Genomic DNA, 136,248 nt, shown 5'->3' with positions numbered 1-136,248 from the left:
GCTGATGCGGGCGAGGAGCTCCAAGACAAACTTCAAGGCTGGCATCTAGAGCTAGGCTAGGTGCTTAGCAAGCCAGGGAGAGTGAGAGGACAATCTGGTGGGGAAGGAGGAGGGGCAGCTGGCTAAGGAAACAAAATAGTCTCAAAACAAGGCTCTAATAAGTGGTACAACCTAAGGAGTCCCCTTTATACAGTGGGTCCTTTGAGCCCCTATGGACTGAGCAGGAAGACAGTTACTAAGTCTTAGGAAGAGTGGTCCCACTCCTAGGCCTAAGGATCCTAGGGCAGGCTGGTAAACACACAGGAGCTAAAGCCTGGCAGCTGGGAGACCCAAGGGAAGACACTGACCCAGGAGTCCCCTGTATGTTTACAGCCTCAGAGGCCCTGGATGGAAGCTGTGATGTCAGCCAGAGAAAAAGTAGGAGACGGAAGAGGGGGGACCCAGGGCTCAAAGCTGTCCCCACTCCCCCCCAGAACAAGACCAAGAAGTTACTATCCCACAAGCAACACTGAAAGTGACTAGAGGAAGGAAGCTGGAATGGAGTGGGGAAGGTGGTGTGGAGTTTCAACTAGTTCCTCTCATGACCCCTGGAGAGGGCCTGACCTGGCCTACCTACAGTATAGTAGACAAGGCCTTAGTTTGGAGATTGGCAGAAACTCACTGGGCACTCTCTGTTTTTTCCTTTCTGCTAGGCCGTGGTGCAGAACATGGATTCTGTGTTTAAGGAGCTCTTGGGAAAGGCTGCTGTCCGCCAGGGCCATGGGCTAGTATCTACAGCCTCCTCAAGCCTAGGAACTCAAAACCTGAAGCCCCTGGCCTGCAGCAGCTTCAGCAAAAACAAAGTCTTCTCCTGGGGACCTGGGACTCCAATTTCCCCCTCAGCCTCCCATCCCCAGGGTCCAGATTCAACTCACAAGCCAGTCTGAGGCAGCTTACCTCCAGTAGCCACCAGCAAGCTCACCATTCCACCTACGCCTATTGCCTCATCTCAGCCCTGTTCTAGGTCTCTTGGGAGGTAGCAAAGGAAGGAAGCTGGAGACAAGCCTCTCTTGTGCCTTTGCGTGGAAGCCTTGGGCTGTGGATGTGGCAGTAATTCATAAAGACCCATTTGCTGGTTGCTGTTGTAATAGCCTGTGCTGTTTGGGGGTGCTGAACAGGTAGGGTGCAGGGCAACTCCCAGAGCCTGGGCTGCTAGAGGCCAGATGCCAAGACAGAAGGTTAACATGGAGCTGTTTATTTTCACCTGGGAACCTGGTCCCAAAAATGCAATCTTTGTTGCTTATAAGATAGGTTCCTAACCATGGGTATATCTATGGGTGTGGGGATCTTTGTATTTAAGCTTCTGTGCCCACCATATACTTGGTTCAAGGAAACTTTTTCCATGTGGAAAATGAACTGCAACTTTTATTAGGGAGACAGACATAAGGGAGGAATGACAGGAAGATCTATTAGTCCTATCCTAGTCCTTCTTCCAGCTCCCTGGGAATCTTCCTCACTTGCAGGGTACTTGCCAGGGTAGGAAGCACACGCACCTCTGTTGCCTATTCTCCCAGACCTTGAGGCATCTGTTCCAGTTGCTTCCCATGTCTGGCAACAAAGGAGCCAACTTTAGGGTTTCTTTACAGCCCTGGAACATTCCTTCTTATATACCTGGGGACAATGACACCTAGGGAGGACCAAGGATAACCAAGGTACCCTTTCTTGGTACTCCCAGGGCCAACCCTAGACAGTCAGCTGAGCTACAGGTTTGTTTTTTTTTTTTTTTTAAATAGAAACAGCCCAGCAGGCCGGGCAGTGGTGGCGAATGCCTTTAATCCCAGCACTTGGGAGGCAGAGGCAGGCGGATTTCTGAGTTTGAGGCCAGCCTGGTCTACAGAGTGAGTTCCAGGACAGCCAGGGCTACTGTCTCGAAAAACCAAATGAAAGAAAGAAAGAAAGAAAGAAAGAAAGAAAGAAAGAAAGAAAGAGAAAGAAAGAAAGAACCCAGTAGCTACTCAGGAGGGTGTATCCTTCGTCAGAGAGGAGCTGGCTGTGGCACAGGACTCATCTTGAGGACCCAGGCTGTGTGTGGTGTGCCTCTGAGCACAGCAAAGCAGGCTACGCAACTCCGAGGAGACACTGCTACTGAAGGAAGCATAGATCCAGGGGTTGGTACAGCTGTTAAGGCTAGCCAGCAGCATGAGCAACACAAAGGGGGGTCCTATAAAGAAAAGAGTCCAGGCTGGAGCCAGGGTGTCCCTTGCTCACACTAGCAAGCCACGGGGACACCACATGCATAAAGGTAGCAAGTAGAGTACTTCAATGTGTTGGGCAAGCCCCTTACCTCCCCCATCCCCAGTCTTAGTCACACCCACACCCACACCCACTTTCCAGAGGAGCTTCTGGATCCCACGCTGCCCACAACTGCACAAGGAAGAAGGGTGCCCAGCACAGCACGTAGACAATCACAATCACCAGTGTCATCCTCACGGTCTTTGTCATGGCTGCGGATACATGGGCTCCCTCGCTGGGACTTCCTGTCCGGTGCCCTCTGCGGCGCCTCCCTGCCCTCTCAGATGGCCCTGGCACCAGACTGGCATGTATCTCCCGGAAGATAAGAACCTGGCAGGCAGCAATGCCTAGGGCAGGTGCCACAAACACCATCAAAGCGATCCAGGTGACATAGGCACGAAGGCCCCATGGCTCTGCAAATCGGGCCCAGCAATCAAACACCCCACTGCCATTTCCAACATCACGTTGAGCAAAGATGAAGAGCTGAGGCAGGCTGAGAAGGAGTGAGAAGGCCCAGGCCACCAGCACTGGCCTATTCCAGCGAGCCCCACCTCCATGGCGGTATGCCAGCATAGGGCGGCAGATGGCACGGTGGCGATCTAGTGTCATGGCCAGAATCATGTAGGAGGAGGCATACATGCCCACCATTTGCAGGTACTTGACGGCCCGACAAAGGGCATCAGGGCCATGGAAGCGGTCAGTGGCGTCCCAAGCCAGCTGGGGGAGCACTTGAAATAGAGCCACAGCCAGGTCAGCTAGGCACAAATGACTGATGAAGACATGCATGGGTGCCCAGCGTCCACGCCGGCCCCGTCGTATTAGGGCCCCCAGTACTAGGCCATTGCTCAAGGCCACAGCCACAAAAATTGTAGATAGCAAGGCCAGTTCAGCCCGGACTAACAGCGGGTCTCGGTCATCCAGTAGCTCCTCCTGGCTGCTGTTGATGGCAGAGCTAGGGGGCGAAAGGGGCCCAGGCACAGCTGGGCAAGGGTAAGGGACAAGGGACAAGTTAGTGGGGTACTGTGTAGGCTCCCCAGAATGAGGACGTTCCAATGCTAGGGATGGTGTGGCCTGTGCAACTGCCCCCTTGAGCCCCTTGTCAGTCTTACAGCCTATTTCCTGGTTCCCAACAGAGGGGCCTCCTAAGGAAGTATTTAGTTTGGGAGGCAGGTAGTACTTGCCCTTCAACCAATCCCTCCTGACAGCCCACCAGTTCACAAGAAAGGGAAATAGGTCTTTAGAAAAAGGGCCTTCTCAGCTTCATCAAATCCACCTAGCCCACCTGGCTCATCCAACTGAGGGGTGTCAAGAGCACAGTGGCTGGAACCTTACTTACCAGACATGGTAGAAACCAGGACCATGATGGGGTGTCTGATGACCTGCACACCTGTCACGGGGCCAACTCAGTCTCCCATCAAGGGGCCAGCCCCACTTCCCAGGGTCACAGCAGCAGATAGAAGTGCCAGGAGGCAGGTGCCTTTCCGTAGGTGTGTTCACAGGATGGATGGAGGTCCAGCCTGCATTTAGGCCTGGACAGGGAATATAAAGAACCGTCAGAACAAACACACAAAGCCCAATTTCCATCCAGGCAGCTCACAAGAGCCAGGCTGGTGATTAGGGATTAGGGGTAAACTAATTAAGGTCCCTCTGTCCAGATAGTATCTTGGATAGACCACCATTGGAGGGATAAAGACTGGGCAAGACAGACCAAGTGTGTATCTCAGAGCTCTTTTGTAGCCCCTTACCTGCTTCGGCTCCTGGACTTCTGGGCACCTGGGCAGCAGCGTGAAGGTGGCCCAGCACTCAGATCTGCTCTCCATTGTCGGCCCCGCCCCAACCCAGCCTCAGGGAATAACCTGCACAGGAGACTTCCCCCCTCCTTTCCCTCACGCGCCACCCCTAGACTCACACACACCTCCCTGGCCTCCTTCCTCCATCCACTAGGAAGTAAGTTCCTAGTCTCCAAATTCCTTTCCTGCCTTAAGCTTCCTTGGTCTCATGAAGTAAATTAAGCTGGCCTCAAACTTGTATGGCCGCTGTTTCCCAAGTGCTGGAATTACAAACGTATAGCAGCATGCTTTACTTTTTTGACTTGTTTTGTTTGTTTTTGAGACAGGGTCTCTTTACAAAGCCCTGATTGTCCTAAAACTCACTATGTAGCCCAGGCTGGTCTTTACCTCACAGAGATCCATCTGATTCTACCTCCCAAGTGTTATAGGCACTACTTATATCCATCTGTTTCTACCTGCCAGGCATTACAGGCATAAACCACCACTCCTTGATTTTTGTTTGTTTGTTTGTTTGTTTGTTTGTTGAGACAGAGAGATTCAAATTCTGAAATCACAGAGATCCATCTGCTTCTGCCTTCTGAATGCTGGGATTAAAAACATGCACCACCATGCCTGGCTTTATTGTTGATTTAAAAATTTGTTTATTTTATTACATTTATTTATGTGAGGGTGGGGGTGTACAGTACAACGTGTGTGTGTGTGTGTGTGTGTGTGTACAGTGTGTGTCAGAGGACAACTTGTGGGAGCCATTTTTCTCCTTCCAGCATGTGGGTCCTGGGAATGAAACTCAGGTTACCAGGTTTGGTGATAGGCACCTTTACCCACTAAGCCATCCCGCCAGACCATTGTTACTGCTCTTTAATTCACCTTCACAGTAGAGTAATATCCAAAGTCCTTTGTCCTTTATTGATGTTCATTGATACTCCTGAATTTTATATCTGCACTAAAGAAGAATATTTGAGGATGTAGTGCTCTCTAAATATCAATTACATTAATTTACTTGATAATAGTGTTCAAATCTATACTCTGGCTGATTTTTTCTTCCTTATTTGATCAACTTCTGAAAAACATATAGTGTCAATGTTGGGAGATTTGTTTATTTCTAGTGCCCTTTAGAAGGAACAATTTTTGCTTCATGTATTTGAGGGATTTGGTCTTGTTATTTGTTGCCTTTCAGTGTCTCTTACTTCTGGTAACACTCTTTATGCTGAATTCTACTCTATTTTGTATTTGTATAGCCACACCAGCTTTCCTTGATATATCTTTTTCCATACTTTGACTTTCAACATGTGTTTATGTTTAAAAATGCTTCTTGGAAATACTATATAGATACTTTGTTTAAAACTGATACTCTGTCTTTTAACCTAGTGTGGCAGATTGCAGCCTACTAAGACAGCCCCAACAATATCTGCATCCCACGTGTTTTCCAGGAGCCTTGCCACCTTCCATCAAGAAGTAGAATTTAACCCTCCCTCACAACCAGAGTAGGTTTGTGCATTGCTTGTGATTAACATAATCTGCTAAAAGTGCTGCTTGCTTTCCAAGACTGGGTCAGAAAAGTCAATGCATGCAGCTTCTGCCTTATTAGTTGGTGTATTCACCCATCACAACCATGCCCACTGCCTAACTTCCCTACCACCCCATGAGAAGACATGGTAATACTAGTCAGAAACTGATGACCTAGAATTTCCAATGCCCCTGCCTCTACCTGGGAGTATAGGAGTGCACCATCAAAGTGCAGTACTGAGAATGGCTTTGTAGGTGATAGGCAAGTCCTTCACCAATGACCTCCATCCCCAGCCAGCGTTTTGTTTTGTTTGTTTTGTTTTGTTTTATGGTTCAGCACCATTTTTTTTTAAATCCACTTGTCTGCTGATAGTGGTTTAGTTGCATTTGCTTTCAAGTGAGCTCTATCACAGCACTTGATGCTGGCCTTGTGTAGCAAGTTCATTTGAATTAAATCATTCCTTCTGAAGGAGAGATGCTCATAAAACAAACTAAAATTAAAAGGAAACTCCTGAAATGTGGGAGGTTTAGGAGGCTCAGTGACAAGATTCATAAGCAAGATGAGCAAGCTATGAGCTGAACAAGCCAGCAAGTAGCATTTTCTATGGTCTCTGCATCAGCTCCTACTTCCTTAGGTTTTCTCAGGTTGGAGTTCTTCCTGCCTCGGCTTCCCACAGTGAACTGTGGACTCCAGATATGTAAGTTGAAATAAACCCTTTCCTTTCCAAGTTGCTTTTGGTCATGGTGTTTCATTACAGCAATAATAACCCAAACTAATACAGAAATCAGAGTTTGTTTTCCTTTTAGTTTGTTTGCTTTTGAGAAAGGATCTTGCTGTGTAACTGTAGTTAGCCTGGTAGTCAATATATAATTTCACTTCAAATTTATAATTTTGTGCACTGGTCTGAGCCTCCTTGGGGTTAGGATTAGAAATGTGAGCTATCATGCTTGGCCCAGAAAAAGTATGTATTTTTACAATTGTATTTTCTCTTTCATGCTGTCAGGATAGAGGCTTCCCTCAGAAGTCAGGTGATCTCTGGCTATCTTGTCATGTTGGCCTTGGTAGCCCCGGCTTATAATCCTAGGTCCTCAAGAACCTAACACAAGATCATACATTCAAGACCAGCCTGGCAACTTAGTGAGAGAGCCCCTGTCTCAAATAAAAAGCAGTAAGAGGAGGCTGGGTGTAGTGGTGCATGCCTTTAATCCCAGCACTTAGGAGGCAGACGTAGGTGAATCTCTGTTAGTTTGAAGCAAGCCTGGTCTACAGAGTGAGTTCATGTGCTCCTGTTCTGGGGTATTACACAGAGAAACCCTGTCTTGAAAAAACAAAAACAAAGAATGAACTCTGTGGAGGCAGGTGGATATCTGTGAGTTCAAAGCCAATCTGGTCTACAGAGTAAGTACCAGGACAGCCAGGGCTATTACATAGAGAAACCCTGTCTCCAAACACCAACACAGCCTAGCAAGGCAGGATAGTGGTAGTACAAAACCACTGACCTTACAATTGGTTGTAAAACAAAGGAAGGGTCTGGGACTTCTCTCCCTTTTAAAAATGTATTTTTTAATTTAAATTTTATTTATTGTTTTTTCATTTATTTATTTATATTCATGTGTATGGGTGTTTTGCCTGTATGCATATTTGTGTGCCATGTGTATACAATGCCCATGAAGGCTTCAGGTTCCTGAGACTGGAGTTACAAATGATTGTGAGCAACCATGTGGGCATTTGGAATCAAATCTGTCTCCTCTGGAAGAACAGCTTATGATTTTAATTACTGAGCCATCTCTCCAACCCTTCTCTTTCTTTTTAAAAAGATTTATTTATTTTTATTTATATGAGTACACTGTCACTGTCTTCAGACACACCAGAAGAGGACATCGGTTCCCATTACAGGTGGTTGTGAGCCACCATGTGGTTGCTGGGAATTGAACTCAGGACCTTTGGAAAAGCAGTCAGTGCTCTTAACTGCTGAGCCATCGCTCTAGCCCTCCCTCTCTTCCTTTTGAGGATGTGCTTTCAATGTATGGAACACTTTCCACTAGGACCCACCACTTCCCAACATGCCATGTTGGAAACAAAGTTTTTAATACAAGGACCTTTGAGAGACTGGTCAATAGTAAGCTTCATCGGTCCTGTGACTTCAGGTCCTGTGTCCTGGCATTAGTCCCAAGGAAGATCTTTAGGCTGATGCCTGAAGCTGGCTGCCAGCACGCAAGAAAGTAAATGGGCCAACACTAAATAGAGAATCATCCATTTAGACCTTGACTGTGCTTGAGGAACTTGTCCAGACTCAGGAGTAGAAGAATGCTGTAGAGAATGGAAAGGAAAAGTATGAGGCTAAGAACAGAGGGTAAGCATTTGTGATGAACAGGTTAGAGCAATTGAAACAGAGGAGGAGGATAGCTGAGGATAGCTGAGGATAGGTGAGGAGTTGAGGAGTTGGGAATGCTGGGCATGGCATCTGTAATTCCTGTATTTGGGAGGCTGAAGCAGAAGGATGAAGAGTTCAAGGCCAACCTGGGCTACATAAAACTCTGCTTCCAACAAAACAACAAGCGATATATATATCCCAAAGACTGTGCCAGACAGACAGATACACACATAGGAGGGAGGGGGATGTAGACAGGAGGCAGAAGTAGGCAGATCTCTGTGAGATTGAGGTAAGCCTAATGTACAGTACAAGTTCCAAAGTAGCCATTACTATGTAGTGAGACCCTGTCTCAAGAAAAACAAAACAAAAGCCAGAGAAAGAGGCTAGAGAGACAGCTCAGAGGTTAAGAGCATTGACAGCTCTTACAGACAACAACGACCCAGGTTCAATTTCCACCACCCACAACCATCTTTAACACTAGTTCTAGGGACTCTGATATCCTTTTCTGACTTCTGCAGGTTCTTCACACACATGGTACAGAGATATACATGCAGGCAAACACTTGCATGTGTAGAATAAAATAAATAAACCTAAATTGTCATTTATTTTATTTGGGGGATGTTTTGATTTGTTTTTGAGACAGGGTTTCTCTGTGTAGTCCTGGCTGCCCTGAAACTCACTCTGTAGAGTTTCAGACTCAGAGATCCAACTGCTTCTGCCTCCAGATTGCTGGGATTAAAGGTGTGTGCCACCATGCCGGACCTTAAAATGTTTTTTTTGTTTGTTTGTTTGGGGGGTTTTTTTGGTTTTTCAAGACAGGGTTTCTCTGTGTAGCCCTGGCTGTCCTGGAACTCACTCTGTAGACCAGGCTGGCCTTGAACTCAGAAATCCGCCTGCCTCTGCCTCCCAAGTGCTGGGATTAAAGGCATGCGCCACTACTGCCCAGCTTCTAAAATGTTTTTTTAAAAAAGAAAGAAAGAGAATAGTGTTAGAAGAACAAAAATTCTAAAGAAACCAAAAGGTTGGGATGTTGTTTGGGACATGAATCACTGACACTGGACTGGTGATATGTAGCAATGAAAGCCAAACTGAGGAAGATGAAGAAGGTACTAATTTCCTTCCTCACCCCTCCTGACCCAGAATAGAACATCCCAGGCCCCGGAGAAGTGTTCAGGATAGTGGTTTCAGGCTTCTCTTGACATTCCAAGGAGAGGCTGAATTTCTCTAGTGTGAGCTAGGGACTAGAGAATTGCTTTATGCAGAATTTTGCCATGAACACAAGAGTAGTAGTTGTGTGAAGGCAGGACAGAGGCTCTGTGGAAGGCAATGACCATGAAAAGCTGAGGAGAGATGGGGACTTTTCACCTCTGAGGTGCAAAGGGAGATTCCAGAATAACAAAGGGGTTGACCAGCACTTCAGAATCCTCCTAGCTTTCTGACCATGTAACAAATTAGAAACTTAGAAACACTTCCTCACACATCTATAGAAAACAAGTCTCTAAAAATATATAATATACATATACAGGGGCACACACTTCCCTTTCCTTTCTTGGTTTGTCTTTTGAAACAGTGTCTCCTGTATCCAATAGTTGGCCTTGAACTTAATATGTAGCCAAGGATGACCTAGAACTTCTGATCCTCTTGCCTTCATAGCCTGAGTGCTAGGATTATAAGCATGCCATACCATATTAGGTTCAAAAAGTACTGGGGATTAAACCTAATGCCTTCTGCAGAATAGACAAGAAGTCTAATAACTTAAGCCACATCACCACTGAAGGGATATTAACTTCCTCTAGCATGGCTGGCTTGGCTCTGGCAGACCTTGCCCTTCTCTCCCATTTTCTCTGACTTGCTAAAAACCATTAGGTTACATTCCTAAAGCTAGTCACCAAGGTCTATTTCCTTATTTGGCCACTTCCTCCTCCTGAAGCTGACTACCAAGGTCCAGCCTTCAAAGTATTGAAGTCCAGCAATTAAAAGCCCCCTTTGGCTCACCTAATTAACATGCCCAATTAAAATAAAAAAAAAAACTCATCCTAACACAGGGTTTCCCAATTTACTTTTATAAACTGCCATTTACCTATGTGCCACATGTGTCTCCTCAATGTCCAGCGGCAGGCTTTTGTCAACCTGCCCCTTCCAGGACAAATACCCCTTAACCCTCCCCCATGTTCCCTTCCCCTTCTACATTTCCTCTATCTCTTGTCTTTGTCTCTTATTCCCTGCCCTCTGTGACTCTGGGGAAAATAAAGATCCTTTGTGCTGAGAACTTAGTCTTGGGGTATCTTGAGCTGACAACCAGGTTCCCTACAACCACTTCTCTTTGTTTTTACAGAGTCTCCTTATGAAGCCTAGGTTGGTTTCAGATGTTGTAATTTTCCTGTCCCAGTCTCTAGACTGTTGGGATTATAGGCATATACTGCCATAAAAGGTGCCACCTTTTGAGAGAGGAATATCAGGGAATTTGTAGACCTACATTATAGCCACCAGAGTTGAGATACTGATTAACTTCACACTTTGTTAAGAATGCATGTTATGGGGCAGTGGTGGTGCATACCTTTAATCTCAGCACTCTAGAGGCAGAGGCAGAGAGATCTTTGTGCGTTCAAGGCCAGCCTAGTCTACAGAGTGAGTTCCGGGACAGCCAGGCTGTTACATAGAGAAACCCTGTCTCAACAACAACAACAACAAAAAAAAAACCCACAAATAAATAAGAATTCAGGGTAGTAAAATAGCTACAGTAACTACTACAAAAGAAGGAGAAAGCATATTTAATCCAAGATGACTAAGAGAGTGTACTTGGGTTTGTGCTCAACCTCTTTATTAATTTATTTAATTGAAGATTATTTACATTTTAATTATGTGTGTGTGAGAGAGAGGATAGGGTCAGTGCAGCTATTTGCAAAAGCCAGAAGAAATCTGATCTCCTGGAGCTGATGTTACAGACAGTTGTGAACTCTGTGATGTGGCTATTGGAAACTGAATTTAAATCCTGTATAAGAGCAATAAGTGCTCTTAACTGCTGAGCCATCTCTTCAGCTTTGTTTTTAGACAGGGTCTCAAGTAGGCCAGGCTGATCTCAATTATTTTATATACATGGGGCTGCCCTTGAATTCTTGATCCTCCCGTCTCTCCCTCCTGAGTACCATAATCAAGATGTGTACCACCAGTTTTTCCTCCATTCCTACCTTTGGTTTGTTTGGTTTGGTTTTTCAAGACAAGGTTTCTCTATGTACCATAAGCTATCCTGGAACTTGCTGTATAGACGGGCTGGTCTGGAGCTCAAAGATCTGACTCTGTCTCCTGAATGCTGGGATTAAAGGTGTGTGCCACTACACCCAGCTCATTCCCACCTCTTAGCCAGTAGATACTGGGCATTCCTAGACTTCTATGCACCGGGACTTTGGGAGACAAATATGACTGTGGGAGCCAAGTGTGCTCATGTGACAAAGATACTGATGACAGAGGAGGCTGCATTTCTGCTAGTGGAGATGTGTTTCTGCTGGATGCCAAAGATATTCCTATGTCTGTTCTCTACCACTTGGTGTGAGGGTCACTTGTGACAATGATAGTTTCTAATATGTTGAATATTGTATTTGTTATATGTATATCCATTGCTATGTCTTATTGAACTTGTTATGTTATTATTGTGCTCATAGGCTGTTCTGCAGCCTGGTAGTTCCCCACCTTGCCAGTGGTGGCAAATACAGCAGATACCCTAGGAAGCTAGAGCTCTAGCCTTGAGCCCCTTTTGGCAACCCATCAAATAGCTGGCTAAGTGTTCACGTCTCTGCACCAAATCCCTTTCTATAGATGGTTATAGCACAGATTTCTGCCCTTTTCTTCTTGCTCTTTACTGATATGAAGTGGGGGCAAGAAGGAGAACTTAGAAAACAGGGAAAACAGAAAGCATACAATCAGCTTGAACCAGTTAACTCAAATATTACAGCAAGCATCATGGATGGAATTCAAGTTGGTACAGGGTCTCACTCTGCACTAGACTGGCCTGGAACTCACTATATAGCCTGGAGGTTGGTTTTGAATTCCTAATATCCCTGTTTCAGGTTCCTAGGTAGTAAGATTCCAGGTATGCTTTACCATACCTAGCTACAAACTATGCAGTTATAAGACAAAAATGGGTGCATATATGTTGAGGTTTGGTCTGTTGCTGCGTATTATAATGCTAAATTCTGTAGCTACTGGAAGATCTAGTTGCCTACAAGTGAATTCTCATGGTTACCACTTTTGTTGTACAAACCTCTTTTCTTACTTTAAAACTATTGGTTAAGTAAAAATGGCTACAACCAATTACTGGAGGGATTAGAGGTAGGCGGGTTTTGAATTACCTGGTGGTGGTGGTGATGGTGGTGTTACAGAGCCAGGTGAGAGAAGAAAGGACACAGAAAGAGGAGAAAACTGCCATGAGAAGAGGTGAACCATGAGCACATAGTCAGGAGAAATGGCAAGTGTTTGGGATACATCAATGGGGAAGTAGCCAGGCAAACAGTTAGAAAAGTAAATTAGGCCAGGCAGTGGTGGCACACGCCTTTAATCCCAGCACTTGGGAGGAAGAGGCAGGTGGATTTCTGAGTTCAAGGCCAGCCTGGTCTACAGAGTGAGTTTCAGGACAGCCAGGCTTACACAGAGAAACCCTGTCTTGAAAAAAACAAAAAGAAAGAAAGAAAGAAAGAAAGAAAGAAAGAAAGAAAGAAAGAAAGAAAGAAAGAAAAGTAAATTAGGGACCATAACAGCAGTGTCTGCTCTTCCAGATGTCCTGAGTTCAATTCCCATCAACCATATGGTGGCTCACAACCATCTGTAATGGGATCCAATGCCTTCTTCTGGTGTCTCTGAAGACAGCAACTATGTACTTGTGTACAATAAGTAAATAATAAAAAATAAAAGTAAATTAAGGGTTACTCTCAATTAATTGTCAAAGCCAAATAAAATAACCATAGTCTGATTCTCATTTATTTGTAAGCTGGTCAGGGATAAGTTTAAATTGGATCAATTACACTATAAATGTACTATCAATACAGCAACTCAATACTAGGTAGCTATCCTATACAAATGAAAATTTATGACATCACAAAATTCTGTAAATAGTTATTTAGAACATCTTCAATCATGATTGCCAAAACTAGAAGCAACCAGTACTTCAGTGAGTAAACAGCTAAACACAATATGATACATTCAAACACTGGACTATTACTCATCAATGTAAAGGAACTGATGATCAAAACACACACACACACACTCTCTCACACACACACACACTGACACATGCACACAGATGGGGGAGGGGAATAGGTGGTTGGGATGGTTATTCTCAAAAGTTATGCTTTGTGAATTAAGCTACATAAAAAACAAATACTGTATGATGCCATTTAAAAAGAATTCTAGAAAAGATAGCACACAGATCAGTGGAAGTCAGGGGCTAGAGCATAAAGGGAATACATATCTGTAAAAGAACTTGGGAGAATTTGAGAAGGCAATGGAAATGTTCTGAAGCTTGATTTTGGTGGTGACTACAATATTAAGTATCAAAAACTCATCAAACTAAGGTGGGCATGACAGCACATGTCTTTAATCCCAGTACTGGGAAAGCTGAGGCAGAATAGTGAGTAGAATACCAAACAAACAAAAACACAGAGCCTAGCGAGAGATGGCTTAGCAGCTAAAAACATGTGCAACTCTTCCAGGTGATCAGGGTTCAACTCCCAGCATCTTTATCAAGCAACTCATAACTGCTTATAATTCCAGATCCCAGAGGATCCTCACCCCGTTGGGCACCAGTATGCACATGTCCACACACAAGCACATGACATAAAATATTTTTATGTCTTTTTTTTTCTTTTTGGCTATTTTTGAGACAGGGTTTCTGTGTAACTCTGGCTGTCCTAGAAATCACTCTGTAGACTAGAGTGGCCTTAAACTCACAGAGATCTAGCTGTCTCTGCCTCCTGAGTACTGCACCACTGCAGTTAGGTTTAATTTTTTTAATCAATCAGCAAAATAATTAAAAACCTTCAGACCAGCAGTGGCTCATACATTTAATCCCAGCACTGGAGAAGCAGAGGCAGGAAGATCTCTGTGAGTTGGAGGCCATCCTTATCTACAGAGTGAGACTCTAGCTCATAAAACAAAACAAAACAAAAACCAAGTAACCAAAAATATTTCTGAATCTATGTGTCTCAAAAGAACTTCATTATAAGTTAAATTTCATGGCTGAATTGTGTGTGTGTGTGTGTGTGTGTGTGTGTGTGTGTGTGTGAGTGTGTATGAGTGTGTGTGAGTGTGAGTGTGTGAGTGTGTGTGTGAGTGTATGAGTGTGAGTGTGTGTGTATGAGTGTGAGTGTGTGTGTGTGAGTGTGTGTGTGTGTTTTGAGGGCCTCCCACTGACGAATTAGCCCTACTCCTGAAGCTGATTTTTATTTTATTTTGTTTTTGTTTTGTTTTGTTTTTTAAGCAGGTTCTTGCAATATATCCCTCACTGTCCTGGCACTCACTAACCCATTTTGGTGTGAACTTAAGATCTTCCTGTTTTACCTCTCAGTGCCAGAATGTATGACATGGTATGGACCATCATGTCAAGCAAGTGGAATTTTACTTTTAATTGAGTTTTTTGTTTTTGTTTTTTGAGACAGGCTTTCTCAGGTTGTTACAGCCCTGACTGTCCTGGAACTCGCTTTGTTTACCAGGCAGGGCAAGAACTCAGAGATCTACCTGCCTCTGCTTCCCAAGTACTGTGATAAAGATGAGTGCCACCATGCCCAGCAAGTAATTTTTTTTTTTGAGTAATCTTTTTGAGACAGGGTCTCACTATATAGCATTGGCTCACCTGGAACTCACTTTGTAAACCAGACTGGCCTCAAATTACAAGATATTTGTTTGCCTTTGTCTCCCAACTGCTGACACTTAAAAGACAAAGATTTTTGAGAGATGAAATAAAACTTGTGTCTAGGCTTTGCAAACAGAGCTAGGCATAGTGAACACCTATAATCCCAGCACTCAGCAGGCTGAGACAGGGACATGTAGGTTTAAAATGAAACGCAGCTATATAGTGAGTTCCAGAACAGCATCAACCCTAGATTAGGTCCAGTTGGGGTGAAGTCTGGGAGTAAGGCAGAGGAGAGAGCAGCTGGAGAGGAAAGGCCAATTTTGTGGCCTATCGCTCTTACATCAGTGCAGTCAAGAAGCTGATCTCAGTTCAGTGCCTCATGGAAAAATACCATTCTCTGCCCAGCCAAAAAGGCCCCTGGCTTTATGACCTAGCTGCCTGGTTCAGTCTCCTCTGCTGTCTCCTGAAGACTTGAACCAGTAAAACTTCTTGAGTATTGTTGGCAGCTTCATTCTGAATCCATCTGAGCCAAGTGGCAGGTCTGTAGAAGTAGTAGTGTCTTCTGAGCTCTCTGCTTAGGCCCCCACCTTCATTCAGATGACTCTTCCTAAAGACTCCATCGAACCATCCAAAGCTTCACAGAGTGCTAGCAGGCACCCCCAAGTTTTTCTTTCATGAGAAAGGAAGCTGGTAGGGGGTGATCATATGAGGAGGGTAACCAGGCTAGAGTGCCAAAAGTGTTTTCATGAGATCAGGGCATTGCACCACCGGGGGAGTGTTGGCAGGCTGAATAGAGGGCCTACAGAATGCTTCACTGAGTAACAGGCATGCTCATAAAAATACCGTACCTACTAGGGCTGCGATCTGCCATCTGGGCCCTAGGCCTTCCTTGCCCTGCAGCTTCAGCTAGCTGGACTCACTTCTGAATTCCAGCCCCCTCCGCTTCGCCTCGCTTGGGAGGTCACAGCCATGACCCTGGGAGGGGGCGCCACTGGGAAGAGCTCTTTTCCAGAAGCTTTCCCCAAAGGGCTGTAGGCGAGAGTAGGGCGGGCAGGAAAGGTCAGGAAGAGGCCAATCCCGAGGACAAAGAAATAAGGCACTGAGCAGAAGGGAAGTGGGAGGAAGATCGGGAGTAGGGGGTTTCAGGTCTAAGGGCGTCCTCTCTGTGAACTTTCTCTTCTAGCCTAGTCTGGGACCTAGTGTTTAGTAGGGACTGTGTGGTGTGCAGAAGCCTATGTCTCACTACACCCCCTTCGCAGGCTGGGGACTCAGGTTCAGGCGCACATCCCTGAAGGACCCTGACCTAGCATCCTGTCTGGACAGGGGTTCGAAGAGGAGCTCGAGGTTACCAGAGTTCTGCTCCGAGAGTGCGGAGACATTCAAACACATGACCAGGGCGCGGCCCGGAACTAATGGTATATAAATGCCCATTACTGCCCTTGAAGGCCAAGTGGAGACGAGGTAATCTGGTTTGTAGTCTGGATCCTTTCCTCACTGTCCAGACCCGGAATCCCGAGAATACTTCTGCAAATGATTTCCAATACAAGCCTCAAGGGCGGTGGGGATTCCTGATAGTTGAGGTTGGGGTCACTCTCGTCTCAGGGATTCCAGGACTGCTGGCGCTCGTGGAGAGGACCCCCACGAGGTCCCTATCACACGCTGGGCCCTGTGGTCGGGTTCAGATGAAACAAGGAGAGAGGGTGTGGCGAGGCGGGGCCTGCTGCGGGGGAGGTGATCTCACTCCCTCCCCCTCTCTCTTCCTCCCCCACCTCCCAGCGCACGCTGCCCCGCCCGCTGCCGCCGCCGCCGCCGCCGCCGCCGCCGCCGCCGCAGCAGCAGCAGCAGCAGCAACATCCGCGCGTAGGCAGCAGCATCGCTGGGTGGCGGGTCCGAGGCCGACGTTCACAGAGGCTGGCAACCCGAGCAGCGCAGGTAAGGCGGGCTGGTTTGTCCCCTTGGCCGCAGTAGCGACCATCTGCGTTTCAGACCCAGCCCGCCTCGGGCGCAGAGGGAGCGGATTTCGTGCCTCCTAGGTAGAGCATAGGAAGGCTGGAGCCCCACCCATGCTAGGCACCGAGTTCTGTGCACTGCGGTCTGGAATTTGATTGGAGAAAGTGGCTAGGTGCCAGAGCCGGACAGGTGAGGGGTAACTGGGCGGCTCCCCGAATGCATGCTTAGGGAGGGGCACAGGAGTGGTCAGGCAGGTTCTGTGTGGGCAAGTGGGGCTGAAGTTGGCATATTCCTGTGCGTGTATGTGTGTGTGAGAAAGGAAATGTGAACCCAGCAGAACCTCCATCTAACCCAGTCGACTGCTGTGGGGTGTGGCTCTAGGCGTGACTGTTCCTCATCCCCATTCTAAAGTCCTGATTCCGGGTGGGGTGGGGGAGAACCCACTGTTTAGAATGGTATGGGGGAGATTGAGTGAAGCTCCTCCGGTAGTGGGTGGAGGAGAAGAAACAGGGATGGGCACTCCCTGCCCCTCCACCTTGAAGTGGGGAGGGGGCTTTGTTCTTCACCTCCTTTCTAAATTCCCACCGGGGATCCCCTCAAATGCACTGCAAAACCAGTCTCCTCTCCGGTGCAGAACCTCCCTTAGGTTCTTTGGCCAATAAAGGCTACACTAAGAGAGATGGATTTGGGCACCCACTGACGTGCCTGTGGATGCACATGGGTGTAGACCATGGGTCTATCAGGTAAAAATAAGGGAAGAAGGGCCTCACTGGCTTAGGACCAGGGACTTCTGGAAGCAAGGTGCCTGGAACTCTTTCTGTAGAGACTGGAGCAATTTTAGACATTGTTTTAACTCCCTGTTTAATTATGGGTGGAGAGACCTTTCCGTACCCTGTTCCCTTCTATCTGGTTCAGAGTTTTAGGGTGTCGATTGACAGGGATTGAAAAGAACAACAGATTTAACCCACTGTTCCTGACCTAGTATCTAGAACCCCTATCCATCTGTCTCAGGGAGGCAGGACCATCATCTGTCTGGGGGGCTTGGCACCCCTTTCAGGTAGATAGATGTCTTGATCCTGATTAATGCAACTCCAGTGGTAGCTGTTACTAGCAGCCCAGTGTTTGCTGACTCACATGGCCCTTATGATGAATAGATCCAGCAGCCTTTCTCCCCACCTTTATGGTCCTTTAGTATGGTGGCTAGGGTGGGGCTTGCCCAGGGCCTCAGCTCTGATGGGCTCCTTGATGCAGATGGTGGGACTTGACAACCCTAGCTTCTCATCTAGCCCAACATTTATGCAGCAATGTATATACTTAATTACCATTCAGGCACTAAGCCTTCAGTCACCCTCAAGGGTCTGTGGCCACATGGCAAGTTGGTGACAGGGCTAGGACTGGGAACTCCCCCACTTGTCTGCCTCCTTGCTGTATTCCAATGTCTGTCATTCTCTATTATTTTTTTGTATGTACAATCCCCAAAGCAATATATCTTGTTACAGTACATTTGAAAAACACAGGAGCAACTTACTGAAATACATTTGAAATAGAGAAGAACAAAAGAAATTAGGAATTGCCTGTGATCTGATTACCAAGGAGAGTGAAATACATTCGACATTCATCACAGCACAGCCCTCCTGGATTGCTATTACCTACTCCCAAGAGACTCCTGCCCCAGTGCCCAGCCTCTAGGCTTCTGCAGAGCACCATAGCCAGGCATGGGGGCTGTTCACAGGATAACTGCCCAGGGACCATGGGTGGGTAGCCATTTGCTAGATAGATTTTCACTGTTGAGTGCCTGTTTAGGCCAGACTGCACATGTAAATAACCAGTCACCAATACCATCCTTGCCCCTTTGAAATAAAGATTTCCCTTTTATATCCTTCATGATAATTTGAAGGGGAAAAGGAAGTGAAGGAAGGCTAGAAGACAGGGGAGCCCTGCTATGCTTCCCAGTTGGCATCTTCCAAGACTGTACTCTTCTGTCACTCAGGGATAGATACTTTCCATGACAAGCACTTTCCATGATTGGCTAGGCAGGATGAAGGAGACATATGAGTGTATATATTGGCTGTTGCCCAGTTCAATGACTTAAGACAGTCAGGCCCTCACTTATTTTGAGCTTCAGCCCCCACTCCTTCCTTCCTTCCTTTCTTTCTTTCTTTCTTTCTTTCTTTCTTTCTTTCTCTCTGATTTTTTTTTTTGAGACAGTTTCTCTGTATAGCCCTGGCTGTCCCAGAATGCTCTCTTTAGACCAGGATGGCCTCAAACTCAGAAATCACCTGCCTCTGCCTCATAATGTCTTTCCAATTTGTGAGACAGGGTTTCACTCTGTAACTCTGGCTGATCTAGTACTCACTATGTAGCTGAAGCTGATCTCAAGCTCAAAGTAATCCTCATGCCTCAACCTTTCCAAATGTTGGGATGATGGGCCTGTGCCACCACACCAGACTTGAGCTTCAGCTTTGCTGGCTATCATATGAGGAATGGTGGTTCATTGATGTAGGCAAGATCTTTTTTCATGGCAAATGATATCAACCAAAATGAAAACAACTTGGTGCTCCTCTGGACTGTGAGGGTGACATGACCTTGCAAGAATGATCCGCCCCAATGTTCCTATCACCACATGTGTCCAGGGTGTGGAGTAGAATTGAGGTCCCATAAAGAGATCTGCCAGGCCTCCCTTTATGGACAAGGTGTGAGGGGTGCCATACAGTTCTGGCTCTGGGGGTGGGTCTGAATTCCAGGATTAGTGTCCTAAGCTGGCAGTGTTTTTGCCCCGTCACCTGTTCCCATGATGGGGAAGGCTTAGGTCTCTCCCTGTATGGGGCCAACTAGAATGGGCCCTCATTAGCCCCATCCCTCGGGTCCTATAACTATTCCATCTGTCACTTGCTCTAATCTGGTCATCTTTTTCTGCTTTCCCAGGCTCCTTGCATCCCCCTAACATTGTTATCCTCTTATTGGGCCATCCCCTTTCTTCATCATTTGCCCACAGAAGGTGGAGATGCAGCCTTCCCCTCCTGTCCTCTGCTCTGTCTTCCCTCCTCCCTACCCCTGTCTGCCCACTTCCCCTTCCAGTTGGTGCCCTTTACTCTGGTTGCCCTTTTGTTTATCTTGTATTTCTTTGCTCCACCCTGTACTTCCCCTAAGGTGTTCCCCTCTCTCAGTAACTCCTGATGGCTATGAGCTTGGCACAGAGCTGCTAGTCCTCATAATAGAGGTGAGCCTTAGTGTACCTCAATTGTCTCCATGTCCGTGAATTGGGCTTAGACATTTCCATGTGGCCTTGCCCGACTTGGAGGGTAAAGAGGAGCATCTGATGACCACCCTGCCTGCTTCCCAAATATCAACAGGGTCTTTGTAGCTTCCTAAAGCCTGTGGTTGGAGACAGAGGGAGGAGTCAGAGGAGGGTGGGAGTTCTTTTGCCAAGGGGAGGATCTGCTCTGCTGGCCTTTCTTTGTCCACAGCCCCCCAACCCAAGGCCCCAGGAGATTGCCACAGCTTTTCCAGGTTAAAAAGCTACAAGGCCATTCCATCTCCACTCAGCAACTTGTGCTAGTCTCTAGCACCTAAACCCAGTAGCAGCAGCTTCATAAACCAGCAGATGGGTGGGGCAGGAAGGTAGTAGAATATGCACTTGTCCATGGGAGACTTTGGAGCCTGTCTGTCTCAATTTTGGTCTACAGATAGAATTTGAAAGATGAGGACTGTCTCTTTATGAGCCCTCTCCCTTCTCAGAACTCCAGCATCTAGTGCCAGGCAGAAATTGGGGAGGGTAGCCCTAGTTTGGAGGTCTGCATGGAAAAGGTGGGTTGCTGGGAAGCTTTGAGCCTGTATGTGTGTGTGTTCTAGTATTTTTATTTGCATGTGTGAGGCTCATGTATCTGGTCACATGTGTGTATTTGTGTAACTTCCATTAGTCTTGTTTGCTTGCATTGGGCTCCTATTTGGTTGTCTGTGCATATTTATATATCTGTACGTATGCTCTTGAGAGACAGCATGCGCACATGCACATCTTCCTGTGTCTATATGGGTCTCTTCAGTGGCCCTAACAGAGTCTATGCTGGGAAGGTGTGGGACTGGGGTGGTGGCTAGCTAATGCATCACTAGTTATTGTGGGGGGCAGAGACTCTGACCAGGCCAGGGTTTGGCTATTCCCTTGGGTCTCCTTCCCAGATGGCTTCGTTGATGCCTTAGGAATGCTTTGGCAGTAGGGGAAGACAGAAGCACCATTGTCTACTCCCAGGCTTCCTGTGCCTCTTCTGCCCTTTAACCCTTTGGGAATAGAAGCCCCAAGGGTCTGATCTACTGGGGGCCTGGCAGTGTCTGAGCCACTTCCAGGAGTCATTTTGGAATCGGAGACAAGTCAGCTGCTGCTCTGTTCATCACATTTACCTCCTCTAGTTCACATGGATTGCCTATTTGTTTGGTGGCTCCTTAAGCCCCTCAGTGTGAGGCTCATTCTAACTGACCCATGAAATCCAGGGCCAGGAGAGTCCTGATACCTGCTGCTTCTTTGTGGCTCTGCCTTCAATGCTCTGGAAAGCTGAATCCTGGTCTGTGCTCTGTTGGGGTGAATTCTGACTCCTGCTTGCTCTCTACCACCCCTCAGTACAGAAACAGAGCCATTGCTGTCCCTAAGCTCTGGCTGGGGGAGGGACCTTTGTGTGCCTTTGGTTAAGATCTGGGCTAGTAGTGAGGGGACAAAGAACTCCAGTCTGCCTCTGAATCCAACAAGAAAAACAGCCTTCTCTTAAAGTGAGTACTGGGATGAAGTGGTGTTATATGAATCTCACAGGGAGGGCTTCAGGCTGAGGGGGAACTCAAGTAAAGGGGCAGATAGGTTGTTTGGGTCAGGCCTGCTTCATGAAGATATGCTGTTGCTTACATGGGACTTTCTCATCCTGTCCTTCCAATACTCCATTCCCTACCTTCTACATTTGCTTAGCAAATAAGCTCTTCCCCCAGGGCACAGAATGGCTTGGAGAACATCCTTGACCAGGCCTCTGGTTCTATAGGATCCAAGCAGAAACAAATTAGGATGTTAGAGGAGCTTTTGGCAGCTTCCGGGAGCCTCTACACCATTTAAAACTCCACCCCTACTGAGTGCCTATGGCAGCTCTGCACACAGTTTAGCTCTGGGCCTCAATTTTGTCACTTGTCAAATGGAGCTTATAAGGATGAAATGATTCTGTGGAACAGTGCTTAGAAGAATCCCTGGTAGGTGGTAAGCACTATGAATTTACTTAAGAAAATGGAGCTGACAGAGATCATGTTTGAAGGAATGTCAGATAGAACCAGCCAAGGATGAGGATACTCCCTCCCTTCCTCACAAAGGGTTAACCTCCATCTGCTCCCTTTCCATCATTTAAGAATAGTCCTTAACAGGTGAGCCTTAGTTGCCTTGGAGACAGAAGCCTCAGGCAGGATGAGGGGGCTGGGATAAGGAAGGCTGAGACTGAATGGGGTGTACTGTCTTCAATCTCTCCCTAAGGAAGAGGTAGAGAGGAGTCTAAGACTTCTGGGCTTCCAGATACCTATCTGTAGGAGCTTTCTCAAGCAGTCTTCTTTATGTATTATCTAAATAACCCAAAAGGATACAACAAGGCTTCCCCCACTTTTGCTGCCAGGCTCCATCACCATAGAAACCCAACAGCCACAACCTATTTGGTTGGGAGAAAGCCTTAAAGGGACATAGTAAATAAGTTTTAGTTGACACTGATACCTTCATGTCACTATCAACAGAATACCAAATGTCTTCCACTTTCTCCCAGGCCTGAAGGATAGGTACTTGCCACCCATTCTGTCCCTGATATATACTCAGAGCACTGAACCCCCAGTACTTCCCCTATTCTGGCCTGATGCCATTTCCCTAGATACTGAGTAGGAAGCTTGGAAATATTTGATCCACCTTTGAAGGGCCCTCTGCCTGCTTTTCCTTTGGGAAATACCAGCAGTGGCAGTTCTGGAGCTGATTAGGCATGTGTTCTAAGTGCATTTGCAGGGCATCCTTGGAGTGTGTGTGTGTGTGTGTGTGTGCGCGCGCACGCACACACGCGCGCACATGTGTGCTTGCACTCAGAGGTCGAAACAACAACCCTAAGTCTCAGCCAGGTATCATGACCTCTCAGACCCTTCCCTGGTAACTGGCTTTGCCAACAATGCAGCACTGATGACAGTGACATGGTATGGTGTAGACAGGAGGACTCCCCATGGGACTCAGGCAGGACACAGAATGGCCAAGGTGAGGCTCCTTAAGAGCTGTTACTGAGCCCTGTCCTGTGGTCTTGACTCTCACCTCCTGGACTTTGCCCCTTCCAATGCTTGTTATACCGGTTTTTCTCCCTGACCTTATAAGATTTGCCACAATGTGGGTAGGATGACTAGAGGCTGGCTTCACTTGGGAGCATTCTCACCTTTGTCTTACACTCCATAACTGTGTGGTAGGTGTACACAGTAATAGGTGTACTTGATTGGCGCGCACGCGCGCGCACACACGCGCGCACACACACACACACACACACACACACACACACACACACACTGTTGTGCCTGTGATTGTCTGTGCACCTCCCCCAGTCAGGTTGCTGCCAATTCTGTGCTGGTGTACATTCAGCAGCAATCTTGGAAGGATCTGCCGAGCTCTCTAGGGGCTTCTCCCTCTCATAACCCTACTCTCTCCCTCTCATAACTCTCCTCTCTGTGGGAACCTCCACCTGTTCTCTGGAACATGTGTATTAGCCAACAATGAATCATTTATTTTATCTTACAACTGTCTTCCTGCTCCAGTGCCATCAGTGAGCAGGGGCTTACCATTGTCATTGTGGTGCTTTGTCTCTCTGGCCTCAGCATCTCTACTCTCCCTGCCCTGCTTCTGGACCCAGATTGACTTCCAAGCAGAGACACCCCCTACAACTGATGCAGACTCATTGTCTCTTTTCCCCCAACCCTTGCCTGGCACCTCTCCCTCTCCAACCCACACAAGAACTGAGACTACTGCAAAGGGAGGAAGCAGTGGCCTGCATGCAGGTGCACACATCTACCCCTCACCCTTTTCTCTCTGCACTGCTTTTTGCACCTGTCTCTCATCTTTTGTATTCCTTTTACTTTTCCCCTCCTGTCCTCACTGTCCAGATCTGTTTCTATATTTCTCCATCTTATTTATCTTTTGGCTATCTAGTCTACTAACAGCTGTCTTTGTCATCTCTTCTCAGCCCCCTAACCCTGCTTCTCAGATGCTCTTGCTTTCTCCTGCCTTTTTCTCACTCTGTCTGTCACCCTTGACAGGCTAGGCCTTGGCTCCATCTGTAGAACACTTACCCCCCCCCTTTTGCCCTCCATAGTGCTGATGGGGGGTCAGGGCCTGCTGAGCTAACAACCTTAGCTCTCTCTATAATTGCCTGAGGAATGGTGAGAGATCAGAGACCCAGCAGCAGTGGGAAGAGAGACAGAAGAGACACCCCCCATCTGTCAAAGTCTTTTCAATCTGGCTCCTTCATGCCTGTCTCTGAGTGTCCAGACCAGTGGCAAGACAGATAACAAATAATACTAGAAGACATAAAAATAAATTGAATGTGCAGTTATTAAGATAGATCCAGGTTGGGACACATGCAAGGATAACACAATATTTCCACCCCCTGCTCCTCACTTTGCATGTATACCAAACCTCATTCTGGGATCATAGGTTTGGGGGAAAATGAGGAAGTGGCTTGGTAGAAATCACCAGTTCAACACACAGAGAATCAAAGCATCCTACCAGACAGGACAGTTCTTTGAGCTTTCCTTGCTTTAGTCCCCACCCCACCCCCACCTCAGACCAGAGCTCAGAGCTCCCAAGGCTATTGTTTGATCCCTTGCTCTCTGATCTAAGTCTCCCACTGCTTTCTACAGGCCTTGAAGTCAAGACTAGGGCTGCCTGGGGCTTCCTGGCCCTGCTATCACTGGCTTTGTTGGGGGAGGTGTTGGTAAAACAAAACCACTGTTCTATTCTGGGCCCCAGCTCAGCTCTTGAAGGTTTGGACTGATCACCCATTTTCCACTTCCTACTGCTTAAATCATTCCCTTGGCCTCCAGGCCAGCTATGTTGACCCACTCTGGTGCTCTGCCACCCTCACCAGCTTTGGAGGGCAAAGCTACAAGTTGACTGCTACTCTCAGATCACTCCCTTTGGGTGAAATTGATTTGTGACTACTGGCTGCCTCCTGATGGAGTTCAGATCCTTTAACATGACATTCTAGGACTTTTGGCCTTCCTTTTGGGTGTTTTAATCTTTCTTTTATATTTATTAATTTTTCTGTTTATGCCAGGATGCTTACTTGGAGATCAGAGAACAATTTGTTCAAATCAGTTCTCTTCTTATATTATGTAGGCTCCAGGGAAAAAACTCATGCTATCTGGCTTGGTAGCAAGCATCTTTACCCATGGAATCATCTTATCAGCCCCACTTACTTGCTTTTGAAACTTAGGTATTCTAGATGAGGCACTCTACTTTGATAAGATCCTAGTTGGATGAATTTATTGAGGGCATCCAGACTGGGGTTCTGGGCATCTAACTCAATTACCCAACAACGCTAACTCTTCCTTTGTCTGAATGTTTGTTTGATCATCATCTTTTCCTTTTTCGTGTCTTTTATTGTGTCAAAGCATCCTGTTTTCTTCTCCTAATCCTTGTCTGGACCCCAAGTCTCTGGGCCCCACTACATCCAGGGAAACATACTTGGAATGACTTAGGCTTGAAGTGAATGCATCTAGCAGTTTAACTCTGAAGACTCAACAAAAGAACTAGGTGTTGAGACTACCAGATATGAAAAGTGTCTTGGGAAATGTCCCAGAACTTTCCATGACCCTGGCCTGGAACGTGTAGCAATAGGAAGACTCCCACTGTTGCCCTCTGGGGGCTGAAGAGTAGCAAGGAAATGCTTTTTCCTTTTTTTTTTCTCCCAGTTTTTAAGAGCAGGCTTTATTTTTCATTCTCTTTTTCTTTTCTTGAGCCTGTTCAATGAAATGCAACTATCTTTGGGCCCATTTTCTTCTTTCCTACTCTGTTCCCCAAGCCTCCAGGTTATAGGTGCAGATAGCTCCCAGAGATCAATCAGCTCTTGGAATGATAACAATGAAACTACAAGGAACACTCTTTACATTCATGTGTGTAAGCTAGAGTCACAGGGATTCATCCTTCACAGATATTTTCAGACACACAAAAAGCTAATAGCAACACACTGATTCCTCTATACACACATCAATGTATGCATGCATTCCCACATAAATACTCCCCACATACAGATCTGCATCCATGCACAGGCCCTTGGACACCTGCTTACAGGTATATCAACACACACATACCCTGATGGTACCCACAGGGGAGTTAACTGTGGTAATAAGTTGGTGCTGGAGAGGCAGCTGGCAGAAAGGCACAAACCAAAAGAAGGAAATGAAAGGGAATCTGGAGTCCCAACCAAGGTGGTCTCTTAAAGGTTTCTCCTTCCAAGGTGGAATTGCTTGTGTAAAGAGTAGGGAGGAAGAAAATGGCGGTGGGGGAAGGTAAGCTAGCCAGCTGTGGACAGGGACAAGATCTGGGCCTAGATGTTAGTCACTAATGGTTGCCCCATCCACTCTCTTCCTCTCTCCTCCCCCACCTTCCCTCCTCCCTTCTCTCAGTGCCCCCCCCCTACTGTCAGCAGCTACTGCTGGAAACCACCAGAGGGAGGGTGAGTGGAATCTGGCCAGTTGTGCTGCACTGAACTGCTGAGCTGACAGGAAGATGGTCGTGGTGCTGCGGTACTTGTGGCCTCTCCTCCTCTGCGGCCCCTGCCTTCTCATACAGATTCCTGATGAATGTGAGTAACTGAAGGGAGCTTCACCACCTCTTACTACTGCTGCGGTGCTGAGCTCTTCTTTATCTTTTACCTCTTCACTTTCTCCCCATTTTTAGCCCTCACTTCTGTAGCATGAGGTGGGCAAGAGTTACCCAGGACTCTCTTTACCTTTAGAAGGGTCAGGAAGAAAGCATGGGGAGTGTCAGCACCATGGACAGGAACAAAGGTGCCTCCAGAACCACGGACAGCAGACTGTGCAAAAGACATCCTTTCTGGACCCTTTCCTCTGCTCTCCTTTAGCATGAACACCCTTTCCAAACCCACTCTCTTCTCTGCTTCCATTCTCTCTGAACACACCCAATGGATATGGAAGCCAGGAGAATGGGCAGTCCTAATATCTCAGCTTTTTCTCATCTTAGACTCTGGGTAGTCTTGTCTCTTAACTGAGTCAGGAAAAGACACCTTGAAAACACCAGTTCTTGACTCAATAGCTTTCTGAATTCGTTTGGGGATGTAATTATTTGGAGGCATTGGGAAAGGGCTGGAACATGTGTCTGTGATTCTTGGATGGCTATCACAGGTAAGTGTGTGGCTATTGTGGAGTGTAGCTGCAGAGTGGAACTAGGCTTTTGACTTGGCTTGCTCATTTGTATGTGTGTATGATGTGTGTGTTTTAACTGAGTAGATGACTGTTGCTAGATATGATTTTAATTTCCTATTTCAGTAAGTTTGTGAGTCACTCTAACCTATTTAGAGGTCAGGTTTGTGAAGATGTGCAGGTATTTGCCTATAACATTTCTTTGTAGTAGGATGGGTATACAGGTGTATAGGGGAATAGAGCATGTTTACATATGAAGGGCATGTTTACTGTGATGAGATTTCTGCCCAAGTTTCAGCAAGAGTTGTAGGCACACTGCACTAAGTGGTTGTCATCCTGTAGAAAAGCATTTCAGAGTGTATCATATATGATGGTGTTTATGCATATTGAGTTACTAGGCTTTAATCTTTGTCCACTTTGCTATCTTTATCTCTGAACCTGGGCATAAAGAAAGGCAAGCTCCAGAGCAGGGGTGGGGAAGACTGCCAAGAATGGGATAGGAGCCAAGAGAGGTGAACTTGAGAGGCACTTGATATCAGGGTATAGCAAACTTTGGAGGAGGTGAAAGAAGATTGATGGCACAGAGGTTAAAGCACCTTAGACACTCACATAGAGATCCCTACACCCATTCCTTATCCTTCAGAGATGCTAAGGGACATACAAGTGTGCTGGGAATATGAAGCAGATACTTGTTCCAACTAGACATAGAGATATGAATGGAATGGCACACACCAACAGAAATACACACCAGTGATTTACACTTAAAGGAACAGTTATCTACACAGAAATCAAGGAGCAATTGTCTGTACAGACATGGGGACTGTATAGCACAGCAGTGTGCACTGAGATGCAAGCACACACAGACAAGCCTGCACATGTGTCCTATTAAGGCCCAGGTATACACATATACACCAACAGATACTGGATATGCACATTCCAGGACATCCACACATGTTCCAGACCCTAACTTTTGCACATTCATAGACATATAGTGGTCCTTCTTCCTTCTCTGTCTTTCACTTGCTTTTCAAGATCTGCTTACTAATCTAAAATGCCAAGGCCTTATGCTGAGTATCAGCCTGCCCTGCTGCCAGATGGGCTGGCCCATCTTACCTGGGTGTGTCTCTTGTGTGGTGGGGGCAGGGTGAATTTAGAAAAAGGATGTGGCAGTGAAGACAGATAAGTAGGTCAGAGACAAGAGCAGCTCCGAGGTTGTCCTGGGCAATGACCAGTCCTTGGTACTGACTCTGAAATGATGCAGCAGGCCGACATGCTCTCTATGTATTAAGACCTGCCCTCTAGTTTTCCTTCGCCAGCCTCTCCAGGCTCCTTTGTCTCTCTTCTTGTTTCTTCCACTGAATTGATTCCCCTTATTCTGTCACTGCTGTCACTCTCTTGCTCTCAGATTGGCTCCTCCCCAGATCATAGACCTCTGTGTTGTTCCTAAGGAGTCCCTTTTTCTCTTCTGGGAGCCTTATGCTGAAGCTGAAGTCTGCAGAGACAAAGCTTTCCGAGCCAACCCAGTGTTCTTGTTCCCTCCTCTCCCCTTTCTCCATCCCTTTATGGCTTAGTTGAGTCCTGAGGATGGGGCAGCTCCTCTGCCCCAGGGAGCTTGGTGGTTTCCTGGGAGGAAGGAAGGAGAGAAGGATGGCTGGTGCATGTCCTGAGGGCTATGGAGACTCAGATGCTGGCAGGGCCTTTGGGAGGGCTTGAGGAGGAGGGGCGCCAGGCTCTGAAGGCTGGGCCTTCCTAATTGAAAACACTGAGCTGCACTAATTGGATTAGGAGGGAAGTGGGCTGGAGCAGGGGAGGGTGCCAGTTGCCAGGCTGTCTGCCTCCAAATCTTCCAAGGCATCTTGGAGTTTAGTTCTGTGGGCCTTACTCAACCTTGCCAGGGGCTATAACAACACCCTTTACTAAAGACAAAAGTTCTGTATTTCTGGGCCTACAAATCCTGGGGCTGTACCTGGTGAAGCCTTTCTTGTTGGACATTGTGCCATCCAGGGATTCTGTCCAGTGCCCCTGAATTTCCATAACCTTTCCATGTCTCTTCTCCATGGGAGTTTGCTCCAGCATGCTTCTCCTGCCATCAGACTCTATTGGGACTGCTCTCAGCATTTCTCTCCCTTCTCTCCCTTGCTGTCTGGATTCTCAGATAAAGGACATCATGGTAAGCTGGAAGAGTGGGAGGGCATACTTAAAGGCCACGCACAGGGAGGGGGAGGGGCCTTGGGCTGAGCCAGCACAACTTTGTTCTGTATACTGGAGAACACCTACTTTTCCTGTAGTGCTGTAAGTGGGTATGGTTGGGGTTCTTTGTTTTGGAGGGGTTGGCTCAGGTCCCTTGTCTCTTGTCCCTTTAACTCAATCCAGAGGCTCCTCTTGGCTTATTCACTCACCTGAGTTTAGCATCTTTGCTCTGTCTCTGCTTCTGTTGGAATTTCTGTCATTCTCACACTGTTTCTGTCTATTGCTGTCACTCTGGTGCTATCTCTTCCCACTAGGAATTGCTCTTCCTTTTGGGGGGGGATATAAAAGACAGGGTTTCTCCATGTAGCCCTGGCTGTCCTGGAACTCTGTAGATCAGGTTGCCCTGGAACCCAGAGATCTGTCTGCTTCTGCCCCTTGAATGCTGGTGTTAAAGGTATGTGCCACCACAGCCTGGCTGCAGTTGCCCTTTTTGCTTTCTCTGTTTTTTGTTGTCTCTCTTGACTTTTTGTTCTTTATATCTCTTATCCAGTACTAACCAGGCCTACTTAGCTTCCCAGATCAGATTCATTTGGGGTAATATGTCTTTTTCTGTCTTTGTTTCTCTGTCCCTGTCTATCTCTTTCTCCTTTCTCTAACTTCTATTGGTATCTCTTCTCTGTTCCTCAAGTATTCATTTCTGACTCCCTGTGTCTCTTAGCTTCTCCTTTTCCACATATGCTCACTGGCCATGGGCTTCCTAAGTGCCCTGCTATCCTCATGTTGAGACAGAGGTTGAGGCCATGGTATCAACCAGACATAAATTTCCCCATTTTTCTTATTTTTATCTCTAGTGCTAGAGCCACCTGTCATCACAGAACAGTCTCCACGGCGCCTGGTTGTCTTTCCAACAGATGACATAAGCCTCAAATGTGAAGCCAGAGGCAGACCCCAAGTGGAGTAAGTGATCCCCACCCTCTGACCCACTGTTGATGTCAGCTGACCTCAGCCTCTAGTCCTCAGGCCTCCCTGGGTCACCTAACTTCTGAGTCTAGAAGCCTCAGATATGAGTTGTGACTCCAAGTCCCTGTCCACTCTGGGCCCACCAGCTGGGGTTCCCTGGCTTCAGGAACACTCACACTTATCATGTTGCAGCATGTTTTGAGTACTAGAATCTCTTATCTATGCTCTGCCCACAGGTTCCGCTGGACGAAAGATGGCATCCACTTCAAACCCAAGGAAGAATTGGGTGTAGTGGTGCACGAGTCACCCTATTCTGGCTCCTTCACCATCGAAGGCAACAACAGCTTTGCCCAGAGGTTTCAGGGCATCTATCGCTGCTATGCCAGCAATAAGCTAGGAACTGCCATGTCACATGAGATTCAGCTGGTGGCCGAGGGTATGAAGCACAGCAGGGCCAGGAGGGCTTGGGGTACCTGAAAGGAAGGTCCTTAGATCCTGGGAGCTGAGTGGGGGCCTGACAAGCAACCACTGTCACCTTAGCTGGTTGTGTTGTGATTGAGGTGCCTGAGTGCCCTGACAGCCCTCACCCCACCCTAGCTGTCCCCATTGTCCTTTCCTATTTTCTCTAGTAGTCTATCCACCCTCCTTTTCCACTGAACTTCTTGTTACCTCATTGCCCCTTTTTTCTATTAGTCTTTCTTGGTGCCTATCTTGTGATCGCTGCTGGTGGGCTGGGGGCATGGACTGGCTTGAATGGGTGGGTGACTGCCCCAGGGTCTACTTTGCCTTCCTCTCTGCCCACCTGTCTCTGTCTGAGTCACTCCCTGGCTTGGCCTTTGTAGCTGCTGTTTCTGCCTGGGGTTTCCTCTTCCATTCTTTGGCTCTTCTCTGTCATCTCTGCCATTTATCTTTTCTTGGTTTTCCCACTTTGGTCTCTGCTGCCTTCCACTCCTTTTGCATTTCTGACTTGGCTTTTCCATCTCTCTCTTTCCCGATTCTAGAGCTGTCTCTTTATATGTGTCGCCCTTTCCCTGGGGTTTTCCCTCCGCATTCCATCCTCACTGAGTTTTCTGCTTCCTGAAGCACTCTCTTCTTCAGTTACCTTGGGAACCGTTGCCATGGTTTCCTGTGTCAAGATGATGGAAGGGTCTGTGGCTCCTGCATCCCTCCGTAACTCCCTTCCCCCACAGCTGCACCTCAGCCTCCCTCTACCATACTTGTCCTTTCCTCAGGGTGGGTGGGAGAGCTGAGAATCGTGGTGAATTAACCCTTTTTGGTCAGTTGGTCTCCTGCTTACCATCTCTTTGCTGTGGGGCCCCCATCCTCACTATGAGCCTCAGAAATATCCAGAATTTTTGCCTCCGTTTATGTGAACTTCCACCCACTTCCTTCATGCCCTTGTGACTCACCATGACCTCCCCTGTCTCTCCTTCCTGTCTTCAACTGTTTTGCTCAAGATGAGAATGCCAGTCTCTGTCCTTTCTAGGTGCCCCCAAGTGGCCAAAGGAAACTGTAAAACCTGTGGAAGTGGAGGAAGGAGAATCAGTAGTTCTGCCTTGCAACCCTCCACCCAGTGCAGCCCCACTTAGGATCTACTGGATGAACAGCAGTGGGTGTCAGAAGGAGCTGCTGCCTGGAACATAGGGGCTGGGGGAGGGTCTTCTCCAACAGATTCCCACCTCCATCTCCTTGTCTCTTCTTCTGCAGAAATTTTACACATCAAACAAGATGAGCGAGTGTCCATGGGCCAGAATGGAGACCTATATTTTGCCAATGTGCTTACCTCAGACAATCATTCAGACTACATCTGCAATGCCCACTTCCCTGGCACCCGAACCATCATTCAAAAGGAACCTATTGACCTCCGGGTCAAGCCCAGTGAGTCCCAGAAGCTTTGATAACCCTATCCCACTCTTTTCTTGACTTCCAGCCTGGCCCCCAAGAAAAGGGGCACACAACCACAAATGTCCTCAAAGTCAACATGGCTCTCAACTGTATCCACTAAGACCCCTTCCGATGTGGTGAAGGCAGAGATGGGTGGATATGTTTTGTTTGTTGGTTTATTTGTTTGAGACAGAGTCTCACTCTGTAGCTCTGGCTGGCCTGGAACTTGTTATGCAGATCAGAATGGTCTCAAACTCACAGACATCTGCCTGCTTCTATTTCCCAGGTGCTGGGATTGGAGTCGTATGTGACCACATGTTGCTAGGACATACTTTAAAATAATAGTTTCACTCTGTAGATCAAGCTGGCCTTGAACTTATGATTCCTCTGCCTTATTCATGAATGGATGCTAATGTGGCCACCACACCGGTTGGGCATCTTTTTATTTTTCTGGAACCCAGAGCTTCTGAAATATTAGGCAAACTTTCTACAACTGAGCCATACTTTTTAACATAGGAGCAAGCAGAGGCCTAGGGCCTCTCTGGTATGTCAAATTTCTCCAAGTCTGATGATTCACTCCTTTTCTCCTGGTAGCCAACAGCATGATTGACCGGAAGCCACGTCTGCTTTTCCCCACAAACTCCAGCAGCCACCTGGTGGCCTTGCAGGGCCAGTCATTGATCCTGGAGTGCATTGCTGAGGGATTGTGAGTGTGAACTTCTAGGGTGGAGGGCTGATGCTCGGTGGCCCCCAATAGGTTTATGCCTCAGGACTGAGTGGTTTTGTTGTCTCTCTCTTTTCTTCTCCTTTGGATCTGTGACCCTGGGCAGCCCTACACCCACCATCAAGTGGCTGCACCCCAGTGATCCTATGCCAACAGACCGTGTTATCTACCAAAACCACAACAAGACCCTGCAACTACTCAATGTGGGAGAGGAGGATGATGGCGAGTATACCTGCCTTGCTGAGAACTCGCTGGGCAGTGCCCGGCATGCCTACTATGTCACTGTGGAAGGTATGGGCATGGTACATCTTTTCCCAGCTACTACAGGCTCCTCAGAATGGCTTTCAGAGTTGATGGCCTGCAGTGTTCACTGTCACGGGAGAAGGCAGGGCCTGCACTTAGGTCCAGAGCAGGCTTCGGCCTCAGACTGCTTTTTCCTCCTGCTCAGCTGCCCCATACTGGCTGCAGAAGCCCCAGAGCCATTTGTATGGGCCAGGAGAGACTGCCCGCCTAGACTGCCTAGTCCAGGGCAGGCCCCAACCAGAGGTCACATGGAGAATCAACGGCATGCCTATGGAGAGTAAGCAGGGCCTCAGCAGTGGTTGGGTGTGTAGGGAGTACAGGAAAACATCAAGGGGAGGACGAGAAGGGTAAGGAGGGCTTTCAGAAAAGCTCAATGTTCTGACCTGAGCCTTTGGGTCCTGCCTATTACATACAGAGGTGAACAAGGACCAGAAGTACCGGATTGAGCAGGGGTCTCTGATCCTGAGTAACATGCAACCAAGTGACACAATGGTGACCCAGTGTGAAGCCCGCAACCAGCATGGGGTCCTGCTAGCCAATGCCTACATCTATGTTGTCCGTGAGTGCAGTTACCTTATCTCCTGCCTGCCTTCCTTCCCTCTGACTTTTCTTTTCTCCCACCCACCTGCTTACCCTTGCCTCATAGCTCCCAGTCTGTCCTTCCAGGCCACTAAAACTACTCAGCCAGCAGCTGGTTGGGGGCATAGCTTCTTGGGGCTGCCTTGCTCCTTTCTAAGGTCTTTACCCCATCTTTCTTTCTTCCATTCTTACAATAGTTGAGAGTGGGAGTCTTAGAATGGACAGGGTCTTATCATCATGTCTGAGCAGAGGTGTACCCAGGACAAGATGCAACCCAGGATAGTCTGATGACTTCTGTCACAGATACTCAGGGAGATTTGGGGCTGGACAGGGAAGGCTTTGGGGAAGACACTAACTACTCTTTGAGCCTTCAATACTTGGTAGAATCCTGGTGGCTGAAGTGCATATAAAGCTAATGAGACCATTTAACCAATGCTGAAAGGGACAGCCTAGAATTAAGAAGCCAATAAACATGGTTCCTAAGGGTCTGTGTGTGCCATCTTGGGAGTTACTGGATTCTCTTATACTTGGGACGTCTAGACCTACCCTGTCTCCTGAGATTATTGTTTCCCTAGAGCTCCCAGCCAGGATCCTAACGAAAGATAATCAGACATACATGGCAGTTGAGGGCAGTACTGCTTACTTGCTGTGCAAAGCCTTTGGAGCTCCTGTTCCCAGTGTCCAGTGGTGAGTGCCCATTCTATGGAAGCTTTTAAGCTATCTTCTCATCTAAAGATCCCAGGAGGGCAGGGAGGCCAAGCTGATTAGTTCAAGCCAGGCCCTCTGCTTGGTCTAGGCTGGATGAAGAAGGAACCACGGTGCTTCAGGATGAACGATTTTTCCCCTATGCCAATGGAACGCTGGGCATCAGAGACCTCAAGGCCAATGACACTGGACGCTATTTCTGCCAGGCTGCCAATGACCAGAACAATGTGACCATTTTGGCTAACCTACAGGTTAAAGGTCAGATGATGAGCACACATGACTGTCAGACTTCCTGAGAGGTAGGGTCAAAGTCTGTGGAGAACATCAAAGTGACCTCCCCTCTCCTTTGTTCCCCTCAGAAGCAACCCAGATCACACAGGGGCCGCGGAGCGCAATTGAGAAGAAAGGTGCAAGGGTGACATTCACGTGCCAGGCCTCCTTTGACCCCTCTTTGCAGGCCAGCATCACTTGGCGTGGAGATGGGAGAGACCTCCAGGAACGTGGGGACAGTGACAAGTGAGGGTCCCCAGCCCTAAACTGGGCTAGGTAGAAGGGAGAAGAGTGAGGAAAACTGGGAGTCAGACCTCCTAGCCTTGTCCTGGCAGGAGGCTCCTCCTTAGAGGAGAAAGTCCACGGTGGGATAAGGGAAAGGGTCAAGAATGGCAGAAAGTGGTTCATCTGCCACTAGCTAAGGGGCATGTATGCCCCTACCTCTAGGTATTTCATAGAAGATGGGCAACTGGTCATCCAGAGTCTGGACTACAGTGACCAAGGCAACTACACTTGTGTGGCTAGCACTGAACTGGATGAAGTGGAGAGCAGGGCACAGCTCTTAGTGGTGGGTAAGTCCTAATATAGAGTTAGGTACAAAGGGTACCTATCTTCTGACCCACCATGCGTATGCTCTCTCCTATTGCTGGACATTCTGAGTTGGGGGGGGGCATGTGGATGGCTGTTGAGGCTAGACAATTCACCTCCCATGAGAATCCACCTTTTGTGACCCTCAGGGAGCCCTGGACCAGTGCCTCACCTGGAGCTGTCCAACCGCCACCTGCTGAAGCAGAGCCAAGTGCACTTGTCTTGGAGCCCTGCTGAAGACCACAACTCTCCCATTGAGAGTAAGAGAGCAGAGTGTGGCATCCCCTGCACTGCCCCCGCCAGCTATACCTCTTCCTCAGATCCTCCTCTCTGTCAGAACCATAGCCACAGGATGGCCTGCTTCATTAAAGCACATATTTGTTTTCCAGGGGCCTTGTATTCCTTCATAGTGCCTACCTCCCCATTGACCTCCCCACTAAACTACACTACGTGCTCATTACTCCACTGTGGATTTGCTTCTTGGCAGAGTATGACATTGAATTTGAAGACAAGGAAATGGCTCCTGAGAAATGGTTCAGTCTGGGCAAGGTGCCAGGAAATCAGACCTCTACTACCCTCAAGCTGTCCCCATATATCCACTATACCTTTCGGGTCACTGCTATTAACAAATATGGTCCTGGAGAACCCAGCCCTGTCTCTGAGACTGTGGTCACACCTGAGGCAGGTAAGCCCTCTCCCAGATCACCTGAAAGGGGTGGCAGTTGCTGGTCCCCAGGTTTTGTGGGTAGGGTGTAGAGAAGGCATGCTGTGCCCATGCCCCCTGATTCCAGAGTTCCAGGGGCAACAAGGAGGTCTTTGTTGCACTCTTCGAGCTGCTGGCTTGTTGCTTCAGGAACCAGAATGGGCCATTTGTTCCTTTTCCTTACTGCAGCACTGATAGGTTGACACATTATTTTCCAGCCCCAGAGAAGAACCCTGTGGATGTGAGAGGGGAAGGGAATGAGACCAACAATATGGTCATCACATGGAAGGTGAGGGTTCCTACTCTGATCTGCATTGTGTACACAAAGCCAGAACCCAGCTATTTGCTGTTCTTTGGCTAAACTAAAGAGAAAGCTAATGCCTGGGGTATATCTGGGCTGAGGGACAAGGCACAGAAGATGGGGGCTCTTGACTGATGGTCTTCTTATCTACTGTTCTCCTCCAGCCTCTTCAGTGGATGGATTGGAATGCCCCCCAGATTCAGTACCGTGTACAGTGGCGTCCACGGGGCAAGCAGGAGACCTGGAAGGAACAGACTGTGAGCGACCCCTTCCTGGTGGTGTCTAACACTTCCACATTTGTGCCTTATGAGATCAAAGTCCAGGCAGTGAACAACCAGGGCAAGGGCCCTGAGCCCCAGGTCACCATTGGCTATTCAGGGGAAGACTGTGAGTATTGGAGTGAGCCTGGCCCACATCCCAGGGTTTGAGGGCTAGGGACTGGAATCCTCATGCATGTTATCCTGTACACATGTGTATTTCACTCCATTTGCCATTGCCAGCCCCCACCCCTCAGTGATTCAGTGCACAAGGCTTACAAGCAAGGACATACTTTCCCATAGATACTGTGATGTTATGAAATTCTGCACAGCTCAAATGGCTGCACTTTTGCCATTAGCAGAAATAACAGTTGAGTGAACCAGCACTATGTTTGGCAGCATTTCCTGTCTCTGGTCCAGGGAGTGTGTGGTATAGGCTGACTATCCCTCATCAGAAAATCCCAACTCTGAGATGATCCAGGAACTAAAATATGGCACCCAAAGTGGGAAATTCCACACTTGACTTTTTGTGTTGGATCAGTGAAAACACAGCTTGCTAAAAATATATGATATATGGCTGGGGTGTAGCTCATTTGGTAGAGTGCTTGCCTGACATACACAAAGGCTAGATTGGATTCCCAGCACCATATAAAGCTAGCATGGTTGTTGTGTATACCTGTAATCTCAACACACAGGAAGTGGTGGCAGGTGAACTGGAAGTTCAAGGTCATCCTCAGATACATATAGAGTTAGAAGTCAGCCTGAGTTCCAGGAGACTATATTTAAATTATATATATTAGTATAAAGTCAAGTGTGGCATTCCAGAAGCTGAGGCAGAAATTAGAGGATACCCTAAGGTACATAGTGAGTTCTAGTATAGCCCAGCCACAGAGAGAAACCCTGTATATTTAGACTTGAACAAATATTTTAAAATACAAATATTTTAAAATGTAAAATTCAACTCACTTTGGTCCCAGCATGTCAGTTAAGAGCTAGTTACCAAAGCAAGTTTCCATGCCTTGTGGATTTCTTTGAGTCTAGAACATCATCAAATAGTAATTTTGAGCACCCAGTCAAGATTTTTTGTTGTTGTTTCTCTGTGTAAGTTACTACTTTCTTCTTGGAGAGCCCTGTGTGTCACTGAATAGCCCCCCATGTGGCATGCAGCCCACTTTCCTGTGGGAAGGAGTCTGACTTGCTGGCTCAGGTGAAGGCCTGTGTCTTCTCCAAATAACTGGATGTTTTCAGATCCCCAGGTGAGCCCTGAGCTTGAAGACATCACAATCTTCAACTCAAGCACTGTGCTGGTCAGGTGGAGGCCTGTGGACTTGGCCCAGGTTAAGGGCCACCTCAGGGGATACAATGTAAGGATTCAGGATATGAGGAGAACTAAAGAGGAATTGTGATAGTATTGAGGGTGGGGACTCTGTTGTCTGTGAGAAGCGCCTCTGAAAGTTCTTGGGTTGGGGGGGGGAAGGGTCTATGACAAGGGTGATGAGGAACATGTATTAGAGGTCCTGTTCAATCAATGACTTCTACCCTTATGAAGTTTATTGGCCCTCTGGACAGGTAACATACTGGTGGAAGGGCAGTCAGAGAAAGCGCAGCAAGAGGCATGTCCACAAAAGCCACATGGTGGTACCTGCGAACACCACCAGTGCCATCCTCAGTGGTTTACGTCCTTACAGCTCTTATCATGTGGAGGTACAGGCCTTTAATGGGCGGGGCTTGGGGCCTGCAAGTGAATGGACCTTCAGCACCCCAGAGGGAGGTGAGTCTGCCTGCTACCCTACCCTATACTTGCACCCCCTGCCCCTTCTCCTTGGACTCAGGTGAGGACCTTTTACCCTTCTGTACTTCCACAGTGCCTGGCCACCCTGAGGCATTACACCTGGAGTGCCAGTCGGACACTAGCCTGATACTGCACTGGCAGCCACCACTCAGCCACAATGGAGTGCTCACTGGCTACCTGCTCTCTTATCATCCCTGTGTGTGCACTGTACCTGGTATGGAGTCTGGGAGACCTAGAAAAGGCCCGAGCTGGTAACTGAAGCCAGCCTCTTACTTCTTTCCACAGTGGATGGGGAAAGCAAAGAGCAGTTGTTCTTCAACCTTTCGGACCCAGAGCTCCGGACTCATAATCTCACCAACCTCAACCCTGATCTACAGTACCGCTTCCAGCTTCAGGCTACTACCCAGCAGGGTCCTGGTGAGGCCATTGTGCGTGAAGGAGGCACCATGGCCCTGTTTGGTGAGCTGAAGCAAGGGTTTTGATGGTTTTAGTCTTGTTATCCTGTGCTTGACCAAGGGAGGAGGTTGACTGGGAGGCTAAGCTCATGAGAGTGGGTCTTTGAAGAGCCTTGTGGTCTCTCTTTGCTCCTACATTCTCCAGGCAAGCCAGATTTTGGCAACATCTCAGCCACAGCAGGTGAAAACTACAGCGTGGTCTCCTGGGTCCCTCGGGAGGGCCAGTGCAATTTCAAGTTTCATATCTTGTTCAAAGCCTTGCCAGGTGAGTGCAGAGATATCCTTGGGGTAGAGAGCTAAGGCTCTGTCCCTACCCCTAAGGTGTCCCCAGTCCTCCTGCTGAGTCCCTCTGCCACCATGCCTCATCTGTACAGAAGGGAAAGTGAGTCCTGATCACCAGCCTCAGCCTCAGTATGTGTGCTACAATCAGAGCTCCTACACACAGTGGAACCTACAGCCTGACACCAAATATGAGATCCGTCTGATGAAGGAGAAGGTCCTCCTGCACAATCTGGCTGTGAAGACTAATGGCACTGGTGAGGCACCGGAGCCACAATCCTCTGCCAGGAAGCCTTGGGCACCACGGCTGAGTTTGTTGCATGCAGCCCCTAGCAACCATGAACCACTCTTTTGCTTCCCAGAAATCCTGGTGTACCTTTTCCTACACCATCAACAGAGGGCTCTCTTCCCCCTCTCCTTCTCATCTGCTGCTGTGGCACCCCCTGGCCCCAAAAGTCTCCTATAGATTCAAATGGGTCCTGAGCACCATGCCTTAACTTAGAAGCTGCTGCTTAGGCTTAGGTATGTAGCATGCCTGTTGGCAGCATAGCTCATCCCAGGGCCTGGGCTTTGTCTTCTTCCTGCTCTGTGCTTTCAGGCCCTGTGCGAGTTTCTACTACAGGTAGCTTTGCCTCCGAGGGCTGGTTCATTGCCTTTGTCAGCGCTATCATTCTCTTGCTCCTCATCCTGCTCATCCTCTGCTTCATCAAACGCAGCAAGGGCGGCAAATACTCAGGTAACCTGGAAAATGTGCAGGCTTGGGTAAGACAGCTGAAAGTAGAGAAAAAACACCTTATCCCCAAAGCCCAAACTTGAGAGTTGCATGACAAGCATAGTCATAGAGGTGGGGTGCAGGTCAGAGCCCAAAGATGATTTCTTCCCAGGCTGGAGCCACAGAGGCCTACACCAGTGGCAGCTGGATCCACATGGGTTGGGTGGGTCACTCTGAAGGTTTTTCTAAGTGCTATCAAGACAGTGCTGGGGGCTCTCGGCACAAAGCAACCCAGATTCTGGGGGTGGGCAGGAGAATTTGACTCCTCTGGTATGTCTGTAGTGAAGGACAAGGAGGACACTCAGGTAGATTCCGAGGCCCGGCCCATGAAAGACGAGACCTTCGGCGAGTACAGGTAAGCAGGGGCAGAAGTAGGGGTTGGCCCAGCTCTGCTTGACTCAACTTGCTTCTTACTCAACTCCTCTCTCTTTTCTGTGCTTCGGGTGACTGCAGGTCCCTGGAGAGGTAAGATGTGACAGTAGGGATGTCCAGTTAGAGCTCAGGAACTGGGGAGGGAGGGACCCCCACTTTTCCTTTGGTGGTCCATCAGTTACCTTTTTAGGGAGAAGCCAACATTACCCAGCTATTCTTGTGTTAAGACCTAGTTGTTGGGCTGGCTACCTGTAACCCCAAGAGAAGCTCCAGCAGTAGGTACAGGCACTGTGGCATCATGCATACAGCCTTACCTCCTAGAAGTATGTTAAGATGAGTCCCAAAACTTCCTGTATATACAGGAAAATAAAAGAAGGCAAGAACCTACTAGAGTGACCTGCTACTAGGGTATCCTGCCAGGGCCCTGCAATACATCTACTCACACCCCATCTTCTCTCCATACAGTGACAATGAAGAGAAAGCTTTTGGCAGCAGCCAGCCATCTCTCAATGGAGACATCAAACCCCTAGGCAGTGATGACAGCCTGGCTGATTATGGGGGCAGTGTGGACGTCCAGTTCAATGAGGATGGCTCTTTCATCGGCCAGTACAGTGGCAAGAAAGAGAAGGAGGCAGCAGGAGGCAATGACAGCTCAGGGGCTACCTCTCCTATCAATCCTGCAGTAGCCTTAGAATAGCAAGATCCATCCAGATGAGGCAGGGCCAACCTGGGCCCAGGGCCAGAGGTGCAGGAGAACCAAGGGCCAAGACACCTGGCCAATGCACCATGCCACTGGCCTGCTGACTTTGGGATCGAGGTCCTTCCTTCTCTCCACAGCGCATGGAAGACTTGACTGGAGCAGAGGAGAGGAACTGTGGCTTCGGGTCTCTTTCTTACCACTCACTACCCTCTTTATTGCCAAAACCCAGCTGCACCCTTTCCTGGGCATACGCTGCTTTGCCCCAGCTCGGGGCAGTTCACTCCCATATCAGGGATCTTCAGGTGCTGCCTTGCTGACCCATTTAGACAGAGAGGCCACAGTTTGGGGGAGAAGACAAAAGAGAGTCCTCTGAGCTGTCTCTGAGTAGTTCTCACTTTCTGACTGGGAACAGGCATAGTGGGGTCTCCTCAGGACTAGGTTGGCACCTCTTCTTTCTCCCTGGCTAGCCTGACTGGAGACAAAACTCTGTCCCCACCATCTGCTCCCTTTTCTTTGCCATTTTTGATCCAATCAGGATGGGGACCTTAGCAAGCTGGCCACCTGTGTAGAAGAGGCCATCTGGAAAGCCCAGAGTTGTCTCCCACCCCCTTAGCACACTAGGTTCACACGCTCCTCCCATTGCTATTCCAACTTTCAGGACACCCGAGCGCCTTCAATACCCACCAGACAATATCGAAGTGGCTTCTCTCACTACTGGAGCTAGGCACACCTCTTCCTACTGACACTCGCTAGGCTTCTCCCTGCTGCCACCATACCCCAGGACCCCTTAGCAGCCCTGCCTGCCCCCAGTTCTTGTCCTCAGCCCCTTTCCCTGTTCTTCACGTTGGGAATGTAAATACACCGTGACTTTGAAAGTTTGTGCCGTTGCCCTTTTCCCATATGCCACTAGCGTGTAGGCAGATGTCTGAGTCTCTAGGTGGTTTCTCCATTTTATAGCAGTTAGCTTTGATGATCCCACTCCATGAAAAATAAAAGCAGACAAAAAAAGCAAAGATTGGCTCTCCCAGCACTGCTCTGCTCCTACCCAGTAGCTGTGGCTTCCTTTGTGTATGCCTTTGCTTGGTCTGTTGATGAGCCCTCTACAAAACAACAACAACAAATATATATATATATATGTACATAATATCAGAATTATAACAGGCAAATAAAAACCTGGAAATGAAGAGACCCTTTCACGATTGTACATGTCCTATTGTGTGGAAGCTTCATCCCTGGATAGCAGATGCCCTGAGGTGTGATCAGCCCTGTCCCACCGTCCCAGCCCCATTTTCCCTGCTTCTTCCCACAGTGTGGACAGCCCACCCCACTGTCAGGCCTTGTTATCTGCTCCCCTTGGATGTTATTATCACACTGTGGACCCTTTGCATTGATGGTCTTTCAATACCAAGCTTTAGCCTTCATTGTTGGGAACCCCCATTCCTAAAGGAGGATACCACCTAAAGGGGCCGAATATGGCTGAGAACCCTGAAGTTTTGGAGCCATCAGTCTGTAGCCTACTGGCCAATACCTGGGAGCTTCTTTTTTTTACCAATAGGACAAAGCAACTAAAGTCACTTATAAGTGTCTACTTGGCACTCAGGGTTCAGGTAAATCAGTATATTGTACCTGATGTCATTCCATCCTTGGAGTGTTCAGTACTGGGGATTAGAACCTTGCTAGGCAAACAATGCTCTACCTGAGTTACCTTCCCAGGCCTCTTTTAACCTTTTATTTGATATAAGGTCTCACTAAATTTCCCAGAATGGCCATGAGGTCACTCTGTAACACTAGCTGGCCTTGAACTTATGATTCTTCTACTTTGGCCTTCCAAGTAGCTAGGATTTGAAGCCTATATGCAGGCCCCAAGCTGGCCATTATGCGGTCCTCCCATCTCAGCCTTGAGAGTGCTGAAATTATAGATATCAACCAACTACTTCTTTATTAATGACAGAATCAGTGAAAAGCTTCAAAAGAAAAATATGGCTGGGTAGTGGTGGTACACACCTTTAACTTCAGCACTCAGGAAGCAGAGGCTGGTGGATCTCTGTGAGTTTGAGACCAACCTGATCTACACAGTGAGTTCCAGGACAGCCAGGGCTACACAGTGAAACCCTGTCTCTAAAACAACAAAATGTCTTCCCTCTTGTTCTCACCACCAGCCCAACCACAGGCTCTTCCACTGAGGCATCCACTCCCCTTCATACCCTGTGATTTATTGCAGTCTTACCTTTGCTTTTCTGTAGCTCTTGTTTTCCTATAACCGTCAAAAATCTCCAGTCCTAATGCTGTGTGCTTCCAAGCTGTTGGCCAGTTTTCTGTTCCTGTTCACTGTGAACCCCTTCAGAGTCAGCTGTTTTCCTTATTCCCACTATCTCCCAATCTGGTCCTGGAGTGCCAGGGAGTTGCAAGAGTTTTATTGGCTTTTAGCTATGTTGTGGTTGTTTGAATAGGAATGGCCTACATAGATTTATGTGTTTAAATGCTTGGCCTTTTGGGAGTGAGGTTATTAGGAAGTGTAGCCTTTTTGGATTAGATATGACCTTGGAGAAGTGCATCACTGTGAGGGAGAGCTTTAAGGTCTCCTATGCTCAAGTCTGGCCACTGTGGCGCACAGTCTTCCACTGCTGCCTGTGGATCAAGATGTAGAACTCTCAGCTCCTTTTCCAGCACCATGTCTGCCTGTACACTGCCGTGCTTCCCACCATGATGATAATGGACTGTACCTCTGAAACTATAAGCCAGCTCTAATTTAAATGTTTTTCTTTATAAAAGTTGCCATGGTCATGGTGTCTACAGCAATGAAATCATAACTAAATAGTTGGAATCTTAAAGAAGTTGGATTTAGTAACGGCCTCAGCAACAAGACAGATAACTTGCCAGAGAGCATTAGGGCAAGCAAGCAAAAAGAAACGTTTCCTTCTTCCACTTCTTCCATGTTGTTTTTGGTTATGGACCAGATTCAGGGTAGGTCTTCCTAATTCAAATAATCTTTTTTTTTTTTTTTAAATCTCTCACAGGAGTGCCCATCAGCTTAGGTTTAGTTGTTTCCAAATGCAGTCAACTTGACACTAATATTAAGCATCACACTGGAATTACAGGTTTGAGTTATGATAGCCAGCTAAGGGATTTGCTAATAAATATGGGGAACAATCTGAGGGAATAAATATATAGATGAATCTTAAGGATGTTATGCCAAAGAGGATGTAATATGACATTGTGTTGGGTACACTTTATTGAGATGAGTGTGTTTGCCCTACATTGTGTATTTAATGAATTTTTTTTTTTGGTTGTCAGTCTTGGAAAAATGACTTTATCCACTCAGCCATCTCATCAGTCACTCTAGTGCTTTCTGTTTGTTTTTGAGACAAAGTCTCACTATGTAGCTCATGCTTATTTACAACTTACTATATATAGCTCAATATGGCCTGAACTCACAGCAATATTCCTACCTTAGTTTCCCAAGTAGCAGGATTATAGACAGCATGATCTACTATTCTCAGTTGACATTCTTTGGGGAAATGCAGGGCCTAGCACCTTGAATTTGAAGCTTACAGTTGCCAAGTATTAGTATTGTGATAAAGGATAAGCACAAAACACTTTATTTTATTCAGTTTATTTTATTTTGAGACTGGATCTCATTACATACTCTTAGCTGGACTGAAATTCACTACATAGACCAGGCTAGCCTGAAACTCACAGAGATCCATCTGCATCTGCCTCTCCAAAAGCTAGGACTAAAGGTATGCTCCATTACACTCAAGAGCACAAAGCACTTGAGAAGCCTCAAATGAGGTGGATATAAACTCTATCAAAGGAGACATATCCCTTGAAAACTTAGCAGCCTTGAAGTTCAACACAGTTTCTGGAAGTTCTGTGCTCTGAATGGAAGCAAGAAAGCCTATCCAAGATAAAGACACTGAACCTTGTACTGCCTATTTCTGAAGACAATGGTTGGTGAACTTTTAGGAAACTGGAGAATACTCAAGGACAGTATGTTGGCTCATTTACTGTGTCACCCATAGCCTGCCAGTTTTTTTTTTTTTTTTTTTTTTTTTGGGTGAGAGGGGCATGGCAAGAGGCTACAGAAATCTGTCTTCCCAGTTGAACCTTACTGGGCCAGGAATATAGGTAAGAGGTAGACTATAGTATATGCTTAGCCCTGGATTTGAGCCTCAGTAAACAAAACAAAACTAAACCTATACATTTGGTTCTTATGAGGTCAGGTAGGTCTAATATTATGTAAAAGATGTATGGGGTGGAACTTGTGACAAGCATCCATAAAGGAATCACTGTTCAAAGTTCAAAGTAACAGCTCTGACTTGATACAGAGAATAAAGCAGGGTGCTGGTAGCACATGTCTCTAATCCCAGCACTCCAGAGGTAGAGGCAGGTGAATCTCTGTGAATTCCAGGCCAGCTTGATCTACAGAGGGAGTTCCAGAACAGCCAGAGCTACTCAGAGAAATCCTGTCTCAAAAAAAGAAAAGAAAAGAAAACAACAAAAAATATCAGAGAATGAATACTTAGGAACACAAAACTACATAACAAACCATGGAATATGAATCTCAGGACATGAGAGTTGAGGTAGTTTCATGAACCTCCAATGACATAAGCAAGTGGCTTTAGTTTCTGTAATACTAACCTTGTAGCAGGACATCCTCTCTCTCAATCCATTCCTGAAATGGTCTTCATGACCAGTTGGGAGGGAATCACCAGGATTAGAGATGTTGACTCTGTCTTTTGTTTTGTTGTTTTATGTTCTTTTGGTTTTGTTTTGAGACAGGAGTCTCACTATGTAGCCCTGGTTGGCATGAAACTCACTATGTAGACCATGTTAGCCTTGAACTCACAGAGATCCTTCTGCTTCTGACTCCATATACTGAGATAACAGGTGTGAACCACCATGCACAACTAGATGATAACTCCAAAGTACTCAAAGGGGTAGTTCAGAAGGCCAGGACCAGTATCTTTTGTGTTGTTTATTTTTTGTTGCCTTTTTTGAGGCCCATTTATAGGCCTCTTTTGCTAACTGATGCTGATCCTTCTGTCTCAGCCTCCCAAATGCTGGAATCATACTGTATACCACACTTAGCTTTTCTTCTTCTCTTCTCTTCTCCTCTCTTCTCTTCTCCTCTTTTCTGCTTTCTCTCTCCTTTTCTCTCTCTTTCTAATGAGTTTCACTAACCCAAACTGGTCTTATCTCCCTGTAACTTTAATTTTTTTAAAAACTTATTTTTAATGATGGTCCTTAAACATTATAACCTCCCTTGTATCCCACCACCCACCAGAGGTAGTGGAAAAGAAAGGATACAGGGGAAGTGGACCTGTGTAGAAAGTTTCTTTGGAGCAACTCCCATCTGTGTTGTCTGGAAATCGGCAGTTCAGTTCACAGGTCAGTAGGCAACAGCAGCTTGATCCACTCGCAAACACTTCAGGGATACACCAGCAGTCCAATTGGGTAGAGTTGGGATAGCAATAGCAGGGACATGACCTAGCAAAGGCAGCCAGGCCTCAGCCTTGGCTAGAGTCAGCAGAAGGGACCAACAGGAACATCAGGAGAATTTCTTGCCTGTGCCTCTCTCAGGGAAGCACAGCAAAGACTCAAGACCCACAAGCATTGCACAGCTAGCTCTGTAAGCAAGCCTAGCTCAGCCTCCATGACTGTCACTGTTTCTTGAGTCCTATTTATACCCTCCAAATATCACATGTCATCCATGGGTCTTGCCTCAGCACATGTCTTGTCTCAACACTGTCTTACCTGACATCACCCTGCCAATCATCCCGAGTCCACAGAAGTGGCAAGAAACTACAGTACACCACTAGAAGTTTTTTGGTGCATTTCTCTCTATAGAGTCCTGATAAATGGAGCTCAACTACACAATGTAAGGTGGACCAATACATGTGAGTTCTTAGCAAAGAATCCTTCATCACGTGTCCTTTCATGTGCTTGCTTTAGAAGTACATTCTCTCTCCTGTGTCTGCTTCAGTGAAATGTTCCTTCATGAGTCCGCCTTAGTCTTTCACCTGTGTCCACTTCAGAAAAACACTCCTTCATGTGTCTGCTTTAGCAAAACACCATCCAAGAGACTTTACAAAGAACCCTTAAGTTTCCACTTCAGCTCCCTATGTAGCCAAGGATGACCTTAAACTCATAATTCACTTCTCAAGTGCTGGGATTGCAATCAACGGGATTGCAATGGCATAAGCAAGTGGCTTTAGTTCCTGTAACAGCAACCTGGTTCTTGCTTTGCTTCTCTATAACATTCCTTAACTCTATTTGCAGAGAGAGAGAGAGAGAGAGAGAGAGAGAGAGAGAGAGAGAGAGAGAGAGAGAGATCAGATGTCTTTTCAGTCACAACCTTCATTTTTGAATCAGTGTCTCTCACAAAACCTGTCTCTGCCCCTTTAGCATTGGAGTTACAGAGACACACAACTGTGCCTGGCTTTTATGTGGGTACTGGACTCAGGTCATTATAGCTGCACAATAAGCGCTTTGTCAACTGAACCATTTCCCCAACCCTTGTGATCTTCCTTTTCTTACAAGACTGGCATATAGCCACATCTTTGGGCTCATAGATAATGACTGATGATTTAGCAATTTGACAAAATGATCCTGGCCTCAGAAGTAACAGGGCTGTAAGTTAGTAATAGAAAGCTTGGGGAAGACAGGTGGAGAGAACTCTGAGAAGAACACAAACTGTACAGAGGACTTTCTATATGTAGATGAGAGGAAAAATTATCATGTTCTGTGGTAGCCACCTAGTGCTCAATAGGCTTTGAAGCTTGTGACTATGGTGACAAGGATAGGACCATCAATGAACTCAGCAGCATGTGAGGTGCTTCCTGAGGATCACCAGTTCCCAGGGTCTATCATGCAGATACCAATATAACATTTTATTTGGGACAGTTTGCTTTTGATACTGGTGTACACCTGTAATCTTTGCATTTGGAAGGTGAACAATTAGTTCATAGCTTCAGCTCTATGATGAATTTGAGGACATTAGACTACATAAGACCATGTCTTAGAAAACAAACAAAACAAAGAAATATGCAAAAGTAATAGAAAGAATGTATAAAAATCAAGGGCTAAGGATGTAGAGCATTCATATCTAGCATGCACAGCCTCTGAATTCAATCCCCAATACCAATAAAAAAAAACAAAAATCAATTTTCAATTCTTATTATATATATAAGACCAGTAATGTATAATTACTTCCTCAATTTTATTAGTTAACATATGTATATAGACATTATATATTAGACATATTATTAACTAATTGTTTTTCTGAATCCCTTAGGTTTCTTATATTAAGCAGCAATTGTTTTGATGGTTAACCTTATGATTAAGTCTCCCGGCCATGACTTATTCAGAGGAAAAAGTAACATCATCTTCACTGTGAGTGTCATTTAAGACAGTTACCAAGACTATGGGGACCATATTCTCCCCTCTTGCGGCAAGTACAGGAACACATTAGTATAAAAGCTATTGGGATTTTGTTAGGCAAAACCACAAACTTATTGTTGCTGATGATGGAAATTCATGTGTACAAAGAAAGCTTTGAATTAATGTTGCAAAGCCAGGCAGGTGGAAGAAGGACCACACCACACTCTGTTCTATAAGAGGCTGATACATAGACACCACACTCACACTTATTCTTTGTCACCTGGCTATCTGTTAGGCATTGCCAATGGGGCATTTGAGGGCGACTAGAAGGCTGGAATAGGAGAGAAAGATCTTGAGCCATTCTACTGGTATTATGTTTATGTTTCCATGGTACCAGCCTTTGCCTGTGGCTTCGCAGCATCTCTTGGGTTCAGTCTCCAGCAACTTTGAAGATGGTAGAAAGCAGCCAGGAAAACACTCCTTCCTGTGTTGGCCCCAGCAAAACACCATCCAACACAACTGACTTTCCAAAGAAACCAAAGTTTCCACTTCACAGACTGGCAAGCTAACTTGGTGTGTAAGGCTTTCCCCCACAAATTTGACAATTTGTGTTTGATACTTGGAATCCTCATGATAGAAAGAAGAGAATCAACTCCTGCAGGTTGTAGGTTGTCCTATGATCTCCTTACATGTGTCATACCATTCAAAAGCACATGCATACACATACACACATATGAAATATTCATTTCAAGTATGGAAGTAGATGTTGAATATTTTAAGCGTCATCCAGGCGTGGTGGAACACTCTAACCCCATCCCTCAGGAATCAGAGGTGGGTAAATCTCTGTGAGTTCCAGGCCAGCCTATTTAATACAGTGGGTTCCAGGACAGGCAGAATTACATTGAGACCCTGTCTCAAAAACAAACAAAAGAAAAGAATAAAATGTGAAGAGCCATCTGGTAAGGTGACACATACCTGTAATACCAACATCTGGGAGGAACTGGTCCATCTAACTAGTTACCAGGACAGTTAGGGATGTATGTCATGACCCTGTCTCAAAAATAACTAAATAGATGATAAATTTAATTTATAACTCTCCATATTATATGTATATATACACACAAATTTATATAGCTCCAGCTAGTCTAGAATTTCTGATTCTCTTTCCTCTATCTGTCCATTACTGAGATTATAGGCCCATGATACTATTCCTGGACACTTTTTTCCCTTAATGACAAGGACTGAATGTAAGACTTTGTGCTTAGCTAGTAAGCATCTTACCAATGAGCTATATCCTTAACCCTTCAGGTCTTAAAAATAAACTTTCTTGGGGCTGGAGAGATGGGTCAGTAGTTAAGAGCACTTAATGTTCTTGCAGAGGACTTACAATTTCCTTTGACTCCAATACCTCCTGGGGAGTCTAATTCTTCTAGTCTCCTCAGGAGCCACCATTCATTTTCAAACACACAAACACAACACAGACACAGACATACACACATGTGTACAATTAAGAATAAAATAAATATGAGACTGGAGAGATGGCTCAGCAATGAAAAGAACTGACTGCTCTTCCGGGGACCTGAGTTCAATTCTCAGCACCCACATAGTAGCTCACAACTGTCTGTAATTTCAGCCCCAGGGGAACCAAGGACACCAGGTATCCATGTGCTACATAGATACATATGCAGACAAAATACCTATATATATAAATAAATAAAATTTAAAGAATAAAATATTGTTTAAAAACGCTCCCTTTGCCGGGCAGTGGTGGCGCACGCCTTTAATCCCAGCACTTGGGAGGCAGAGACAGGTGGATTTCTGAGTTCGAGGCTGGCCTGGTCTACAGAGTGAGTTCCAGGACAGCCAGGGCTATACAGAGAAACCCTGTCTCGAAAAGCAAAACACAAACAAAAAACAAAACAACAACAACAACAAAAAAAAACGCTTCCTTTTTCTAGTAGTTTTAGGATTGCAGCAAAAATAAGAGGAAAGGGCAGAGATCTTTCCACAGATCTCCTGAACCCAGTGTGTATCCAGTGTATTTGTTAGCATGAACTTTAACATTGGCTCTTCATTATCTCCAATAACCACCTTAGTGATCAGTCTTGGTGTAGTAAAGTTTATGCATTTAGACACATGGATAGTCACATGTCCCCACCATTCCAGTATCCTGAGAGTCCTCTGTACTGTATTCACTCATCTCTCCCTTCCAAATTCTTTACAAGTACTGATTTTTTATTGTCACATTGCTTTATTTCGTTCTAGAAGGTTCACATAGTCCACAGCCTTTTCAGATTGCTTTCTTTCATGTAGTATTATGCATTGGAGTCCCCTACATGTATTTTATGGATTGATAGCTCATTTATTTTTGGTACTGATCCAAACAGAAAATGGGGGTTCTTGAGAACAGGTGGGCAAAATATTGGTGGACTAGAGTCCTGGAAAATCAGTGCTTACCAAAGCCACCCCAGGCCAGTGGTTTCTATGTTGTATTGGGAACTGGAAGAATGAAGTTCATGAATCAGGAGAAGTTTAGCTTTAGAAATGAGTTCATCATACTATTATAGATGAAAATTTAAGAGAAAGTAAGGAAGCAGAGATCCTGTATAAATCATCCACATTGGACATCTCACAATCTCTACCTTCAAGGGGATCCAATGTCTCTGGCCTCCTTGGACATCTGAACCCACTGAGAGTCATTGTCTAGGGGCTAAAGTAAGACATTTTTAGGTTTAGGCATGAGGGAGTGTCCTGTTTAGTGGCAGGTTTCTGTGGTGGTTTGAATATGATGACCCCCGCCGGGCAGTGGTGGCACACGCCTTTAATCCCAGCACTTGGGAGGCAGAGGCAGGCGGATTTCTGAGGCCAGCCTGGTCTACAGAGTGAGTTCCAGGACAGCCAGGGCTACACAGAGAAACCCTGTCTCGAAAAACCAAAAAAAAAAAAAAAAAAAAAAAGAATATGATGACCCCCATAAGCATATATATTTATATATATTTGAATGCTTGGTCATCAGGGAATAGAACTACTTGACAAAGATTAGGAGGTATGGCCTTGTTGGAGTAGGTCACTGCGGGCAGGCTTTGAGATTTCAGATTCTCAAACTAGACCCAGTGTTAGTCTCTCGTCTTGTGGCCAATCTGGATGTAAAACTCTCAACTACCTTTCCTGCACCATGTCTGCTTGTATGCTGTTATGCTTCCCGCCATGATGATAATGGGCTAAACCTCTGAACTGTAAGACAGCCCCAATTAAATGTTGTCTTTTATAAAAGTTGCTGTACTCATGGTGTCTCTTCATAGCAACAGAAACCCTAAGATACTGTTTCTGTTTTGGTCAACTTGACACAAGCTATAGTTCTGTGTGAAGGAACTGCAATTGAAAAAATGCCTCCATAAGATTAAACTTTGCTGATAGCTGGGCCATCAAGTAGTATGACCCTGAAATACAGGCATATGCCTAGAAACTGCAAAGTCAGAAGCATCTGGAAATATTCCTAAAAAGTCAGCCAACCCAATTGGTTGCCTCTGGAATATCAGTTTTTCTGCCCAAGGAAGGCAGCCACTTAAGGAAGACTGGACTGAGTTTCCCACAGAAGGATGTTTCTAGGGCCCCTGGTACTTACACTATAGTTCACAGATGGAGTGAGACTCTCCTTCTGGTCAAGAAAATAACATCTCTCATCTAGGGAAAAAGAACATTCCAGCTGGGCTGGGTCAATCACCTAACTAAGGTACCACCACCTCTAGGAAAGTAGGCTCACCTTAAGCCATGCTATAAGATAAGGTGACATAGAGTCCTTTAATGAAATGCTGTTCTTTTCCTTTCCAAAATTTCTAGCCCTAGAACAATAGTTTGCTGGGCCTTGGTAAAGTAATTATTATATACCTTTATAGATGTTTTCTTCTAAGCATACCTTTTTAAACTTCCCCCCAAGTTTTTGGGCTTCTTTACAGGTTTATTTTTCTTTCTTTCTTTCTTTCTTTCTTTCTTTCTTTCTTTCTTTCTTTCTTTCTTTCTTTTTTCAAAACAGGGTTTTTGTAGGCCAGGCTGACTTTGAACTCAGAGATTTGCCTGTCTCTGCCTCCTGAGTGCTGGGATTCAAGAAATGCACCACCACTGCCTGGTTTTGTGTGTATACAAACTTTTCCATAGCTGTTCTGCCATTTTACATTTCCACTAACAATGGGAATGAGGTAAAACCCTTATTCTTTTAAACTGTTAATGCCTCCCTTCCCACTATGTGGCTGCTTTCCCACTATGTGTCTGACCTCCATGTCAGCTTAAATACCTTGGCTTTTGTCCCCTTCTCTCTTCCATTCTTCTCCTTGTGGTAGCAGAAATTTACATTTTGCCTTTGTTGTTGCAGGATATTTGGTCACACTATGAACACTGAAATTATATTATTTACTAAAAAAGCTATTTCTAGTTGTGGTGTGGCTCAACCCTTAGCACACACTTTTAATCCCTCTACTTGGAATACAGATGTGTCCTTAGTACACACCTTTAATCCCAAACAATGAAGGTAGTTTATAGAAAGAAACACTCATGTTTGAAAGTGATATCTAATTGAGTAGGAGGCAATGTGATGAATCAGAGAGCGATTTGACAGAATAGGCTATGCCCAACTCTCAGGAGAAAAGAGAGGAAAGGAAAGCTACATAAGAGAGCAGCACAGAACAAAAGAGGCAGGTTTTACTGGGAGAGGCAGATTGCAGGGAGAGAACAAGCTAGACAGAAGTGAAGACAGAATGAGCCAGAGGAGTCAGAAGGAGTCAGAAGATTAAAACATATTGTCAAAGTTAATATGAGGCCAAGCAGAGCGATTCAGGAGAGGCTGAAAGAGAGAGAGAAGTCAGATTGGCTCAGTCAGCTGGGAGAGGAGTTTGAGCCAGAGCAGCTGAGTTGATCCAACCAGCTACAGCTCAGTTAGAACAAGAAAGGATGGGCTTATTCAGCAGTAAGTCTCAGAGGCTGAAAACATCCTAGGCCTAGATAAGATTGTATGGAGGCTAGAAGCTTCCAGGACTAGGCCTAGGTTAGCAGACATAAGTAATAAGCCTCGAAGAGGAAAATTAAATCAGGTGAATAAAAGTTGCTTTTACAACACTAAAAACCTCAAGAGAATGACACAGATTTCCCCTGTATTAAAGGTATTCTAGGGCTATAGAGATGGTGGTTCACAATTATCTGTAACTTCAATTGCAGATGATTCAATACCTTCACACAGACATACATGCAGACAAAACACCAGAGTACATAAAATAAATAAATGAAAAAAAGGTATTCCAGAAAATGTATGGTTTCTAGAGGCATTTCATTTCACAATAGTTTTTGTTTGTACCCAGGACAAAATCCAGGACATTGCTCGTGCTAGGCAGGCAGGCTCTGTAAGCCACACTCCAGCCTAACATGCTATTTTTGTTAAAATTTGAAAGTAAAGTCAAGTATGGTGGAACATACCTGTAACCCTGGCACTTAGAAGATAAAAACAGAAGGAACAGGAGTTTAAGGCCATCCTCATCTATCTATGAACCTGAAGCACTGCATGATACCATGTATTCAACAAAATGATAAATAAATAAATAAATAAATAAATAAAATGGAAAATAATCAGTCTTTTCGAAATATTTTAATGTTGGGAAAAATAATTCCCCATTGTGCTGGTTGGTTTTTGTAAACTTGACATAAACTGGAGTCACCTAGGAACAGAGAACTTCATTCAGTTGAGGAATTGTCTTTGTGAGGCATTCTTTTTCTTTCTTTTTTTTTTAAAATATTTTATTTATTTATTTTATATATATGATGAATACACTGTAGCTGTCTTCAAACACACCAGAAGAGGGCGCCAGATCCCATTACAGATGGTTGTGAGCCACCATGTGGTTGCTGGGAATTGAACTCAGGACCTCTGGAAGAACAAGCAGTGCTCTTAGCCGCTGAGCTATCTCTCCAGCCCTCTTTTTCTTTCTTTTATCTTGGAGGGGGGTTGTTTTTTGAGACAGGGTTTCTCTGTATAGACTTAGCTGTCCTAGAACTTGTTCTGTAGACCAGGCTGGCCTCAAACTCAGAATTTAGAGATTTACCTACTTTTACCTCCCGAGTGCTGAGATTAAAGTCCTGAGCTACCACTGCCCGGCTTAATTTTAATTTGCCTTATAACTTTTGTTTGTTTTTCTTTTTCTTTCTTTCTTTTTTTTTTTTTTTTTTGTTTTGTTGTTGTTGTTGTTGTTGTTGTTTTTGAGACAGGGTTTCTCTGTGTAGCCCTGGCTGTCCTGGAACTCACTCTGTAGACCAGGCTGGCCTCGAACTCAGAAATCCGCCTGCCTCTGCCTCCCAAGTGCTGGGATTAAAGGTGTGCACCACCACCGCTGGGCCTTTTGTTTGTTTTTCAAGACAGCGTTTCTCTGAGTAGCCCTAGCTGTCCTAGAACTTGATTTGTAAATCACACTAGCCATGAACTCACAGAGATCCACCTGCTTCTACCTCCCTGGTGCTGGTATTAAAGGTATGCACCACCACTGCCTGGCTGTGAGACACTTTAATTGTTGCTTGATGAGGAGAAGTCTAGGCCACTGCCATCCCAGGCCAGCACTGTCCCCACGTTCGGGTGGCCAAAAAATGTTGGGGCCTAGGCTGGCCCACTTTGGGCGGCCTAAAATGTTGCGGCCCTCTCCACTCCACGCTTGGCGGCCACTGTATCCCGGCCCAAGCTGCCGCTCCAGTCCGAGGATCGGGGTTCAGCAAGACAGAGATTGAGGACGAACTCGAAGAATGGAGACCAGACAGAGTGTGATTCAATCCCGTTTATTCTTCAGTCTGTCTTCCTAGTCCGAGTCCCAAGTCTTGAGTTCCTAGTCCCTAGTTCCTAGTTGTACTCCTGTTGTTCTCTCCCGAGTGTCTAATGTCTACTCCTACTCCTAGTGTCTGAATCTCTGTTACTCCAAATTGTTCTCCAAGTTCTACTCTCCTGTCTGCCTCTCGCCTTTTATATGTCTCACTTCTAAGCCATGCCTCTAAGTCACACCTTTAAGTCATGCCCTTAGGTCTTGTCTCTAAATCTGATCTCTAAGTCACACTCTTAAGTCACACACCTTTAATCTCACACACCTTTAATCTCACACACCCAAGGAAAGTCCTGGGTATCTAAAGCAAGATGTTATCAGAGTGTCCTCAGCTGTTGTAGGCTATTATAATCCAAGTCTCTTGTCAGGGTATATGGCTCAAGATAGCTGCAAAGCTGATAGCTGCTTTCTGCTAAAAGTCTGCCCCCAACAGGTCCCCCTTTTTAAATTTTTTTCAAAAGGGAAGGCTGGGAAAACTTATGGAAACCGTGCCTGTCCTAGGTTGGAACAAAGGAAGGACCCCAGCCTCCCTTTCCCGTCATTGGATACTCAACAGCCATTGGTTGAGCTCCTGTCTTAGGATGGTGAGGCCTCCCTTCTTTTAGGTGCAAGGGTCTCGGTGTGCTCTCGTACCCATCTTTTGACTATCCGGCTTAGCGCGTAAGTTAGGGGTTAATCCTCGTCAGTCTTGATGACAGAGGTCTCAGAGTCCCCTACTTACAGCCTGTAATAATGGACCTGTATGGGTTTCATTTGAATAACATCTATCTGTTGCCATACAAAAGCTATCAGTTTGTTGAACAGCATAAACCCAAGAGACAAGAGACTTAATGCCTGAATAGTCAGCATAACAGCAATACTCTTTTTTAATGGCAACACATAACACCCTCTATCAGAGGAGTAAAAAGTGTAAGCCTCTTCTATTCTGTTTATAAATGTCTTATATCAGAATCTAAATCTATAGAAATACAAAACTGACCATAGCTTTGATCTAAAGAAAACAAGTAAGGAAATCCCTGTTCCTGCTCTAGTCAATCTCAAACCCCAAAAACAACTATAATAACTGTGGTATGTTGGGAGCCAACTTTAGTAGAAAGCGGCTAGATCAACTTTGCAGCCATCTGGAACCATATACCCTGATGAAAGACTTGGTTGTCAAAAGCCTACAACAGCTGAAGCACACTCTGATAAATATATTGTTTATCCCACATAGCTTGTTTTGCTGTTTAGTGACCTCAGCTGTATGGCACACGTGGTAAAGTGTTTTCACCTGTGTTCTCCTGCTTGTGTATATAAATACCTCAGCATTCCCTTCACTAGGGGAGACTTGAGAAAATAGAAGAGACTGAATCACACCCTGTCTTGTCTCCATTCTTTGCGTCTCTTGCCCCAAGAGCCCCACACTCTCTCTTGACCAGAGCACTAAGCCCCCAAAGCGTTGAGGCAAAAGTGTTGAGGCAGAATGTGGGCCTCAACATTAGTGGCACCCGAACAGGGACTCCAGTAAGCGGGATACAGTGGAAGACACCCTGCGCTGGAGAACCAGTGGACTGACAGAGTCTCAATGTTTGAACTCCAGTAAGCGGGATACAGTGGAAGACACCCTGTGCTGGAGAACCAGTCGACTGACGGAGCTGGCTGAATTCAGAAGTGAAACAAAGGTGATTGCATAGTAACAAAAACGGGGCAAGAAATAAGTAAGCAGAAACAGATGAAAAAGGTTTTAAAGATGCAAGGAGTAAATTGCAGGCTGCTCCGAGTCAAAAGAGCCAAACAGATAGATAAAGGTTATAGTAACAAAAACGGGGCAAGAAAAAAATAAGCAGAAACAGATGAAAAAAGTTTTAAAGATGCAAGGAGTAAATTGAAGGCTGCTCTGAGTCAAGAGAGCCAAACAGATAAATAAATAAAGGTTATAGTAACGAAAATGGGGCAAGAAATAAGTGAGTAAAAACAGATGAAAAAGGCTTTAAAGACGCGAGGAATAAATAGAAGGCTGCTCTAGACAGAGAGCTAAGCAGAATGATAATGTTAATTGATTTAACTTTCAAAATGGGTGTGATTCTGAGTTGTATAGTATTTTTCTGGATAAAAACTCAATGTAAAGGTTTTTCTGGTTACTGGCTTAAGGAAAGGCTAATTTGGAAAAAAAGGTTTTTCTGTGAGTTTTCTGATGAAGTCATTAAGGTAGTAGTTATGTCTTCCAGAATTATATGGATCAGACATGACAGAGGTAGGCCTCCAGAACACTAGATTTCAGAGAATCAAAATAATTATCTAGATACTAAAATTTGTTTTGAGATTTGTATATTGCAGAATACACAGCTTTGGAGAATGAATCTTATCACCTGCATGTTCACTGATGCCCTGGACTTCCAGCTGGATGCAGTTAAGACAGACTTCAGATGCTTATCAATTTACCCTTCCCCTCATTCCTCTTCCAAAAGTCAACACCCATGTTCAGCTTGAAGAAGTTAATGAAGAGTCGGCGCCCCAATTCCCTGGACTTGGGGACTGAGGTGGTTAATATTAGGCTGTCTTTATCTGTATAATTGTTACTAAGCTGATGCAAAATTCAAGGATTTCATTGGTATAAATTTGTGGGTACAAGGCTTAGACCTTTCACTTCTCCAACAGGGGAAGTTGTGTGTTGCCTTAAAGAGTGTTGCTTTTATATCAACGGTTTAGATATTAAGTCTCTTGTCTCTCAGGTTCATGCTGTTCAAACTGATGGCTTTGGTACGGCAACAGATAACAAATGAAACCCATACAGGTCCGCTATTACAGGCTGGAAGTAGGGGACTCTGAAACCTCTGTCATCAAGACTGATGAGGATTAACCCCTAACTTGCTTGCTAAGCCGGTTAGCCAATGACGGGTAAGAGAGCATATCGAGACCCTTGCCCCTAAAATAAGGGAGGCCTCACCATCTTAAGTGAGGCTGGGGTCCTTTGTTCCAACCTAGGACAGGCATGGTTTCCGTAAGTTTTCCCAGCCTTCCCTTTTGAAAAAAAAAAATTAAAAAGGGGGACCTGTTGGGATCCAACTTTAGTAGAAAGCGGCTAGATCAACTTTGCAGCCATCTGGAACCATATACCCTGATGAAAGACTTGGTTGTCAAAAGCCTACAACAGCTGAAGCACACTCTGATAAATATATTGTTTATCCCACATAGCTTGTTTTGCTGTTTAGTGACCTCAGCTGTATGGTGCACGTGGTAAAGTGTTTTCACCTGTGTTCTCCTGCTTGTGTATATAAATACCTCAGCATTCCCTTCACTAGGGGAGACTTGAGAAAATAGAAGAGACTGAATCACACCCTGTCTTGTCTCCATTCTTTGCGTCTCTTGCCCCAAGAGCCCCACACTCTCTCTTGACCAGAGCACTTAGCACCAAAGTGTTGAGGCAGAGTGTGGGCCTCAACAGTGGTAGTGGGTTTAAACAATCTACCCCACTAAATCATAAGTCAGGGAATCAAGAGTTCAATAGAGCAACCCTGGAGATTCAGGTGGTGATGTCTCCTTTCACACTGAGGACTTCCCAAGACAGGTTTGCTGGTTGATCTGTTCCAGTTTGAAGGCAATTGTGAAGCATCTTCATGTTTGCTGCAAAGAAAAAATATGCTTCTCAGGGGGTTTCTCCTCCCTGGATTTGTTATTGTTGTCTATTTGTTTAATCAGTCTCTCTGGCAGCCTGCGTGCTACAGCTGCAGTTTGGGAATATATGTAGACAGACCCTCTTCCCCAGATAAGCACTGGATCTGGCCCATTCCAGGTTCCAGTTAATGGGTCTTTCCAGAGGACTGTTGCAAAATTCTTTTTGGTATCAGGATGCCAGAATCTATCTGCAGCAGATTTCCCTTCAGAATCCAAATTTTAAAAATTTAAAATAAAGAGTGCATGATGAAGGATATTTCGGGAGGATCCCTTGGTAGGATACCATTCCTCTTTTTAATTATTTTCAAATTGACATTTAATGGTTTGATGTGCCCTTTCTACCATACCTTGATCCAAGTTAGACAATCCCTTCTTCACTTTTTCCTAATCCTTTCCCTGGGGGGAAATCCAGAGTTTATCATTTGAGCTGTGATTACTTCATTAGGGCTGCACATAATCAATCCCAACTGGGATAACAGATCTCTGCCCCAGAGATTAATGGGGAGGCCCGGGATGACATAGGGTTGTATATTTCCTGTATTTCCTTCTTTATCTTTCCATGTCAGCACCTTAGAGCTTTGTCGTGAGTTTCGACTTTGGCCAATACCTCTTAGATTGGTTAAGGTTGGGGTCAGAGGCCAGGTAGCAGGCCAATCACTTTGTTTTGGGATAGTCACATCAGCTCCTGTGTCAACCAAGCCTTGGAATGCCTTTCCATCTAGCCAAATTGTCATCATAGGTTTTTGTTTAACTATAGGCTGTGCCCAGTATGCATCGGAGGAACCAAAACCTTGATCCCCTCTTTTAGGATTCTTATATTTGTGATTAGTAGGGTACAATGGAAGTAACAATAGTTGAACTATCCTCTTTCCTGTAGAAATGGTGACTATATTCTGAATTGCCTGTGCCATTACCTTAATCTCACCCTGATAGTCATTATCTATAACTCCAGGAAAAATTTGTAGTCCCTGCATAGTAGTACTGCTTCTTCCTGTTGAGGCTCAAGCTTGAGTCCCTGTTCAGGCACCAAAATAATGTTGGGGTTCACACTAGCCCCACGTTGGGGCGGCCAAAATAAACGTTGCAGCCCAGGCAAAATGTTGAGGCCCCAGCCGACCCACGTTTGGGCGGCCACTGTATCCCGGCCCAAGCTGCTGCTCCGGTCTTCGGGTCGAGGTTCAGCAAGAGCGAGGGTGAGGGCAGACTCAAAGAATGGAGACCAGACAGGGTGTGATTCAATCCCGTTTATTCTTCAGTCTCTCTTCCTCTAAGTGTCTCCTGTCTGATTCTCCCTCTATAGTCTCCTAATGTCCGATTCTGTCTTCTATAGTCTGATTTCTGGTTCTGTCTTCTATAGTCTGATTTCTGATCTGTTCTGTCTCTGCCTTTTATATGTCTTACTTCTAAGCCACGCCTCTAAGTTACACCTTTAATCATGCCCTTAGGTCTTGTCTCTAACTCTGATCTCTATACTTCTAAATCATACTCTTAAGTCACACACCTTTAATCTCACACACCTTTAATCTCATGCACCTTTAATCTCAAGGTATATAAACCAAGATTATCGGAGTGTTCTCAGCTGTTGTAGGCTATTGTAATCCAAGTCTCATGTCAGGGTATATGGCTCAAGATGGCTGCAAAGCTGATAGCCGCTTTCTGCTAAAAGTTGGCCCCCAACACTTCCCACTATCAGGCCAAACACATTTGGATAGAGCGATCCAAACACTCCAGTGTGTAAGGCCTGAGGTCCCATTGCTGGGGTTAATACTATGTGGGTGGCAGAACTGAGGTCCAGTCCTGCGCTTCCTGGTGTTGCTCGACTGAGTTCTGAAAGGGATTGGTGTTTGCCGGTAGGACACTGACTGCTCCATAAGCCTGTTTTGGCTTGAGTTGGTTCGGGGCCTGGAGCTGGCCCCTGTTCCCGTTTCCCTGATTATGGGAAAGGGTGTTTCCTTGTGCGTCTCTTTTGGACCTACATTCACTAGCCGAATGCCTTCCACGTTTGCAAAGTAGGCAGAGCCCAGCCTGTTTTCTGGGCTGTCTCTGGATTAACTCATTTTCTACCTTGCAATCTTTTGCAAAGTGTCTAGGCTTTCCACATTTAAAACATGCCTTTCTGTCTTTACTTGCCAAAAAATCTCTTACTGATTGTCCTTGCATGGCAGCCGCCATAGCTAAGCCCTGTTGGTAAGAGGGACCTATGTCAGAACATAGTCTGATATACCCTGTAAGGTCTGTCTTTTTCCTATAAGGTCTAATGGCTGCTTGGCAGGCAGGATTAGCATTTTCATATGCAAGTTGTTTCACATAGTCTACACCTGCCTCTGCATTACCAAAAATCCTCCCTGCTGTTGTCATTAATCGATGAACAAAGTCAGAAAATCGTTCATCAGGCCCTTGCCTGACTGTTGTTAAAGATGCACCAGGGTCTCCCTTTACTGGAAGTTTACGCCAAGCCTTCATGGCTGCATTTTGAATTTGAGCATATAAACCTGGGTCATACTGCATCTGGTTATCACTAGAAGTAAATTGCCCTTCTCCTACTAAGGCATCAAAAGACCAACCATTGCCTGCCTGAATGTTTCTCCTAGCTGTCTCTTTACAATTCTCATGATACTCTGATTTCCAAATAAGATAGTCTTCACCGCTAAGAACTGCTCTCACTAACATATTCCAATCACTAGGAGTCAGCCACTCCTCTGCAGTAGACTCTAAAATTGCAAGAGTAAAGGGAGCAGTGGCACCGTATTGAGATACTGCATTTTTAATTCTTTAATAATTTGAAAATTAAACCCTGTGTGATGTCTCTAAGCAACCCCTTGAGCGTCTCTGGTCTCTGATACAGGGAAAGCCTCAGTGTTTCCCTCCTCTGGCTGATCTGTAGCTGAACTAAAGCTAGAGGATAGGGACTGCATTTGGACACCGGGTTGAGGAACGTGAAAATCCGGGGGATTTTCGCAGTTGGTCTCTTGAGACCTCTTCCCTGTCCTTAATTTCTGTAACTGATTACTTAAGTCCTGATACTCTTTTCTAACTCTATCAGTTGTTTAAGGGTAGAAATTTTGTCCTGTAACTCCTTTTTGGGATCTACAACCATTGTATCCATTGGGGGAGCACTTGGAGGTGGAGGCGCATAGGGAGAGGGCATTTCAGCGGCATAAAATTTGACTTCCTCTTTCTCTTGGTCAGCACAATCTGGCTCTGACAAATTGTCATCAACCTTTGGTTGTATTTTGGATTCTAAGTTACACTACTTTTTATTTTGAACAAAAAAGACAGAATTCAAGAACAAAAGCAGAAAATTAACACATGTGAGCAGCAAACAACAAAACCAAACAAAGAGTTGAATTCAGGCTGACTAATTTCTTGTCCCATTTTCCTTACCTTTCTCGATGCGGCAGATTCCTGAGACAATCAACAGATCCTTCTTCCGGTAACATTCCTCACTGGATCTCTCGTTCTCACTGCCTCTCATTGAGCGCCAAAAAATGTTGGGAACCGCACTAGCCCACGTTTAGGTGCCAAAAATGTTGAGAACTGCACTAGTCCCTGTTCGGGCGCCGAAAATGTTGGGGCCTAGGCTGGAGTCCCTGTTCAGGCACCAAAAATATTGCGGCCCTCTCCACTCCACGCTTGGCAGCCACTGTATCCCGGCCCAAGCTGCCGCTCCAGTCCGAGGATCGGGGTTCAGCAAGACAGAGAGTGAGGACGAACTTGAAGAATGGAGACCAGACAGAGTGTGATTCAATCCCGTTTATTCTTCAGTCTGTCTTCCTAGTCCGAGTCCCAAGTCTTGAGTTCCTAGTCCCTAGTTCCTAGTTGTACTCCTGTTGTTCTCTCCCGAGTGTCTAATGTCTACTCCTACTCCTAGTGTCTGAATCTCTGTTACTCCAAATTGTTCTCCAAGTTCTACTCTCCTGTCTGCCTCTCGCCTTTTATATGTCTCACTTCTAAGCCATGCCTCTAAGTCACACCTTTAAGTCATGCCCTTAGGTCTTGTCTCTAAATCTGATCTCTAAGTCACACACCTTTAATCTCACACACTCAAGGTATCTAAAGCAAGATGTTATCAGAGTGTGCTCAGCTGTTGTAGGCTGATGTAAAACAAGTCTCATGTCAGGGTATATGGCTCAAGATGGCTGCAAAGCTGATAGCCGCTTTCTGCTAAAAGTCGGCTCCCAACAGCTAAGTACTCACTTTGCCACTGAGCTCATTCTTTTATCTTACAACCATCAATAATGGAATCTGATTCTCTCTTCTGGTGTACATAAAAATAGAGCACTCATATACATAAAATAAATATTTTTAAAAAAGAAAACCCTAACAAGTGTGGCACATACTTTTGATGTCAGCACACATGCAGGTCCAGGCCCAGGCTCAGTTGGGGTCAAGAGGCCTCAACAACATATGTGAACAGGTAATTTAGTGCCCATGCCACCTGTTTCTATGGCCCTGCCATTTCTCCTAAGCTCATACACATGAACTCAGACAGGGGTTCAACTGCAATCTAGTTCCTTTATGGGTTAGCTCATGTCAGGATAAGGAAAAGCATGCTGTTGACCTGAGGGATATCTGAGACGGAAAGGCTCCATGGAAGCCATATTGTAGAGAAAAAAAATGGCCAGTCCTGCCAGGTGGTCAGTAATAGTCCATACCTTTAATTCCAGCACTTGGGAGGCAGAGGTAGGAGGATCTCTGAGTTGGAGGCCAGCCTGGTCTACAGAGTGAGTTCCAGGACAGCCAGGGCTACACAGAGAAACCCTGTCTTGAAAAACCAAAGAAAGAAAGAAAGAAAGAAAGAAAGAAAGGAAGGAAGGAAGAAAGAAAGAAAGAAAGAAAGGAAGGAAGGACATGTGCTAAGTTCTATGGGCTAGGTTGGGGGAAAATATTTTGATGACTGGTCAGGATCCTGGTGGAATACAACTAGAAGGTAATAAGATTTGGAGAAGACATTTCTAGAAGACTGCTCTTGAAGTAAGGTGATCTAGACCTCATACTCTAGGCTAAGCAAGTTCAAATTACAGGGCAGAGGGAACTGTGTGGTAGAGAGAGAGAGAGAGAGAGAAAGAAAGAAAAAGAGAGAGAACACTCAATATGGAGGAAGCACACATGTTTAAGGATCTTGGGAAGCAGAACAGGGATACTGGAAACTGCCAGGGTTTTCAGGACAAAAACTGCCTTCTGCTCTGAAGGAAACTCTCCTTGAGGCCTATATGAGCATCCATCTCCCATAAGCTCCTCACCCAGGCTACCTAATAGATCTCACTGTTTTTCATATATTGTTTCTATATTCATTCCTTTTTTTTTTTTTTTTTTTTTTTACTTAATTTGAAAGGCTAGTTCTGCCTTTAAAAACCATCTGGTCTCCAATTGGGCCAAGGAGAACCAAGAAAATGAAAGTTTGTGTGCAAACTTTAAAAAAGTAGCATCCCATGGGAGCTGAACACAGGATGAAGGTTGCTTTACAGTGGCCTGCTTTCTAGCCAGCCACCTAGTAGTGGCAAATTCTTTCTGTAGCAGGTTTGTCTCTCTTTTAAGTAAGAAATTCAGCAGGGACTTTCTCACCTAGGGTCCATCTCCTCTCCCCAGGGGTGATCTAAACACAGTACCTCCCATCCACAGACACTTGTACTGAGCTCTCCAAAAGGGTATTCCTCAGGAGGACCTACTGGTCATCTCCTGAAAGGCTCAACTTTGCTTTCTGGGAAAGACACTTTATAAGCACTCACATTTCCTTTCTGGATTTCAGGCTATTCCTATTTTTGTCTTTTGAACCCAAGTGGGGATGGAAAGGAAAAGTATTGAAGCAGCCTTCCCCAATGCTGTTAAACATTTCTATGCTGTTATAAATCCCTTCACTCGACAGCTCCTGGAGATAAAGCACCAGACAATTTTATCAAGCGATCTTTTGCAGGTAAGAGGGTTCAGCAGCTCTCCCAGGCAGCCTCTGGGAATCGGTTATTGTTTTCAGCCAAAGGCCATCTTTTCTTCTGGCTTATCCAAGAAGAGGGGCAGCCTGTGGGAGGGAAGACATAGAGAAGGAGAGGCTAAAGAAGTATGAGGAGTAACGGCTGCAACTGAGAAACAGATAGACAGCAGTTCTAGGGCAAGCAAGGGGGCTGCCCATGAAGGCCCCAAAGAATGAGGCTTCTCTGTCATTCTCCTCTTGTCACCTTTTCCCCTCTAAACAAAGGTATCCGTTTCAAAGACAGCAAGGGAATAGCCACTAAAGCAGTTAAAGCAGGGGACCAGTCTTTAAAGAGAGACAGAGAAAGGAGTACATTATGGCTGATACATTCAGAACCTAGGAAAGGGGTGAAATAGCCTCTCCTTGAGACCAAGGCCCTGAACTCTCTCCAGGAGTCCAGGGAAGCTTCTTCTTCAGACAGGACCCTCTTTTTCAGGGATACACCTAGCAGACAGGTCCGCTAGACACCTCGCCATCAAACATAGGCGTTATCTGGTCCCAAGGACTCAGGCCCCGCCCTCAGCTCCATGCGCCGACTCCTGAGGCCCCCTGCCGCTCCCGCCCGCACCCAGCTTCTGCTTCTCCCACGCGCGTGCGCCCCGTCCCCACGCACTTCCCCTGCTGCTGCAGGCGCGCGGGTGCGCGCGCGTTCCCTGCGTCCCAGGCAGGAGCTGGAGACAAGCGACTGGCTGTGGGCCAGGCTCTGAGAGAGCGCCGTGAGCAGGAGAAGCGGGAACCTGCGAGGCTACAGCTGGTGCGGGCCTGGCCGCCTCTCCGTTGGTGGGCCGAGCCACGTCGCCAAGCCCGGAGGCTGGACTCCGGGGGTTGATGGCCATGGGCGGGAGCCGGAGACGGCAGCGGCAAAGGCAGCGGCAGCGGCCGGCCCCGCGGGCGGGGAGCCGTGTGGCCTACGGCCCCTGACAGCTCCTGAAGGCCCCGGCGGGCAGGCGCGCTCCCGCGCCTCCTGGGGTAGGGGGGCGGTAGCCAGGCAACGCCCGGCGCGCCCGCCCATCCCCCCCCCCCGCCACCCTTTTTTTCTCCTGGCTGGGTGCGAAGGAGCATGCCTGTGTCTGGTCTCGGCCAGCAAAGAGTTAAGTCGAGGGGCGTGGAGCTGCCTTCCTCTTGGGGGTGTGCCCCCCTCCCCCGCTAGGCGGCTCGGCCCCTCAGGGTAGGGTATGGCCTCGGGCCCAGGCCCGGGACCCGTGGTCCCTCGCACTGGCCAGTGAAAGACTGCTTCCTCTTCCCACTCTCCTCTTTCCCTCGCCGGCCAGCACCATGGGATGTAATATGTGCGTGGTTCAGAAACCGGAGGAGCAGTACAAAGTGATGCTTCAGGTAGGGCGCCTGGGCTGCTGGGGCGAGGGGCGCAGCTGGACCTAGGAAAACTGTAAACCCCGAGGGCGAGGGCCAGGTAGAGTCAGAGAGGCAGGTGTGGGAGGGCGAGAGGGCTCAAAGGTAGGGAGCTGATCTCATCCTCAGATTAGGGGTTGCTGGGTGCTGACGCCCTGTGGGAACCATCCAGTGATGGAAGGAACTGGGTGAAGAAGACAGGTGTTGGAGGCACATCACCTGCACTCCAAGTGCGTAAAGACCACAAACCATGTGTCCAGATCAGCCCAGGTGGGAAGTTAAGATTCTGTCCCGGAACAGTGAGGCGCTCGGTGGCCCTTGCGGGATGGAGGTTGCATAGCAACGGTCTGGATTCCAGGCACATGCTCCCCTGGCTGGACCCAGAACCAAAGAGGCAGTGAAGTGCCAGCAGGACAGAGGCCGAATCCAAGTCCTGGAAGGCCAGATTCAAAACATCGTCAATGGAGCTGGGTTTAGGAACCCATTCTCGCATCCACTCTCTAGTCTGACTCAGTCACCACTGTCGATTCCAGGGTCTCAGGCATTTTGGGTGAGTGGGTGATGCCGGGATCAGTGGCATCCTGTTGGCATCCGCTTTGGCCTGTTGGGCCTTGAGGATGAGGAGGACGTTGAGAGCGACGCATACGGGGCAAGGGGAGACACCCTGCTGCCCACTTGCACCTTGAGCCAGATCCTCAGCCACGAGTGGGGTTTCCTTGCCTGTGTGTGGCGTGACTACGTGAGTGTGTGCCTGTGCCTCGTCTGTGTGTGCGCGGATGCTCGCCAGCCCTGCGCGTGTATACTTTCTGTGTGCACCCTGAGAGTACTTTAGTGAAATGTGTCCAGGATGATGTGCACTGAGATGTACTAGGGCTAAGTGTAGAGATCAGAAGGAGTCGGGACCAGGAACCAAAATTGGAGCAGACAGGTGAGTCTTGTGCCTCAAGCTGTTAAACTTGTTTATCAGAACCAGGGAATTAGTGCAGGTGTTGGCTGGGGGAGCACCTGTAAGCTCCTGGATGAATAGAGGAAACTCCCTTCAGGCACAGGAACATGGCAGGAGTAGCAGGGGAGATTGTGTCATAGTAGTGGGGTAGTAGTGGGGTGGTATTGAGGTGGCCTCCGGAGCCCAGCATTTCTTGCTGTGATCTTACCTTCTCTATTAGCAAGAATAGGAGGTAATGGGCAAGGAGGGCCAGGTTGGGGGAGGTCTTGTCCAGGCCTCTTGACGGTTCTGGTCTCCTCTATTTGATTATGTGTGGTCTCCTGTTAGCTGCCCTCAGTCAAATCCACCACTTTGTTGTTGTTTCTCCTTTCTTGTCCCCACTGTTTGGAGCTCTCACTAGTCCATTGCCACACCTAGTGGAATAAGAATCTGGAATGACCTAAGTTGGTACCCACAAAATAATTTCAGCAGAACCCATTGGATTTCAGAACTAGGACTGCCTCCATTAAGGTTTTAATGGGCAGGAAGGCTGAGGTGACTCTAGGTGAGAGAGTCCCTGCTGGATTTCTTAAGAGACCAACCTCTTACAGAAAGAACTTGCCACTACTAGGTGCTGGCTAGAAAGCAGGCCACTGTAAAGCAACCTTCATCCTGTGTTCAGCTCCCATGGGATACTACTTTTTTTTTCAAGACAGGGTTTCTCTGTGTAGCCCTGGCTGTCCTGGAACTCACTCTGTAGACCAGGCTGGCCTCTAACTCAGAAATCTGCCTGCCTCTGCCTCCCAAGTGCTGGGATTAAAGGCATGGGCCACCAGTGCCTGGCGGGATGCTACTTTTTTAAAGTTTGCACACAAACTTTCATTTTCTTGGTTCTCCTTGGCCCAATTGGAGACCAGATGGTTTTTAAAGGCAGAACTAGCCTTTCAAATTAAGTAAAAAAAAAAAAAAAAAAAAAAAAAAGGAATGAATATAGAAACAATATATGAGAAACAGTGAGATCTATTAGGTAGCCTGGGTGAGGAGCTTATGGGAGATGGATGCTCATATAGGCCTCAAGGAGAGTTTCCTTCAGAGCAGAAGGCAGTTTTTGTCCTGAAAACCCTGGCAGTTTCCAGTATCCCTGTTCTGCTTCCCAAGATCCTTAAACATGTGTGCTTCCTCCATATTGAGTGTTCTTCTCCCTGTCTCTCTTTCTTAAATGTACTTACCTTTATTTTATATGCATTGGCATCCCACCTGCATGCATATCTATGTGACAGTGTCAGATCTTGGGGTTACAGACAACTGTGAGACACCCAGATCCACCACATGGGTACTAGACCTGAACCCAGCTCCTCTGGAAGAGTAGTCAGCAACCCTAATTTCTGAACCAATTAATTGTCTAGCCCCCTCCTTGTATCTTTGAAAGTGACTTCATCCATGTATACTCATGACCTCTATAACTTGCCAGTACAGACTTTCTCACCATGATACATTAGAACTTCAAAGAAAATCATAGATTTATTGACATCAAACTCACAGACAATACAATATATTTTTTCAAAGAGTACAATTCAGTGCTTTTGGCTATTGTGGATAATACTACAAAGAATACTGGTATATAGATATCTGAATCCCTGCTTTCAATTTTTTTGAGAAATACCTAAAAATGGAGTTGCTGGATCATATGGTAACTTACATAAGTACAATAACTTCTTAGGATATCACAATTTAACACTAATACCAGCAATGTATAAGGGTTCCAATTTCTCCACATGCTTGTCAACACTTGTAATTTTCAGATGATAAAATGGCATTGTTTTGTGAATGTTTTCTGTTTGCTTACATATAGTGCTGGATGGAGATAGAAGCCAAGCACATGCCAGGCAAGATCTCTCTACCTTGGAGCCATACCCCCAACTCCAACTGTCATTGTGGATTTGGTGATTTGCATATCTATTGGCTAAATGCTGTAGAGCTTCTTTTCTTGTGCTTATTGCCTATTTACATATCTGCTTTGCAGAAGTGTCTGTCTTTATGCTATCCTGATGGAGCATTCTAGGAAGTTTAAAGTTAGGAAGTAGTTAGTCTTCCAACTTTATCTCTTTTTAAAGATTGTTTTGGCTTTGTGGGTTACCTTGTTTCTTTCCATGTGAAATTTGGGATCACCTTGTTTTCTGAAAATAAACTGGAATTTTGGTGGGGTGGCATTAAATCAGATTGTAGAGTATTGGCTGTTTACTAGGGCAAAATCTTTATTTCAAATATGACTTGTATTTCCTTTGTTAAATTTATGTTAGGTTAAAAAATTTTATGTTAGGATTTTATTATTTTTATTGTATATGAGCGTTTTGTCTTTATGAATGTGTATACATCAGGTGCCTGGTTCCCTAAAAGGCCACAGAGTGCATCATATCCCTGGGCCTAGAGGGAGGAACTTCTGGAACTGGCATTACAATCATTCATGAACCATGTGGGTGCTGAGAACTGAAATTGGGTCCTCTGCAAGAGCAGCCAATGCTCTTAACTAACAAGCCATCTCTCCAGCCCAAGTATTTTATTCTTTTTGATGCTATTGTAAATGGAATTTCATTTTAAGGCAGTGTAGCTGTATCCCTGGCTAGTCTAGAACTTACTATGTAGCAGGCTGGGGTTGAACTCGTAACAGTCCTCCTGACTCAAGTCAAGTACATGAGCCAGTATGCCAGGCATAGAATTGTTTTCTAAGTTTCATTTTTGTTTTCTTATTGCCAAGGCATAGAAATACTTTTTTTGTGTGTGGTGGAGGTAGGGGAAAGTGTTCACTTTTCTATCATAAGGAGAAGGGTACTTTTTTTAAATTAATAATTTACCATATGTGTATGAGTATTTTGCCTGCTTGAATGTCTGTGCACCATATTCACTCCTTGCTGCTGTTCCCCTAGCTATCCATCAAATTTCCTGGAATTAGGGTTACAGAGAGTTGTGAGTCACAATGTGGATGCTGAGAATCAAATTTGGGTCCTCTGGAAGAGCAACAAGTACTTTGAACTGCTGAGCCATTTCTCAATCCCCTGGCATTATTTTTAAAAAATTATTATTATTATTATCATCATCATCATTATACAAGATCATGTTATGAAGTGGAGGCCCCAAACTTTTGATCTTCCTGCCTCAGTGTTGGAGTCCCAGGAGTGTACCACTATCACACTAGGCTTAGCAGGTTGAGGAAGCTCCCTTCTGTCCCTAGTTTGTTAAAAATTTTTATAATGATAGATTGTTATTTTGATAAATGCTTTTTTCTGTCAATATTGAGATGATTGTGTAATTTTGTAATCTATTTGATAAGATCTCTTACAGGCATCTTTCCAGAGGTTTTCCTGATGCGTCTACTTGTCACCACCATTCTAAATGAGCAGAGCCCCTTATCATGCAAGTTTCTAATCAGATCCCAAATTCTACATCCTGGTTTTCCTAAACTTGTCATTCCTTCTGTGGTGATGCTGACATATTAGCTTGCTTTCCTTCTGGGAACATTATGCCCAGCTATTACATTAGGGGAAGGGTGAGTTTAGGACAGGTCTTGTTGTTGTGTTTTGTTTTTCGAGACAGGGTTTCTTTGTGTAGCCCTGGCTATAATGGAACTTACTCTGTAGACCAGGCTGGCCCAGAATGCACAGATTTACTTGCCTCTGCCTCCTGAATGCCTCCAGGATTGAAGACTGGACAACCTTTAGATAGTCTTGGAAGGTTTTCTTCCAGTATTTCTTTACTAAGCCTCTGCTGTGACAGCCACCATCTCAGGGTCAGATATGGTGGAGATCCCTCCCCCACTGCTCAGCCCAAGAAATTTGGATCTGCCTACCCACCCTTCATCCTTTCTGGAGGGAGGGAAATCACTGGTGGGGATGAATGGAAAAGGGGTTACTGAACATTTTTTAAAATATTTATTTTATTTATATAGGTACATTCTAGCTGTCTTCAGACACACCAGAAGAGGGCATCAGATCCCATTACAGATGGTTGCGAGCCACCATGTGGTTGCTGGGAATTGAACCTCTGGAAGAAGTCAGTGCTCTTAACCACTGAGCCATCTCTTCAGCCCCTGGGGTTATTTAATTTTAACAACTATCTGTCATACATAGTCAACCTGCTTTGTACCATTATCCCAAGATTTTTTTTTTTTATCATTTTTACATATATATGTAAAAATGTGGGTGCTAAGAATCAAATTTGGGTTCTCTGGAAGAGCAACAAGTACTTTGGACTGCTAAAACATTTCTACATCCCTTGGTAATATTATTTTATTTTATGGGTTTTTTTGTTTTGTTTTGTTTTGTTTTGTTTTTTTGAGACAGGGTTTCTCTGTATAGCTCTGGCTGTCTTGGAACTCACTCTGTAGACCAGGCTGGCCTCGAACTCAGAAATCTGCCTGCCTCTGCCTCCCAAATACTGGGACTAAAGGCATGCGCCACCACCGCCCGGCATATTATTATTATACAGGATCATGTCATGAAGTAGAGGCCTCAAACTTTTGATCACAGTATACTATATATATATATATATATATATATATATATATATATATATAGTGTATGTGAGCGTGCATGTGTAGGGATCAAAGGATAGCTTTCAGGGGTGTTTTTTTTTTTGTTTGTTTCTTTTTTTAACCATATAGGTTCCTGGGATAGACACAGATCATCCATTGAAATAAATTGTGACAGAAATACATTTGCAGTTGTAGGTATGTAGATGTAATATACAAAACCTATTTCACTTCACATCCCAAATACATGCAGTTACCATATGGTAATCATACCACAGTAAACTTCAAAACTTAATATTTTGTGCTTACACAGAATATATGTTTCTGTTCAGCCCTGTGACTTGTGGTCTAATTCATTCAGGTTGATGTGGTAGTAGGTAAGAGTAGTTCTGACTCTAGTTCTTACCTGTGGGCAAGTCTCTGTATGGCTCTGTGCCTCAACTTCCCCAGCTGGAATGTATGAGTAAAAGTATTTGTTTATAGTGGATAAGCTGATGGAAGCACCTTGTCTATATCTCTCCTTCATGGTCAACACTGGGTCCCTGGAATAGCAGAGGTAGAAGTAAATCATTGTTGCTGCAGCCCATTCAGTTGATCCTTAGAGATAGAACCTGTGTAACATCCAGTGACAGAAGACTGTCTTGCTTTATTCTGAGAGTTTCTCTAGTGAAAAAGAAAAGGGAGGGTGAAAAAAGACAGAAAAGGGCTCAAAAATTGTAAGGACATGTAGCATGTAGGGTGAGTTAGGAGAGGAACAGAAACAACATAATTTGTCTTTTTGCACAGAAGGAACAGGCTAAGAAGTTGCAGGACTAGATGCCAAAATACTTCCTTTTCACAATGCGTTCTGTCTGATGTTCACTAGTGCTTGGAACAGATAACATTCTGGTTATGGCTAGCTGTGAACCTTGTCCTCAGTTTGTCAGGCTGCCAGGAGGTGGTGGTGGGTACTTTGGCTGTCTGCCGATAATATTTATTGTGCACAAGAAAACTGAACAAACACACCCAAAGGGTATGGCTTCAGGAATTTGGCTATTGACCTTATAGGACATTCCTTCTTCCTGTCTCCTTCTCAGGCAGGACTACAAAGTTGTGGAGGGGCAGCTGGCCTCTGAAAAGGCAGGGGGTGGGGGAAACTCAGCCAACTCTGAGCCAGCATTACCCACACTGCTGCTTTGGAGAAGAAAGGTGCTGGAGCCTGGTCTAGTTTCTAAACGAGTTTTTGTGGAGGAGTCTTGTATGTCTGTTTCTCAGAGCATGACCCCCTCCACTCCAGGTTTGTCCCCTCTGAGGCCTCAGGTCAGATTCCACCCCCACCAGAGGGACATCCTTGTTCAAATGTAAATCTAGATTAAGGGAGGTGGGGGTGAGTGGGATGAGGACTGGCTGTTTCTGGGGTCATTTCTTCTCACAAACTGGGAGTGGAGTTGCTTTCCTGATTATGTGAGGGCTTCAGATAGGAATTTGGAGAAAGCCTCAAGTTTTGTCAGTATCAGGAGGAAGTGGTAAGACCTCACCACAGACCTATTAAATCACAAAACCAGGCCTTAAGAGGTACAATCTATTTTTCTGTGCCATGTACAGCTGGCTCTCTTTCCACCACCCACATTCCTTTGGAACATACAGGCAACTCAAGTTACCACTTCCCCAGCTACTCAAAAAAGGTCTTGCAGGTGCTTCCTGCCCTGGAGAGATAGATAGAAAGGGTGGGTACAGAGAGATTGAGAGTGGTGACCAGCCAACACCCTTTCCCAGGTTTGCAGATGTGGGTGGAATGTGTGCTGTGTCTGTACTAGAAATTAAGGCATTTCATAGCCACCAGTGGAATAATGCACTTAAGCAAGGGTCAGTTTCTGTACTGTGAATAAGAAAGAAAGTGCATAGTGGTACACATATAATCCCAAGATTAGGGAAGCAGAGGCAGGAGGCTGGGTAGCCTGGGCTTTATAACAAGACCCTCTCACAAAGTGCACCTTATAAGAGAGATCTGCTGCAGCCAGTTTGACTACGTAATGAAGTTGGGCATCTCCAACCTTGAAGTACAGTTGGGTAGAACTGAGGACACTGTCAGCCATGTGCTGGTGCTCTTGCCAAAATGATTAACTTGAGTCTCATCACAGAGAACAGGTCAGCAAGTGTAGATTTTGGGATATTTTTCTATAAGGACTCTGCCAAGAGCCCCATATTATGAAAGGTAAAAAAGAAAAACTGGATAGGTTGTTTTCAACTAACATAGATAAGGGTCAAAAGTGTTGTATGCTCCTTAATTTGATTCATGATTGGAAAAAATTACAAGGGTATCATGGTACAATTGGAGATTCAGAAGTGCCAGGTGGGATCTGTCGTAAATTACATGATAAGGTGAATGGAGTGGTAGTTTGGGGTTTTCAAATGCTCCTGAAAATATGTGAGAGCAGGTGTGCAATCTGGGAAGATCTGGGTAAAGGAAACATGCAGATGTTTATCCTTGGAAGTTGACAGTTTTTGAAATCTAAGTTGGGAAAATGTAAGTGGGAACTTCTGCTGGGCCTCTGTGGGGGATAAACTCAGAATGTTGAAGACCCGCTGTGTTTCCTTGGTTTTTTTTTCCACTCTGTTGATCTGCTCACTTCGATGTTTCCAGTAACATGTCTGAGCCCAGGAAGCCGCTTCCAAGTATATTCCAGAAAGCAGAACTAATTGATAGTCCGTGGAAACTGGAGGCCAACTTCCGTTTTTTTTCTTCCCCAGCCTCAGAGTTCTCATCTGAAGAATGGGGAGGGTAGACTGATTGTGGCATTTGGGTTCCCTAGAAATGATGTACTTTCACCAGCTACCCCTTGCCTTATTCATGAGAATGCAAAGGACCATTTCTCAAGCCATATAGGAAGTCTCAGGCCTTGAAGGATATCTCAACCTCTTTTGGCCCCACCTCTCCCTTGTGTTTCTGGAGACCCGCGTAGTAGGAAGGCAGCCCAGCCGAATGCGCAACGAGGCCAAGCCACAACGCAGGAGGTGTCCTTAGATAGGGCCTTACTCTCCAGTGAATGACCGGTGCTGGGGGCCTCCCTGTGCTCGCCGCCGCCGCCGCCGCCGCCGCCGCCGCCACGCTCCCTTTGTCTAAAGCTTCGGATTCAGAAGGCGGGGCGAGTACTACTCTAGCCCCTGCATATCTGCCGCTGCAGTGTGGCCCCACCTTCTCAAGGTCTTGGTTCCTAGTCATTTTCCACCTCTGGCTTTAGGAATTTTTTTTCCTTCAGTAATCATTAACAGCATCAAGCCCCACCCCACAAAGTGCCCTTCCACCCCCACCAAAAAACAACAAAAACAAAAAACCCCAAAAACCAAAACACTCAAAACCAAAGGGAGCAGGTGACCTGAGTTGTTCTCATCCACCTGCAAAAGCTTACAAAGAAGGTTGTGCCTGCTCAGAGCTTTATGGTCTGTCTCGCTCAGGTCAGTTTCTTCTCCATCTATCTTGTCCCCTTCCAAGTCTGGTTTCTTGTCATTGGTTCTCTCTCTTGATGACTTTAGAATTCTATTCTCTTTCCAAAAAGTTAATGTCAAAGGACTCCATTCTTTTTTCCTTTTCATAGCCGCCTCCTTATGATCTCAAATCAAGAACCATTCGTAATTAAATTTAGCAACAGCTGGGTGTAGTGATGCTGGCCTTTAATCCTAGCACTCTTGAGTGTTTGGCCAGCCTGGTCTGCATAGTAAATTCCAGGACAGCCAGAGGTGTATATATAGTAAGACCCTGTCTCAAAAATCAAACCCCAGCAACAATGCTTACAGGATACTCAAGTTGCTGGCTCTTGTTTTATAACTGTAGGTGTAATGGGGCATTGGAGACACGTGTGGGTCTCAGGACTTTCAAGCTGCAACGAAGGAAACACACTTAGCCCTATGCTGTGAACCAGCCTGTAATCTCAGTACTCAGATGGCAAAGGAAAGAGGAACAGGAGTTTAAAGATAGTATCTGATACACAGAGAATATGTAATAGGCAAGATCCTGTCTGAAAAGGAAGCAAGCATTTCCATTTCCAGTTAAGCCTTAACCCTGGAGTGTCCCTCAGCCTTCCTTTCTTTTGTAAGGACATCCCTGGTCTCTGTGGATATCAGCAATAGCTTTCACTTTTATTGTGGTAAAATACACATAATGTAAAATGTGCTATTAGTGACTTTTCATCTATTCACAAGTCCAACCACTAGCACTGTCATTCCAGAGCTTGTTCATTACCTCCAAAGAAAACAGACCCATTCAATTGCCACTCCTCACTCACCTTCCTTCAGCTCCTGGCAACCATTACACTGTTTTCTGTCCCCATGGATTTGACTGATGGAGATGTTCCATTTCAATGGAATGCCATACAATATGTGCCTTTTGTGTTTGCTTTCTTTTGCTTAATATAAGCCATTTTTAAGGTCCATTCTTTTTGGGGCACATCTCAGCAGTTCATTTTCCATTTTGTGGTAGAATAATAATCTACATGGATCACAACATATTCATCTGTTAGTCCTATGTACTCAGGGGACCCCAGCTGACTTAGAGTCACATGTCCATTTGCCATGTAGTGTTAGATAGTGTCTGCCCTGTCCCATCACTTTCCAATTGTATTGTTTGTTTTGTTTTTGAAACAGGGTTTTGAAACAGGGTTTCCCTTTGGCTGTTTTGGAACTCACTCTGTAGACCTCAAACTTAGAGATCTGCCTGCCTCTATCTTGGATTCCTGGGATTAAAGGTGTTGGCCACCACTGCCTGGCCAAATTATTCTCTTGAGCATGGGGATCAGGCACTGTGTTCCAAGCCCTCTGCCCCACAGAGAAACAGCTGCCACTGGTCTTTGCCTTGCTTTTCAACTTTTTTAGTCTAGGGTTGGAGCAGAACTCCCCATTTTCCAGGGGAGTTTCCAGGCTGCTGCCAGGAATCACCAGTGCTTTGCCCCTGGGACTATGGGCTACTCTTCTCACAAGATGCCCAGTCTGGGTGCCTCTGACACCCAGTTGGTACATCTAGGACCCCACTTTCCTTACTTATCCTCTATTCACAAAGTAGCCACCCACTCATAATCTCAGCATTGGGAGGGTGGAGACAGGAGACAAGTTCAAGAGTTCAAGGCTAGCCTGAACTACTGAGACCCTGTCTAAAAATTAAAAAAAAAAAACTGTTCTAGGTAACTTAAATGTGAAATAAAATAATAGTATTGCGTTGTGCAGGTGGCTGTATAGCATTATAGATTCTCTAAACATTTCTTGGTTGTATATTTAAATAAAAAAACTGCCAGGCAGTGGTGGCTCACACCTTTAATCCCAAGCACTGGGGAGGCAGAGGAAGGTCGATTTCTGAGTTCGAGGCCAGCCTGGTCTACAGAGTGAGTTCCAGGACAGCCAGGGCTACACAGAGAAACCCTGTCTCAAAAAAACAACAAAAAAAAAACTTCTTAGATTAAAACTTTTTTATCATTTTTTCGATACAGGGTCTCATCTCACTGTGTACTTCTGGCTGGCCTGGTACTCACTATGTGAATCAGACTGTCTTTGGACTTACAGAGATCTGCCTGTCTCTGCCTTCCAAATGCTTAAACTAAATGCATGTGCCACTATGTTCAGCTTGGTTGTATATGTAAAAAGTACTTAATTTTGTGTTAGGTATGTTCTACCATAATAATAACACAGATGCAAATATCCTTGCAATTAAATTTGAACAATAGTTGCCTTTACTCAAAGGCCTTTCTAGTTACTTTACAGAAGGTTGACTATTATATACTTTGAGGTAAAATCCTGTTGACTGTGTGTTTGGAGAGGATACTAAATTGGGCTGGAATGAGGAGTGTCCAGTGCCATGATGTCTTGAGGTAGCCACTGTGCTTGGAGTCCCTGTCCCAGCCAAGGGTTCCAAACTCAGCAACAAATTAGGAAATGAATAGACTTCATGAGTCTGTCATCTAAAGGAAATAGTCCTAGGCCAGGGAGTAGTGTTTCTGGGTGGCAATTGCTGGGGACTTACATACAGATCTTAAGATGTTCTGTATCCTCTGTGTATTGCTTTGAGTTCTTTTGTTTTAGAAAAGATGTTGTGACTGTGCACAAAGCAATGGTGCTAGTGTAGGATGAAGGAGCAACTGGTGTGAACAACTTTGAGACTTATATTTGACAAAACACTCAGCAAAAACTACAGCCAGTGCAGATGAAGGCCAATACAGACAGGCCTTGGGGAATACCAGCAATGAATTGTATTGGTAGCTGGAGTGGGTTTAGAAGTATAGGAAGTGTTGGCAGGTAAAGTAGTATTCTGGATTGTTATAAAGTAGGTAGATTGTACTTGATAAAAGAAACAATTTTGTTTTCTGACAATAATTTCCTTTAGCAAGTGCCACTTTTCTATTACTGGAAACAAAGTAGATTCCTTTAACATTGTTCCAAAGGAGAGGCAGGCTTGCATTTAATGAAGGAAATACTTTTTTAATTCCCCCACATCCCCCTGTAGTGGAGATGCTAGTAAGCAATTGCCCTGTTGCTAAACTACACTCCCAGTCCAGAAACTTTTTGGTGTTTGATTTTTTTCTTTGAGACAGAATCTCATGTATTTCAGGCTGCCATTGAAGTCACTATTTTAGCCTTGAGTGCTGGGATTAAAAAGCGTGGGCCATGACTACTAGGTTTGAACTCTTGCTTCTCTTGTTCCTACTTCCTAGGTACTGGCATTTAGTGGTTTGAGTCACCATACCTGGCTCAGAAGCAATTTCTTTAAAACATTTTTTTAAATTAGCACATACAGTATTAGCTTTAATTACAGAATTTTCAAACAATTCAATGTTGTTGATTCTCTTTTCTCCACATTCTCCCTATCCTCCTGGCTTCTTTGTTGTACCCTTCTAACAAGTATACCATTCTGCTTTCGTCATTTTGTGCTACTGCCCTCTTCTTTAACACTTTGTTTCCCCCTCATATGTTCCATCCTTCTTTCTTGGCTCTCTCTCTCTCTTCTCTCTCTGGTGTTGTTGGTCTCAAGGAAGTCCTAGAGAGCTGCTGGTCTTCAGTCCATATTGGACTTTTGAAAAAGTAGGTCATAATGCCAGCAAAGGAGTGTCTCCCTATCAGGATAAATAAACTTGCCAATGAATCTTAGAGCAATCAGGCAGCAAGGAGGAAACCTCCTTTGTTCGTGTCTTTTTATGTGGGTTGTCACCAGAAGGTGTGGTCCAGGTTTAGGATGAGTCTTCCATGTCAAATGATCTATCCAGATGTAGTCAAGTTAACAACAAAAACTAGCCATTACACCTAATGAGCCATCCCCCAGCCTCCACTTTTTTTAATTTGTAATTTTTTTGTGGTATAAGCAGTGTGTGTTACACATACATGTATGTACTGGTGTTTGTGTCTATTTTCATGCATGTAGAGGCCAGAGAAGGATGCCAGATGTAATTTTTCTGTCACTCTTCAACTCTCAGTGAACCAACCAATGAGCTTTCAGGATCTACCTCCTTTATTCTCCCAGTTCTCGGGCTACAGGCACCTACTATCACTGCCAGCTTTTACATGGATGCTGGTCATTTGATCTTAGAACCATCTCCCTAGCTTTCCTTCATCCTTCGGGGGGAGGGGGGTTCTGCTCCACCTCCTCTTCCTCCTCTTCCTCCTCCTCCTCCTCCTCCTCCTCCTCTTCTTCCTCCTCTTCCTCTTCCTCTTCCTCCTCCTCCTCCTCCTCTTTCTCCTCCTCCTCCTCCTCCTCCTCTTCCTCCTCCTCCTCTTCTTCTTCTTCTTCTTCTTCTTCTTCTTCTTCTTCTTCTTCTTCTTCTTCTTCTTCTTCTTCTTCTTCTTCTTCTCTCTCTCTCTCTCTCTCTCTCTCTCTCTCTCTCTCTCTCTCTCTCTCTCTCTCTCTCTCTCTCTGTCACAAGTTCTCATGTACCTCAAGCTAGACTCTATATCACTGAAGACAACCTTAAACTCTTGATGTTCTTGCTTCTACCTCCCATTACTAGGATTATAGGAATGTGCCAATGTGCCTGGCCTTCCATCTTGTTTTTTTGTTGTTTTAAATTTTATTTATTTGTGTGAGTGTGCTGTCTACATCTATATCTGTGTACCACATGTATACAGTGTCTGTGGAGGCCAGAAGTGGGTGTTGAATGCCCTGGGATAGGAATTTCAGATGGCTGTCAACTTCCATGTAGGTACTGAGAATTGAATCCAGGTCCTCTGGAAGAGAAGTGGTTTTTGTTTGTTTGTTTGTTTTTGTTTTGTTTTGTTTTCAATCAGTTCATAACTACTGAGCCATCTCTCTAGTCCTCCACCTTGGTTTTTGAGACAGGGTTTTATCTGGCTTGATATTCAACTGTTGATTTAGCTATGCTGGACACTGGCCAGTGAATCCCAGGCCAGCCTCCTGTCTCATCTCCTCAGCTCTGGGATTACAAGTGTACACCCTCCAGGATTTTTCTTCTTTCTCTTTCTTTGTCTCTGTATGTCTGCCTCTGTCTACCACTACTCCCTCTGAGTCAGCTATACAGCCCTGGCACTTGAGATCCATAGACTAGAGTGACCTTCAACTTACAGCAGGTAACTTGCCTCTTCCTCTGAAGTGCCCACATTTTTCTTTCTCTTTTTTTTTTAAAAATTTATTTATTTTTTATTTATAACTACACTGCAGCTGTCTTCAGACACACACTAGAACAGCACATCCGATCCCATTACAGATGGTTGTGAACCACCATGTGGTTGCTGGGAATTGAACTCAGGATCTCTGGCAGAGCAGTCAGTGCTCTTAACCTCAGATCCATCTCTCCAGCTCCACATTTTTCTTAAAATGTGTTTTTCTTAGGGTTTTTATTGCTGCAATAAAAAGGAAAATGGTTTATTTCAACTTATACTTTCACATCACAGTCTATCATCAAAGGAAGTCAGGACAGGAACCTGGAGGCAGGAACTGAAGTAGAGGCCTGAAGGGGTGCTGCTTACTGGCTTATTTCCCATGGTTTTCTTCTTTTTTTTTTCAGATTTATTTATTTTATGTATGTGAGTACACTGTAGCTGTCTTCAGACATACCAGAAGAGGGCATCTGATTCCATTACAGATGGTTGTGAGCCACCATGTGGTTGCTGGGAATTGAACTCAGGACCTCTGGAAGAGCAGTCAGTGCTCTTAACCACTGAGCCATCGCTCCAGCCCGGGTTTTCTTTTTTGTTGTTGTTGTTGTTTTTGTTTTTTGTTTTTTGTTTTTTGTTTTTTTGTTTTTGGCTTTTCAAGACAGGGTTTTCTCTGTGTAGTTCTGGCTGTCCTGGAACTCACTTTGTAGACCAGGCTGGCCTTGAACTCAGAAATCCGCCTGTCTCTGCCTCCCAAGTGCTGGAAATAAAGGCGTGTGCCACCACTACCCAGCTGTTTGTTTGTTTAAGACAGGATTTCTCTGTGTAGCCTGGCTATCCTGGAACTCACTCTGTTCAAGACCAGACAGGCCTTGAACTCAGATCCCTCTGCTTCTGCCCTCTGAATGCTGGGATTAAAGGCATGTGCCACCACTATTGAGCCTCCCATAGCTTTCTTAATCTACTTTCATGTCATACCAAGAACTACCAGCCTAGGGGTGGCATTGTCCCCTATGAGATGGGCCCACCTGTATCAATCATAAGTGAAAAAAACATGCCACAGGCTTGCCCAAAGACCAGTCTGATAAATAATTCCAGCTTTCATTATGTTGACATAAAATTAGCAGCACAGTATTCTAGTGATTGAACTAGAGGCCCTCAAATGTATGTGGCGAGCACTTTCAGACTGAGCAATCTCCCGAGCCTTTGTGGCCTATCCCAGTGAGGCATGTTGTGTAGGCCTTTATCTTACATAAGTTTTGACAGGTTCTTTACTGTGCTCTGTCAGGTGTCCATTCAACCCACTTGTCTTCCTGTTTCTAGGACATAGTGCAGATCCCATAGCAGTTTGGATGACAAGACAGGTTGGCTGTTTTAATAATGGAACATTACTTCCTGAGCTTGTATGATACAGAATGAGAGGCAAGAAGTGATAAGCAGGTATTGAAGAGGGATTCTGTGTAAGTGATTTTAATGTAGGTTTTCTATTGCTGATACCTTTAAAAAGTTAGGTGTAAATCAGATAGTGGTATGTACCTATAACTGTAGAACTTGGTAGAGGCAGGAAGATGAAAAAGATTTCTAGGCTAGCCTCTGCTACAGAGTTAAGAGACTAGCCTAAGTAATTTAGTGAGATTATGTCTTAACTCCCCTGCAAAAAGAAACACATGCTTTTCCATAAATTGCACAATTCCTGTATGTGTACTGTGCCTCTTCTGCCAATGACCAACTTGTTTGGCTCCTGTGACCAGGATATAAATGCTTAGTCTAGATCACACATTTAGTCTAGAAAGTGGAATACATACATGCTCTTGATGGTTCAGTGTCCTTGTCCCAAGGATCCTAAGATCCTAACATCTTAACAGGCATCCTTCTAATCTAGTACTGGACTGGTATGGGCCCACCTTTCCCTGAATAGCTTTGCTGCCCTTTGATACCCTTTGCTAAGTAGCTACTGAGTTTTGTTTTCTTATTGCTGTGTCTTATGCAGCCTCTTGTCTCTATTGTTGTTCCCCCAGTTTTCATCTTTAGAGTGTCCTCTTTTACCTACACCCCATATACACCATTTACTTATTCCCAAGGCAGGGTGTTTACCTTGCCCCAGTTATATCCCTGGTCTATTTTGATTTGTTTGGTGAAGCTTGTATTGGGTGATAGCAAGAGATATGTGAGTGCAGAGGGCATCCTGGGTGTCTTAGCTGAGTTCCAGCATTTGGACTGTCTTAGTTTGGGTTTCTATTGCTGTGAAGAGCCACCATGAACACAGAAACTCTTATAAGGAAAACAGTTAATTTGGGGCTGGCTTACAGTTCAGAGGTTTAGTCCATTATTATTTTTTTTCCGAGACAGGGTTTCTCTGTGTAGCCCTGGCTGTCCTGGAACTCACTCTGTAGACCAGGCTGGCCTCGAACTCATAAATCCGCCTGCCTCTGTCTCCCAAGTGCTGGGATTAAAGGCGTGCGCCACCACGGTTTAGTCCATTATTGTCATGGCAAGAAACATGGTAACAGGGAGGCAGATATGGTGCTGGAGAAGAAGCTGATCTACATCTTGATCTGCAGGCAGCAGGACACTGCCCCACTAGGCCTACTTTGAGCATTTAAGACCTCAAAGCCTCCACCTGCAGTAACACACTTCCTCCCACAAAGCCACACATACTCCAACTAGGTCACACCCCCTAATATTGCCACTCCCTGTGAGCCAAGCATTCAAATGCATGAGCCTGTGGGTCCCACCTATTTAAACTACCTCATAGATACCGTTGCCTGTGAGGCCAAATGGGAGGCTGGTGAAAGCACAACTGGATTTCTGTGCCATTTTTGTTCCAGCCCTGGAAAGGGAACCCAGGGCCTTATGCATGCTAAGCTACACTCCTAGGCCCGAATACTTTGTACAGAATAGTACTCCGAAGATCAGAAGTGCCTCATAACATTTGGGGACCAGGCAGAATTCCATGCAGGACAAGAGCTGCTGTCATCTCTGGCCATGTATCTGGCCCAACACTACTTTGTACAGTGTCTCATGTATTTCCCTCTTATTAGGAGCCTTTACCTGCTCACTCTAGAAGAACTTCTTCCTTGTTTCTTTCTCCTGTCTACCCTCACTAGTTCTTAAGAATCACCATAACCTGAAAAAGAAATGGGAGAAGAGTCCAATGGATATGGCCAGGAGAGCTCTTTAGCCCAGCTCTCTGATGGCTCCTTTTCTAAGGCACTAAGACTGTGTGTTCCCAGCCCCCACATGCCTGCCCTGTAAGCTCTTCCCAGTCAGTGCCTGGGTCTGGTTTCCATAGTAACACTGCTGCTGGGTAACTTAATGATTCCAAGGAGAAAGGCATTCCTGTAGTTCTGTGTTACCTGAACATCTTACCCTGTGCTTGTGCTTGTCTTCCTGCCCTAGGATTTTCAGGGTAACTTCTTCCACACAGAAATCCCCAGATCATCTCTGACATCTGCTTCTTTGTTTCCACTTGAGTAGTGATGAGCTAGCAGATGTTACAAAACAAAACTAAGTAGTGAGCTGGAATACTAGCTGATTTCCATGGTGTATCCTCTACTATAGCTCATTTCAAGCCACTACTATGAGCTACCACTGAGCAGGGCGAAGAAATGTACAGCCACACACCATCAAATGTTTACTTCTAGACACAGAATGGAAATTATGCCAAGCATACAGATGACAGCAAAGTGTAAAAGTGTAGGAAAACAATTAGCCAGAAGGCTTTAGTCTTTATTGCTTTTGTTTTTAATTCTGTTCATTCAGTTGCAAATTTCTCAGTCACAATGCTGATATTAATGTCTGCTTTTAACAGCTGGCTCTAGCCACTGCTGTGAAGACCATTCCTCATATCCTCGTTGAAGGCCTTTCTCAACACATCTTGACTGATGTCCAGCTGGTGTCCTGTGCTTAGTCCCTTCCCTAGCCTGCCTGCTAACTATGACCTCTACAGTAGTGGATATAGTGCTTTTCTGACCCTCCCCTCTCTTCCTCTCTATCTTCTCCTCCCCTAACCTCTTTTTTGAGTCAGGATCTCATGTATCCCAGACTAATCTCTAATTCCCCATATAGAGGAGGCTAACCTTAAAGTTCTGATTCCTCTGCCTCTTGCGTGCTCTGTGCTCTGGACCCAGCTCCATCTAATTATTTAAAAAAAAATACTTTCCTAGAAGATGTTTTTCCTGAAAGAAGCTGCTTCCCTTAAAGACGTTTCAATAATTCTACTTCAAGAAAGACTTATCTAGTAGGATAACTATAGATTACACAGATACACAAAAATACCCCCAAATAGATCTTTGCTATATTCTTTATATCAAAAAACTGGAAATGGTCTTCTTGCTATATAGTAGGATCTAGGCCAGTAAGGTTTGAAGGACCTACCACTACCTCATAAACACATAAAGACTGGGAATATGCCTGCAGGGCTGCAGCATAATACACATCCCTGAGATCACAAGCAATTTTGATTTTCTATAGTTTTAAAATGTTCCACAATAGACTGATGTGTCTTCAGATAAAGAGGCAAAGTGGAAGTTTTGTTGTTCTGAGCTTTGGGGTTTTTTTTTTTTTTTTTTGCTTGTTTTTATTTTTTGAGGGTGGCATGTATCATGTAGCCCAGGTTGACATCCAACTCTTGATCTTCCTGCTTTCACCTCCCAAATGCTGGAATTATAGGTATCATCCACAACAAAAATGGAGGTTTTAATAAATTGCATTTTAGAACATGAAAATTTGGGGTATTCAAAAAGAATACAGGCCTGGTGCAACATACCTTTAATCCCAACACTTGGGAGGCAGAGGCAGACAGATCTCTGTGAGTTCAAGGCCAGCCTGGTCTACAGAGTGAGTTCCAAGATAGCCATGGCTACACAGAGAAACCCTGTCTCAAAACAGAAACAAACAACAACAACAAGTTCAGGGGAGAAAGGAGACAGAGGGAACAAACTTATCTACAAGGACATCATGAAATAGCACAGGGAAGAAGCCTTGAATGTTGAAGAGTGAAATAGAGCAAGGGGAATGAATATAGTAAAAGATCAGTTGCTATGTGAAGGGCAGTACTCTGATAGACAATAACAGATTTAACTTGATGGCGCTACTAGAGAACTATGTTGATGAGTGGCTTTATAAGCTTGTGACAAAGTTGAGGGATGGGGATCCACCTCTTTTACAAAGATTATACAAGGCTTAGAGAAGCCTTCACTCACTTTTTTTTTAAAACAAAGATTAGCCTCAGTTGTATCAGACCCTGATTCAAGACAGGTGTTGATAGAGATCTTGGCATCTGAAAATATAAATACTGAATGTATAGACAAGTGGATAAGGGATATGACCAATTTTGGTTCTAACCTATATCATGCTAATATATGTCAAGCTGTAGCTACAGGTCTCCAATATCAATTCAGGAAATACAGTCATTTGTGAAGAGACTGACTGTGACCAAGCTGCTAAAGGTTTCAGATATCAAAATGCTCAGTACTTTGTGGGAAATTTGGTCATTTGCATCAAAATTATAAACAAGGCATTTAAAAAGCAGTAGTTTTTCTAAATAAAAACCAGAAAGAAGGCCTAGGCTTCCAGGGGTGTGCAGGTGATGAGGCAAGGGTTGCCACTGGGCCCATGAATATAGGTCCAAAGGAAATTACCCAAGATAATTTCTTCTGTTTCTAATTTCCCAATACACACAGCATAATTAATGGCTTAAAACAGAAGGAGGTGGATATAGTAAGAACTTGGTTTTTTTTTTTTTTTTTTGGTTTTCGAGACAGGGTTTCTCTGTGTAGCCCTGGCTGTCCTGGAACTAACTCTGTAGACCAGGCTGGCCTCGAACTCAGAAATCCGCCTGCCTCTGCCTCCCAAGTGCTGGGATTAAAGGCGTGCGCCACCACCGCCCGGCAGAACTTGTTTTCTTAAACCCAGATGTAGGGTTACCTGTGCCCTGGACTATTTGCAGCCTGACCCTACCTGTTCTTGGGGATTGGAGGTGGCACAGAGTCAACAACACAGACTCCTGGAGCAAGTGAAAGGTATTAAAGGAACTTGCAGCAGTGGGCCTGCTTCAGGTTGTCCACAGCAGCTGACTCTGATTTGCCTCCTGCTCTAGCAGGGCCGTGATTTTGCCAGCTGCAGATAATTTCTGCAATTGTGTGACGTTTGGAATTCTATGAATTTTTCAGAAGGTATATAAATGCTAGATCCTTGATAGGTGGGTTGTTGGTGGTCCTGATTTGTTAAGTAAAGAAGAAACAAGAAGAAATTAGATATTCCGATGGTGAAGACTAAACTTGCCCTAAGGAACTTGATGCCCCCCAATTAGCAGGAAGTAGTCTAATGATAATGTTGCCCCCTTTCTGGACCCTGACTTTATTTAGTGATCTCTGTCCTTTCCTGTTTATCCTCTTTCTCCCTAATCTAGTGTTTCAGAGTTAAAAGGGCAGAAGAAAGAAGAAACAGGCAGGTGCTGATGCTGTGAGTGCATGACACAGGATCTTTGCAGATGTTGGGGCAACTAGGCAAATCAGAGGACTAACTGCATTTTCTTCAATTGCATGTAGCCACAGTCATAGCAAGGGGGTCACCTCTAATCCATTCCAAGTGTTTTCTTCCTTGTTCTTTGTCCTAGCCTTCTTACTTGTTTGCTTTTTCATCCCTCCCTCTTCCTTCTTTTTTTCTGTCTGACAGGTTTTCTTGTAACCTATGCTGGTATGTTTGAACTCCTTCTGAGGTCTTACATTAAAGGCACAAGCCACCGTACCCAGTTCTTCCCCGCCCCCCAAATTTATAGTGATCCTCCCAAGTGTCACCTCTGTTTTCGGCCCATCACTTTTTTTGCACCAACTCAAGGATGCTGCCTACCTCCCTTCTAGGTGGGGGTGATTGCTGGCTCCATTCTCATCCTAGTGGAGACTGGATGGGTGTGCTCTTGCTCAGTCCAGAAAGTTTTTCAGCAACTGCCATCTCTAGAAACTGCTTCCTGCTTTTTTTTTTTTTTTTTTTTTTTTTTTGCTGGACTTTGATAAGTACCCTGAATTCTGGTGGCATCCGTTTGTTATGTCCTTTCTTTCTCTTTCTTTCTTTCTTTCTTTCTTTCTTTCTTTCTTTCTTTCTTTCTTTCTTTCTTTCTTTCTTTGTCAATTTCCAAGGAAGACCTAAGGAGTAGAGCAAACTTCTGAGGCCAGCCTTTTGCCAAGGGGCACTTGCTTGTCACCCAGCTGAGGCTGCCTGCCTGCTTGCCCACTCAGTAGTGGGCTTTTTCCTTTCTCACCCAGGGTCTCAGCCCGCTTCTGTTTGAAAGACACCCCCACCCCCCATCATTCTGCTCTTCCCAGTCCTCCTCCCTGTATAGGCTCTCTGGCCACTCTGCAGGCTCTACTTGACTCTCAATTTGTTCACCTGACTAAGCCTCACTTTCCTCATCTGCTCAACAGAGGCAATACCTGTGTCTCCCTTAAGTTGCCAGGGCTATGAATTTGGTGAGCACTCACTTTATGGGGCCCTGCCTGCAATCAGGTGTATAGCAAGTGCCCCCAAAATTGTGTTATCCACCATTTGACACCTTTTAAAGGACACTTTGCAATTCCAGACCTTTTTAGTGTCAAGAGACCTTCTTCTCTTCAGCAAGTCAGTTGTCATCAAAAGGAACAGTCTGATACAGTTTACTGTTTTCTTCATTACTCCTTCCCTATGTTTGTTGCTTTGTTCAACTCAGCCATCCTCTGGCCCCAGTGTTGGGTGGTACAAGTTGACAATCACTGAGTCTGGCTAGTTTGTCTCAGGAACTCTGCAGTCTTCTAGTTGTCTCTGGCCTCAGTGCTGCCAGAAGAGAGGAAGATCCTGTAGAAGGGTCAAGGAGCTCTGGATGGTTCCTGGTGGAGGAGGAACTGCAGATGTTTAAAGGTGATTACAGAACTTTCACACCCTGTACAGATAGTCACCTGGCTTTGAGGCAATTTCAGCAACACACAGAACTCTGGGTTGAAAGCTGACAAATGGGGTCTGCCTGGGAAGGAGGGCGCTAGGGGTAGCCAGGGCTATGGGTGGAGAGCACATTTCTTGGTTGAACAGGTCTGGGTGCTAGTTAGTAGCTTAGGGTCCTGCTGGACTTCACTTCCAGAGGGGAGAAGCCGGCTCTTGAGGGTTCTCACAGAGGCATATCTCTGCCACAGGTGAACGGGAAGGAGCTCTCCAAGCTGTCTCAGGAGCAAACCCTAGAGGCCCTGCGTGCCTCCAAGGAGCCCCTGGTGATCCAGGTGCTGAGACGCAGCCCCCGTCTGCGGGGGGACAGCTCCTGCCATGACCTTCAGCTGGTGGACAGTGGCACTCAGACCGACATCACCTTCGAGCATATCATGGCGTTGGGCAAGCTGCGCCCGCCCACCCCACCCATGGGCATCTTGGAGCCGTACGTCCTCTCTGAGCTGTGAGTTGCCCTCAGGAGGGCCTGGGCCCTGTCTCCAGAGAGGACATGCTATCTGGGCAGCTGTCCCCATGTGACCCACAGGTGGCTTGCTGCAGCTCTAGCCATGGTGGGGAAGCACAACTCAGCTGCCACTCTTAGGCAGGAAGCAGGCTTTACCACTAGAGCTGACCATGGCACTCAGGCTCAGAACCTCCAGGCCTCTGGCCTCAGGCTTGGTACCAGCTGGCAGAAAGGCTGAGAGGAAGCCTATGTGCCTTGGACCAAGCTGTTCCTTCATCCTCTTTCCTCTTCTGCTGCCATCGTCTCTGCCTCCTCACAAGCATCTCTCCTTGAATCTTCTTGCATCCCTTGTCTGTCCCATTCTTCCACTTACTCTGAATTTCCTCCATCCCTTTGGCTTCTTTCTTTGGCCCTCTAAGAAGAAGGGCCTTTCATCCTGGCCTGGTGGCTGTGACCATGTGAGCAGCACTGACTCATTCTGCTAATCCTACTGAGGCTGTAGGGAGGTGGTCCTGGGAACCCTTTTGTTCAGAGAGGTAGGCCATAGAGCAGTGAGCAATCAGTCTTAACTTTGGGACAAGGAGGAAAAACCCTCCCTGAAGACAGAATAATGCTGCTTTGCAGAAGACCTGGGTAACTCCTGAGGGTTCTGCATGAATGGGTACTGTGACAGAGGCAGCTTGGGCACTTAGAGCTTTGGAGAAGTCAACTCCTGGTCTGGGAGTTGGGATGGGAAGAACTTGGTGTACCTGCCTAGGTCCTTAGGATGGACCCCTGTGAGCTCATTTGAGGAACATTCCCAATCCTTCCAGAGAATTTGTGTCTATCAGAGAGGAGGGTTCTAGAGGTAGTAAGTGGCCAGCTTTTCTAGAAAATAAATCTAGAACAGGGTTTTCTGCTTACTATACTGGGACTGGCCAGCTTGGAGCTGGGGCTAGGGTACCAAGGAAGCAGATGGTCCATCTGACCCCCCCTTCTCCTGGGCAGCCCCCCCATCAGCCATGAGTATTATGACCCAGCGGAGTTCATGGAGGGCGGCCCGCAGGAGGCAGAGCGAATGGACGAGCTGGAGTACGAGGTGAGCCTAGTGGCTGGCCTGCCTGGCCCGAACCTGCAGCCATCAAGAGTCTGTGCCAGCCCACTTTCTGCAGCTCTGCCCAGGCTTGGCTCCTGCCGCCCCCTGGTGGCTGGACCTCATGACCTTTCCTAGTAGAGAGCAGCCTGAGACAGGGAGGGTGTGGGTGAGGTAGTGTGTTCCTTATGTCTCTGTTGGTGACTCTGTGTCCCACGCATGTCTGTGTTCTGTGTGTTCTGTACATCTTGTGTCTTGGGCGTTTCCTGGTAGAAAAACCACTGAACACTTGCACATTTAGGATGGTAAGAGAAGGGAACCCTCAAAGGGAAGGGCTACACACTCAGTTCAGGTAACTGAAGCAGAAGGCAAGGGGGTGCTAGGGGCAACGGTCTGGGCCAAGGCTGCAGGCATCCTTGCTTATACACTTCAGTTCTTTATACATCTACTTCCTCCCCTACCTCTTGTGGCAGGAGGTGGAGCTGTGTAAAAACAGCCACCAAGACAAGCTGGGCCTGATGGTGTGCTATCGCACAGATGATGAGGAGGACCTAGGCATCTACGTTGGAGAGGTATGGAGAGGTGCTGCAGCAGGCTTTGGCACACAGAGCCCCAGAACTGTTCTAGTCAAGCTCTGTGGTCTTTCCACAAAGCCTGTCCAGGATTTAGGGCTGCCCAGAGATCCTAACTATGCCCTAGGTGTCACAGTAGGTTGTTGGTGTCAAGCCCAGGGTGGCTATGATTTCAGTATATCCAGGGAGACAGTCCTGCTGACCTGTTTCCAGACATCAAAGATTTAATGGGGCCCACCTTCCCCACTTTTCTCCCCATTTTCTTCCCTTTGGAAGATGTCTATGTATTGCACTATCCTACTAAAGCTACTCTTCCACATGGAAGAGAATACCCAGTACTTGATGTATTTTCATTATGAAGAAGCATCCAGCCACATGCCGGTGCCTAGTTCCTGCCCCCTCACCCCTTAAAAAGAAAGAAAAGCCTCTGAGCTGGGTGTGGTGGCTCGTGCCTCCATAATCCCAACACTTTGTAGCATTAGGACTTCAAGGTCACCCTTGGCTACACAGTTCAAAGTCAACCTGAACTGCATGAGACCCTATTTAAAAAAACAAACAAGTTGTGTGTGGGTAACTTAGAGGTACTCAGAAGGCTTGAGGTTCATCAGAGCTATATAGTGAGATTGTTTTAAAAGGGGGTATGTATGTGGGAAGAGTTCTAGAAGGATGATTCTTACTGCTTTTTCAGAGGACCTGAGTTCAGTTCCCAGAACTCACATAGGATGTCTCACAACTACCTCTAACTCCAGTTCCAGAGGATCCTATACCTTCTTCTGGATTCCACCAGTACCTTCACTCAACTGTGCAAATATATGCAAAAAAAAAAAAAAAACCCCACAAAAATGGAAAAAAATAAAATAAAGCTTCAATGAAGTTGGGGGTATAGCTCAGTGGTAAAGTGCTTTCCTAGCAAACACAAGGTTGTAGGTTATAAAAAGAGAGACTTTGAGGCACAGAGTATAGTAGTACAAGGGATAGAGGCAAAACCACTGAAGTGTTAGATAGGAGCTAGGGAGCTGCTTCTGGTCACCCTGTATCTCCCAAGCTGAGAGAGCAAATTGCCTCAGCTCATTGTCCCATCCCTGCTTCCTAGAGCTTAGAAGCTGTTAGTCTGAGGTGAAGTAGGAAAGTGAGCAAGCCTGGCATTTGCCTTGGGAGCATCCCAAGCTGACTTTATTCCCCCCACTTACACACACACACACACACACACACACACACACACACTGAAAGGGGCATCAAAGGTGCCCAGGTCCCCAAGATGCATGTGTCCTGCAGGTAAATCCCAACAGCATTGCAGCCAAAGATGGCCGGATCCGTGAGGGAGACAGAATCATCCAGGTGAGCACTAGAAGTCAGGCTGCCATGCCTGCCCTGCCCTCTCCTCAACCCCTTCCTAGATCTTTTCTGCTTAGAACCTGGCCTTCTACCCTGGAACCTACCATGTCCTGGGCCAAATCTCATCTCTGTTCTGCTCAACTACTCTGAGTAGCTCCTATATATTCCTGCCAGCATCTCCCTGCCCTTTTCCCCCTCCACTTCTATTCCTCCATTCTCTGAGCACATATACTCTTGTACAGGCCAGGCCATCCTTTCCCCTAATACATTCTGCTAATTTATGCCTTCCTAGAGTTCAAGACCCTGTCCTTGTCATAGCCAGAGTCCCCCACTAGCATTTTTGTTGACTGTCCCCTGAACCTCTGCAGATTAATGGAATGGATGTCCAAAACCGAGAGGAGGCAGTGGCTATCCTGAGCCAGGAGGAGAACACCAACATCTCCCTGCTGGTGGCCCGGCCTGAGAGCCAGGTGTGTATGTCTATCTGAAAGGGTGACATAGGGCCCCTCACAGGCTTTCTGTCTTGAAGGCTGCTAGTCTGTTTTACTTCACTGAGTGCATAGTGTCTAGGGCAAGGTGGAAGGGCATCGGCGAGGCCTTTAAAGTATTGGCTAGCTCATGTTTGTCTCTGCAGCTAGCAAAGCGGTGGAAAGACAGTGACAGAGATGACTTCCTAGATGACTTTGGATCTGAGAATGAAGACCTTCGTGCCCGGAAGCTAAAGTCACCCCCTGTCCAGCAGGTAAGGAAGGAAGAAGGCCTGCTAATTGGGGAGGAAAAGAGAGAGAGGAAGGGAGAGGGAGGAAGGAGAAAGGAACTGTTCACTGTCTTCCAGCATGGGCCTGGAGAGGAGCAAGCTGTGAACTTCTTTCTAGTCCTTCTGCAGCACACTTGTCTGTGAGAACCTAACTGACTGTGTTTATCATTTTTGTCCCAGACTGGAAATGATGAGAAGGGGGCTCCTGATGGGGGCCCGGGCTTGAGCAACAGCCAGGACCTGGACAGCGGGGTGGGCCGGACTGATGAGAGTACCCGCAATGAAGAGAGCTCTGAACATGACCTGCTGGGGGATGAACCTCCCAGCACCACCAACACCCCTGGAAGTCTGCGCAAGTTCGGTCTACAAGGGGACCCCCTACAGAGCAGGGACTTCCACTTCAGCATGGATTCCCTGCTAGCTGAAGGGGCAGGGCTAGGAGGGGCTGACCTGCCTGGGCTCACTGATGAGGAGTATGAACGCTACCGGGAGCTGCTGGAGATCAAGTGCCACCTGGAAAATGGCAACCAGCTAGGCATCTTCTTCTCCCGGCCCTCCAGTGGCAACAGTGCCCTAGATGTCAACCGCAATGAGAGCTTAGGCCATGAGATGGCCATGTTGGAGGAAGAGCTTCGGCACCTAGAGTTCAAGTGCCGCAATATCTTGCGGGCACAGAAGATGCAGCAGTTGCGGGAGCGCTGCATGAAGGCCTGGCTGCTGGAGGAAGAGAGTCTCTATGACCTGGCAGCCAGTGAGCCCAAAAAGCATGAGCTGTCTGATATCTCTGAACTACCAGAGAAATCAGACAAGGATAGCACCAGCGCCTACAACACTGGGGAGAGCTGCCGCAGCACTCCACTGCTTGTGGAGCCTCTGCCTGAGAGCCCCCTGAAGCGATCTGCTGCTGGCAACTCCAACTTGAACCGGACCCCTTCTGGCCCTCCTGTCACCACCCACCTCAAGGGGGCTCCTTCACCAGGGAGCCCAGCCAAGTTCCGATCACTCTCTCGTGATCCTGAATTGGGCCGGAGACAGCACACAGAAGAGCGTGTCCGCCGCAGCACCAAGACAAGTGTTACTCTGGAGCGTGTGGGCCCTGAAGGTAGCCCTTACCTCTCCAGGCGCCATCGTGGCCAGGAGATTGAGCAGTACCACAGCTGTGTGCAGTTGGCTCCTCCACGCACCCTGGAGGATCTGGGCCATGGCTCCTTGAGCTTGGCTAGTGGTCCTCGGGTAGGTGGGGTGGTGGCTGCAGCTGTCGAAGCACCCCGCATGGAGTGGAAGGTGAAGGTGAGAAGTGATGGGACCCGCTATGTGGCCAAGCGGCCTGTGCGGGATCGACTGCTGAAGGCCAGGGCCCTGAAGATCCGAGAGGAGCGCAGTGGTATGACCACTGATGATGATGCAGTAAGTGAGATGAAGATGGGCCGCTACTGGAGCAAGGAAGAGAGGAAGCAACACCTGATCCGAGCACGGGAGCAACGGAAGCGGCGTGAGTTCATGATGCAGAGCCGTCTGGAGTGTCTAAGGGAGCAGCAGAATGGCGACAGCAAACCTGAGCTCAACATCATTGCACTGAGCCACCGTAAGACCATGAAGAAGCGAAACAAGAAGATCCTGGACAACTGGATTACCATCCAGGAGATGTTGGCCCATGGTGCCCGCTCAGCTGATGGAAAAAGGATCTACAACCCTCTGCTCTCTGTCACCACTGTTTGAGCTGCTCCAGCAGGAGCCCAGCCCAGGCCTAGAGAGCATAACCCTCACCCTCCCTTAGAATCTAGTGTGTGTCGATGTGTGTGCTTGCACGCTGTGCTCATGCACACTCCTACCTGTATATGTATGTGTGCACAGGATTTTGGTAATAGAAAGCCCTAAGAAGGGACACTTCTCTTATACCTAGTTCCTTTTCCCCAAGAAGTTATGCCAACAGCCAACAGAGAGGCATACCCATAAAGGGCACCTCTGTGTCTGTACACGTGATATTCTTGCTATGTTCTTGGAGACAGGGAAGTTAGTGCAGAGAGGTGAGGTGGATGATCCTAAGCACAAGAGAATGTCCAGCTTCATGCTGAGCATGACCTCTCCCCTCCTAGGAGCTGCAATTATTTGTAGACAAAGGCAACCCTGAATTTTGTGGTTTTTCTTTTCTGTGCTTGCCAATAGTTGTTTTCTGTTTTGTGGGCCTGCTCTGGGGGCTGGCAGCTCCTTTAGGCAGCCTGACAAAGATGGATCCCTCTGAGTACTGGCTGGGAAGGAGGTTGGGGGGAGAAAAAGAGGGAGGGTTGGGTGGGAGGGAAAGGAAGAGGATGGGGAAGAATAAAAAGCAGCTGTCCTGGTGGCCTCTACTCTGAGGAGTAGCAGGGGGGCTCTGCCTTGGCTTTCAAGGCTTAACCATGAGGCCCACCTCTCTCACCAGTGACTGAAGGAGATTACAGGGATTTTGGGCACAGGATCCATGCAAAAAGAATTCGTCTATGCCATCTGGAGCAGAACCACTCTTCTCAATGGCCTAAGCAAGGAGGGCCAAACCCAATGAGCAATACAGAAGACCTCACCTAGTCTAGAGATGATCTGGTGGAAGTTGGAAGGCCTGGGCCCAATGAAAGGAAGGTGGGCTGAGAGATGCCTAGAACCTTTTCCAGGTGATGCAACTTCAAAATGTGCCATTTGTTTGGTGCTTCTCAGGCTTGGTGAAGCTCATTGGATGCTATAGGATGCCCCTGCTCCCCACTTACATCCCAAGAATAAAGCAAGCTGCCTTTTTACTCTGTGATGTGGACTGTGTTCATTGCCATCATGCTATTTGTGCTGGGAAATGTCAGTACATTAGTCCCTGAATGCCCAGATTTCTACAGCAAATTGGTGGTGGGCAAGATGCCAAGATGGGTGTAAGAGGGAAATCTAAGGGCCCATTCCTAGAAGCTGAGTCCTGTTGCTGGGAAGGCTGGGTCTGGGTGGGAATACACATGACAGTGCTGCTGGTGAACAGGGAGAGAATAGAGCCTTGTAGGGAGTGGTGAAAATGGGAAAGCAGGGGATAGATACTAGTTCTAGATTTTTTTAGGGACCTTTCCAATAGTGACAGCTTTGGATTCTTTGGAAAAACACAGCACTACATATTTTCATTTCAATCTCAGGAACTGGATATGGGACTGCTTCAGACTGCCCATAGCAACTGATTATGATTTGACGCATGCTCCAGCAGAGGCATAATTTTGTCAGCTGCAGTTTCTGTGATTATGTGATCTTTAAAATTAAGGGGACTTTTCAAAGGGTATATAAATGCTAGGGCCCAAGAGATGGGGTGGGTTGTTAGTTGCTGTTGGTTAGTCATGTTTAAGTACGACAGAGACAAATTAACCTGATCAAACTTTCCCCCAAGGAATCTGATCAGTGAGTATTCTAATGATAACCTTGCCTCCTTTCCTTTCTATTATTTTCTCTGCTATCTGGTATTAGGGGGCTGAAAGAACTCACAGAGTAGCAAAATATCACTACACTCCCTTAGCTCCACAGTCCTTCCAGTTAAGGAGACCAAGGTCTAAATACTCCTTGGGCATTCCTTCAGCTACCGGGAATTTCTGGAGTCACCCCATTGTTCTCTGATGGTGGGTTCTCAGGACCAGAAGGTGGGCTGATACTGCTCTGAAGCTTATACTATGTTGACTGGCTCAGGGAGAGGTGGCACCAGGGCAGCTGACAGTACCCAGTTACTGATAGCTTGGAACATCAACTTCACATTTGGCTGTCATTGCCACCTGGCTAGGTGGTGGAACTGGTTGGCCAATAGCTGTTGCCATTGCCTGGCAACAAAACTACTGGCAGACTACATACAGACTACTGGGGGAACACAGAAAGTCACTTGCATTTGTTCTTTAGCAACCAAGGGGAGAAGCTTTTGCTCCCACTTCTTGCCGTTCTTGACCCTGCTGCTTACCTAATGTCCAATTCTGACAGTCTCAGTACTACTCCCTAGTGCATCCCAGATTCATCCCAAGAACTGGAGATGGCAGACACCCTGTCTTGGATGAACTTGAACCATAAGCTGTGTTCATATCATCTAGGACACCTTCCAGTCCCCCAGCCAATACCCAACTGCCCACAGAGGTTAAGGAGCCCCCACCACTCTTAGGGTGTGGCCAGCTCTTTGAATGACCTATCCTGGAGAAAGCACTAGAAAATGGCTTTATGCATGTGGTAGTATGCATTTACTTGGGACTTGCATCTAGCCTCTTCCCAACTAGCCTTCCATGGCACTAAGGAACACTAATCAAGCAGCTGGTGTCCAGTCTGTGCAAAAAGATTAGAACACTACTGCAAGCAGGGCTTCCTGGCTCATATGCTAGTGAGCAGACACCTTAGTAGAGAACAGGGTACTCTTGGGAGGTATGGGAGGCTGTTCTTAAAAAATCCAGCACTAAGCTGCTAAACTGGATGCTGTGAGCAGCAGACCAGGAAGAAACATGGAGTGGCTATGGTTAGGGTGCAGAGTCCAGGAGTGTTCCCCTATGCTTAGGGCAGGTGTTACATGAAACAACTTGAAGTGCATCAGTACTTGTATGCAGCTTATGATCAGACCATACACAGGAGACACCACAAAAATTAAGGCTAGTTATAACTTGGGGATGGCGCTGCTAAATCTGAGGGAGATTAGGAAAGGTCTTCTTGTGTGGCCATTCCAAACCACAGGTGCAATAAGAGCCCTCCAATCCAGAGCAGTTCAAGAGACTCACAGGGACCTGCAGCCCTAGGCTGACCATGGGAAGATTTCCTGATGCAAGCCAGAGGGTGACCTAGCTCTGCCCTGGGGACTGGTAAGAAGGAAAGATGTTATTTCCTCCCCCCCCTTTTTTTTCAAGATAGGGTTTCTCTGTGTAGTTCTGGCTGTCCTGGAACTCAGTAGACCAGGCTGGCCTTGAACTCAGAAATCCGCCTGCCTCTGCCCCCCCAAGTGCTGGGATTAAAGGCGTGTGCCACCACTGCCCAGACAAGATGGCCTTATTTTAAAGAGGGCACACACTAGAAAAGAGACCAAGGCCCAAGCCATGCTGACAATCAGGACAAGGACAAAGAAAACAGGAAATTGGGGAAAATAGAGCTCTGCTCAGTAGTATTATCTGTCCAGGCAGACAAGGGCAGCTGGATTCCCAGCTCTCCCCATAGACACAGGAGCCCCGTGTCTTGAATGTACTCATGTCAAATAGTGACTGTTTATTAAAAGAAGCAATGGAGGGCCGAGATTGCTGCTCTCAGGCCTGGATGTGGCTCTTTGCACTGAAAGCTAGGTAGTAGATCACTATGCCAATTGCTGCAGCCAACACCTCCGTGGAGACCCAAGGCCCATTCCAGGTACCCTGTAAAAAAAAAAAAAAAAGAGAGAGAGAGAGAGAGAGAGAGAGAGAGAGAGAGAGAGAGAGAGAGAGAGAGAGAGAATAAAAAAAAAAAAAAAAAAAAAAAAAAAGACCAAAGGACAGCTCAGGGGATTGCCAGGGAGTGGAGCAGTCACCCTAATCACTTGTTCTCAGGACACACAGAGATCAACAACAGCCCAGAACCTGGGCTGCAGAGGATCAGAGCTTTTCCTTAGACAACCCCAAAAGATGAGGTGTACCCTGTATTCTCTGCTTCTAAGACAAGGGCACTTACCCGATGGTCCACACTGACTGTGAATAGGGGTGGGATGATGGAAACGTCCTCATTATTTCTTTGAGCCTGTAAGGGAGGTGCTGGGGTCAAGAAGTGCTGGGTGGGTTGCCCAGATAAGGGAGAAATGAGCAAGAGACAAGGAAGCAGGGGCTCAGGAAGACAACCACTTGGGTGGTCCTGGCCCCTAGAGTGCTGATATTGCAGAAGGGGAATACAGAATGACCAGGGTAAAGAGGACTTCAGAAATGGGGCATGCCCTCCCTCCTTGGGGCCTCAGAGGAGTTCCAGATGATACTCGCCTTCCTTAGGAGGCTGTAGGACTCTTCATCGAAGAATCTGACCTCATAGGTGCCTGCATGGGCGCTCTTGTGTTCCAGACTCCAGGACACCTGGTTGGGTGTTTGGCAAGAGGCGGGCATAGCAGATACACAGGGGATTACTCTGCTAGTGCTGGCACAATACCACCATAAGCAGTGCTTATATCTTTGGTCTCTAACCCTGACTTGAACCATTTCCCCAACAACCCTGGATGCAGTATCCCTTACCTGATATCGACCCACATCCTGGCCACGGGTTACAGGAAATTGTTTTCCACTAACGTCGGCATAAAGAGCCATGTTCTGGATGGGGGCGGGATAATAAAAGCAAGAAGCACATTTTTCTCCCTTCTCTAGGCATACATAGAATCCCCCATTGTGCTGCCCAAAGCAGTACTGTGAGTGGGGAGGAAGAGTAGGCCAGCAGAGGGCTTATTATGTTGGTAGGGGTTGCTGTTGAAGACTCAAGAAAGGCCTGCCACAGCCCAAAGCCATGCTAGGCCTCACCCATGGACACTGTCACATCTTTCTTCATCTGTTTCCCTAGAGGTGAATACAACTACATATCCCTTATAACCAGTTTCTCCTAACCCACAACAAGCCTGTTAGCTGTACACAGGGGTGGGATGATAAAAAATGGCCTTGTTATTTCTTGGAGCTTGAGAAGGATGTGCCAAATGAGGTGTTTGACCCTAGAAGTACTCCCCCCCCCCCAAGTTCCAATTTCTTTCTTTAGACTTTTGGAAGAGCAGGTTAAGGGTTCAGGCTGGGGTTTCTCTATTTTAAATTTACAGAACATTCATACAGACACACACTCAAGCAAACTACAACCAGAAAAAAGATAGAAGAGGCTGACCCTAGTTCTTTCTCTCATTCCAGACATTCACCCAGGAAACAGTGGGGTGTCTACCCACATTACTGCATGGAGGCAAAGCATACCAAGCAGGTCAGGAAAATGCTCTTGAAGTACTTGCTAGGATCTGGCCTCGCTGTGCCCTCATCTCTCCTGCACCCTGTGAATTGGAATCCTTATTCTCCCTGTTGATAGGATCCTCAGGTCACTGTCAACTGCCAGTGAAAGAGTACTGCCACCCTCATCTCTTCCCCTGTACCCTCTCTGCTGAGTCCCTACTGTCTTACCTGGACTCTGTTCTTGCAGGTCAGTGAGATCTCCACGATGAATACAGTCTCTGTAGAAATGACGGCATCTGAAGTTGTATAGTAAGAAGGGGTGATCTGGGGTTCCAGGCAGGCCTCTGCTGTGGGGAGGAGGCAAAGCCAATTTGTGTGTTCCAGACAACCGGCAAAAGGGCTTACCCTGGCTCCGCCTCTCAGACTTGGTGAGCTGAGGATACACAAAGCCTTCTATTCCTGACAGAAGGTGGGGTCTGGGAGATAGATCCTAGTACTCAGAAGTACAGTGGAAGGGGCCAGTGAGGGTTGTTGAGACAGGCCAGGACCAAGTATCTGAATCTATGACAGGGAGGCCACAAAGCAGCTCACCTGCTCCTAGAGTACCCCAGAAGCCCAGTGGGCCAAGGAAACCTCAATTCAGAGCCATGTACTTCCTCAAAAGCCTACTGAAAGCATTCTGCAGACACTAAATGGGGTATTGTCAACACAGGGACTTTCAAACACCAAACCTGTCCCTGTAAACTAAACACCTTTGAGGAGAAGTTCTCACCCAACTCTTCTCTAATTATGATGCCTTAAAAGACCAATTAAGCTGGAGAAGACCTTGGACTGGCATGAATAGCAAGAGGAAAATGCCTGGGAATGGTTCTCAAAAGCCATATTCTACCAACCTTTCTGTGACCTGCTAAGCTGGGCCTTTCCTTGTGGACACTATGGAGCCCCTAATAGGTTTTACAGCCAGGTTTGTCTTTTAAGACACTGCTAGCAACAGGCTGGAGAATTCTCTGAGGTGTGAGTAAGAGGGATGGCCAGAGGCTACCTATATGTACAGAAACCAAATTCTCTTTAGTTCAGGCTCTCAGGTCTGAGGTTCTAACAACTTTCAAAACACATGCCTGGACTCCAGATTGAGCTCAACCCCACCACCAGATGTTACAAATGGCTCACAAATACCACTGGGTCTGTGCACAGTTCAATTTCAATTTCACTATGAACGTTGGGATGGAAATACCAGGGCCTGATTAAAGGTCGAGGCTCTGGGCAATAAAAGCCCTTGCTCACTTCTTTGGTTCCCTATCTAACTTGCCTCGTGCCCTTATTCTGATCTGCCTGGAGTGTTCTTGCTCCCTCTCTTAGCTTTCTCTTGGAGAAGCCTGGCCTAATAAAAGCATTGGTTCCTCGCTGCCAGCACTGCTCTTGTACGACTACCTTCTGACACAGGAACCAGGGACATATCACCTTTCCTGCTGGAACTGGTGATCGGAGGGAGCATGGTGCTTCTTTGGGGGCTCTTCCAAAAGCAGACAAGGAAGTTTCTTCCAGCAACCTAGCTGCTGGATAAACCCGTGTGTGGTGCTTTGGTCGCCACGACACGACACCCATCGAGGAAAGATTCCCACCAGTAGCGACGAGCCCTTGGAAGGGCCAGATCCCCACCTCGCGCACACCCTTCCTCCCCCAGCACCACCTGCCAAGGGGCAGGGGCGCGCCCGAAACAAGTTCCGGCCAGGCCGCTACCTGAGCAGCAAGATAGGCCGGACAGCAGGAGTAGCGCCAGGGCGCCGAAAGATGCCATCGCCGCCATCGCCTCTTCTCTGCCGAGGGGAAAAGAGAGCAAGCCGCCCTGAACATGCGGAGCAGACAAGGAAGCGCGACGCGTAAGCGGCCTCAGCACCCAATCGTGCGTCGGCGGGCTGGGCCGGGCACGGTGACGTCGCTGGCGGCACTGACGTGTCCGCTTCCCTAGCCAGGGTCCCAACCGGTCGCACTTCCCTCCTTCTCAGCCTTCCCCTCCCCAAGATGGCGGCAACAGTGCTCCAGGCACCGGAAGGGGGCGTAGCAACCGGTGTAACCATGCGCGTGCGTAGTGCTAGCCTTTTCTCACCCCCGTACCCCGGATTTCTCGCCTTGCCCAACTGTCGCGAGAACGGTGCTTAACGTTTTGACCTGTAGAGGCCCTCACTTTTCGTCATGGCGCTGAAGGTGGCGATAGCTGCTGGCGGTACTGCAAAGGCAATGCTCAAGCCAGCTCTCCTCTGCCGTCCTTGGGAGGTGAGTGGTGAATAGGCCGTGGGACAGTTGTAACGCTTACAGAGGGACTTAACACCCAATTGAGACCCTGAGTCGGGTAACGGCTCTTTGAGCAAACCCGGAATTCGATTGGCTGTGCAAGCCTTAGGAGGGGCGGGGAGAGGGCTACCCTCTGGGGTTCATTGGTCGCTTCTGCTGTCAGTGAGGAGGTTGGCCGAAATTGCCTCTGGTCTGGCTTCTCGGTGACTGGTGGCAAGGGCTCCTCCGGAAGGGTTGGGAAGGTAGACCCCAGTAGCTAGGTGTCCCCTCCGTAGTGTCCTTGTGGAAGCCTTTTTGAAGAGGTCACGTGTCCTGGCCCACCTAGGCTGGTTGGGTCTGGTTTCCAGACTCAGTTCCTCCTTGGTTTTTCCTCTCTTAGACTGCTTTGTCCTTGTGGAGGTGGAAAATCATACTTTACTTCCTCTCTGCCTCTTCCTCTCCCTCTCCCTCTCTCTTTCTGTTGTGTCCTGTCCCCCGCCGCCCCAGTCTCTCTGTCTCTTGGGACACGCGGTTTCTCTGTGTATCCTGGAACTCGCACTGTAGACCAGGCTGGCCTTGAACTCAGAAATCCTTCAGCGTCTGCCTCCCAAGTGCTGGGATTAATTAAAGGCAGGCACCGCTAACATCTGGCTAACAATAATTCTTGATCCCTCCAGATCTCCTGCCTACCAAGCGTCTTGATACTTGATTCTAGCCAAAATGCCAACAAACAAGCCTAAGCCCCTGTAATGAGACTAAATCAGGGTTCTGACACTGGAAACCTCTAGGGCTTTTTCTTTTCTTCTCTCTTTGGAGTCTTGGTTAGCTGGTTTAGCTCCTGAGTAGCACTGTTTAGCACCAGAAAACCAACAACTAGCTCTGGGGAATAAGAGCTATGACCTCCAGGCTGTCCGCTTCCACTGACCCACAACATGGCATTAGGCCAGTTCTCTTCTCTCCCTGGGTTCCAGTGAGGAGAGAGGACTTCATGTTCTCAAAGCAGTTGCTGACCTTCCAGAATGCCATGGTTTTTTTGCCTGCAGACTCTTCTGCTTACCACATTTCTCTCCTCTGTTGTCTGGGGAAGGGAACTACATATGCTATATGAAATTCTATTTAAAATAGAGACTTCTGGTTCAGCCAGATGGCTCGGTGGGTAAAGGCACCTGCCTCCAAGCTTGGATACCAAGTTTGATCCTTGGAATTCTTGTAAAAAGCAAGGAGAAAAAGGACCTTACAAAATCATCTTCTGATTGATTGCCACACATGTGTGCTGTGACTTCTTCCACATTGTTGAGGAAAGACCAGCAGCATATAGAGTATTATCAGAGGCCCTGATGGCTCCAGCAGCTAGGCTTTTATAAACTTTCCTTCTGAATGTTTCTGTGCCTTTGTTGGGATAGGACTAGGTGGCAGTAAAATGATTGGTAGCCAGGCAGGGCTTTGCTGTAAGACTGATTGTCCTGGGTATAGGAATCCATATAGAGAATTCAAGGTCTTGAGTCCTGCTGGTTAACATCCCCTGGGAAATCATGCTATCATTATTTATTGGGAGCAAACACAAACATAACAAGTAAAGAAGCCTTAGGAACACATCAAGTATGGGAGCCCATCAGCAGGAGGTTGAACCACCCTGGACCTTTGTCTTCTGCAGACTAGCTAAAGATAATGACTCGTCAGAAGACTTGTGCTCTCCTTAGCCTGCCTCATACTGGGCTTCTTTGATTGGACAACTTGGGACTCAAGAGGGAGAGCTTTATAACCCCCTAAAAGAAACTCCCCATATCTGTATATAGCAAGATCAGGGGTCTGTGGTTGGGAAGTTTTCTAGGACTTGGACAATGCCCACTGTAACATCTCGCATAGGAGGCAGCTGTGGGTTAGATTCAGCCCTAGCAATGAATGATGTTGCCATCTGTGAATGGGTTGCACAGATTTTGAGCCACACCTGGTGGAGGCTCTTAGAAGGCTGGATCATTGCCACAGCTGAAGTCCAGGAGGAATTAACTACTGGGAGTTACAGGGGGTCATCCTTGCATCTCCCAAGGATGCTAGTTTTGAACTCTGACTGAGAGGATGGTAGAGTGAAGGGTGGTGTACTTTATTTAGTTCATCTCCATCCTGCTGGAGCTTGTGAACAGCTTAAATACCTCCTTTTTTGGTTAACTTTTTCAGCAGTCAAATGAAGTTGTTGCTTCCATTCTATGTATTGGTTAATCCCCCCCCCTTTTGTTTTTTTTGAAGCAAAGTTTCATGTAGTTCAGACTGGCCTTAAGATCTCTCTGTATATGGGGATGATCTTGAATTTCTGATCCTCCTGCCTCCACCTTCTAGGTACTAGGACTACAGATGTGTGCTGCCATGCCTTGCTTCTGTTTCATGGATTTTTGATATAGATTCAAAGCCATTTCTAGAGTAGCAGATGGTGGATTTGGTCTCAGATATCCTTGGTCTCCATCTGTTTCTTCATTTTCTGATGTTCTTATTCACCTAGAAAATGTACCTTGTGGTCCCAGCTCTGGACCAGGTGCTGTGCTTGATCTTGGAGTGACAGTAGAGGGTGAGACAAATATGTGCTCTGTTCTTATAGTCTAGGAAGAGAGTAAGGAGGTGATAATCAGGTAGAATGATATCTCTTAGAGGAGTAGGGGGTAGAGTATAATAAGTAGAACTTAGCTGTCTAGGGAGATTCCTATGAGGAGGAGAAATCTATGCTACCTTTTCAAGAAAGGCATGGAGACCCTACAGACAAGTTGAATCTGATATTGGCAAGTACTAGAAAGAAAACAAATATGCATGTGGCTGCATATATAGTGAGGAACCCTTAGGGCTTGGTCCTAGTGGTCAATCTTCCTACCTCTTGGCTTGGGCTATTGAGTGGCATTCCTGCATTGTTAGTGCCTAGGTAACTGAGCATCTTGTAACTGTGGTACAGGGGAATCCAGAGGGGAATGCTCAGACTCTATCTGAGCCTTCTGGTCTTTCTGAAAGAAGGCACAACTCTTTAGAAACTGGTTACAGTGTCTCAGTTATTGGATGGAACATTGTGCTACTGTCTGATGGGTGAGTGGCAAAGAATCCTCAAGTTACAAGGAAGAACTTGGCTGTACCATGCCACTACTTCCTCAGGTACTCCTAAGTGAGTGGGGCACACCAGGGAGGGGAGGAAACCTTTCCTGTGGAACTGAGGACATGGCCTCTCCCTACAAGACAGTGGGTCACTTCTTAGTCCATTTGGCCCAAACAACTTTTTCTCTGAAACTGTTAGATTGTCACTAGCATGGCCAAACATAGCTGCTTCCCACTAGTGGGATTGGGGACATTTACCAATCATCCAAGCTGCACCACAAAGCAGCTTACAGTCCCTTGTGAAAGTATCTGTCATCAGTCTTCCAGAAATGGCTGTATTTTTCTAGACATTTGATTTTTATTTCTGTTCTGAAGGACCATTCCCTAGGTGTGACAGTGCTTACCTCAGGGCAGTGGGGTGCTATTTTCTCCTTACCTTTCCATTTGCATTTACTATACTGACCATGTATTGGATTGTAATAAGGAAAAGTGAGCAAAGACATGAAATTATTGCTCAAGAGTTGGCTTGCTGAGATTTTCCTTTTGCAGTATGTCAAGTTTGCCAGTCTTTCTCCTTATACATGTAACAACAATAATACTAATTGGCCAAAAGAGAATCAGAAGCCAATACAGAAGTGGGACGGGGATATACAATTCCCATTTTAGAGACAAGGCCTCACTCTGTCACTGTGATTGGCCTTGAACTCACTATATAGACCAAGGCCTTGAATTCACAGAGATCTATTTGCATCTGCCTCCTGGGTACTGGAATTAAAACTTCCATGCCTGGCTCATAAAGTTTTTATTACCTTGACCCACAAGGATAGTGAAGTGTTGGAGCAACTTTGTCTGGTGTTCCTGTGGGACAATTGTTAAGAATATGGGCTTTGGGATGTCCTAGACACATTGTGAACTGTTGTTTACTGGTATCAGTTCCTCTCTGCCGAGAGCTAGGGTAGCTCTTGCCAACTTGACTTTTGGAAGCTTGACTTTTGACTGGACAGCTAACATTGACATTTGGGTTCTCTTTGACAGGTTCTGGCTGCCCATGAGGCCTCCCGAAGGAGCATTTCCTCAGTAAGTACCTGCCTTGGATGTGTGTTTGTATATGAACACATACATGTGGGGGAGGGCTGTGCTCGTTTCTCTGTGTGCACAAGTGTGTGTTTGTGTGTATGAACATAATATGTGTGTATGAGACTATGTGTATTAGGTGTATATGTGCTCATGCACACATGCCTTGTGTCTTTGCTCCCTGGCCTTCCTGTCCTTCCCTCTGAGGCATTGTCTCCAGAGGTCACTCACACTTCCCTTTTCTTTGAGTTGTGTTAGACAGTGTCCCCAGGGAAAAGATCCCAGTTCCTTAGTCACAGCCTTGTTCCTCCAACCTTGGCTGATCCACGTCTTCTTCCTTTCTGTCTTCCCTCTAGCAGCAGACAATTGTGAGTATTCTCTGTATTAGATTTGAGGGGCTCTTAGTTGCTTTGGGGTTAACCCAAGTCCAGGCGGGCTTGAGGGGGTGGTGGATGCTGATAAGGAGCCCCAGGACAGCAACTCTGCCTTGGCTGGCCTGTGGATTGGTGCTGGCGGGAAGAAGGGAACTAACTCAAGCCAGGGTGCACATTGGGGTATCCAAGGGCTTACCTTCACCTTCTCCCTTCTTCTAGCCTCCATCTGCTAAGTATGGTGGGCGGCATACAGTGACTATGATCCCAGGGGATGGCATCGGCCCGGAGCTCATGTTGCATGTTAAGTCTGTATTCAGGTATGGAGGGCCTGGACCTTGCCGTCTCTCCCAGGGAAGATTGTATCCCAGGCCCAGCTGGAAGCCCCCAAGAACTTTGTGACCCTTTTCTTTGGTATGGGTGGGCCCAATTCCCTTTTAGCTGGAGCCAGGTCAAGGTGGGAAGCAGCAGGGGGAATATTGGTGTAGGCTTCAGGAGGGGTGTGGAAGGCCCTAGGCTAGCATCTTTAGCCTGACTCTACTGCAGGCATGCGTGTGTGCCAGTAGACTTTGAAGAGGTGCATGTAAGCTCCAACGCTGATGAGGAGGACATCCGCAATGCCATCATGGCCATCCGCCGGAACCGTGTGGCCCTGAAGGGTGAGCTCAGGGGCCAGATTGGCTGCTATACACAATTTCTTTTGCCTATATACTGACTTTTGTGGGTCCCCATGGCTCCAATTTCAGGGATTTTCTGATTCTTGATGACTCTTATTCTTGGCATCTGGGTAGAGACTTTTGTGGGCCTGTTGACAGTATGGCTTTGTTATATGGTAGCCTGTATAAGCTTGATCAGTGACCTCCTCCTTCACTTTACCATGCCTCTGTTAGAATCTGCTTTAAACCATAGTTTTTCTTCAGAAGATCATAGTTGTAGTTTGCTCCCCTGTCTACTGCCTTGGCACTAAGTGGCATAGTCATGGACATTATACATAAGGATTATAATAATAATGTCCATGGTATGGTGCACATCCTTAAACATCAACCATTCTGTGAACTTTAGCCCATCCACTGCTCTGTGTAAGGAATGTGTTGGCATTAAATGGGCCTTACGTAGCCACAGGATGCCATAAGCACTCTGGGTGAAGTGAGTCTGGGCAGGGAACAGCTTGGGGGTTAGAGCTTTCCTATTTGGCACTGTCTAATTATCTGCAGATATTACCTTACTGGCTTCACTGGCCCTCTGCTTCCCTTCATCTAGGTGTCTGGGCCACTGTGGCCTAGTTAGGACCTTTTCCAGCCAACCTCCACCTGCTTCTGAGCTAGGCATGGGTAGCACCTCAGTTTGGGGCCTGGCAGTAATTGTAACCAAGGTCACTTGGCCAGCCAGTTTACATACACTCCTTCCCTTATGGAGCTCACAATGGCAGTTACATCCTAGAGTTCAACAAACAATTTTGCTTCTGGAAATGTTCTTCTCCAGTTGGATCAACTTGGGTGAACACTTCTTGGACCAGGTAGGGGTATATGTCAACACAGCTGAGCCCAGAGGATTCCTCTATAACTTGCCTATCTTGTTTGCTTTTGTCCTGTAGGCAACATCGAAACAAATCATAATCTACCACCATCCCACAAATCCCGAAACAACATCCTTCGGTGAGAGCCATGTACATAGACTGGTGGCTTGGTGAAGGCTAGGGTAGGCTGTTCTGGTATTCATGACCCTAGTTAGTTGTTAGTTGGACCTGTTTTGACTTTTTCCCTGTCACTCTTCCAGAACCAGCCTAGACCTCTATGCCAACGTCATCCACTGTAAGAGCCTGCCAGGAGTGGTGACCCGGCACAAGGACATAGACATCCTCATTGTACGGGAAAACACAGAAGGCGAGTACAGCAGCCTGGAGCATGAGGTAGGCAAAGCTACTTGACCCTCTTGGGTAGGTGGCAATGAGTGTGGCCAGGGTCAGAATTGAGGAGAGAACTTCAAAAACAAGGTAAGGTACCGCCACTCAAAGGGCTAGAAAAGCCAGATATACTTAGTAATAAGGCTGCATCCTGTAGTACTCCCATCAAGCCTTTTGTCTCCTGGTCTCTTCTCAGAGTGTAGCAGGAGTGGTGGAGAGCTTGAAGATTATCACCAAAGCCAAGTCCCTACGCATTGCTGAATATGCTTTCAAGCTGGCCCAGGAGAGTGGGCGTAAGAAAGTGACAGCTGTGCACAAGGCCAACATCATGTATGTTTACTCCATATTCTCCTGCCTACTTTGAGCAGTTCCAAGGAAGGGCCACACACAGGGCTATGTCCTGTTGTTCCTGAGGCTCTATGTCTCACTATATTGCATCTATAGGGGAGGTGAGATAGATGGAATTATGCTTGTTTTTTCCATCTTGAGAACATGTTACAAGTTAGTCCTTAGGGTTCTATGACTCTCTGTATACCCTGGCTCTCCAGCTGACTGTAGTGAGAGGTCAAGCTGGTGTCTCATATCCCCCATCATCTAGGAAACTGGGTGATGGACTCTTCCTCCAGTGCTGCAGGGAAGTAGCAGCCCGCTACCCTCAAATCATCTTTGAAAGCATGATTGTGGACAACACAACAATGCAGGTAATCATCTTCACTGGTTCCATAGCCTTCTGCTCACCCTTGGTTCTCATGGCTTCTACAACTCAGCTCACTTCTTTTCCCACAGCTGGTATCCCGGCCTCAGCAGTTTGATGTCATGGTGATGCCTAATCTCTATGGTAACATTGTCAACAACGTCTGTGCAGGGCTAGTTGGAGGCCCAGGCCTTGTGGCTGGGGCCAACTATGGCCATGTATATGCAGTTTTCGAGACAGTGAGTAGCCAGACACAACTCTGCTGTCTTTCTCTTTCTCTTATAGTGGCCTTGTGTCAGTTGGTATCCTATAGTATTCTGCATTGGTATTGCTTAAAGGCTAAAGTTTTCTAAAGGAAACCCAGACCCATGAGCATCTCCCTGAAGCCCTAATATGCCTTCATTTGCTGTGTCTGGGATGTGCCTCTATTGGATATGTTACATAAGTAGAATCATCTATCCTGCATTCTTATATTTTCCCAACTACTTCCTCCTTCTTCTCTTTACCAGGCTACAAGGAACACAGGCAAAAGTATTGCCAATAAGAACATTGCTAACCCTACTGCCACACTGCTAGCAAGTTGCATGATGCTAGACCACCTCAAGTAAGTGGGTTCCTAATGTCTGATCATGAATCCTCTGACTAGCCCCTAGGCACTGAGAATCAAAAGCTTGTTCTCTTCATCCTCTAGGCTCCATTCCTATGCCACTTCCATCCGTAAAGCTGTCTTAGCATCCATGGACAATGAAAATGTAAGGCTCTTCTTTGTCCCCTCCTTGCCCCACCTCTAGTCTCCCTTCATTTACCCCATATTATACTAGTCTGACCAACCCTATATGCTTCAGACAGTGACTAACACTGGCTGTGACCTGTAAAGGAAGGGTGGTGTCAGATAGGGTAAAGTTTCTACGCCTTATCTAGAACTATTGGCCTCCTGGTGCTAGTTCTTTGCCTTTCCAACTTAGGAAACAGTGGGTAGCCCTGGGACACCATGGGATTACAGCAGATGTTGGCCTGAATGTCCAAGCTTCCTGTTTTCCTACAGATGCATACCCCAGACATTGGAGGCCAGGGCACCACTTCCCAAGCCATCCAGGACATCATTCGTCACATCCGCATCATTAATGGACGGGCTGTGGAGGCTTAGCTATCCCTACAGTTTGCTCAGCCTGTCTGTAGGACTCCCTTCTCACTTTAGTACTCCAGCTAGCTTGGGGGACAGACTCCAAAATAAAGCCACTTCTGTTCCAGAACTCGACCCTGTTCTTCCCTTACTCCAAGACACTGGCATTTTGGTTCCCACTTTATTAAGAAACAAACAGGCAGTTTTCCCCATCCAGGACCCTCTAGAAGGATCACAGGTAGACAAGCTGAGATATGGGCCTTTCCCCAGCATCTCATCCTGCCATGGAGGGGTAAGCACAATAGCACCCAGCAGGATGGGAGAGCAGCTCCCACAGGATGGAAGAAGTTGCCTGCTTTCCCTTAAAGGCACTGAGAGCTAGCATAGCCCCTACTGTCCACAGCTACAGCAAAACCTAGGGATTAAGCCAGGGGTGCTGGAGGCAATCGGCAGCACTGGCCCTCTTCTCAGGGATGTACTCCATCATGGGCAACAGGAAGGCACTGAACTGTGTGGCCTGTTCCAGAGGCCATTCGTACTTCTCCATGAGCACCTCATATAGGCCCCAGTGCTTGAGGTTGTGGATGTGCCGCAGCTCTCCTAGAGGGTGAGCAACATTAGGCATTGTCCCCAGATAGGCTGGTACCTGTAGTTGTACCCACAACAGGTACCTGTTGTCTGTCTCTGTCTCTGTCTCTGTCTCTGTCTCTCTCTCTCTCTCTCTCTCTCTCTCTCTCTCTCTCTGAATCAAGGTCCTTGACCTTCCCTCTGCTCTCCTAGCCACTGTGGCCTAAGCCTACGTAATCCCCACCTCTACGGTTGAAGAACTCCCGTGAATATCGGCCAGAGAGGGCAAAAGCTGGAGGGATGTCTCCTAGAAGTTCCACAATATGAGCAATGTGGTCTGTAGGCAAAGAGAAGGTTGGGAGTTGGGGTAGGGCAGCTGGAGGTCCTGAAGCCAAGGCTAGGGCCTGCTTCCCCTACCCTCATCACGGCTGTAGTCTTCTCCAGAGTGAGGCTCAAATAGGTAGTCACCAGTGGCCAGCTCAAAAGCCTGGAAAGGAGGGGAGAAGTGAAGCTGTGGTGGGTGTCTAGTCCTAGGCATGCATGGAGGCAGCTAAACTAGCGTACCATACATGCTGTGCTCCAGATGTCAGCTGGGGGGCCATACTCAGCACCAATCAGCACCTCCACGGCCCTGTACTGCCGAGTCTGAATATCCTCAGTGAAGTGCTTGTGCTGGAGGAAAAGGGAGCCCTCTTGGGAAAAGGAACCTGGTCCCAGGCTAGCCTATCCCCACAGCCCACTCCTGCTTTTGTTCCATGAACCTGAGCTCCATGGAGCTCACTCTGATTCTTAGAGTTCCTTAAGATATCCCAGGAGGGACTTTGTCTAGGTGACCTGAGGATAGCCTCTTTCAAGTGGCCCCTGATCAATATTGCCATAGACACAGTTCTGGCCTGGCAGGACTCCACTGCTTTGAGAGAGCAACAAGAAGCAGCTCTTAATGATATTAAAGGAGACAGACCTAGGGTAGGGCTCTCTAAGACCAAGCACCCTCTCTTCCCAACATCTTCAGCATACCACCCAGCATGCGTTGCCAAGGTCTGCAATCTTGATCTTGATCTTGTCTGCATTTTGGGGCTCCAGAGGGTTCACCAGGAGGTTGGAAGCACCAAATGGTGCTGAGGAAAGAAGAGGAAGAGAGACTGATCTGGCCCTGCTCTTCCTGGTCCTGTCTGTCTACTACCCACTGTACCCCACACTTACTGCTAGGAGACAGGAGACCCCCAGTCTCATGCTGATTAGATGAACCTGAGAGGATGGAACAGGAAGCCGTGGAGAACAGGGACCCTGAGAAACCTGAGGTCTGTGAGCTGGGACTAAGGTTGCGTTCCCCCCCAGGCACAGGGGAAGAAGAGGCTGGAGAGGGGCCAGCCCTGGTGCCCTCCGGGTGGCAGCCTGAAGAAGAAGTGGAGCCGCTGCCCCGCTCTAGTCTTGAGCTGGAGTCTGGGGAGAAGGGGCAGAAGGGCACATGAGTAGAAGCCTGCAGCCCACATGCATGCTTAGTGGCCCAGTGCCCTCTCTGGCCCCTCACCCTCAGCTTGTACTGCAGCCTCCATAGCTTCCAGCCTCTGCAAGTCCCTCAGCCGCTCCTCCAGCAGTCGCTTCTGTTGCTTCCTTTTGCGCCTCATCTTTTTCCTCTTGTTTTTGGACAGCTTACCAGTCTGCTGCCAGAGTCAGGGTCAACCCCCAGGTTTCCTTGCCCAGTCCTGAACCCCAGAACTAAGTCCCATGGGTATCAGAATATGGGTGCTATCTTCTGTCTCACCCTTAGTCCCAGTCCCTGATCCATTTCTCTGCCTCTCCTATCTCCCTACTCCTTAAAGCTTTGTGGGTTGGGACCTAGATGAAGCTACCTGAAGTAGCCATGTGGGGAAGACACAGTATCCTTCCCTTCCATTAAGGTGGTAGTGGGCCCATTGACCACCAGAGGCTATTTGGAGTACATGATCCACTCTGTCTAATCACTCTCTTCTCAGGTACCCAGCTTTTTAGAAGTTCAAAAGGTGGGACAAGTGTGGCTAAGGAGCCAAACTCTGAGGACATGGTCTCAACTGGCTTGCATTGGAAGAGGAGACAGGGAAAGAGGGGGTGCCACAACTTACCAAGACCTCCTGGGGGGCAGTGCTGACTGGGTGCGAGGGGTAGGGAGAGAAAAATAATAGTAATTCAGGTAGGGATTGAGGTCCTGAGTCCTGGTGTCAGTCCCACACATGCTCTTGGTACCTGTGGAGCGGGATGGGGGCTGGGCCCCTGACTGCTGCCACTCTGTGGTTTCAGCAGCCAGGCGCCTGATGTAGGCATCTCCAACACACAGTAGGATGTTCTCAGGCTTGATGTCCGTATGGATGATCTTGCACTTAGTATGGAGGTAATCCAGACCATGCAGCACCTGGCAAAAGCTATAGCTGAACCCCAGCAGCCATGCCCGGCCAAACTGAGCAGCATGGGGGCAATACATACCTGCCTAACAATGCTCTTAACACAGGGCACAGGCAGACCCTGGTAGTTGGACTTGATGATCCACTTGAGGAGCTGGTGGCCCAGGACTTCTAGCACCATGCATACATCTGGACCTGGAGTGAAGGGCAGTCAGCAACACACAGCTAAGGCACAGACTTACCTACCCTCCATCATGGAGGAGCACCTAGACTCCAGAAATGCACAGCTCAGGGAAGTAGGGCTTTCCCTGGACCATTTTGGTGGCCACCACTGTCTCAGTTTATTATTTAGAATGTTTCTGTCACTAGCAAAGATATGCCAGTTGGGATGGTACCTCTTGTCATCCTACAGATGTCTTACTCCACCCTTACTCTTCTGCCCAAGTAGGCCTCAAAAGTAGTCTTATATTTAGGAGTCACTCAGCAGATAATCACTGTCAACCTAATTACCTGTGTTCCCCCTACTCAGAAACACAAAGTGCCTAAAGGGATGGAGTTGTTTTATAGCCTCTTCCTGCAAGGGCTAAATCCCATGGTGCAATGTGGCTCTTTGGCTGCCATTGCTCATTCTGCAAAGGATACGGACTCCATTAACTCCTGAGATCCTGAAGTCATCTATAAGTTGAACAATGGTTTCTCTTTTGGGGTCACTAGGGTCACTGTCCCGGACCTGGAACAAAAGGCAAGGAGCCACAGATGACTCCAACCTGCTCAACAGCTGCTCTGCTCATATCCTCTGAAGCACTTCTGGCCCCCTTCCCCAGTCTAGCTGAGGCCCACTTGAAGAGAGCCAGCTGCCTCTTTCAGGCCTCTGCTCTCTGGGTCCTTTTACTTGGCAGAGCCAGCTGGAGCCTGGCCCCTCTAGTAGCCCCGCCCCACTCTGCAGGGCCCCAGCAGGCCCTGCACCCACATTGCCAGGCCCAAGGCAGTTCAAGGGGCCAGGAACAGTAGGGGAGGCGCCTTACACATTTCAGGAGCTTGATCTCATCCACGGCTGTCTCTGTGTAATGTCCTGCACTCTTCACTACTTTCAGGGCCACAAAGCGCTTGCGCCTGTAATATGGAGACCCTCATAAGCTGCCAGGTCTTGCCAGAGTCACGTCACAGTGGTGGCCATAACCAAACCCACAGGCAGATTCCAGCCACTCACTGAATATCCCAGCATAGCCAGACAGTAGAGAAATGGCCCCAACCTAGCTTTCGTACCACATGGTACCGCCCATTGAACAAATCACCGATCTTCACTGGGTAGTAACCACCTGCAGAAGGGAGCCAATAGATCAGAGTAGGACATCTCTCTACCCCCTATACCTCAATATCAATGTTCTGCTGGTCACTTGTCTCACATGGGACTAATATTAGCAACTTTTTACTCTCAAGCTATCCTGAGCCCTTGCAGTGGCAATCTGGCTGGCCACATGCAGCCAAGGCCAGGCCTTACCCTTGCAGTAGTCCTTAGGGTCTTCCTGCTCCTCATCATCAGAGCCCAGGAGTCCCTGCAGCAAACGAGGTGCTGGTGTGGCTGGAGCTAATTCAGAGCCTGAGGACTCAGGCCCACAGGAAGTCTGAGAGCTGTGGGTGAAGAGGGAGGATGCAGACAGTGAGCTCACAAGGTGCAGGGGGATCCCAGTCTCCCCAGCCTGGTCATACCTGCTGCTGCTGCCACCACAGTCTACACCACCACTACCACCGGCACTGGCACTCATCCTGGTGTCGCAGCCCAAAGCTCTGGTGCACTGGACCACTGTTCCTTTGGGGCCCAGCCGTGGCCAGTGCATTTATAGCTTCTGCTGCTGATCTCACCCATCTTTATAAATAGCCTCCCAGCTGCTCAGCTGTGGGTAAGGTATGCAGTGCAGGGAGGGGGGAGTGCACTGATGGCAGCCCTGGAGAGCCAAGCCCCTAGGCCAAACACACCCCCCACTCTGTTTTCACCCACACTCTAGAGACAGAAGGAGCCACCAAGCTGGGGTTATATAGCAACTCAGTCCCTAGGCTGATTCACCACAGTGTAGGACTAGCCAAGGAAGACATCTACATGGAGATGGAGCAGTCTGGAGTTCCTATACTCTAAGGAGGGGAGGCTCCTATGAAAGAATGGAGTTGATATGGTGACCAGGTCCTTAGGCTGAGCTCTCTCCAAATGCTGCAGGGTACTTTGCGTGCTCAAACTTCCCACTTACCCCGTGTGCATATCCTTTTAGAGGTGACCCCCCCCCACCAACCCCATCTGAAACTCATTCTCAACCCTGATCCAAGCTCTTTTGTAACTCATAGACAGCATCCCCCATACAGGTGGGAGCCCAGATCTCCCCTCTGTGTGACTGAGCAGAAGTCAAGGGCAAGAGCTAAAGGTAACTCATTCCTCCCATCAGAGGTAAAAGGTCCCTCAGACTTGCATAGCATCTCCTAGCTCTAGAGCTGGGCACTTCTGCCTTGCTGTTTCCATCAACATTTGCAGGTTCCCATTTGGGCCAACTCTGCCATGTCCACCAGGAAAAAAAAACCCACAGTTGTTGCCTATGAGCTAGTTGGTAACTGAAAGATCCTGTTGTGGCCTTGGCCACCAGACAGAACAAGTAGTATATAGACATCCATATACATAAAATTAAAATAGAATGACATGAGAGTGTGAAAGAGTCTACTCTAATTGCTTTTAGATGAGAATAAAGGGGCTAAAGTGAAGATAGGAGGCTAGCCAGAAACTTCTGAATTAAGTGGAGGGGGCTTGGCAGTGGCAGTACTTACCTCAAGGTAGGAGACACTTTGTCCAGTGTCCTATGTTAAGAAATAACTGGCAAGGGTGGGGACGGGCACAGATGGAGAGGACAGTTCCCTGCAGGGCCTGGGAGGTCAGGAAAGGAGGAATAGGACAAAGTATGAAAGGGGTAATTATCTCTTCTTTCTCCAAGGGTGCCAGATTGAACCACTGGACTAAGGGCAAAGATGTGTAGAAGAAACGCTTGTAGAGAAGCCCTGTGCAGAACCTGGGCATGTCTGGGGCGTGAACCCTGGTATTGGGAGAAGTGGCATCCTTGAGCTAGAAGGTAGGGATGCAGATGGTTCCTTTATAATCCCCACTTGTGCCTCTCACCTCAGCTCCAAGTAATACTAAGAGCTGACGGTTGGCAGGAAAAGGCAGGGGTGGCAGATTGAGATTGTTTTTAAAAAGATGTGTTTCTACTTTATTTCCAGATGTGATTTTTCCAGCAAGCAAATAAATACAGTGGGAAAGAGGGTAAGGTTCAGCCGGGCGGTGGTGGCACACGCCTTTAATCCCAGCACTTGGGAGGAGAGGCAGGGGGATTTCTGAGTTCGAGGCCAGCCTGGTCTACAGAGTGAGTTCCAGGACAGCCAGAGCTACACAGAGAAACCCTGTCTCGAAAAACAAAAAACAAACAAACAAAAAAAAGAGGGTAGGGCTCATTATAAGTTAGAATGAAGCAGATGGGGCAGTAGGCACTCTAGATAGCCTTGTTGACCCCCTTTTCAGTAACTGCTAGGTACTTTGGTGGTTGATCCTGCTCACTGTTCTATAAGTTGGCAGGTCTCAGGTAATCACTGTGGCCCTAGTTCACAGGTCAGTCACTTTGTACTCCACCAAGGCAGCGACCTGCTGCAGGCGGCAAGCCAGCTGCATCTTCTGGGCCACAGGGTCCTCCTCCAGGGCACTGATAATCTGTCAGGACAGCAGAGTGTACCTGCTTGAAATCCCACCCTTCTGCCCATCAGCTGAGGGATCTCAACAAGGGCCTGGGGCAATAGAATAGGGGTTCTGCTCTAGGTCTGCCCAGGGAGGCCTGGGTGAAAACCAAAACCATTTCCCAACCTGGGCCCTTTCAGCACAAGATGGCTCCCATCCTTTCTTCCCTCTATCTGGATTGGGCCACCCCAACTATCACCCCTAACACTGTCAGGAAGGTTCTGTGAGCCATTGTCTTGGATATACCTCCTCCAAGTGCCTACCCTCTCCCCTTCTGGCCTCACCTGGTCATAATACCTGTGGATGTGGTTGTAAAGTTCTCGAAGAGCCTCCAGACAGTGGGGAGCAGAGGTATAATTCTATGGGTAGCATGTTGGACAGTGAGTCCCTTATCTTAGATCTTAAGACCCAAGGCTCTCCACTTCTGCTAGCCAGTTACTTTCCCCCTAAATGTGGAGGACTGGGTCCCTTGGGCCATGTCTCACCCCAGAAAGCTCAGCCAGAGCTGAGTTCATCTCTTGATAGCTTGCTGGAGAGCTCTGGCGAATGTCCGAATAGTACCTGGAGAAGTCAACAGGGTTAGGGACCTGCCTCTCTGATCCCCAACCCCAACGTCTCTGATACTTACTTTTCCACCATCTGCTTGTAGCGAGGGATCTCCCGGGCGTAGAGCAGTTTGTTCACTGGGGAATCCTACTCCAGGTAGAGGAGGTGAAAGGTATAAACAGGGAGGTAGCAGAACCACATACGCTACCTTCATGATGCCATCCCTCTCAGCACCCAGGCTCTGCACTGGGTTTCCCCACAAACTCTTCTATTTGCCTCTGGTGTCCTGCTTCTGCCCTCACCCGGCCCACTTTATGCTCCGAGACCATGCAGGAATCGATGAAGGTCTGTGCAATGACAGTCAAGATGGCATCCTCGTTGTCTGACACTCGTACATCAAAGATGAGCTGTGGATTCTTCAAGGCATTCACCCAGAATCGCAGCAGTAGGCTAAAGGCACAGGTCAGGTGTGGGGATGAGGCCTGACCTGCCATTGTGGCCTCTTTCCCTTGTATTCCAGCTCCCTACTCCTCCACATGGATGCCTCTCCTGGAGCTGGGGACCTAGGCAGCAGTGAACTCAGGCTTTGTTTTCCATGGGAAGTTGTCCTCATGGCCCAAGTGATCTGAACCTGGACCCTCCTACTATTAGTCTAGGCTGTAGAGTGAGAGCAGAAACTCAGGGTGGTACTATAAAGTCTGGATTCCTATCCTGGACCTGCTACCCTGTCATAATGACCTTGTCCCTCTAAAATTCAGTAGACCACCCACACAGTGGGAAGGAGAGAGGTCAACAGGAAAGGTACCTATTTGTCTTCCAAATGTGCAGGGTCTCTGGATCTTCAATGCCATGTTTCTCTGCCAGCTCATCCAGGAAGTCAAATAGGTACTTAACAGCAATAGGCACAGGCCGATTCATGCTAAGAATAGCCTGGAAGGTGTCATCCACAAACTTCTGCAGGGTACCCTGTAGGCGGGTTATGAGGACCATGTGAAGGCAAGATGAAAAGGGGGCTACCCCCTGCCTCATCAGAACTACACCTCCTCCCAAGCTCAGTCACAATTTCTTGACAATCCTGCTCCATTGCCTGACTACTCTGGCCACACCAACCTTCATTGAAAGTAAGCGAGTAAGATAGATTTCAGGAATGGCTTTGGCTCGTGCCCGTTCTCGTTCTCGTTCCCGGAGGCTGCTGCGCCGCACTTTGGCCCCTTCTATCTCCTCAGTGGCTTTTACTAGGTGCCAGAGCCGAACTCCATCTTCTTCACCATCTTCCAGCATGGGAGTGTCTAAGAGTACAGAAGCTTAACCTCTGTCTTGTGCTCCTGCCCTCAACATGCAACCAAAGATACACAACCCACACTTCTCTTGGAATGGAGTAAGGAAAGAACAAGGAGGGAGAAGGTAGGGAACAAGAGAGAAATGGCTCAGGAACTTGCTCAGCCTAATACCCTATGTTTCCAGAACTTCCACATCTTGGTTCAGCCTGGAGATTGGCTATCCCACTGGCAAGGAGGGGTAGGGAACCTAGATGAGGCAGATAGACTGGACAGGACTTCTGCTGGCACAGCCTGGGGCTCTAGTGAATCTAACCCTGGGCTACCTGAGATGTGCTGGGGCTCCTGGCAGATGGAAATATCTGGACCAAGGGACTCACTCTCTCCAGAAGGGCAGCCAGTCTGGCCCAGACTCTGGGAGACAGTGCCACCATTGTGCAGCTGAGGAATGAGTACCACTGTTGCTCCATCTGGGACCTGAAGGTGGGGAATGATCACAGATTGATCCTAGAGGCATCCCCTAACCCATCCACCTTGTCCTGTTGCCACCCACTAGTACCTTGTAGTGTTGTAGGGTGTTGAGTCTCTTCCAGTGGTTTTGAGTCACAGAGGTCAAGTCCTCATCTGACAGGGTTAGGTGACCAGCTAGGCCTGAGCGCCACTCTGGAGGGACCCAAAGAAGCCCATAAGCACACAGCCTACTTTCTGAGTTCCTCATTAGCAGTAGCTGAACAGCTACAGGTGTGGGAGGAGGGAGCAGGGTGTAAGGCTGGCTTTCTTACCAAGGTCTAGGGAATGCACTGAAGGCCTCTGGGAGAAGGGGGTTCCCTTGTAGATTTGATCCAACACCTTCTCCTTGACTTGGGTGATGGTGTCTGTATCAAGCACCCGGGCTGGCACTCGATGCACTTCACTGTTTCCTGCTGCCCCACCAGCTCCTGGTCCCACCAGTGCCATCAGGGTTAGGGGCTGGAACTCCACATCCTCTCGTAGCAGGTGGCTATCATTCAGAGTTCGTTTTGCCTTGCCTGTCACAGCATCCACAGGGCCCTTGTCCACCTGGTACTTGATGGCTCGGAAGAGCATGTACAGTGGCTCGCCAGCTACTTCCTACAACCAGTAAGATGGCCACCCATTGGTCACAAGACTAGTGGATCCAGCAAGGTCCAATACAGGGCATGGTGAGACTGGGAGGGGCAGCTAGCAGCCTATAGCAAGGATGAGCAAAGGCCAGCCAGCTATCACAGCCCCCTGGGCTGGGCCCCAAGCCCTTTTTGTTCCTGCTTAACAGTCAGATAGAGAAGGGGCACAATACCTTCCTTTTCCAGCACTCTCTTGTCTTGGACCTCTCATAGGTCCATTGAGCAAAGAAAAGAATCTATCTCATGACCTTCATTTGATGGCCCACCCTGGGTCTTAGCCAGGGGTCCTGGGGTGATTTGTATATCAGTTATGGGACCACAACCAGGCAGAAGCTCCTAAATGTTGTTCAGTGTTCCTCACCTTCAAGAAGGCGTAGAGACAGATAGATAGCCAATTGGTGAGCAGCTTCTCTACCATGGTCTCTGTCCTGTATGGAAGAAGCCCCAAGGTCCTGGTGAGGATAGTTCTCAAATCTTCTCTGACCCCACTCCTGGAGTTCCTGGCTCCTGACCTCAGGGCCTGATCCCACACCACCTGTATTGTCAATGGGTCAGAGGTAAGCCCCCGCCTCTGCCCCCACATTCAGGTTAAGGCCAACCTGCGTAACATGAGCTTGGGGTTCTTGTGTACATAATGGGATGCTAGGTCACCAAGCAGAGTTCTCATGATGTCAGTCAAATACTCAAGCTTGCTGTGCAGAGCCAGAGAAAGTAGTGAGGCCACGTGGCAGCGGTCCCTCTGGGAGAAGCTTGGCTGCTCCTCTAAGGTGTGGATGAGCTAGACAGGGAGTTGGTAGTCATTCTCCAAAGCACCACACCCTCCCTCTTTCTGTGGCCATGTTTCTACCTGGGTCTGGCCAGTCCCCAGCCCCACCTCCCTACCAGCTTAGACTCCCGGGACTGCCCTGCCTGTCCCCACCATCCATGTGGCTCTCACTGTGAGAAGGAAGAGCTTGCTGTTGAGCAAATTGGAGAGTTGTGTAAGACCCTGGCACACGGTGACACTGTGACCCTCTTCCCCAGGCCCCTCGAGCCCTGGCTGTAGTGGGCAGCCAACATGGCCGGGGAAGAAGGCACGCTCAGCATATGTTCGGTAATCCAGGAAGGGAATCCCACTGGCCTCTAGGTCACTGGTGAGGTCTGTCATCTCAGTCATCAGGTCTGCAGGCCAGGACCCATCAAGATGTAGGTTTAGGCCTGGTAGATGCCCTGTCCTCCCACCTGTATCCACACACACACCTGTGAACTCCTTGCGGCACTGGTCACCCACACCAGTCTCCAGGTTCTCCAACTGTACCAGCACCTTCTGATAGTCTCGCAAGGCCTGCTTGCTCTTGTGCCTGGAGCAAGAGGCCAGACATAGCCACAGGCCCAGACCAGGATGGCCACTGGCCTAGGGCCTGCCATGGGAAATTTGCCCATACGTACTGATGAGGGGGCATCCTCACCTGTACATGAGGGTGAGGAGGAGCACTGCAGCAATCAGCATGGCAGCACCCATGCCCAGGCCCATCTGGGCCTCCACAGGAAAGGTGGATATCATGGACTCGGCTTCATACTGGACAGGGCCTAGAGCCAGGCGCACGTTGCCCATCTGCACCTGGAAGAGCAGGGCTCCTGAGCATGGACCTGCAGCACACAGCCCATCCACCAGGGCCGCACACTCACCACAAACTGTGGCAGGATGCCTGAACCATTGGTGGGCTGAGGGGCTTGCTGTGGTGGCTCACAGTACAAGTGAGTAAGCGTGAGCGTCTTCACCAGGCACTCTCCATCTCCAATATGCACCTGCACCTCCTCCTTGCTGATCCCCAGATTGAGGCCTTCACCCTGGGACACATAGCAGGAGCCTGAGCCTGTGGGACCCTGACCCTATACCATCCTCCTCAGGATGGTGAGTGCCCAGGCAGTGCCTGGCTGGTGGCACACTTACCTCCACATCCAGGACATGGCCTGGCTTGAGGCGGTAGGGGTGAGTAATCCCCTCATGACTGAGTGGAGCCAGGCGAGGGTTAGGCTGGTATAGGAATCCCTGGCCCCCACTAGCACTGGCAAAGTCTACTTGTATGTTGTCTAGGGCAAAGAAGACTCGCTTTGGGAGGGCCCCATCTGGCACCGCTGGACTGTGGCACAGGAGGAGGCTGGATGAGTTGACAGAGCAGAGGGTAGAGCACTGGGGGTGGGGGGAGGCGCAGGGATGCAGATCAGTGAGTGGTCTTGGTGACCTCCCTTGCCCCCTCACTAATCATTCCCTGTGGATGGCACCATTCTCTGCTAGAGGTGGTAGGAGACTCACCTGTAGCAAGCCACTCTCAAGACGGATACAAGCCTGAGGATCTGCAGCAGGGGCACCACAGCTCCTTCTTGGGTTCACATCCTGGGCCTGGACCCCCAAAGCCTTCATTTTGGGCTCATCCTCCAGCCACACAGACAGCAAGGGCTGCCACACAACATCTAAGCCTGTACCCCTGACTCGAATCACTCGTCCACCTCTGTACCAGGTTTGAAGTCAAAAGAGTTAAGAGGATCTTAGGTAGTTCAGCCCTAATACCCCATCTTTCAAGTGGTTCACTGTGGGTTGGCTAAGAACTCACCCCCGGAAGCTGACACTAGGCTCTGCTTCTACCAGTTGGGGGTTGGCAGTATATCGAAAAGGGGTGGTGAGCAGTTTGCGTTCAACATGGCCAAAGAGTACGAGGACCACTGCTTCACCTGGTTCTGTCTGGGGCATGGTGTGGCATATGATGGCTTCAGGACACACAGGCTCCTGGCTGTGGAAGAGGGGATATGTTCTCACTTTGGGCTCAGCCCTAGTGAGGGGTCCAGTCCTCTAGAAAGAGGCCCACTTGCTTCCCCCAGCAGGAGGAGAGGTTACTAGGGATAGGCATGGTACCACTTCTCTTAAGAATTTCAAGCCTTGAATCCACTGCCCCATTGTATAAGAGGGTCGGTCCTCCAGCTGAGTGGCCAGGGCTGGAATAGTTGAGCTGAGTTGGATACTCACATAGGGCAAGGTTGGTCACCCACAAAGGCACTGACGTTGCCTCCTGTCTGGAGATACTGGCCATGGATGGTGAGCTGGGTGCCCCCTGCCTGGGGGCCCCACTGAGGATTTAAGCTTAGCAGGACAGGGTCCTAGGAAACAGGGTAAGCTAGAGTAGACACAGAGCCCATCCTCAAGGCCCTCCAGCATTGAGGTACAGGCCCACTCATTGGTCTCTAGAGTCAGGGGTCTCAGTCAACTGCATCTTCCTTCATGAAGGGCACATATTTCTTCTTCAGTTTTATATAGGTTAGCTTCCCTCCTGTTTACCTCCTTGCTATTACCTTCTCCCTCCTGAGCAGTTTACACCTGGGGCCTCCCAAGCTCTAAGTTCTAGGGTCCAGTCACCAGTTTGGGACACTGTAGCAGAACTTGTCCTAACCCACCTCTGCCTTCTACTTTCACCCTGGGCTTTCCACTCCAGAGTGGTCTATGTGCCAAGGGCTCAGGCTAGCATCTGAGGATATACCTTCTTTCTCCTCATCCCTTACCAGGGTTGCAACAAGTTGTGTGTTCTTCTACCTGGCTATCTGCTGTTCTTGTTTCTGCACTGCCTGCCTACCTCCTGGATAGCTGCCAGTGACAGTGTTCTTGTCATCACAACACTGACCCCAGCCTGCTCTCCACTGAGATCATGTGGCTTACTTCTTGGAAACAGCAGCAGTGCTTCCTGCTCCCCTCTGGATCCAATTTGACATCTTTATATACTCTTCCTTCCCACCTTAGGGAGTTACTGACCTGGTAGGTGAAGTGCTGGGTTGAGATGCCAGGAGGACGACTCTTAATGGCCACTTGGACTGGCCCAGCAGTGCCATTGGGAGCAGGAGATGTCACACATACAATCCTAGTGAATCAAAGTGTGGTAGCTGCTCAAGCCCTGTGGGAGCCTAGAGCAGCCTGTTAGGAGCTGCCTGTAGCTTGTTCTTCCTCTGCTGCCTCTTTCCCTTTTGTGAGACCCAGGGCCTCACATTTCTTGGCTGAAAGCTTTCACTGTTTCTGGGTGACCAGTTTCTGAAGGCCTACCCTGGATAGCATCCCTCTCCTCTCCAGCCTGTCGAGGAGCCTCACCGTGCAGAGATGCGGTAAAGAGAAGGGTCAGGGTTGCAAGGCTGGCCAGCCACAGTCACAGCATTTTGCACATCATTAAAGGTCTGGCCCAGGTTGGAACCCAGGATGGTGATGGCCAAGCCACCTTCTGGGGGACCACTCAGAGGTTCAATCTGTAGCAGAGAAGGATAGCAGATAAGATTCTCCAAACCTACATTTCACTCTACAGTAGTGGTGCCCAGTTTGCCAACTACTGGAAAATGTCTAGACCAAACTACTAGGGATTGGGAATCTGAAGCAAGTGGCTTGACATGAGGGAATATCAGACAGTAGAGGCAACATGGGGCGAGTATCAAACAGTGGAGACAAGGACCTTGGGGGGGGGGAAGCTAGAGTCTACAGGGGCAGAGTCTCACCACATCAATGCTGGGTATAGGGCATAGCTGTTCCACAGCACCTGGTGGGCACAGTGGCCCATAGCGGCAGGCAGGCTGGCCATCCCCACACCACAAACAGTTCAGGCTCCCATTGGCTGCCTGGCAGTGGCTACAGTCAGGGTGACCCATGGCACAGTCATATAGAGTCACTAGGGAAGGTGGAACAGCATGCTGAGCCACTGCTCCTGAGCTACACATCCTGCCCCCTACCTGCCTTGTCACCTCAGGGCTCACCATGAAGATCACCGGTGTTGTCCAGCCGCTGGATCTCACCTCTGGTTACATAGATGGGCACTGGGAGCTCCCACTGAGACATAGAGGGGTGGAACTGCGGGCAGAGGGCAGGGGTCAGGCTTGACCCCTGACTTGGGATACCTCTGCCCCCTGCTGCCTTAGAATGGTTGTGATAGTCTTTTGTATCTCTAAACAGAGGGACAGAGGCTGCAGGCACACTTCTCTTGGCATAGGGTAGGCTTTTGTAACTAATGGTAAGAGGAAGAGGGACTGGGCAGAGCTCTCTCTCTCTCTCTCTCTCTCTCTCTCTCTCTCTGTGTGTGTGTGTGTGTGTGTGTGTGTGTGTGTGTGTGTGTGTGTGTTCATTTGAGTAGATGGGGGCTGCCCAAGACACCAAGCAGCCTTTTACCTGCTGGGCCTGGCAGTGAATGAGGCCAGAGTCCCTGGATGTCTCCTCTAGGGAGGCAGGTAGCTTTTGCAGTTTTCCAGGCAGCTCTAGCCAGCAGTAGTACAAGGCAGGCAGACCCTAGAAGATGCAGATGTCATAATGTTAGTCTTGTGGACACTATCTAGTCTTCCATCATTCCCCCATCCACCTGACTACTCACTCGGAAATAGTGAAGGTTCTGAATGTGCAGGGTCACATGGCTCTCCCAGCCCACAGGCACCAACTGGGGACTTGCTAGACCCTCAACCTGGGGGCAAGCCTCCGGGCCACGAATCAGGATGTCCACCTAGGGAAAGGACAGCCTTAGCTCTTTAAAATTGCATGCGATTACTCCTGGATGGCTCAGGTACTGTCCTGTTGGGGTGGCCTTCTGGATTGATCAGGTACAAGGAGCTTGTATGTCAGTCATACCCACCTCCTGGGCACTGTAGACAGCTTTTTCACCCTTTGGGCAGTGCTCTCCATATACACAGTGGCTACTCTGGGGGCACCAGTGGCACCGCCACAGGCTGCTCACACAAGTGCGGCACCTACAAGGACAGGGGTGTTTTTAGGTTGGGTGCCATCTGGGATTTCCACCCTTACCCATCAGGAGCCAGACCCAGGAACTCACGGGGCAGCCACTTCCAAGGCCTGAACAGCACTGCAGTCATAGAAGGAGAATGTGGTAGAAGCCACTACCACATCCTCAAACATCAGGACCAGGGGCAAGGTGACATGATCTGGAAGGAGACAGTGGTGACAGAGAAGGTCTTGTAGCTCTTTCCACCCTGGGATCCCTACTCAAGCGTCCACTCACCTGAGCCTGGAGGATTAGGTGGTATCTGATCTTGAGGAGGGGTAGCACAGACCACATAGGGCCCTTCCACTTGAGCTAGACTGTTGTAGTCCCCAAAGGCACAGTGGAAGAATTCATCCATGGCCAGGGTGGGCAGCCGAGGAACAGACAAAGTAATCTGTGACACATAAGAGGGATACAGGGAAATGGATCTAGAGCAGAGTGTGTAAGTGTCATGCTGGGGCTGTGGGCAGAGGCAGCTAGGGCAGAAATGGTCAGGAAACAGCTAACACTGTGCTGCCACAGGGAATGGCCACACTAGCTGCAAGACCAGCAGTGTCAGTGCTTCACCTGGCCCTGTTCCTGACGGGGGTGCTGGGCTGGTAGCTGGCTCTGGATGTGAAGGCAGTGGTTGTTTTCATAGCTCCACAGCCACTGGTTTGGCTGGGCCGCCCGTCCACACTCACCCCTCCGAGTACACCTGCCAGGCAGAGGACTCATTGATTCACCTTGTGAGTCTCAGGTTTCCTAGCATGGGGATAGGAGGATGGCCTGGCTGGAACACAGTAAGGAGGAGTGAAAGAAATGTAGGGCTTCGTGGCCAGGTGCAGGTTGTAGCCTTAATTATAAATAAGAGGAAAACACTGGTTTTCTCCCTCCCTCCCTCCCTCCCTCCCTCCCTCCCTCCCTCCTTCCCTCCTTCCTTCTCTCTTTCCCCTCCCTTCCTTCCTTCTCTCCCTTCTTCCTCTCTTCCTTCCTTTCTCCTTCATTCCCCCTCTTCTAACAAGGGTTCGTGTATGCCAGGTGGGCCTGAAACTGTAGCTGGAGGTAACCTTGGATTTCTAGTCTTCCTGCCTCCACCTCCCAAGTGGGATTACAAGTATGTGCCACCATACATGCACCCTGCACCATGCCTAACTTATATGTGCTAGGAGTTGAACCCAGAGTTTTGTGCATGCTAGGCAAACACTCATCTAACTCAGTGATATACCCAGCCTATACTTTAGGTTTCCATAAATGAGTCCTGGGCTGACAGTCCAGGTTGGAAGAAAACCAGAGTGGGCCAAGGAACACCAGCAGCAAGTCATGGGTCCTGGGAGAGATCAAAGGCCTGGTTTGAGGTAAGACTACAGGAGTGAGAGATAAACAGTGATCCAATGATCTGAGATGGTATCAAGGAGCTCAGGAAAAACTGAGCCAAGTTGGCCTCAGCTGCTTCCATGGACGGTTTCTTGGACCCCCAGTGTCTGTTGGTTCAACCCTGGGCCCATGCTCACCTGCCCTGAAGGATGCACCAGCCACACAGTGGGTCCCTGGCCTGGAGGCAGGTAGTGCAGTCAGGAAACTGAGGACAGGCTGCCACAAGTATCCGGTCTACCTGAATGGGCAGTGAGGGAGAGATAAAGGTGGTTACAAAGACGTGGGCCTCTTGTCTAAGACCTCTTGTCTAAGACCTCTTGTCTAGCCTCAGAGACAGGCCTTACCTGCTGGGCGGTTAGGACATAGAGGTGGTCTCCACTGTTGTCTACCAGCAGGTCTGGACTGATGGCTGAGCCGGGGGGCCCCACTTGCTGGGAATGGTATACCTGGCCATGGGAGCTGTTTAGAAAGACCTGGGTAGGGGCACAAAAATAAAACTGGGCCACCCTGCCAAGCCAAGGCCACTTCTATTGTTGGCTTAAAGCTGGCCATTGAAGGCACATGCTTTCCTGGGTCCTTTAGATGGACATAAAGACTCTCAGGAAGTAGTCTTGTTACCTCAGAGCCAGACATCCCCTCCTGATAGGCCATTAAGGTATAAACATGTTACTTTCTCCCATTCAGGACCCTCAAGGTTAAGCCATTCTCCAGGAAGTAACAAGGCTGGGACAACAGAAGAGCCCTGACTAAGGCTCTTGAATACCAGACCATTCTACCACATGGAAAGGCAGCTATAAAGACAAAAGGCAGTGTTTTACCTTAGAGAGACTCCTGGGTCCAATCTACTTCTGTGCATCAGATCCTCTGGGCTTACCTACATATCATCCATCCAGCCTCAGCACTGCCCTCATTGGTTAGAGAAGGCACAGGTGCCTGCAGAGGGTCCTAAGTAGTTTCTCATTTGGGAACCAGAGCAGAAGGTGGGTCCTACGAAATGCCCATGTGCAGTGAGGCTTTCTGACCCACAGTGGTACACAGCTGAGAGATGGAGTTATCCTGAGGCTTTCCTGAACCACATATAGCAGAGCTACCAGGCCTAGCCTGAAAGTGTAAAGGCCATCTAAAACCCCAAAACCACTCCCATTGGTCAGGATCTCACCTTATGTAGCTGGCCCTGGGTATCTCCCAAGAAGGCTATCATATGACCATCTGTCTGGAGAGCAGCAACTGCACTGATGGGCTGTCCCAGCTGCAGCAGAGGCTGGGCCTCAAGGGGTTGGCGGCCTGCGATGGGACTGGGGGTGTGTTCATCACCACAGGGGTATGACTCAGGGGAATCCTAGATAGGCAAGGTGTAGAGAATCAGTTCTCAGGAGGTGGTGGGTAGGCATTCCCCTGGGAGCAGAGGATACCCCACAGCCAGTGAGAAAGGAGTTGGGAGGAATTGAAAAGCTGCGAGCAGATCAGAGCTTTGAGATAGAGCCATCTGCTACCTATTGATATACTCAGCTAAGAGGTGAACCTGTAGCTAGCTATTCCTGGAGAGTACTCTGTCCCAAATCACAGAGGGAGAGGGCTGACAAAGCAGGATAAGACACAGAAAGTAAAGATAGAACCCCCAGTCAAAATTTAGGAGCCAGGCTCTCACCACTCACAGGAGGCAGAGTGACGCAACGGGACGTGACACCATACTCCACAGTGGCTTCTTCCAGGCCGCTGGGACCCTGACCACCAGTAGTATAGCAAAGTCGCCTGGCTTGTTCCATACTCCTGTCCAGGTCAGCTAAGGGAAAGGCACACAGGGCCGCCTGTGCCTGACTTGTGCCTGCTGAAAATGCACCTAACAAGGTGTCTGGAGCAAGGAAGGCAGCCTGGATAAGGCCCTGGCCATGGCAGGTAAGGGGCACTTCCACATAGGAATAAAGGTTGACATCTCCAAGGCAGACACGAGCTACATAGGAGCGATACTCAGCCTGGGCCCGAGCCCCACGGCGACGGAAGACAAAGTAGGCAGAATGAGCATCAGAAAAAGCCCCTACATAGCTATTGTTATAGTCTGAAAAGTCACCCACCACAAGTCTTCCCAGACCTTCACTGGAGAAAGGCTGTGGCCCAGTCAGCTGGCGCACAGTTAGGGGTGGCACTCCTGCTGACAGCTTGCCTGCCAGGCCTCTGGCCACCAGCAGGAGGTCTCGACCTGGCAAGGGCACCACTAGGCCTACTGTGGTCACTCCCAGGGTATTGGCAGCCACAAACTGCCCATCACCAGGGTCCTCAGCCTGGTACAGCACTTGAGTCACATCCCCAAGGCGCCGCTTCTCACATACACCCTGCCTCACTTGCCCACAAGCCACCAGCTCCTGTGTCCTGCCGCTCACCAGCAAGAGCTGGTTGGCATTATCGGTGAGCTGGGCCTGTGGGCACTCAGCCAGGTCACGGAAAGGCACGCAATCAGGACTGTCAACGACAGGGCCAGTGATAGCCACAGACTCCATCTTCAGCTCAGGGCTGAGCTGGAAGAGGTGATTCACTGCACCCACGTAGAGTTTGCCCTGGTCTGGTGCCAGCACCAGGTGGTTGAAGCTGGTGTTTGGTACAGAGAAGCGATGGGCCCTGGTTAAGGGCAGCAGCAGCAGGAGCAGCAGCAGAAGGTGGAGGCTGAAGAGAGACCAGGGAGCCATCACAGGAGCCTGGAGGAAGTCAGTCAGCTGACCTGATGGGAGAATGCTGAAGATGCTTCATTCTTCAACAGGCAGAAGTGGGTAAGAGAGAAAATGGGAGCTAAACTAGGAAAGGGACATGGCCAGAGGAAGGCAAAAGAGGCTAGAGAGACAGGGGAGGGAGGGGAGGAAGAGAGAGAAAGAGAGAAAGGGTGGGGGGTGCTCAGAGGGAGGCATTCAGGAAAAAGAAAGGACAAAGAAAGTGTCCTAGAGATGGAGAAAGAGACAGGATGGTGATGAGGGCACACACAAGGAAAAAATTCTTTCATCTTCTGCTTTATATGTATGTAGACTAGAAAGAGGACAGATCCTGAGAAGCCACATGGGCATAACAGAGGGATTCTGAGTGACAGAGGCAGAAAAAGGGAGCCATGTCTGAAAGGCAACTAGATATGGTTACCTAGACAAAAAGGCATGATGATAAGAGAAGCCAGATCATCATGTGTAAAGACAGAATACCCATGACAAAAGGGACAGGGACAGAAAACCTACTCTATGTAGTCAGAACCAGCTTCATACAGGAACCTTCACTAACTAGACAAGACATCCAAGAAGAGCTTTGGCTTCCAGCCAAGATGCAGCCAGACATAGGATAGGCACAGTACCCCCAAAACAGTAATGAATAGGTGGCCAGGGACAGAGCTTTAGACCACCACTAGGTGGTCAGTGTAGGGGTGGCAGGAGAGCTTTGTGCCAGCCTGGAGGGTTCTAGGGGAACTCTGAAGCACTAGGAGGCAGGGAGCTCAGGGTACAAGAGTGATGAACCCCAGCAGCTAGAGTCTGTGGAAACCTAGTTCTAGAAGGGTTCTCAGCGTAGGAACTCTGATGAGGAGAGCCATGAGAGAAAGGTCAGAGGGGGAAAGAAGCAGGACAGGTAGCTCCAGGTGTGAGCAGAGGGGACCCTGAGTCTGAGGCACTGAGGACAGGTGCCAGTCCCCAGCTCTCTTCCAAAAGCAGTCAGCAGCAGCCACTGACCAACTGCCTAATTAGGTGACATTCAGATAGATTTAACCCTGAGTAGAACTCTAGAAAGAGGGTAGGAACTGGTGATAGATCCTGAATTCATTTGGGATCTGCACAGTTAGTCATGTGGGTATGTGCCAGCCAGGAGCCACCCACTGCTACTCAGAAAGACCCCAAGTCCCTTTATCTTGAGAGCACAGACAGGAAAGACATTTTCCTCTAGTGCCCGTGTATCTCTGTGACAGAGTTGGGTTTGTGTAATGGAGGAGATGGGAATTGTTAGCCAAGAAGGCAGAGAAGATAGAAGCTCCCTGCAAGACTGCTCTGTGCCCTAGTCCAGGCAAATTTATCCTTCTCTGAATCTCTTAAGGACACCTTTGGGGACATAGGGCCCAGACACTTACCACCACTACGGAGTGTAGAAATGGGGGTCTCCTCACATCAGCTGCCTCAGGGCAGTGGCGACGGGCACAAGATGGCTGTGGAGGGCATTGTACTGAGTGGGAGGGAGACAGTTGAGGCTCAGCCCCATTCATGGTGGCCTTGGGGGAGGAAGGAGGCAGGGGAGGGGGCAAGGGCCTGGAGACCGGGCTCCACCACAGCTGGCAGCTTTGTTAATAGTGGCCTGGCCAAGGCAGCCCTGCCTCCACCCCAACAATGTCCCCTCTGTCTAGAGGCCCAGGCCAGGGACCTGCTATCTGGTGTTCTTGCCCCCACTCTGGCTGTTCTAACCAGGGAGCTTCCTGCCACTACCCATCTCCAGGGAGGAAACTCCCTGGGATGTAGAGACAAAGGGACAGGGTTTCCTTGATCCAATTTTCCCCATGTGGTTCACAACTACTGTGCTAGTGTAGAGTGCTCCCTCCCTGAGTTTCTCTGGGTCCCTGTAAAGAGCACAGGATAGTCCTTAAGCCCCCACCACAGGGCCAAAGGCACTGAGTCCCTGAAATGTCAGCTTCAGCCTCAATAGCTTTGGTCCTGGCTGAAGTGCCAGTCCCAGCTGTCAATGCCTGCCTTTGTCCAGGCTAGGGCAGAGGAGGCACTGACAAAGACAGCTCATGAAGAAGACCTTCTCTCCCGCCTACTGGCCTGAGAGAAGATTATCCCCACCCAGTTCTACCCCCAAGGACTGGCAAAGCTGTGCCAGGTACAAAATGGTAGTGGGGAAAACCAGAAGAGGATAATTCATGGGAGGGGCTAAGGCAGGGAGACCACAGGAGACTTTGTCAGGATTGAGCCCTGGGCTTCAGACATAGGACAGGAAGGTCCTCCCAGGATGGGCCTGGATCCTTCCACTAAAGGAAGGAAAGGGGTGCCAGTAGCGCTGGCTCTCTTGCTGCTCTTGTAGGGCACTTTGGGGCCAACTACCCTAAAGGCCCACTGTACAGGGACATTTTTACTCGATTTAGAGTCTTTGCTATTTCTATAGTTCACAGTACCAGCAAGTTCCAGGGTGAAGTGGCAGGTGGCCCTTGCCATCTGGCTGAGCTGGTTGGTTGACTGTGGGGGTGGGAAACTAAGCAGGCAGCTTCCTTACATTACACCCCATTCCAGGATGGCACCAGCTCTCTCATTTTGGGCCAGAAGTTTGGTTCTTGCTCTCCCAGCTCCACTGCCAACCCCCCTGGGGGACATCATGCTTGCAGGTATCACTCTGCTTTTGCTTGGCTCTAGCTTAGTCAGCCTTACAGACTCTTGCTTCTTCTCCCTGTCCTTAGCAGCCTTGAGGCAGTGTCCTTAGGCCCAGTTGTTCCTGCACATGGTGCCTAAACCAGCCCTAGCTCCTACCTACCTGGTGGGCCACCAGTGATCTGAGTAGCAGCTTCTATTCCAGGAACTGTCCTAGTAGAGCTCTCTTGCCCATCAATGCAATCATGCCCAGCCCAACACATCTCAGCTGGCCTGCCCCTTTGCCCAACAACATAAGGCAGTATTTTGATCCACTTTGCTTGCTTCAGCAGGTGTATGAGAGGACTGGTTGTACGTACACACCTGGAGCTGCTAAAAACAGGTCACCGTCCAAGGTTGGCATTTCCTAGCTTCACACAAAGTGTCCATTGACCATCTAGAGAAAAAGAAAAGGTTAATATACAATGATATTAACACATTTTGTCCTCCCAATGACTCCAAAAGGAGCTTTGGTCATTTCCTCCAGGTGGCAAGGAAAGTTTCACAGCTAGTAAGTGGCAAGGCTAAGAGTTACATATAGAGTTTCAACCTATATCCATCTGGCCATGTGAACTTTTGCGGATATAGAGCAGAGAGGAAACGGGTGACATGCCCTGTTCTGTTGAGGAAACAAGTATTTGTCCTCTTATTGGAGCTTAAGATTGGTGGAGGGTGGGCTGCAAGGATGCAAAGGTCAGCAAATCATGTTCACAGCTGCTGAGCTCCAGAAGTTGAGCTTGCTTTCTAAACAGCTTTGCATTTGTTCAAGTATAAGCAGAGAGCCCTGGAACAGAGAATGTAGGGAGGCCTGGACCAGAGGTGCTATGGCCATGGAAAGAAACAAATACATTACAGATGTGCTTGCTGGTGTAGACATGGGATCTTGAAAGCCTGGTACTGAATAGGTGCAAGTAGCAAAGATGGGAGAATATGGGAGCTCTACCCTAAAATGCCCTTTCTCTATAGCAGTGATAAAGTGCATGAAGATGAGGAATAAAGATGAAGGAGCCGACAAACGGGGGTGGGGGGGTGGGGGGTAGGGGGGTGGGGGGGAGTCGTGGATGGGCCTGGTGCTGTTTGCATTTTGATGTTAATTCCGTTCTCGTGGGAGGGGATGCGGGTGAGGCGTGAGTCACATACTCAGGTGACTTCTTGTAAACCATCCCCTAATGAATAAAGCCAATCACTGGGCGAGTAGGCGGGACTTCCGGGTTGGCTAGAGAAAGAGAAGAGGGGGGGTGGAAGGGGCGAGGGTGAGAGAGGGCTTTTATGGACAGGGATAGCGTGAGGACAAGATGTAATTAGTGTCTCCCTGTTTCAATGGCGGATCCATCAGGATTAGCCACTGGAGGATTTAGATTTAATAAAGCTTACAAGATTAAGATTTTAGTTGTTGTGGCCAGTGGTTGAGTTACCATTGTTTCTGAACTAAGTTTGTGCTGCATTTTCCTTCATATGGCGGCTCGCCTGGGTTCAAGAGAGAAAGTTACTGCAGCAAAGCGTGGGTTTGCTTGATGTGCACCACAAAGGTCTTGGGGGTTTTGAAGCGTGGGGGCTGGTATGGTAGTGACCGGCCAGTGGAAACTTAGTGAGCTGGGTGGAGAGATTTTGGAGCTCTGAGTCAGAGCGTCTCCACGAGATATGAACAAACTGGCCATTGTCCGCCAGTGCATGGCCAGCCAGCCCGCCGGGGCAGAGAGTAGCAGGGCATAGCACAGGAACTTGGTGTCGATTTTTAAATATTTCCCACAATAAGGGAATGGCTTATGAGGCTTTCTGGATTTGAGATGAAAGCTTGGATTAAGGTGACCTGAGTGTTGGTGGTGGCTTATATAGAAAGTTCCAGAGATATATAGTGAGAGTCTATCCAAAAAAAAAAAAAAAAAAAAAGAAAGAAAGAAAGAAAAAGAGGTGGGGGAAGAAGAAGAGGAGGAGAAAAGGAAAGAAAAGGAAGGAGGGAGGATGAAGAGAAAAAAGAAGAAAACACAAACATCTTCAGTTCAGTTTTGAGAATGTCTTTCTTCACGGGTGAAAATGCATCTATGGACAAGCAACCTCATTCTCTGTAAAAGCACATGTGAATGTCCTGCTCAGGCTTCTTCCATGCTCCACCCCACCCCCACCTCTGCAGCAGACAGTAACAAATGCAGCTGGTAACATTAGTGATCTATGCTGAATCCAGGAGCAAACATCTTACACAAAGGAAATTATGTTGCTGCAATCCTGCACATAGCTGGTTCCTTTGCAGATGTGTCACTCTGCTCTATACAAGTCCTCCACAGACCAGCTGTATGCAACTCTTATTAGGGAGGCAGCCTTTACTAGTCTGGTGCCATCTCCTGGTTGTATGCCCAGGTTTCCAGATGTTGGCAAGAGACTCACTGACAGATCAAAAGAAATATGAACTTCCTGCCTCTACCAAATCCCACTAACACTGTACAAATATGATGTCTTCAATACCTCCATTGCACTTGGCATTAATATTTTTTAATTTTATGTATATGGTTGTTTTGCCTGCATGTATGGCTGTACCCAACATTTATGCTTGGTGCATGGAGAGGCCAGAAGAGAGAGCATCAGATCCCCTGGAAGGAGAGTTACAAACAATTGTGGGCTGCCATGTGTGTGCTAGGAACAGAACCTAGGCCCTTTGCAAGAGTAGACAGTACTCTTAACTACTGAGTCATCTCTTCAGCCTCAACATTTAGCACTTTCTTTTTGGAAACAGGGTCTTACTGCATAGCCCTGGTTGGTCTGGGACTTAATCTGTAGATCAGGCTGGCCTCTAACTCACAGAAATCCTCCTGCTTCTGCTTTCTAAGTGCTAGGATAAAAGGTATGTGATACCATACCTGGCAGAGTTGGAGTTTATTCAAGGAATTTAAGTATGGATTTTAAGCACTGGAGTTAAGAGAAAGAATGGCATACAGAAGAGAGTAATCCACACCAGAGATGACTATGTAGTTTGAGGACCAAACCAAGAGCTCTAGGCATGTTGGTAAGCACTCTGTCAAATGAGCTGTGTTCCCAGCCCACTGTTTTTGTGGTTTTCTTTTTTTAAATTTTTATTTCATGTGCATTGGTGTAAGGGTATCAGATCCCCTGAAACTGTGGTTATGGACAGTTGTGAACTACCATGTGGGTAGTGGGGATTGAACTTGGGTCCTCTGGAAGTGCAGCTCTTAACCACTGAGCCGTCTCTCTAGCCCTGTTTTTGTGTTTTTCTTGATCCAGCTGTGTAGCTCAAGCTAGTCTTAAAACTTAGGATCCTTGATCCTCTTGCCTACCTCTTGAATGCTAGGATTATCAAAGTGCCACCAGGCCTAGCTTGACTGCTAGCTTCCAGTTTCTTCATCTTCTTGTTTTTTCTTTCTTTTTTTTTTTATTTGTTTTTTTATTCTTTTTTTTTCTTTTTGTTTTTTGTCATCTTCTTATTCTTTTTTTTTTTTTTTTTTTTTTTTTTTTTTTTTTTTTTTTTAAATTTCAGACAGGGTGCGAGATATATTACTGAGCATGATTTGGTGGTGTATAGGAGAGTACCACAGTGGAAGCCCTCCAGAGGACAGAGCCTGCCATTGGTACAGGGGATCATGATTGGTGATAATACTCGACACCACAGCCACCAGGAATGAGCTGATTCTCAGTGACTATGTCTTCAGTTCGATCTGTCTTCAACCTAGTGAAGCCCTACATCTTTGAGATATGGATCTAGAGGGTAGAGGTGGGAAGGAAAAAGAACTCAGTGAGGAGGACCAGGGCAAGAAAGTGGGAGGAAGGCGCTTAATAACATGACTTACCTTCTGGCAGCCAGACAGCTTGAACTTGACTTCACCTAGGGCCTCAATCTTGTGTTCCTTATTCTGAAGCATGATTCAGGTGGGCTTGACTCCACAAGTGTGAATCCTGACCACTCTGACCTGGGGATTTCCTAAGGCATCATGTGTACCTGTCTGGACCCTAGATTGGGGACAGCATGGAAATCAGAGACTTGAATAACTGCCAGAAAATTGTCTCCAAGTTTCCTTAGGGAAATCCATATAGGTAACAGTGAATTCACCCCCAAGTAGCCTACTGTTTGCATCCATTGCAACAGGGTGAAGTCATCTCCAAGGAGCCTGCTGTTTGCAACCATTCATTGCACAGCAGGACCCCATGAGGAAAGTCCGCTTAATTGTGTGTGTGTGTGGGGTGGTGGTGGTGGTGGTGGTGGTTTTTTGAGACTGAGACAGGGTTTCTCTGTGTAGCCCTGCCTGTCTGGGAACTCATTCTGCAGGCCAGGCTGGCCTTGAACTCAGAGATCTGCCTGCCTCTGTCTCCAGAGTGCTGGAATTAAAGGTGTGTGCCACTACCACTTGGCTTCTATTTAT

General features: G+C 47.4%; 8 protein-coding genes and 1 pseudogene across 36 annotated transcripts in view; 4 read left to right on the top strand and 5 right to left on the bottom strand.

Annotated features, from left to right (window-relative positions):
- Arhgap4 (Rho GTPase activating protein 4) overlaps positions 1 to 1,967 on the top strand; it is a 16,497-nt gene extending 14,530 nt beyond the window's left edge. For all 5 annotated transcript variants that reach the window (XM_076918837.1, XM_076918838.1, XM_076918840.1 and 2 more), the window contains one exon: positions 693 to 1,967. In XM_076918837.1, the coding sequence (XP_076774952.1) occupies positions 693 to 926 (234 nt within the window). In that variant the 3' untranslated portion in view covers positions 927 to 1,967. The remainder of the gene's footprint in view (positions 1 to 692) is intronic.
- On the bottom strand, positions 1,387 to 4,145 carry Avpr2 (arginine vasopressin receptor 2). 3 transcript variants are annotated; one of them, XM_034486143.2, is made up of 4 exons: positions 4,017 to 4,145; positions 3,608 to 3,800; positions 2,367 to 3,251; positions 1,387 to 2,200 (listed from the first exon to the last, which is right to left on the bottom strand). In XM_034486143.2, the coding sequence occupies exons 2-4, from the start codon at positions 3,630 to 3,632 to the stop codon at positions 1,995 to 1,997; spliced, it is 1,116 nt and encodes a 371-aa protein (XP_034342034.1). In that variant the 5' UTR covers positions 3,633 to 3,800; positions 4,017 to 4,145; the 3' UTR covers positions 1,387 to 1,994. The 3 variants fall into 3 exon arrangements, with proteins under 3 accessions (XP_034342034.1, XP_034342035.1, XP_034342036.1); XM_034486144.2 differs by having other exon boundaries at positions 2,455 to 3,251; XM_034486145.2 differs by having other exon boundaries at positions 2,367 to 2,618.
- A 12,426-nt stretch (positions 4,146 to 16,571) lies between these two features.
- On the top strand, positions 16,572 to 42,164 carry L1cam (L1 cell adhesion molecule). Of its 7 annotated transcripts, XM_076918734.1 has the most exons (29): positions 16,572 to 16,715; positions 26,391 to 26,569; positions 29,302 to 29,316; positions 30,188 to 30,293; positions 30,533 to 30,732; positions 31,783 to 31,905; positions 32,004 to 32,174; positions 32,775 to 32,886; positions 33,011 to 33,195; positions 33,353 to 33,484; positions 33,623 to 33,766; positions 34,362 to 34,473; positions 34,583 to 34,749; positions 34,851 to 35,007; positions 35,209 to 35,333; positions 35,499 to 35,609; positions 35,837 to 36,034; positions 36,271 to 36,341; positions 36,518 to 36,740; positions 37,859 to 37,974; positions 38,180 to 38,381; positions 38,476 to 38,598; positions 38,688 to 38,861; positions 39,003 to 39,122; positions 39,232 to 39,393; positions 39,735 to 39,872; positions 40,191 to 40,263; positions 40,362 to 40,373; positions 40,746 to 42,164. In XM_076918734.1, exons 2-29 carry the CDS (start codon positions 26,494 to 26,496, stop codon positions 40,975 to 40,977), a joined length of 3,780 nt encoding a protein of 1,259 aa, XP_076774849.1. In that variant the 5' UTR covers positions 16,572 to 16,715; positions 26,391 to 26,493; the 3' UTR covers positions 40,978 to 42,164. The 7 variants fall into 7 exon arrangements, with proteins under 7 accessions (XP_076774849.1, XP_076774851.1, XP_076774850.1 ...); XM_076918736.1 differs by lacking the exon at positions 29,302 to 29,316; XM_076918735.1 differs by lacking the exon at positions 40,362 to 40,373.
- A 23,682-nt stretch (positions 42,165 to 65,846) lies between these two features.
- Positions 65,847 to 95,115, top strand: Pdzd4 (PDZ domain containing 4). Of its 3 annotated transcripts, none has more exons than XM_034486052.2 (8): positions 65,847 to 66,165; positions 88,358 to 88,611; positions 89,599 to 89,689; positions 90,157 to 90,255; positions 91,531 to 91,593; positions 91,959 to 92,060; positions 92,225 to 92,332; positions 92,528 to 95,115. In XM_034486052.2, the coding sequence occupies exons 1-8, from the start codon at positions 66,106 to 66,108 to the stop codon at positions 94,064 to 94,066; spliced, it is 2,316 nt and encodes a 771-aa protein (XP_034341943.1). In that variant the 5' UTR covers positions 65,847 to 66,105; the 3' UTR covers positions 94,067 to 95,115. The 3 variants fall into 3 exon arrangements, with proteins under 3 accessions (XP_034341943.1, XP_034341944.1, XP_076775061.1); XM_076918946.1 differs by lacking the exon at positions 65,847 to 66,165 and adding an exon at positions 87,319 to 88,088; XM_034486053.2 differs by lacking the exons at positions 88,358 to 88,611; positions 89,599 to 89,689 and having other exon boundaries at positions 65,848 to 66,165.
- A 2,416-nt stretch (positions 95,116 to 97,531) lies between these two features.
- Positions 97,532 to 101,269, bottom strand: Ssr4 (signal sequence receptor subunit 4). 4 transcript variants are annotated; one of them, XM_076918954.1, is made up of 6 exons: positions 100,966 to 101,269; positions 99,454 to 99,569; positions 98,542 to 98,616; positions 98,296 to 98,385; positions 97,997 to 98,076; positions 97,532 to 97,704 (listed from the first exon to the last, which is right to left on the bottom strand). In XM_076918954.1, exons 1-6 carry the CDS (start codon positions 101,030 to 101,032, stop codon positions 97,647 to 97,649), a joined length of 486 nt encoding a protein of 161 aa, XP_076775069.1. In that variant the 5' UTR covers positions 101,033 to 101,269; the 3' UTR covers positions 97,532 to 97,646. The 4 variants fall into 4 exon arrangements, with proteins under 4 accessions (XP_076775069.1, XP_076775068.1, XP_034341132.1 ...); XM_076918953.1 differs by having other exon boundaries at positions 99,454 to 99,572; positions 100,966 to 101,266; XM_034485241.2 differs by having other exon boundaries at positions 97,997 to 98,062; positions 100,966 to 101,263.
- Positions 101,270 to 101,340: 71 nt separating this feature from the next.
- Idh3g (isocitrate dehydrogenase (NAD(+)) 3 non-catalytic subunit gamma) lies at positions 101,341 to 109,860 on the top strand. Of its 2 annotated transcripts, XM_034485236.2 has the most exons (13): positions 101,341 to 101,499; positions 105,601 to 105,642; positions 105,996 to 106,007; positions 106,233 to 106,330; positions 106,557 to 106,669; positions 107,605 to 107,665; positions 107,787 to 107,919; positions 108,110 to 108,243; positions 108,512 to 108,614; positions 108,700 to 108,846; positions 109,117 to 109,211; positions 109,299 to 109,359; positions 109,653 to 109,860. In XM_034485236.2, the coding sequence occupies exons 1-13, from the start codon at positions 101,419 to 101,421 to the stop codon at positions 109,752 to 109,754; spliced, it is 1,182 nt and encodes a 393-aa protein (XP_034341127.1). In that variant the 5' UTR covers positions 101,341 to 101,418; the 3' UTR covers positions 109,755 to 109,860. The 2 variants fall into 2 exon arrangements, with proteins under 2 accessions (XP_034341127.1, XP_034341129.1); XM_034485238.2 differs by lacking the exon at positions 105,996 to 106,007.
- Positions 109,861 to 109,944: 84 nt separating this feature from the next.
- Positions 109,945 to 114,880, bottom strand: Srpk3 (SRSF protein kinase 3). Of its 7 annotated transcripts, none has more exons than XM_076918951.1 (15): positions 114,386 to 114,880; positions 114,177 to 114,307; positions 113,886 to 113,994; positions 113,701 to 113,788; positions 113,318 to 113,405; positions 112,758 to 112,870; positions 112,521 to 112,686; positions 112,400 to 112,425; positions 111,829 to 111,961; positions 111,501 to 111,740; positions 111,315 to 111,415; positions 110,862 to 110,969; positions 110,715 to 110,784; positions 110,542 to 110,634; positions 109,945 to 110,330 (listed from the first exon to the last, which is right to left on the bottom strand). In XM_076918951.1, exons 1-15 carry the CDS (start codon positions 114,511 to 114,513, stop codon positions 110,146 to 110,148), a joined length of 1,779 nt encoding a protein of 592 aa, XP_076775066.1. In that variant the 5' UTR covers positions 114,514 to 114,880; the 3' UTR covers positions 109,945 to 110,145. The 7 variants fall into 7 exon arrangements, with proteins under 7 accessions (XP_076775066.1, XP_034342184.1, XP_076775067.1 ...); XM_034486293.2 differs by having other exon boundaries at positions 112,758 to 112,864; XM_076918952.1 differs by having other exon boundaries at positions 111,829 to 111,958; positions 112,758 to 112,864.
- A 91-nt stretch (positions 114,881 to 114,971) lies between these two features.
- Plxnb3 (plexin B3) lies at positions 114,972 to 130,832 on the bottom strand. 5 transcript variants are annotated; one of them, XR_013106065.1, is made up of 35 exons: positions 128,186 to 129,211; positions 127,690 to 127,869; positions 126,875 to 127,003; positions 126,668 to 126,768; positions 125,742 to 125,871; positions 125,412 to 125,568; positions 125,226 to 125,334; positions 125,028 to 125,142; positions 124,773 to 124,898; positions 124,574 to 124,690; positions 124,165 to 124,258; positions 123,910 to 124,079; positions 123,515 to 123,666; positions 123,185 to 123,290; positions 122,408 to 122,538; positions 121,998 to 122,174; positions 121,700 to 121,895; positions 121,337 to 121,576; positions 121,072 to 121,233; positions 120,852 to 121,003; positions 120,643 to 120,743; positions 120,341 to 120,564; positions 120,003 to 120,181; positions 119,765 to 119,831; positions 119,044 to 119,371; positions 118,821 to 118,924; positions 118,642 to 118,738; positions 118,095 to 118,273; positions 117,790 to 117,950; positions 117,287 to 117,434; positions 117,067 to 117,131; positions 116,924 to 116,999; positions 116,736 to 116,797; positions 116,265 to 116,414; positions 114,972 to 115,580 (listed from the first exon to the last, which is right to left on the bottom strand). XR_013106065.1 is itself a non-coding variant. In XM_076918943.1 (35 exons), the coding sequence occupies exons 1-34, from the start codon at positions 129,209 to 129,211 to the stop codon at positions 116,310 to 116,312; spliced, it is 5,679 nt and encodes a 1,892-aa protein (XP_076775058.1). In that variant the 3' UTR covers positions 114,972 to 115,580; positions 116,265 to 116,309. The 5 variants fall into 5 exon arrangements, 4 of the variants coding, with proteins under 4 accessions (XP_076775058.1, XP_076775060.1, XP_034341923.2 ...); XM_076918943.1 differs by having other exon boundaries at positions 116,723 to 116,797; XM_076918945.1 differs by lacking the exon at positions 128,186 to 129,211 and adding an exon at positions 130,618 to 130,832 and having other exon boundaries at positions 114,972 to 116,414; positions 116,723 to 116,797.
- Positions 130,833 to 135,886: 5,054 nt separating this feature from the next.
- On the bottom strand, positions 135,887 to 136,009 carry LOC117695588 (small nucleolar RNA SNORA70; annotated as a pseudogene).
- Between the last annotated feature and the right edge of the window lie 239 nt (positions 136,010 to 136,248).

Source organism: Arvicanthis niloticus, chromosome X (genome assembly GCF_011762505.2).
Source record: "Arvicanthis niloticus isolate mArvNil1 chromosome X, mArvNil1.pat.X, whole genome shotgun sequence".
Taxonomy (NCBI): Eukaryota; Metazoa; Chordata; class Mammalia; order Rodentia; family Muridae; genus Arvicanthis; species Arvicanthis niloticus.
The sequence above is the reverse complement of the archived record's forward strand: the minus strand, read 5'-3'. Positions and strand labels throughout refer to the sequence as shown.

Bases quoted from the DNA above. Each gene is read 5' to 3' on its own strand.
- Avpr2 (XM_034486143.2), bottom strand. From the start codon at position 3,632: ATGGTCCTGGTTTCTACCATGTCTG. The intron at 3,252-3,607 runs GTAAGTAAGGTT...ACCCTTGCCCAG, and splicing joins CCTGGTTTCTACCATGTCTG to CTGTGCCTGGGCCCCTTTCG. The intron at 2,201-2,366 runs GTGGGTGTGGGT...TTTTCTTTATAG, and splicing joins TCCAGAAGCTCCTCTGGAAA to GACCCCCCTTTGTGTTGCTC.
- L1cam (XM_076918734.1), top strand. From the start codon at position 26,494: ATGGTCGTGGTGCTGCGGTACTTGTGGCCTCTCCTCCTCTGCGGCCCC. The intron at 33,767-34,361 runs GTGAGTGCAGTT...TTGTTTCCCTAG, and splicing joins TGCCTACATCTATGTTGTCC to AGCTCCCAGCCAGGATCCTA. The intron at 35,610-35,836 runs GTAAGAGAGCAG...GCTTCTTGGCAG, and splicing joins CCACAACTCTCCCATTGAGA to AGTATGACATTGAATTTGAA.
- Pdzd4 (XM_034486052.2), top strand. From the start codon at position 66,106: ATGGGATGTAATATGTGCGTGGTTCAGAAACCGGAGGAGCAGTACAAA. The intron at 66,166-88,357 runs GTAGGGCGCCTG...TCTCTGCCACAG, and splicing joins AGTACAAAGTGATGCTTCAG to GTGAACGGGAAGGAGCTCTC. The intron at 88,612-89,598 runs GTGAGTTGCCCT...TCTCCTGGGCAG, and splicing joins CCGTACGTCCTCTCTGAGCT to CCCCCCCATCAGCCATGAGT.
- Ssr4 (XM_034485240.2), bottom strand. From the start codon at position 101,032: ATGGCGGCGATGGCATCTTTCGGCGCCCTGGCGCTACTCCTGCTGTCC. The intron at 98,617-99,453 runs GTAAGACAGTAG...GCCCCCATCCAG, and splicing joins CCTGCAAGAACAGAGTCCAG to AACATGGCTCTTTATGCCGA. The intron at 97,705-97,996 runs GTAAGTGCCCTT...TTTTTTTTACAG, and splicing joins CAGTCAGTGTGGACCATCGG to GGTACCTGGAATGGGCCTTG.
- Idh3g (XM_034485236.2), top strand. From the start codon at position 101,419: ATGGCGCTGAAGGTGGCGATAGCTGCTGGCGGTACTGCAAAGGCAATG. The intron at 108,615-108,699 runs GTAATCATCTTC...CTTTTCCCACAG, and splicing joins TGGACAACACAACAATGCAG to CTGGTATCCCGGCCTCAGCA. The intron at 109,360-109,652 runs GTAAGGCTCTTC...GTTTTCCTACAG, and splicing joins CATCCATGGACAATGAAAAT to ATGCATACCCCAGACATTGG.
- Srpk3 (XM_076918947.1), bottom strand. From the start codon at position 114,513: ATGCACTGGCCACGGCTGGGCCCCAAAGGAACAGTGGTCCAGTGCACC. The intron at 110,785-110,861 runs GTACGCTAGTTT...CCTCCTTTCCAG, and splicing joins TCTGGAGCACAGCATGTATG to GCTTTTGAGCTGGCCACTGG. The intron at 110,635-110,714 runs GTAGGGGAAGCA...CTTTGCCTACAG, and splicing joins AGACTACAGCCGTGATGAGG to ACCACATTGCTCATATTGTG.
- Plxnb3 (XM_034486032.2), bottom strand. From the start codon at position 129,211: ATGGCTCCCTGGTCTCTCTTCAGCCTCCACCTTCTGCTGCTGCTCCTG. The intron at 117,435-117,789 runs GTACCTTTCCTG...CTGTGCCTTTAG, and splicing joins CACATTTGGAAGACAAATAG to CCTACTGCTGCGATTCTGGG. The intron at 116,798-116,923 runs GTGAGACATGGC...TGCTACCCATAG, and splicing joins CTCTGGCTGAGCTTTCTGGG to AATTATACCTCTGCTCCCCA.